Source organism: Microcaecilia unicolor, chromosome 12, assembly GCF_901765095.1.
Source record: "Microcaecilia unicolor chromosome 12, aMicUni1.1, whole genome shotgun sequence".
NCBI lineage: Eukaryota > Metazoa > Chordata > Amphibia > Gymnophiona > Siphonopidae > Microcaecilia > Microcaecilia unicolor.
The window spans coordinates 66,087,712-66,222,402 of NC_044042.1; the positions used below are offsets into that span (position 1 = coordinate 66,087,712).

The following is a 134,691-nucleotide window of genomic DNA, read 5'->3' on the forward strand; positions in this document are numbered from 1 at the left end:
TATATATAGATCTTTATCTCTGTTTATTCACGTGGACTAATATGATAGCCATGCCACTTCATGCAATGAATTGGTTAAGTGAATTTGGAGAGAATAAAAGACATGTAATTGGGGAAAAGTAAATAGCACAAGATCTGACCTACAATTAACTTTACCATATCATCATTCTTGATTCATGTTATTTCCACACTTGGAAAACAACTTGTGTTAACAGTAGCTGCACAGAGGAGATATTTTAGTCTCTAGTGAAATCTTGCTTTTCAAATTCTGTTGTCACAAGACAGAAATGTGCAGGGCCCCTGGGTGCTTTTATTTGCAGCTGTTACAGTCGAGAATGAAGTGATACCTGTCTGTACATGTGTCCCATTAGGAACACAAAAAGGTGTTTTGATTTCCAATGTGCTGGGAAGGCTGACATGATGGGGGCAGGGGAGTAGGTGTGTACTCAGAAGCATAGCCAGGTTGTGATGCCAAGGGGAGCGGAGAGCAGATAGCGTAGATGTATGCATGCACTACATAGGCGTGACAGACTGCTGAAAAATAGGCGCTGGCGCAAGTCCATTTGGGGGAGCTCCCCTAATGCCCCACCTTGCTACGCCTCTGAGTGTACTAGAAAGGCTGACAGGGGCAGGGGGAAGTAGCACTGAAAGAAGCTTCAAGCTCTCAGAGGGATGTTTCCAGACTCAGTTAAGGTATCCTCTGAGCCCTTTTCTTCCTATGCCTCTCTTTGACCAGGTTGCCTTTCTGCTCGCTTAAAAGGGGATCTCATTGAAAGGATTCGCCTGGTTTTTAAATAAATTCTATGAGAAATCTGTGCCAAAAAAATAAATGCCTAGGTATATTTTATACAGTACGCCTAAATGTAGGTGTACTTAGTAAGCATAAATTTCCACTTGGTTTATAAAATACACCAAGCGCCTGTCTGCATGACTAAATTCAGTTGCGGGCAGTTACAGCAAGTAAAATTATGCACGGGCCATGTGTATTATTCTATAACCACTAGCATAGATTTTAGAAATGCTCACAACCCACCCATTCCACATCCATGGCCACGTCTCCTTTTCAACTATGCAATTTAGAATTTACGCGCATCGTGTTCTAGAATATGCTTAATACAGTTGTGCATATAAATTTTAATGCCAATTAGTGTCAGTAATTGATTGTTAAGTGGCAATTATTGGCACTGATTGGCTTCTTAACTAATTAAGTTGCACACACATATCCAGAATACAGCTGGATTAGCACATGCAATTTAAGTCTTGCCATATAGAATTCAAGGGGCCCACATTTTTGGCACCTTTATGTCTGAATAGTCACAGATGAAAAGATTGAGTACAATGTCGGGGCTTTAAAACCAGGTTAGAAGGTTAGTTTGTTCTGCAGCTAGTATTTGTTGTTGTTTTTTTTACTGCATTTAGGACCCATAATTATTTTTCTAGCTTCTATAAAGATCATGAGTTAAAAAAAAAAAGGTGAGGATGATGTACTCTAGAACAACGAGCAAAGTGCTGGACTGTTAAGAATTGATGTAAACATAGGTCTGAGCATAGGAAAATAGTATTAGCAATCAGAGTTGCATGTGCATACATCTGCCCATGTGTTGAATGCTATTCTGCTCATAAATATCTAATACTAGTAAAAAAGGCCTGTTTCCGAAACCAATGAAACGGGCGCTAGCATGTGGTTTTGTGTGTGTGTGTGTGTGTATGTGTCACAGAGTTATTGTGTGTGTGTGAGTGGTGAGGGTGCAGTGTGTGTGCAGGTTGTTGATGTGTGTCTTTTTTTGTTTTGTTTTTTTTGCTTGGGGGTTGTGGGATGTGCTGTGCTGTGCTGTGCTGTGCTGGCAAAGTGGGTTGGATTGGTGTGTGGCTTTGAGGGTGTGTTTCTGTTGTATTGTGTGTGTGTGGTTTTGTCTGTCATGGAGGTTTGTGGAGGGGGGTTTCTGTTGGTGAAATGTAAATGTGGTTGTAGGGGGGTCAGCCTTTGCTGAGTGGTGGTTTTTTTTTTTGTGTGTTGTGCTGAGGCAGCAGTGTTGTTTTAGATGGGCGGAAGGTAGAGGAGCACGTTCTTTGTCTGTTGGTATTTTTTGGCCATTTCAGGGCTGCTGTAGGGGAATGCTGGAAGAGAAATGTGCTGTTGGAAGCAGCGCCATCTTTTTCCATTGGGCTGGGGTTCTGGGCATCCTGGAGGTGGGTGACGGCTTGCCTGAGGACGGGGATGGTTGTTTTAAGTTGGCGGCAGGGAGAAGAGCACGGTCTCGGGCCGTCTGGGGGTGATCTGGTATGTTTGGACCATTTCAGGCCGGCTGCAGGGGAATGCTGGAACATTTATGCGCTGCAGGAATCAGCGCCGTCTTTTTCTGTGTGCTCGGGGAATCCCCGAGGTGGGAGACAGCTTGCCTGAGGCTGGGGATGGTTGGGCACGTCCTTGGCCGCTTCGGCAAAAGGGGAAGAGGAAGGGGGTGGGGAGTTACCTGCAGCTGCCTGAGAAACCATGTATTCTTTGTTTGTTTTGTATTATTAGTTTGCATTTCTGTTGAAGAAAGAGTGGATGCCTTTCGAATGATGGAGGTGGTGCGTCGGTGTGCGGTTGTTTCGTTAGTTTGGCAGCCAGTCTCCAGCGATTCCTAGGCAGGGAAGGAGTACTCCTCCCCCTTCCTTGGTCGCTGTTTGCTGCTGGCTGGGTCACGGGTAATCCTTCCAGCTGGGCCGCAGCTTGTCCTGTTCGCCCACGTCCCAGATGGTGACGGGCACGTTGTTTTCCGGCTCCTCCGACTCCATGTCAAGCGATCCCAAATATAGTCTTTGCTATAGGCCCTCTGGCACTCTTCAGTACTGGCATTAGGCATTTAAACATTTCTCCCCCCCCCCCCCCCCCCCCATGGTCTATTTTTGCACATACCCACAGCAGGAATATTCTTCTCTCGTTCCAGCGGTGGTTCTGTGCTCTCCGTGCTGCACAGATAATGAGCCATTCTGCTGGGGAATGCTCCTCCCTTATTGTCACGTAGTTTCCTCTGATTGGTCCGTCTTACGTTGCCTAGTGTTGCCTGGGAACGGTGTTGTGATGGTCCTTTGTGTTTCAGAATGTTGAGGGTGTTTTTTCTGATTGGTCCGTCATGCGAGGGTGGGGCAGAGAGACATGGTCAGTGTTGTGGCTTCACCACCATGAATCCATGAACCCTTCAGTGAGTGGCTGAGTGACTTCAGAACGTTGTCTTCAGAACGTTGAGGGTGAGTTTTATTATAGTAGATAATAATTTGCTCCTCCAACATTCCAATGTGTCTCACTGGGATCATAACCACCTGCTGACATCACTCCTCCAACGTTCTCCTCCAACGTTCCAATGTGTGTCACTGGGATTGTAACCACCTGCTGACGTCACTCCTCCAACGTTCTCCGTTCCCCCTCCCTCCCAGTTCCATGGGACCCTGGAACTGGGAGGGAGGGAGGGGGACATTGGAACTCGGAGGGAGGGAGGGAGGGAGGGGGTCCTGGAACTCGGAGGGAGGTGGAGGAGGCAGGGGAGAGATGCTGCACATGGATGGATGGAGGGGGCAGGGCACAGAGGACGTTGCCTGCATATGGATGAATGCAGGGGAGAAAGCATAATGCAGGGGAGGGAGGGGACCCTGAAACTCAGAGGGAGGCAGGGAGGGGACGACCATGGAACTCAGAGGCAGGGAGGGGACAACCATGGAACTCAGAGGCAGGGAGGGGGGGACAACCCTGGAACTCAGAGGGCGGGAAGGAGGGGGACCCTGGAACTTGGAGGGGGGGGCCCTGGCACACACTCTCATGCTCACACACACTCTCAGACACTCACAGACACACTCGCACCCAGTCTCACTCTCTCTCTGTCACACACACACACTCGCACATTCACTCTCTCTCTCTCTCTCACACAGTCACTCTCACACACACTCTCTCAAACATACACAATCCGAGGAAAACCTTGCTAGCGCCCGTTTCATTTGTGTCAGAAACGGGCCTTTTTTTACTAGTTGGTATCATAAAAACGTTAGGCACAGAATAGCACATGCACGTGTGTGTGTGTATGCAACTGGGTGCAGACTTTTGTTGTTTTTACAACATTTTTATTTAAAAATGTCCAATATATTTATTTGTTTATGGCATTTCTACCACGTCAGGGGCATGGCCATGGGTGGCCCACTCAGTGGCGTACCAAGGGGGGGGCGGTGTGCCCCAGGTGCACACCGCTGGGGGGGTTCCGCACGTCTGTTGGCTCTTCGTTTTCATGCTCCCTTTGCCCCGGAACAGGTTACTTCCTGTTCCGGGGCAGAGGGAGCATGAAAACGAAGAGCAGGCAGGTGCGCGGCACCCCCTCCCCCAGCGTCGTGCACCCGGGGGGGGGGGTGTTCTTTCGCCGGGGGGGGGGCGTTGCGCTGTTCCGGGGGGGGGGGCGGGGCGCATCGGCGATCCGCCCCGGGTGTCAGCCCCCCTAGGAACGCCACTGTGCCCACTCAAGCCCAAGGCCCACCCAGGAATGGTGCACCCCGACCACCAATGATCCCTTCCCTCCACTCCCATCCCGTCCCATGGATCCGGCACTTATCTTTTTTTCCTCCCTGCTTCTGCCGCATTGCTTCCAACTCACAGCATTGGCACAATCCGGCATCGATTCACAAACACAAAGGTGAAATTAGATCTTACCTGCTAATTTTCTTTCCTCTAGACCCTCCAGACCGGTCAAGACGCATGGGTTATGTCCTCCTACCAGCAGAGGGAGACTGAGAAACACTGAGCTTTTGAATACTGTATATATAACCTGTGCAGTACATCCACTAGCCAGTATAACCCTGACAAAGCAGAGAAAACCAAAACACCAACTAGAACTAACAACCCCGTACGCGGTCACTGTCAACTGGACACTTTCTTCATATCTTTCATTGTGCCCTTTGAATTGTGTGTGCTTCCACAGGTGGACTAACAAACACGGTCACACCTGACCAGACTTATACAAACAAAGTCTGAAACCATAGAAACCACACTCAACAGCTGCCAAGATAGAACAACAGACAAACCGACCTCCTGGCCTACAGTACAGACAGGGCGGGCCTTGACCGGTCTGGAGGGTCTAGAGGAAAGAAAATTAGCAGGTAAGATCTAATTTCACCTTCCTCCACGACCCTCCAGACCGGTCAAGACGCATGGGACGTACCCAAGCAGTAAGATCCTAAGGGCGGGATCCGCGTAGGCCAGAGGTCAACACTGCAGCTCCAAAACCTGCCTCATCCTTGGCATGCACATCAATCCTGTAATGTTTAACAAAGGAATGCAATGACGACCAAACCGCCGCTCGACAAATATCTAACGGAGGAATCATACTACTCTCCGCCCAGGAGGTTGCCATTCCCCTGGTAGAATGAGCCGAAAATTCCTTAGGGACCACGCGGCCCTTCAGCAAATACGCCGAAGCAATGGACTCCTTCAACCATCTAGCTATCGTAGCTTTGGAAGCTGCCGCGCCCTTTCTTGCACCACCATGGAGAACGAACAAACGATCAGAAAGCCTATAGTGTTGAGTTCTGGAGACGTAACAGCGCAAGACTCTACGCACATCCAACTTGGCCAGTCGACGCTGCTCCGCATCCCCCGCCAAGTCACCCAACACTGGCAAAGAAATCACTTGATTCACATGAAACTCTGAAACCACCTTGGGCACAAAGGACGGCACCGGGCGCAACGAAACCTTCTCCTTCGAAAAAACCAAAAAGGGCTCTCTACACGACAAAGCCTGAAGTTCTGACACTCGACGAGCTGAAGTAATAGCCACCAAGAACACCGTCTTTAGGGACAGATCCTTATCTGAAACAGAAACCAAGGGCTCAAACGGTGGCCTCACCAAAGCCTCCAAAACGAGATTCAAATCCCACGGAGGCACCATCCGCCGCCGGGGCGGGCGCAGTAACTTAACACCCTTCAAAAATCGAACCACATCAGGACTAGAAGCTAACGACTTTCCCTGGAGCTTCCCACGGAAACACGACAAAGCCGCTACCTGCACCTTCAAAGAAGACAAGGCCAAACCCCTGTCCATACCATCCTGTAAAAACTCCAAGACATCTGTCACCGACGCCCGAAAGGGAAGAACCTGCCTACCTGTACACCAATGCTCAAAGACTCTCCAGACCCGGATATACGCCAGTGAAGTGGACTGCCTACGCGAACTCAACATTGTATCAATCACTCTGTACGAAAAACCTTTCTTCCTTAACCTGTGCCTCTCAAGAGCCAGGCCGTAAGCGAGAACCGATCCGGATCTGGCATAACTATCGGTCCCTGACACAACACCCCTGAATCTGACAACGGCAGAGGATCCGCTATCGCCAACCGCACCAGATCTCCGTACCACGGCCGACGTGGCCAATTCGGGGCTAACAAGATCACATGTCCGGGGTGCCGAGCGATGCGCTGAATCACCCGACCGACCAACGGCCACGGGGGAAACACATACAGTAACTGCTGCGGCCACGGCATTAGAAGCGCATCTATGCCTTCCGCTCGAGGATCCCTCCGACGACTGAAAAACCTCTGAACCTGAGTATTGCGGGCCGTTGCCATCAGATCCATCACGGGAAGTCCCCAGACCGCTACAATGCGACTGAACACCGACCGATGAAGCGACCACTCTCCGGGGTCTAGAGCATGCCTGCTTAGGTAATCTGCCTCCACGTTGTCTACTCCAGCCACATGCGCCGCGGAGAGCGCCAGCAGATGGACCTCCGCCCATTGACACAACAGCGCCGCCTCCTCCGCGACCGCCTGACTCTTTGTGCCCCCCTGACGGTTGACATAAGCCACGGCGGTGGCGTTGTCGCAAAACACCCTGACTGCTTTCTGCATCAGCACACTCTGAAACGCCTGAAGCGCTAGTCGAATGGCCCGGGTTTCCAGACGATTGATGGACCACTGAGCTTCTACCTGAGACCAGCGTCCTTGAGCTACCTGACCGAGACAATGAGCTCCCCAGCCCTGAAGACTGGCGTCTGTGACAAGAACCAACCACTGCGGAGCCTCCAACGGCATTCCCTTTTCCAGATTGCCTGGATCTAGCCACCACTTGAGACTGAGGCGTGGGGCTACCGGCAGCTGAAGGCGGACATCCAACTCCTGCGACAGGGGCGCCCATCGACGAAGAAGAGCTGACTGCAACTGCCGCATATGCGCCCGAGCCCACGGAACTACCTCTATGGTGGCCGCCATCAACCCCAGGACTTGCAGATACTCCCGGGCCGTCGGAGCCGCCTCCGACAGAAATAGACGAATCTGACCCTGCAACTTGCGAATCCGGGGGCCTGGCAGGAAGACCCGACCGTTCCTGGTATCGAATAGAACCCCCAGGTACTCCAGCGATTGCGACGGCACCAGGTGACTCTTGCCAAAGTTCACTACCCAGCCCAGAGACTGAAGAAACTGCACCACTCGAGCCGTAGACACCTCGCTCTCCGACTGGGACTTGGCCCGAATCAACCAATCGTCCAGGTACGGGTGCACCAGAATCCCCTGCTTCCGCAAGGCTGCCGCCACTACCACCATGATCTTGGAAAAGGTTCGAGGAGCCGTTGCTAACCCGAAAGGCAGAGCACAAAACTGAAAATGCTTTCCCAACACCGCAAAGCGCAGAAATCGCTGATGAGCGGCCCGAATGGGGATGTGTAGATAAGCCTCCGTCAGATCCAAGGACGTGAGAAACTCCCCCTCCTGCACCGCGACAATGACCGACCTCAATGTCTCCATGCGAAAAGAGGGGACTCTGAGAGCCGCATTGACTGCCTTCAGATCTAAGATAGGCCGAAAGGCGTCCTCCTTCTTTGGGACTACAAAATAAATTGAATAGCAGCCCAAGCGGCGTTGAGCGGCGGGAACAGGTACCACCGCCCCCAGACTGATCAGACGAGCCAGAGTGTCTCGCACTGCTGCCCGCTTGAGCCTTGAATGACAAGGGGACTCCAGAAACCTTTCGGGAGGCGAGCCGTCGAACTCCAGAGCGTACCCGTCTCGCACCACTTCGAGGACCCACTGATCCGATGTGATTTGGGCCCAGTCCTGGTAAAACAGACTCAGCCGAGCCCCTACCCGAACCAGAGCCTGGGCCCGCACACCTTCATTGCGAATTACGCCCCGAAACCTGTCCTCCCGCGGAAAAATCGCGCCCTCCGCGCCGATTCCCCCGAAAGGACTGAGTTCGCTGGAAGAACCGACCTCTAAAGGGCCCACTAGTCCTCCCGGGCCTATACCGGCGAGCCTCCTTAAACCTGCCTCGGGAGGAAGTACCCCTGGACGCCCCTTTTGGACGAAAATCCGGAAGCCGAGGGGCCTTGGCATCGCTGAGTCCACGCACCAACTTATCCAAATCCTCCCCAAAAAGCATGGACCCCTTAAAAGGAAGCGAACAAAGCTTAGCTTTGGAGGCCGCGTCAGCGACCCAACCTCGCAACCACAGTGCCCTACGTGCCCCCACCAGCATAGCCATATTCTTGGCCGAAGCACGGAGCAAATCATAAAGCGCATCAGACAAAAAGGACGATCCCATTTCCAATTTGGCTAATTCCTGTACCCCGGAGGTCCCAACCTCCACCGAATCATCCAGCAGTTTCTCGGCCCATCGGAAACACGCCCGCGCAACTAGCCCCCCACAAATCGAGGCTTGCAGGGCCAGGGCCGACAGATCAAAACTCCGCTTGAGGAAGGACTCAAGCCTCCTATCCTGGGGATCCCGGAGAGCAGTCCCCCCGTCCACCGGAATAGCCGTGGCTTTTGTAACTGCTGTCACCACTGCATCCACTGTGGGAGCCTTAAAGGCATCTCTATCTTCCTGTGGGAGCGGGTACAGTCTCGACATAGTTTTAGACACTTTACAGGGAGAATCCGGCGAATGCCACTCTTGAAACACCATATCCCGGATGTCCTTATTCATGGGAAAGGACCTAGCCTGCCGCTGAATCCCCTTAACCAAGGGATCCACCTGTTTAGCCTCCCCCAAAACCGCCTCTGGCTGATCAAACTTGAGGGTGGAAGAAATCTGCTCAATGAGCTCCGCAAGCTCCTCCCTGTGAAAAATCCGCACTACAGAGGGATCCTCCCCCGGGACCACCAATTCCGGATCCTGAGGCCCCTCAAGCCCCTCAGGGTCCCCAATATCACTGAAAACACCTTCGGATCCTACAGGGGAGAACCCCTCCTCGTCATCCCACTCAAACCGAGGCCTCTTCGCCAGCGCCGCACTAGCCCCCTCCCCTAAAGATGGGGGACCAGCCTTCCAGGCTTGAAAAAGGGTCCAAACAAAATCCGGAGGAAAACCAACGCCTCCTGTACCCTCAGGCACCCCCTTCGGCGCCGACCCGGGAGCAGCAGGGCCAAAAACAGCTGATTCCGCGGGACGCGCGGAATCCAAAATGGCGGCCGTTCCCGCCAAAACTAAATTTGTTGAAACCGTCCCTGCCGGTGCTCCTGCTGTCCCCGATGCCCCCGAACTAGCTGGGGCCTCCGCCACCAACACCGGGGGTGCCGCCATCGGCGAGGCCTGCTTTGGTTCGCCGCACAAACGGCACTGGCCTCCCGGCGCTTCTATGCCTCGGCGCGAGCACGCGCGACAGCGGAGAAGTTTGCCTGCCATGCCCTCGAAGCACACCACCCGCTGTGCTGAGCGGCGCACACGCTGTCTCTCACAGCTTCCCCCCAACAAAGAATCGCTCTGCTCTCTTTCGCTAGCGATAGGAAACAAACCTGCCGTCCGTTCCTATCTACATAAAGCCTCAGACGGCTCTTAAAGAGATATCACCCAATTTCTTTTTCTTTCTTTCTTTCTGTCTGGCAGCTGAAAAGTGGGGGGCTCTCAAGGCTACAATCATAGAAAGCAGCCGAGGCACAATGCTGCCAGCATCTCCAAGGAGAGCAGCACAGGGGGAGGGACCTGAACACAGGTGTAACACCCCAGGGGGAAAAACTGGGCCCCACCGGACCCAGGGCCCCGAAGCACTTTTTTTTTTTTTTTTTTTTTTTTTACCACGTACAGGGAGTAGTCCAAACTAATAACTTAGGCAATAAGAGAGGAAACTCCTCAACTGAATAATCAAACTACCTCACCAGACTATTGAAGACTGCACAGGCTGTCCATCTACCTCTGCTGAGACTGAGAAAATACTGGCTAGTGGATGTACTGCACAGGTTATATATACAGTATTCAAAAGCTCAGTGTTTCTCAGTCTCCCTCTGCTGGTAGGAGGACATAACCCATGCGTCTTGACCGGTCTGGAGGGTCGTGGAGGAAGGCTGGCTCCGGCTTTCTCTCTGCCGCATCACACCCTCTCTGATGCAACTTCCTATTTAGGAGGGGATGCGGCAGAGGGAACTCCGGAGCTGCTGCAAGCCTGTGTTTGTGTGAATCACTGCTGGGTAGCGCCAATGCTGTAAGTTGCAAACTTTGCAGCAGAAGCAGGGAGGAAAAAGGTACAGAGGTGCCGAACCAGGGGCTGGAGGCGGGGATGGGAGAAAAGTGCTGCACTGGTTGGGGGGGGGGGGGGTCACTGAAGGGAAGGGAGAAAAGTGCTGGACCCCTGGGGTGGGGGTGCTGGAGGAAAGAGAGGGGCTGGCTAGCTATCTGGAAAAGAGGTGCTGGACCTGTTGGGGGGGGGGGGGGCTGGCTGGCTGAAGGGAAGAGAGAGAGGTGGTGGACCCATGGGAAGGGGACTGGATGAAAGGGGTGCAGGATCCATATAAGGGGGCTGGCTAGCTAGCTAGCTGGAAAGCAAAGGTGCTGGAGGTGGACAGAAGGGAGAAAGGTGCTGGACCTGTGGACAGCGGTCTGGCTAGCTGGAAAGCAGAGGTGCTGAACCTATCTTGTCGAGCAGGCTCATTAGTATTGTGTGATCTGGTAGGTCAAAGGCACTTGACATATTGAATTGTAGTAGTAGTAGTAGTATTGACTGGCCTTGGTTTATTATTCTTCTGAATTTTGTGATCAGGGTGGTTATGACTGTTTCGATGCTATGGCATGGTGTGAAGCCTGACTGAGAGCTGTGAAGGACTGAGTAGTGCATTAGGTATTCCATTAATTGGTGTGCTACTAGTCCCTCCATTGTTTTTGTCAGCAGTGGTAGTGAGTTAATTGATCTTTCTGGTGGTGTCTTTAGGGATTGGAGTGAGTATGATATTGCCCTTGTCAGAAGGGAATCTAGCCCTATGTGTTCAGTTAAGCATTTGATGAATCAATCTGGTAGGTTTTCCATCATGTAGTTTGGGCAACTGTCTAGTAGGCAATTGGTGTGTGCATATTTTGTCAGTAGTGCTTTAACTAAGCTGCTTATTGGTATCTTAAAGGAGGACCAGATTCTGTCTCAGGGGCGTAGCCAGACCTCGACAGGAGGGGGGCCAGAGGTGGGGGGGCACTGTTTAGCCGCCCCCCCCGCCGCTGACCCCCCCCCCCCGCCCGCCCACCACTTTGGACCCCCCTGCCGATGACCCTCTTGAACCCCCCCTCCCGCCACCAACCCTCCCCCGCCGTCGCCGCCCGCCCCGCCACCGCATCAGGTACCTTGTTTGCTGGCAGGGGTCCTTAAACACCACCAGCCGAAGAGTCAACGAAGTTCGTTGTGTGACGATCAGCTGTTTCTGACGCCTTACATCCTGCATGGGGCTACATGCACGGTGCAGACGTAAGGCGTCAGAAACAGCTGATCATCATACAACGAACTTCGTTGAACGAAGGTGCCGGAGTCCACTCCGGCGCTGAAGAAGACTCTTCGGCTGGCGGGGTTTGGGGACCCCCGCCAGCAAACAAGGTTCCTGATGCGACGGCGGGGGAGGGTTGGTGGCGGGAGGGGGTTCAAGAGGGTCATCGGCAGGGGGCCAGGGCTGAATCTACGGGACCCAGGCACCCCCAGGCCCCACGTAGCTACAGCACTGTTCTGTCTGCCTTGTTGTGGTCTTCGTTGATTTCACATTCATGTAGAAAATCTGAGTGTTGTTTGATCTTATTTTTATTATTTTTTCTTTTAAATATTGTGCAAGCTTGTCTGCTGTTGGTGGGTTTTCATTTGACATTAGCAGAGCTTGTGTGTTCAGTACATTTTTCATTAGTTCACATATATATATTTTTTTGTGTGTTTATCTCTTCTGGGTGGATGTAAGTGCTATAGTATTCAGCTTTGTCTCTTTTAATGGTGTGTTTGTACTTCCTTAGGGCTTTCCTCTATGTGGTTTTGTTCATGTCTGTTTTGTTTTTGGACCATTTTCTTCATCTCTAATAGTCTTTGTTGAACCAGGGAAGCGGTTGTTGTTTCCTCTTAGTTTTAATTTTGATTGGAGCTGTTTCATTTAGTGTGTATGCCCTTAGTTCGTCCCAGTTTCTTATGAAGTGAATGTTACTGGGTATTATGCTTGTTTGGTCATTAATCGATGTTGACCAGAAACTGTGGTCATCCACTTTTCTTCTGGTTAGGGCAGTGTGTAGTGTCCTCAGTTCTCTGTTTTTGCCATTCTCTTTTTCCATTGAAGTGCGAAGGTGAGTCTGACCATGGCACCTCTGCCCAGTTATGATTCTCTATTATATGGTTGTTATTGTCTAAGAGTCTGTCAGCTAGTATGTCTAATTGGTGATATTTTACAAGAGATGTTAAGCATCTGATTCTCATAACAGAAAGAGAAAGAAATGCTAAATGTGAGAATAACAGTCTGAAAACACCATGGACCCTGATGCAGGAGGCGAAACTCGGGCCGAAGTTGGGCCGTGGACGGGGTTAAGAAGACTGAATAAGTATAAAACGGCAAAAAAGATAAGTGATCCTTATAACAACATTACAAGAATTTGAATGTGATAAGGGTCTTTAGCCATAAATAAAGGAGGTGTTTGAGCCAGCGATGATTGGATGGTGCTCCCTTAATTTGGAATCAACAAAGGAGTACTTATCTGTGTTTGAGGCTTTTCCTCCAAATTACTTGAGAATATTTGGTTAGAACACACTGATAATTTAAAAATAGAGATCGACATACGTGACTGGTTGTTGTCTCAAGTCATAACATGATGTTTGACTAGGTGAAAAACATCTGTGCACGAAAACAGGGAGTCCCTATAACCAGTCCCTCCAAATGAAATTTTTTTATTTATTTTTGTTACATTTGTACCCTGTGCTTTCCCACTCATGGCAGGCTCAATGTGGCAATGGAGGGTTAAGTGACTTGCCTGTGCCTGAAGTGGGAATTGAACTCAGTTCCTCAGCACTAAAGTCCACCACCCTAACCACTAGGCCACTCCTCCACTATTTAGAACTAATTGCCACTCTAACCTATTAAACCAATACGTCCTCTGTGTATATCTGTAAGCTGCACAAGCTTGCGTGTTTGCAAATATAAAAGAAATCAAATAAAAATGCTACCAACATAAGAACGACAACGTGGATAGCGCGGCTCATAGATTTGCTTGCTTTGTTGTGGGTGAACGGGGATGACTGCTACGGGCGAGGGAAAGGGGGATTACCCTAATTGGCTTCATTGTTTTACGTCATGCCGCACCTGTTCTCAATCTAACTTTCTTGACTCTGCCGTTTTGTTATGATCAATGAAGTTGGATATCTCTGGTTATGCTTAACCGCAGGCTCTCTCCTAATCAGACCAAGCTGCTCGGACACGACCCTATCCCCGCTCGCCTCCGGGAACCGGAGCACGGCACACAGCAGCATCTCTTGCCTTGTTCCGCCCTCCTACTGAAGTTCCTACATGCTCTCGCCCAGGGAGGTTTAATAGGATTCTTTCTTGCCCATTCACAATTGTGTCCCGGCGTGCACTGCACAAGTCAAGATGGCGGCGTTGTGTTTGCTGGTGAGGCTGGGGCGGCTTCTGGGTTGTCGGTACTGCTCACGTATTATAAATAGTATTATTAAATACACGGGGGGTGGGGGGTAGCTGACTGGTCACCACTGGACTTTAAATGTTGTTGGGTTTTTTTTTTATTGCTGCGAAACTGCAGTGTAGACTATGGTTTCCGAACAGAGCGTGGGGCAGTTCCAGAGCTGCCAAGTTATCTAGTCCCAGGACAGAATATAGTCACTTATTGGATTTATGTCAGCTTTATTTGCCGCATTATGGGAATTGTAATATTGATTTACATAGGTAGAATCTTGGACTACAAATACTAGGGTGCTCTGGGATGTAGGTTCAATACCAGGACTGATCACAAAGTCTCTACCTGGAATTGGATAAGTTGACAGCTCTGCAGTTATTTATCCTGGGGATGGAATTAGTCTAAATAAATATGACGTTGCCCAGTTAGTTTGACCGCTCATTCTGCCTCGCCTCACCCTATGCTTGGAACAACCTTCCTGAACCCTTACGCCAAGCCCCCTCCCTGCCCATCTTCAAGTCTTTGCTTAAAGCCCACCTCTTCAATGCTGCGTTCGGCACCTAACCCTTACCGTTCAGTGAATCCAGACTGCCCCAATTTGACTGCCCCTATCGGACCGACCGTTCACTTGTCTATTAGATTGTAAGCTCTTTGAGCAGGGACTGTCTCTCTTTGTTAAATTGTACAGCGCTGCGTAACCCTAGTAGCGCTCTAGAAATGTTAAGTAGTAGTAGTAGTAGTAGTAGTTTGTTGTTGAATGGATAGTGTTATTAACACTCTGGCTTTTTCTGTGCAGCATCTGGTAAGACTACTTTGAGTACTGTGTGCAGTTCTTGTTGTTCCATCTTAGAAGGATATAGCAGAACTAGAAAAAGTTCAGAGAAGAGTCACAAAAGTGATGAGATGGATCTCCTTTCTTATGGAGAAAAGGTTCCTCAGCTTGTAGAAAAGATGACCAAGGAGGGATGTAATAGAAGTTTATGAAATCATGATTGGGTGGGATGGTTAAGTAAGAAATAGTTGATCTTTCAACTAGTACTAGAACTAGTGGACATCCCATTAAATTAATAGGTAGCACACACAAAACAAAATGGAGAAATAGTTTTTATTTTGACATGCAGTCATGCTGTGGGATTTTTTTTGCCAGAGGATGTGGTCAAGGCAGCTTGCATAACTTAGTTAAAAAGGGTTATGATTAGTTCTAGAAGAAAAGTCTATACACTTTTTGGGAACGTCCATGCTTATCACTAATAGTGAGTAACAAGTAATAGATGACAATTTGTGATTTGCTAGAAACTTCTGGATATGGATTGATCACTGTTAGAGACTGGATGCTGTGTTTAAAGGACCATTAATCTGACCCAGCATTGTTTGGCCCTTGGGGGATTTATGCTTTTTTTTTGATTTGGAGTTTTTTTTTTTTGCTTTTTACTTGATCCTTATAGGAAGCAAAAGCCCTGCTAAATCCAGCTAGATTTGTGCAATCTCTTCTTATGGTCCCAGTAAGAACGAAGAAACGATATTTTATTCCTCCATCAGTTAAAGTGAAATTCCAAAGCATTTCAGAAATGGAAGCAAAAGCTCGAGCCGCAGGAGTGGTCGTGCCACAGGAAATCTTAGAACGACCCGTCAATGTGTCCTGTACAGGTAGGGACACAATTATCTTGTGCTTGGCCCCTGCAAGCAATGGCTTACATTCTCATAACTGAGGGAAGTCTTTATCCCTGGATGCGTTTGCAATAGTCTGTGGTGAATGCATCTCAAAAATTACAATCAAACCATTGTGGCATGATACTTTTGGGTGTCATATTCACTAGAAGCCAGTCACTGAAAACAGTAGACGCATGTTATACTATAGTATAAAGTTGTACTGGAGCAGTAACCTGAGCAGTAAATACTGATTGCTCCCAGCTTTCTCCTTTTTTCATGCAGCTGGAATTTTTGATGCCTATATCCCTCCTGAAGGTGATGCACGCTTGACTTCTCTGTCCAAGGATGGTCTGAAACAAAGGACTGAGCACTTCAAGCAGAATGTGGCATCACAGTTAGCGTAAGTATCTAATACTTTCTTTTAATAGCAGCTTTCTTTAAGGGAAAGCCGGGTTTCACATCTTTGGCTTATCATACATTCTATGGACACCTGGTCACAGTAGTTGTAGGTTAACAAAGGGTCATGGCATGGTCTGGATCACCAGGTCAGATTGCTCTCTCACTCAAACAGCAAAAAAATAAAGACCAGACCAAAAAGAAAAAAATCTGAGACTGTCTATTCCAGGTTCTCCGTGTCTCCATCTGTGCAGGGCAAAAATGATAAAGTCTGGAAAAAAATAGATTTCCAGATCCAGGCAGATGAACATAAGACTGTGGAACTTTATTATATAGTATTATATATAAAGTGTCTTGAGGAGAAGCTATGAAAGTCTCTGTGCCTTCTCTTCCCGTACCCCTCTGAAACAAGTAACTTTTGTTCAGCCAGCTGCTGGGCTCCATTCAGCAAACAAACACACGGTCTCTCCAAAAACTTTGTCTCAAGGTACAAACGAAAAGCTCAGAAGAGTAGGTGCTCTAGTAACAGTCCCAAATCACAACCACAAGTGGTCGTGGCAGGCATAGTAGTTGTTCAGCACAAGTTTATAGTTCAAACACTATGGGACCAATTCTGAAAGCCTGGGCACTAAAGCCCACAAAGCAAACCCCATACCACAACAACAGCATAGAAGAATAGCTTACCAGTGCTCAAAGCAAATGATGGTAACATTTTATGTGTGGATAATTTGTGCTATTAAACTTGAAAGCAAGGGTAGGAAAGTGTTTTAATTGGAAGCCAGAAAGTAATATGTGCTTGCTGGACTCTACAATGTCATGGTTTTAGTTATGCTGCTAAGGGTAAAACAGGAGTAAATTAAGATGCTTCTAGAAACTGCGTGGCAACAGAACAGTGGAGCCCCACACAAGGCAATCAGCAGTTTTCCTGCTATCAGCTGCGAGAACAGGAGTATAGAAGCAGAATCCATGTACAGACCACCTGTTCTTCATATCGCAGGCAGGAATGCCATCCTCCTTTTAACTCCTGCTGCACTTGAGGACCCCAATGTTGCCTCCAGCCCATCCAGGAATGTCCTAGCCGTCTCCGGAGTTTAAAAAAGGTGGGTTTGTCCCTGGTGAGAAACCTGAAGATGGACCGGATATAGCAGGGCAAATTGAATGTGCAACTCAAATAGTTTAGAACAAATAGGTTCAAAGGAGCACTGTTTGGCCGCAACTCCTTCAGATTTTTAAAATTTTTATATGTCAGTAGTGATTTGGCCCCCTCTCCCCCATAGGGCATGCAGAATAGCAGCATTATGCGCATAGCTGATACCTTCAAAATACCACTTGAGGTCTCTCATTAGAAAGCTTCTGTGAGCCCAGCCGGTGAGCAATACATAGGGGCCCCAGATGATCAGAGAGGCTGAGCTCCCTCGGAAACCAGGCCTCCAGAAAGCCCAGGAGTGTGGACTCTAAAACTGACTCTGGGAGCCCAACTAGTTGGAGATTGCTCCATCTTGAGCGATTTTCCAGATCTTTTAATCTGTCCTGGTAAGTCGCCAAGGCCTTTTGAAGCTGTGTGTGAGGCTTCGAGCACCCTGTTTCACCAGTAAGCTGCTGTTGGTGCGGAAACTCCCAGGTCAGCTCCGTCAGCATCCCCTGAACCTTACTTAATTTCTTCTCCAGCAGCTGAAATCATGGTTCTAATATAGCCTCTATAAGGGCTGCCACCTCCAGCACCTATGTAGAACTCATGGAGAGGTCTGCTGGACTGGAAGGGGCCGCCATTTTGTCCTCAGATGGCCAGACCTGATGCCTGCCTGTGCAGTTATGATTTAATACCATCAGCCCAGAGAAATTCTATGCCAGGTGGGAACAGCCTCACCAAAGGTGTAGCCAGGGACAGCAGGTGGTGAGAGGGTTAAAAATCATGCTAATGCAAGGTTTTGAAAGAGGGCAGCAGGTGAGCCTTCTACCAGCGTCCTTTATCCTTCATGGCGTTGCATGATCCATGCCTTTTAATTCTAACAGCTTAGATTTTCAAAACCTTGTCATGCCAGTGGACCTCTGAATAGTTTATCCTCTGAATATATAGGTGGCTAGTGTACTAGGACGAGTGGCTGTGGTTAACAGCTGGTCATTCAGAAATCGGAGGCTCTCTTCCATGAGTGCTCTTTACCATGGGTGTTAAATGACTATACATACCTGAAGTGTTAATTTTTGGTTTCTCTTGTATGATTCTCTAATGGGCTCCAATTGATCTCTGGATTTCTCTTAATCTTTTTTCAACTAGGGACCACTGTGCTTATCCTCGGTGTTCCTGAATTCTGTTACTGGATTTGCCGTCACCATTACCCCGCGACCTGATAGCATTCTCTCATTTGTTTATTTTACAGAATCCGGAAGGTTAAAGATTATGATGGTGACTTCAGTGTGAAAACTTTCCCAGAAAAAGCCCAAGAAATATTTATTGAAGCTCATAATTACCTGACAAAGTAAGTGCAGCCAGTCCCTACAACGCCAGTGCGCTGAAATTTGCTTTAATGTCCGTATAGTGGCGGAGGCTGAGGAGAATAATGGTGGGGATGATGGGGTGTCTCATTAATAACACTGTATGAGTTTTCACTGAGTCTTGTAAACTGAGTTTATTTATGTGTCATCTAATGTGATATAAGACCAATTCTTGACCAGCAAATAAGATTCACAAGTGAAGCAACTGAAACATATGGGTGGTCTTTGTTTTCTCACTCTTTTCTTTTTGTTCATGCCTTTGCTTGGTTTCCAAGCTACGGATAATCAAGTGATAAAGCTGCTGCCTTTTGAAAATAGTGTGATATTAATTTTGACAGAAAATAACTCTACATAAGGATCAAATCTGTATAGCAACTGTTAAGTTAAAACTGCTTATTTGATAATTGACATTTAGGAGATAATTCTATAACTGTGCATCTGGTAGGAGCCTATTCTGTATAAAGGAATGTAGGTGCCTATTTTCATTTATAGAATACTAGTGTAACAGCAGAAATACATGCCTAGAATTTAGGCATGGGCTCTTAATGCTTGCCATAAAGCTGGCATAAATGTGTGCACCTAAGTTCTAGTGATACCCACATAACATAAATGTTCTGTAAGTTTTATGCATGTATCTGTACACTTTGCCCAGACACTTCCCCTGTGTATGCCCACCTGCAAACTAGTATGTAAGATATGCACATAGTTTAAAAAGAATACTTAGGTGGAATATTGTCATATATTCACACATGTGCTGGTATTGTAAACGTGTGTAACTGGTGCATAAATGGTAGTAACCAGCAATAAATATGAACTAGACTTTATATTACAAAATTATTCATAAGAATACTTTATTGAAAAGCTTTTCTTTAGGTGTTGCACAGAATAATAACCACAGCAGATAGAAAAATCCTGTCCCAAATATTGGTAAATATATAAGCTGAGTCTGGAAAATCCTAAAGGTTGATGAAAAGCCACTCAAATGATCAATGTCACTTCATCTGTCAATATCAAAAACAATTCCAAATTTGATGAACCAGGCAGATGACAACTAAGCCCACTTATACAGTTACAATTGCTCAAATAACTGAGCCTTTTCCAAAGGGCTCATCTAAACTTATATTGAAATCCAATGAGGTTAGCTGCAAGATGTTGTCAAACTAGGACTGTTCATCGCTGAAAAGCTCCAATCGCACAACTAGTCACCATTAAACTTTTTAATCACATGGTTGATCGCATAAAGTGGCTCCCTCACATTTTCACCTGTATAGTACAAAATATAGACTGCCAATGTCAATTCTCAAAACTGACATATTGTACTTCAGTTACTAAACTGAAAATAAAATAATTTTTCTTACCTTTGTTGTCCGATTTAATTTTTCTAATCATCTTATTCCCTGTCTCTGGTTCTGTTCCTCTGTTCACTGAACTCTATTTTCAGGGCCTCCTCTCTCTTCTCTATTTCTTTTCTCTCCTCCTCTCTTCTTCCCCTATAACATCTTTCACATTCAACTTTCTGCCATTTTTCTTCCTCCTTATAGGAGAGAGCAGCATGATGCGATTAATCAAGTTAAAATTATTGGTGCAAGTAAAAATTCTTAACGCGATTAATTACGTTGAATGGACAGCCCTACATCAAATGATGTAGCTTATTAAATTTTAAATCTGGTGATACTTTAGCGTCACCTCCACTTAGTGATTGCCTTCAACACAGAATTGTATTTCGCTCAGTGATTCATCAGGAGGTACAATCCTCACTTTTTAAATAAGAATAATAGTAACTATGCAGTACCCCTACTGGACAAGGGAAATGGGAGAAAATATGGAGAGTATTTCTGGAGAACTGTTACATTACATTAAAAAGATATTATAACCTGCAATTACTGTTCAGGTTCAAAGCGGCTAACAATAAGAGCAACGAGATAGTAACTAGAAATTACATCAAAATAAAAATTATTATAAAATCAGCACAATGACAGTTAAATGATGCTAACTAAAACAACATCAGATACCCTAAGATCATTACAGGTCTAATGCATACAAGTTTTCTAAAGCAAAAATAATGTGTAGTTCCCCTAATAGATAAAGAATGAGCATTCCAGATTTTCATGCTGCCTGGTAAGGTAATGAATTGCCTAACAGTTTATGAGATTTAATGGATTTTGGTGGTGGAAATCCCAGCAGTAGTTGCTCTCACGTATTCCTTGAGGATAAACCTGACAAGAGTTGGAAATGATCTGCCATGTATGTAGGTAATTCTCCATATAACACATAAGCAAAAACACAAACTTTAACATGTAATCTAGTTAGGGAAGAGGGAGCAGCGGAAGGAAAGTTGGATTTTTTTGTTGTTGTTACATTTGTACCCCGCACTTTCCCACTCATGGCAGGCTCAATGTGGCTTACATGGGGCAATGGAGGGTTAAGTGACTTGCCCAGAGTCACAAGGAGCTGCCTGTGTTAAATACTGAACAAATACTGGTTTTATATTGTTACTCTGTTCAATAAAAATTGTTTAAACTTAAAAAAAATGTAATCTAGTTTCAACCAGGAGCCAATATAATCTTATCATTAGGGGAGTTGTTGAATCATATTTAGACGCAGAACGAATCAATCTTGCTGCTGAATTTTGAACCACCTGAAGTCGAGATTTCTGCGACTTGGTACAACCTAAGAAAATGACATTACAATAGTCCAACTGTGAAAGGATAAAGGATTGAACAGAAGTCTAAATACTTATAGTTCCAAAAACTTTCTAATTGCTCTCATTTTTTTCAGGAATATAAATATAATCTTATCTACTTCCATTTTTATAATTCAAATCTGATAGCTGTAATGTCGGGTACATATCTCGCAAATCCGGTTTCCCTATCCAAAGAAATTTTGTCTTGGGTTACTTCTCAGAAATTGAATAAAACTAATTCTCTATGAATTCAACAATTTAATTTTAATTAAGTATCACATTCATTCTTAGGGAATGGAAGGAAAACAGTATGTCATTAGCATAAACATACGATTGAATATTGTTCTTCTCTAGAATTACCCCTAAAAACTGGATCGAAATGTTGAATAGGGTGGTGGAGAGAGAGCAAGACTTCCCCCCCCCCCCCCCCCCCCCCCCCAGGTCTTAGGTAGTTCTCCTATCATTTTGGTCATATAAGATCTTTGTGTGTTAAAAAAAAAAATTAACCCTGAAACTGAGAACCCTGTGTTGAATTCCAAATTCATGCAGGATATATAGCAATAATTGATGGTTGGCCAAGTCAAAGGTACTAGTAAGATCAAATTGTATTATTAAAGAACAACATCCTTGACTCACATCTGATTGCCAAGAGCAGTCAGTGAGCCCACCACTGTTTTTGTACTGAACTCTTTTTGAAACCCAGACTGGGAGATATGAAGTAGCTGAAATTATCTAAGTAAGAGTCCAATTGACTGATAACCCATCCTTCCATAATTATCAGAAGGAGAATTGAGGCAACTGGACAATAATTGGTAACATCAGAAACATCTCCCTTTTTATTTTTCAGTATAGTTGTCAAAAACAATTTTGCCTCCATTGGGGGAAAACTTCCAGATTACTATTTATCCATTCTGAGATGACGACAAAATAAAAAATGGTGGGGAAATAAATTTCCATTAGCTAAACTGGACAAGGATCTAAAACACAGTTGGATATCTGATTAGCAGTCATTTAATATCATTTAGTGATGGCAAGTCAAACCAATACCATAAGTGATCATCAGGACAAGCTGAAGGATCTGAATCTCCCAGTGTAGGATACTGTAGTGAGTAACTCTCTTTGAAATATGGTACCTGAGGCTATCCATGTTTGTGTACGCTTGCTTCTTGTTCTTTTGGGGTTGGGAATGGGTGTGGGGGGGGGGGAATAAATTTTTCTAAAAATAAGAAACATAAAGGGCTTAGTGAGTTTTTTTTTTTTTTATCTTACTCTCTGCTAGCAGTATAGCCTTTACACTGTGAAGATATTGATGTGCTTTTCCTTTGTTGAATTGTAAATGACTTTGGAGTTGTTAGACAAAATAATGTTTTTGTATATTAATGACATTTTTAATAGACCACCTACAAATTAAAAATATAAATTGCCATACCGTGTTAAACCAAAGGTTGTGAGGGTTATGTGCATCGTGTCACTAGCATTGTCCGTTGGGTATGTCCCAACTAGAAAAAGGTTGAGAGCCAATGCATTAGATGGGAATCCCTTCCCACTGTATCTTTTACTTAGATCCCTGATGTCTTTGTTTTGTTTTCTATACCAGTAGTCATTGTCTGTAGGTTTTATCGTTGTTGCCTATGCCACCCCTAACCTTGTGTTTCTTGTAGAATCTTGATTTTGTTGTCTTGATTCTGTTGGTGTATTTTATGTAAACCACCTTGACTTTGGTTGTGTTAGCACAGTATAATAAAACTCAAATAAATTTGAGTTGATTCTTGAGGAGATGTTCAGTGTTCTGTTAACACAAGTGCAATGTATGTCAGACTGCTATGTAAAAATCTCCTGTCACATGTTTGCTACAATATGCAATTAGTTGGCATTATATAGAATAAAGCTCTGCTTCTCGTTGATTTAATGTTCCCATGTTCTCTTTTATTCTCAGTTTTGACAGACACAAATTGCATACCTTGGTGACAGAGCGCTGCTACCCGGTAAATATTTTGCCCCAGTTCCAGAATGTTAGGGGACAGAGCAGCTTCTGAGCTGCAGATGGTGGGACTGGGTTATATGATGGGAGCTGTGTTTAGCATACTGCATCTTGCTGCATAAAGAAGCTGAAACTTACATATCAAGAAGTCAGCGAGGATAGTGAACAGGCAAGGCAATGAGAGCTGCTTTGGTGACTACTTGAGGGGGGTTATTTTAATATTCCCAAACAAACCTGCTCGCTGGGGTGGGGGTTGGAGCAGGGCCATATATTGAAACAACAGATTCCAGCAAGAAATATCTGCAGTTTGCTATCAATCATCATAGTTTGTGTGCATGAAAATTCTATGTGCCAAGGGAGTGCATGGGAACCTTAAATGAAAGAACACTTAATCCTAAAATATGATGGTAGATCTTTTCCTCTGTCTTCTAGGAAATGGTTCGTGGAAACAGGTACAAAAGTTTGCGCTGGAGCTTCGTGGAATCCCTGGAATCCCCTCGAGTTGTGCAGGTGCGCTGTCCAGAAATGGTGAACAAAGGGAATCTATATGGCCAAGTGACAGTGCGCATGCACACGCGACAGGTAGATATTCTCCATGTGTTGTGTCTAGGACTCTGATTCCTTCTTTCAGGTCTCATATAGCTCTTTGCATCTCCTCCTGTAGACACTAGCAATTTATGACCGGTTTGGGCGCTTGATGTATGGCCAGGAGGATATGCCCAAGGATGTCTTAGAATATGTTGTGTTCGAGAGGCACTTGGTGAATCCATACGGATCCTGGAGAATGCATGGCAAGATTGTGCCAGTCTGGGCCCCATCCAAAGATCCAATTGTCAAGGTAATAAAGTATTCTTTCTTCACCCTTAAAGAGCCAGATGTTAAAGTACAGTGTCTTGTAAAAGTCTTCGTACCCTTGCACATTTTTCACATTTTGATGACCAAAAAAATGCAGTCCAAAATTAATTAAATTTGGAATTTGTTTCACTGATCTAGCAACGTACTATACACTTTCGCCTTCTAGACAATTTTTAAAATTTTATTTTAATTAACTTTTTTAAATGAGATGAATAAACCATACAACTTACAGGAATCACCCAACATTAGTTTCCAAAATACCTTTTTCAAGAGAATCGAACAGTATTTCTAGCAACAGGTTTGAACTACAACTCCCCTCTCCGGAACTGTCTTTTTCCCTGTTCTTCCAGTCTCCCATTCCCAACTACATTCCACTTCCATCCCTTCTTTTGCCCATTCCAGACATTAGGATTATTTAATCAAGAAGTGGAGCGGTTATTGTACACAGTAGTGTGTAGCTAGGACTGAATGGCCCCTGAGCAGAAAAAATTAAGATGGGCTCCCTATAACACCACTTCTTCCAAAGTAGTGGGAACCGGTGGGGGAACCCCTTCAGATCTCCAGTAAACAAACCTTTCAAAAAGCAAGCACATTCCCAACTTTTATATAGAAAACCTGTCATAATACTAGAAATAGAAACTGAAATGCAAAATATCAGAAATGCACATTTTCCAAAGCTGACGTATTACAATTAATAAATTCAGGAAAAAAAAAAACTTTTTTCCACCTTTGTTGTCTGAGCATAACTTTGGTCCTAGCGTCTCTCCAGAGAGATACTGGATAGCAAGGATGGAGCGCAAAGGTTTAACAGCAGACGGCCCCTAGACTGGTTTGCATTTTCCCCCAGTGTCAGGACTTGGGTTTGTTGTCATCTGGCCACAACCACCAACCTGATGGCAACCAACCCCAAAACAAACTTATCCACAGCACCTTCAGCCCCTGTCACATTAGCACATCACCTCCATTGCCATGGGGATTGCTGCTTTCACCAGCCTACATAAAATGTTAAAATCTGCCCCCAAAAGCTTAGGATAATTGGTCATGTCTGCCAGATATGAATGAAAGGTCCCTCTGAGCTCACATTCCCATTGGAGAACTTTTAACCAGTTTCTTCCAGAAGGTTTACAATCACTATTTTGTCAGTATGTGTTAAGATAGCTTCCCATGGCTCCCCTTGCTCAGTACTGTTCTCAGGGTCTGATATATCTTGATTTCTCTATCTCACGTTTGCTCAATAGCTTATAGATCTTGGAGAGACACCGCTTCAAATGAAAGCCTGGAGTAGAAACCTCAAAAGATGTATTTTGAGCTCTAAAGTCTACCATCAGATGCCAACTGATAATTTAGTCTGCAGTTTGCAGAATTTTAGCATCTGATCCTCCTCAGAAAATTGTCCCACCTTGTCCCATCACTCAAATACTTTAGTATGCCATCCAAGTTGGAATTCCCTGTTAAATTGCAATAGGGCAGTGCTTCCCAAGTCAGTCCTGGAGTACCCCCTTGCCAGTCAGGTTTTCAGGATATCCACAGTGAACTTGATTTGTATACACGGTCTCCATTCTATGCAAATCTTTCATGCATGTTCATTGTGGATATCCTGAAAACCTGACTGGCAAGGTGGTACTCCAGGACTGACTTGGGAAACGTTGCAATAGGGTACACTATAAGTATGTCTTCCTCTCCGGTAGCTTGGTCTTTAGTTTGGTTCAAACCTCTATAGTTAATGACACAAATGGGTTATTTGCCCACATCCATTGGGAAAGTGGCTTATGGAGGCCTGCTGACAGTCTTCTTGCTCTGGTTCTACTCACTATTTACTTTGCATGTTTTAACAATGTAGCAGAGCTTTTACTTGCATCACCTGGTAATATCTCCCTTCCTCTTTGGATCAAAACAAAATCTTCTTTGTTTCACAAGGAGATTTATGGTTTAATGTGAAGCTAAATAAGCATTAATACACCGATCTAAAGGTCTTCTCTGGGATCAGAATCGGGATGGTAAAAAAAAGAGGTGCAAAAATTTAGGAAGGACTATAATTTTAACTGTTTCCACCCACTGCAACCAGGATATACTAATTTTAGCCTCTAGACATCTGATTTTAATAGTTAAGTACAAACAGTTTTGAGTAATCCCTCCTTAGCTGTACCCCTAGATACCCGAGACAGTGAACTAATCTGAAATAAAATCAATTCTATAGGACCTGCACTTGCCCTTACTGTAAATTAACATTCAGAATCTTTGGTTTTAGTATGTTGGCTTTGAAGCCAGATAAGTTTCCCATAGGCCTGCAGCTTATGTAAGGGTCTGTATAATCTCCTCATAGTTTTATGACTAGGAATAAAATATCTATGAAAAGGGATATGTTATGCCCGTTTGTTAACCCTCACTCACAGTTTATTAGTTCTTTGTTCCTCACTCTCTGTGCCAATGATTCCATGTCCAAGGCAAAGTGCAGTGGTGCTAGAGGGCACCCCTCCCACATGCCCCTCCATAATTTAAAAGGTGTAGAGTAGGCCACAGTAATTTTAATACAGGCCAAGGGTTGATCTGTTTAGTTTATTACTTATATTCTTCCTTTACCCAAGGCAGAGTACAAAAAATACTTATATAATTAAAACAGCAGACAGTCCAGTACAAATATACAACACAATCTCAAATATGTGGAGGAGTGGCCTAGTGGTTAGGGTGGTGGACTTTGGTCCTGAGGAACTGAGTTCGATTCCCGGCACAGGCAGCTCCTTGTGACTCTGGGCAAGTCACTTAACCCTCCATTGCCCGCCGCATTGAGCCTGCCATGAGTGGGATAGTGCGGGGTACAAATGTAACAAAAAAAAACATGGGTCATCACTACAAGACCAGCACCTGTCGCTTCAGTCCCAGTTCAATTTGTAAACAAGTTGGAACAAATAACTTTTCAACATCTTTTTAAAAGAAGCTGTATCTTGTTGCTGTTTAATCACCAACAGCAACTGGTTCCATTCTCTTGGTCCAGCTAAAGAGGCACTTCTGGTCTTCTCAAATCTTATCTGTTGCAAATCAGGAACAATAAGTCAAAGGGTACTTTCAGATCGCAAAGACCTAGCTTGGTTATATGGCTACAAAACACTATGCCGGTAAAAGGAAGAAACATGATGCAATCCAAAATGAACCAGTAACAACTAAAAACAAATATGAAAGACAATAGGAAGCCAATGTAACCTAAAAAGATATGAGGAGAGAGACTAGAATTTAGAGAGCACCAACACAAGACAAACAGCTGAATTTTTGCACGACCTGTACAAGAAACTGGCAATCCCAGATAAACAATGTTACAATAGTGAAGTCCACGCAGGACCATGGATTGCAGGCAGATCTAAAATCGGATACAGAAAGGAACAGTTTCAAGTTAATTAACAAGCACATTTTTTAAAAAAATATGAACTCTTTATCACAGCCTGCATTTGTGGTCTAGAACTAAGCTGAGAGTTAAGAGCACCCCCTAGATTGCATACCTAACGTGAGATCTTATTCAAAGCACCAAACAGGGAATACTCCAAAGAGACTTCAAAGTCCTGATCATGAGTGATTATCAAAAGTTCACTTTTGGCAACATTCCATAATTTATTTTTTTCTCGTCAAAAATTTTCTGTAAACAAACCTTAGGTTGAGTTCATCGTGATTTGCATTTATTTCCTTAGCCACTGACGCAGATGCTATGCGTCAAAACATGGCTGTTGTTGGGTCGATGAATTAAAGACCAGTCCCAATGTTGAAGGATCTTGGTAGTTTTGTTTTTTTGTTTTGTTTTAGTTTGTGTAGTGTGTACTCTGACCCGCTCGGTGTTGCTGTGCTGAACATCAGTAATTGGGAAGCAAAGCCAGTGCTGGGCAGACTTCTGCAGTCTGTGCCCTGATCGTGGCTAGACATATTTGGATGGGCTGGAGTGGGGCTTCAATGACAAATTAAGTAGTTGGGAGAACAAGGCCAGTGCCAGGCAGACTTCTACAGTCTGTGCCCTGAAAATGGCAAAGACAAATCAAGACCAAGTATACATATATAGTATCACATAATACCTTATTCTGTGAGTTTATCTGGGCAGACTGGATGGACCTTACAGGTCTTTATCTGCCATAATCTACCATGTTACTTATATAGTTGGGGTTTTAATTTGTCTGATGTCACCAGATTAGCAGGATTAATATTGCCAATGAGTCAGAGCAATGCGGTGAGGCTGCCATCATGTCAATGAAATCACCAGAACTCCAATTATAGACATTTTCAAAATATAATTACACAACCAAAAAGTCTTGTATAAGTTTTCACACCTCAGAACATAATCATTGTCATACTGGGACAGACCAAAGATCTATCAAGCCCAGCATCCTGTTTCCAGCAGTGGCCATTCCAGGTTACAAGTATCTGGCAGGATCCCACGTAAAACAGTTTTTTTTGCTACTCATCCTAGAAATAAGCTGTGGATTTTCCCAAGTCCATCTTAATAATGGCTTATGGACTTTTAGGAAATTATCCAAACCATTTTGAAACCTTGCTAAGCTAACTGCTTTTACCACATACCACAATTTAATTACACGTTGAGTAAAGAAATATTTTCTCCGATTTTGTTTTAAATTTACTGCTTAGTAACTTAATTGCATGTCCCTAGTCCTAGTATTTTTGGAAATAATGAACAAGCGATTCACATCTATCTGTTCACTCAGTATTTTATAGACCTCTATAATATCTCCTCTTAGCTGTCTCGTCTCAAAGCTGAAGAGCCCTAGCCTTTTTAACCTTTCCTCATAGAGAAGTTGTCCCATCCCCTTTTATCATTTTCATCAGTCTTCTTTGTACCTTTTCTAATTTATTTTCTAATTCTAAAGTATAAACAATTTTATTGAACAAATAAAGGTACATGTGATCCAACAAACATTCGCGTTGTTCAAAAAGAAGAGGCCAGGCTGCAACCGCAACCTCCCAGCGGCAGAACCTTCCGGTTCGATCCGGCCCTATTGAAGCATTTTTGCAGTGAACTCTGGATCCTGAGTCGTCAGTGAGCGGCCTGCTTGCTCAGCCTGGGGTAGATGGATGTCCTGGGCAGAACTATGGGCTGGAAGTTTCTCTTAGCCCCGATGTAAGAGCCCGTCCCCCTCAGCCGCGTGGACGCAGCTCCCTGATGGCGGCATCCTAAGTCCTGGGTGTGGAACGAACCTCAGGAGCTGAGTGATGGGAGGCAGATTGCAATCAAGAGGGAGTTTCGAGGAGTTTAGAATTACACACTCCTCCATTAACTGCAGAGGCAGCATTTACAACGACGGGAGAGATTGGAGCTGCGAATGTAGAAGGAGAAAATCCAGTTCAACATGTTGAAGTACTGACCACTCAATTTACAGCTTTATTTACTAAACCTCCTGAAGTGACTTTGGACAATTTGTGGTCTTTAATTGCTGACTTAGGGAAAGTACTGTGCCCCCAGTAAAGATATGGCAGTATTAGAGGGGAAGATAAAGAAATAGAGGATGGATTAAAATCTGTGAATCAATATGTTGAAAAGCAAGGAAAGGGTCTTCAGCAAATGCAATTGTTGCAAAGTAATATTGTTAGAGACTTAACGAATCTAAGGAGGAAGACAGAAATACTTGAAAATCACTCAAGTAATTTACGTTTTATAAATTTTCTTCAACAAATGACTGTCTCTCCTCGGGAAATGTTAAAAAATTATATTAAGGAAATTTTGGGGTTTGGGGAAGATAAGTAGACCTGTGAGAAGGGGGAGGGGGGAGATAGTAGACCTGTGAGAAGGGCAGGATATTATCTCCCCCTCCCCTTTCTCACAGGTCTACTATCTCCCCACTAAATTTGATAAAAATCAACAAGTTCAGAATAATCAGGTGGTAGGTGTTTCCACGTTATTGGAAACATCAGATATAGAACAAGTAACAGCAGCTACAAAACAAGCACGTCAGATGTGATTCCAAGCAACTGTGACCAAAAAAAAACACCTCTCCTGATCATACTCAACTGCACCATCAAATACTAATTTAGTCCTTTAGTCTCCAATGTTCCCATCAATCTGTTCCCATATGGCTTATTACGGGAACATTGGACACTAAAGGGTTAGCACCAAGCTCCTTACTCTGGGAAAGAGACAAATTTTAATTCTTTTTGGAGATGTAATGACCAGAATTGCACACAATATTCAAGGTGAGGTCGCACCATGGAGCGATACAAAGGCATTACAACATTTTAATTTTTGTTTTCCATTCCTTTCCTAATTCCTAACATTCTATGTACTTTCTTAGCTGCCGCTGCACACTAAGTAGAGGGTTTCAGTGATGATATCTAGATCCTTTCCTGGGCAGGGACTCCTAACATGGAGCTTTGTATCATGTAGCTATAGTTCGGGTTTCTCTTTCCCACATGCATCACTTTGCACTTGCTCACTTTAAATGTCATTTGCCATTTGGATGCCGAGTCTTGTAAGGTCAAAAGCAGCAGTCCCAGCACAGACCTCTGGGGAACCCCACTATTTACAGGTCTCCATTGAGAATATTTTACCATTTAACTCTCTGTTTTCTATCTCTTAACCAGTCCTTAATCCATAATAGGACACTGCCTTCTACCTCATGACTTTCTAATTTCCTCAGAAGTCACTTATGAGGTAGTTTGTCAAATGCCTTCTGAAAATCCAGGTACACATCAGCCGGCTCACCTTTATCCACATGTTTATTCATCCCTTCGAAGAAATGTAGTAGATTGGTGAGGTAAGATTTCCTTTGAGTAAATCCACGTTGGCTTGTCCCATTAATCCATAGCGATGTATATGGTCAGTAATTTTGTTCTTTATAATAGTTCCTACCATTTTGTCCAGCAGCTGCGTTTGCCCTTATCTTGGTGGAAGCACCTTTTGCAGCAGTAACAGTCATGAATCATTTATTTATTTGCTGCATTTGTATCCCACATTTTCCCACCTATTTGCAGGCTCAATGTGGCTTGCCGCAATGGTGATCACCTTTAACAGAATGATAAATACAAAGAGGTGCTACAATCAAGGTACATGAAAATATCGCATAAATTAGATGTGATAATAAACATCAAATGAATTGGGAGAAATACATAAATGATTCGTAACAGGTGCATAAGAATAGAATAGGACATGTTAAAACATTCAATATTATTAAAGTAAATTAAAGTATCCAGATTGGAGAAGTCAATGTTGGTTTGTTCTAATACATATTAGATGTTAAGTCTTTCGTGAAGTATTCATATTGTAAGTCTCTTTGAATAGGTTAGTCTTCAGAAGTTTCCGGAAAGTTAACAGGTCGTGTGTTATCTTTATAGCATTCGGTAGCGCATTCCTTAGCTGTGTGCAGATGTAGGAAAAGCTGGACGCATTTATGATAAGTGATTACCAACTTTGCAAAGTAGGATAGTGCAGCTATTCCAGTTATTCTTGGCAGAATAGCTCGAGCTCTTTCAGTTTAGTTAAAGTACATCTGTGGACTGCAGTCTTCTTGTCTTGCCACATATTTTCTTTTTGATTCTGGTCTGGGCTTTGACTGGATCACTCAGACATTCACTTCTCCTTGCTGAGTCAGTTCATAAGTACATAAGTAGTGCCATACTGGGAAAGACCAAAGGTCCATCTAGCCCAGCATCCTGTCACCGACAGTGGCCAATCCAGGTCAAGGGCACCTGGCACGCTCCCCAAACGTAAAAACATTCCAGACAAGTTATACCTAAAAATGCGGAATTTTTCCAAGTCCATTTAATAGCGGTCTATGGACTTGTCCTTTAGGAATCTATCTAACCCCTTTTTAAACTCCGTCAAGCTAACCGCCCGTACCACGTTCTCCGGCAACGAATTCCAGAGTCTAATTACACGTTGGGTGAAGAAAAAAATTTTCTCCGATTCGTTTTAAATTTACCACACTGTAGCTTCAACTCATGCCCTCTAGTCCTAGTATTTTTGGATAGCGTGAACAGTCGCTTCACATCCACCCGATCCATTCCACTCATTATTTTATACACTTCTATCATATCTCCCCTCAGCCGTCTCTTCTCCAAGCTGAAAAGCCCTAGCCTTCTCAGCCTCTCTTCATAGGAAAGTCGTCCCATCCCCACTATCATTTTCGTCGCCCTTCGCTGTACCTTTTCCAATTCTACTTTTCCAGTTCATGGTTGATTTTGTCTTCCTGAGTCTATGGCAGACAGGAACAGGTTTTCCTTCCAGATTTTCCTCTACTTTACACTATCTATTGCTCAATATTCACAAGCTTCCCTATCCCCACTTCTGCAATGAATCCCCATAATATAATGCTGCCATCATCCAGTGGCATAGCTAGGTGGGGCGCCAGGGGAGCGGCCGCTCTCCCAAGCGTAGTTCTGCTGGCGCCTATTTTTTTTTTCGTCCTGTTGCAGTGAAAACGTGTGCCGGCGGAAGTCCGCTTTCGCTCCCCCCACGCTGTGAACTTGCCTCATCCTGGCTCCGCTTCTGCCATCATCATGTTTCACTCTAGGGATGGTGTGCTGTGTTTGACGTATCACTTAGTATTGTGACAGAAATGCTCCACTTTGGTCTCATCAGACCACAAACTCTTCTTCCACATGCATGCAGTGTGCCCTTTGTGTTTCTTTGCAAATGCTATGTAGCCCATCATGTGGCTTTTCTTCAGCAGTAGCTTGCTTCTTGCCACTCTCCCACACAGGTAATGTCTACAGAGCAATCTTGAACATTTTTCCCAGTCTTAGCCAGTGATCTCTGCATTTCTTTTAAAGTGTCTTCTTCAGCAGTTTATGTAACTCATAACTACTGACTTTGGAGGGATGGCTTAATGAAGGTAGTGTCTCGGTGGTGCCAAACTGTTTTCAGTGCCCCAGGAAATACACTGAAATTTTCTTATATCCTTCTCCAATCTGTACCCTTTGAATAACCTCTTAGTAACTCAGTTCAACATGTTTAGACCTTTGCCTCAAATTAACTTCATATAACAGAAACAGCCTGATCTTTATTCTAGGATAAGTATGTCAAACTTATAACTGATGGGCTGCTTTGGTAAGCTGCACATTCATCAATGGGCTGCACTAAAATATTTGTCCTCCTTAGTTTCCCCATTAGAAATACATAGGAGCCAAATTTATCTTATGTAATTAACCAGATGTTGAATCAACTGAACTACTGTGATTGGACAGAGTTGGGTTCTATAACTTATTATTAGGGCTGCACAATTAACATGTTGTTTAACTAATGTAATTAACGAACGCCGGGAGATAACGCTCACCTTAACTTCTTCCTGAGTCACGGCCATGCTTCCTCTTGTTTTCACTTTCGGTGCACTCCCATGGAAGTGAAATCACACTGAGGTTGATGGAAGGAGCCGCTGATCCTCCCTCAGAGCCACTTGTGCTGCTGGTGCCACTGACACCCCTCCCCTGTGTGAGCTGCTGGTGCCACTGACCCTCTTTCCCCCTTGCGAGTTGATACTCTCTCCTGAGAGCTCATATTGCAGCTGGGACATCCTCAGAGCTGCTGGTAAGTTTTTAAATCGGACACAAGCAGCTACGCTGTTCATTCTGTCACCTTCACTGAAATCGTACTGGAAGAGGAGGAGAGAGTTAATGGCTGCATATTGTGCTGCTGCTTCCTCCTCCTGCCTGGAGATGACTGTTTGTTTATATGAACAGAGTCCCCTGCGGTTCACATGAGCAGTCATCTCCAGGTAGACACAGGAGGAGGAAGCAGTACAATATGCAGCCATTCATTCTCCTTTCCTCTTCCAGTACGATTTCAGCTGGGGAGAGGGAGAGATTGAACAGTACACCTGTGGGTGTGGATAACAGAGGGCTGCTCAAGGCAAAATGGGATTTTGGGTGTGGGGGGGGGGGGCTGTAAAGGGTCATGGATTTGATATACTGCCTTTCTGTGGGTACAACCAAAGCAGTTTACATATATTATATGCAGGTACTTTTCTGTCTCTATTGGGATCAATCTAAGTTTGTACCTGGGGTAATGGAGGATTAAGTGACTTGTACAGGGTCATAAGGAACTGCAGTGGTAATTGAACCCAGGTCTCTAGGCTACTCTTTCATTTTTTTAAATGTAAACAACTATGTGTACATGCTAACTTTATTTCAACTGTTTTACATTTGGATTGTACGATTAACCACACGATTAAAATTTTTAAGCATGGTTGATGATGCAGTTAAAATTGTAATTGATGAACTGCCCTACTTATAGGTTTTTGCAAACTGAGCTAATTTGGTTTCATTGGATTTGAAGCTTATGCAGTCAATTTTTGGTTTATGTTTTTTAATGATGTTTGAATAGTTCTACAGTTGTTCTTTCATACTGAAATTGCAAAAAATGTTTAGATCAGTGAAACAAACTCTTACTTTAATTAATTTTGAATGTGAAAAATGTAGAAGGATGTGAAGACTTTTACAAGGCACAGTACAACAGTATCACCCATCACAAAAAAGTCATTACAATATAGTACCTTCCTCCAAAGAGCGTAATACATTTCTCTGTCCTCCCCTAACAGCCATCATCTATGCCCTCCAGTTATACTGGATGGCTCCTGCTCAAAAAAACTTTAATTTATTGTAGCAGCTCTTTCCATATCATCATGCTGATCAATCCATAGACTGGTGGGTTGTGTCCATCTACCAGCAGGTGGAGATAGAGAGCAAACTTTTGCCTCCCTATATGTGGTCATGTGCTGCCGGAAACTCCTCAGTATGTTCTCTATCTCAGCAGGTGGTGGTCACACACAGCAGCAGCTCTGGCTAGGCCTCCAAGCCTAATTTTTAGGTTTTGTTGAGTGCCTGGGGTTGAGGGCTCTTTTGAGCAAGTGCAAACCTGGTGGTGCCAGGTCCCTCCTTTTCTCCCCCCTCCCGCTGGCTCCGTTAAAAAAAAAAAAATTTTTTTGAACGTCTTTAAAGGCGTTTATTTCGACGTTTATTTAAACGTTCATTGCAGCTACTCACTGGGACACCAGGTCGTTACAGCTCGGAGCGGAAAGCAGGTAATTTTTACCTTTTTATAGCGGGCAGGGGATTCCCCGATTTATCTCCACGTGGCATATGGCGTCGGAGGGCGAGGGCGTAAAGAGTCGCTCCCCGGATCGCTGGAGCGCTTCTAGAGGGGATGCGGGGGTCTTAAAGCCTGATTCGCCCTTGTTGGGTGACAGTTTCGTGACCGATGAATGTCCCGGTCCTTCATCCGGCGTGGCGGTTTTTCCCGCCATAAACGCCCATCCCCCGCTCCTCGCCTCCGCCATCTTGGCCGGCCACGCGGCTCGGACGGCTTCTTCTTGGGCCGCCCTTGAGGTTGGAGACATTAATGCCATGAACGCCCTTAATTTGGGCGACGGCACCAAAGCGGCTAAAGTTAAGCACCGCTCTTCCCGCGCGGCTCCTTCGCGGAGTGTCGCGCCGGACGCCATTTTGGATGCGCAGCATGTCTCTCCCCCGCTCTTGCGAGCGCCGGTTGAGGGTGCGTCTAGGGCTGTTGCCCAGGCTGCGGAAGTGCACAGTCTGGGGGGTTTCTCCCCCGAGTTTGTTTTGCTGCTGCATCAGGCCTTCCTTATGCAAAACGCTGCCCCTGCTCCCTCGTCTGGTAAAGAGGTTGAGGCCCACGGAGGTAAACGCCCTCGGGTTGATTCCCAGGCCTTGGAGGACTTTGTCTCCTCCGATGTAGATGAGGGCAGCGTATCTGAGTTCTCCCAACGGTCCTTTGCGGATTCCTTGGAGGAGACGGATCCCCGCTCAGATGGAGCGGATGACCCCTCTGCAGCGCGGCTCTTTAGCTCAGAGGATTTGCCCAACCTGTTAGTGCAGGCCATGGGCATTTTGAAGATTTCCTCTCCGGAGGACGTCTCTCCCTCAGTCCCTGTTGGCTCTGCCATTATGCTGGGGACGAAACGCCCGCCTAGAACCTTCCACGTGCATGTTGCCATGCACACCTTAATTTTGGCTCAATGGGATGTCCCGGAAGCGAGCCTTAAAGTGGCTAGGGCTATGTCCCGCCTCTATCCTTTGCCTGAAAGTGAACGTGAGGCCTTTCTGTGGCCTACCGTGGATTCTTTAATCACTGCGGTGACTAAGAAAACGGCGTTGCCAGTGGAAGGTGGCACGGCCCTAAAGGACGCCCAAGACAGAAGATTGGAGGCGGCCTTAAGGTCGTCCTTTGAGGCGGCTGCTTTAAGTTTGCAGGCCTCAGTTTGCGGCTCCTATGTGGCCAGGGAGTGCCTGACTATGGTGCAGCGGGCTTCCCCCTCGGATCCTTCCTTGAGGGCTGATTGGCCGGCCCTGGAATCGGGCTTAGCCTATTTGGCAGACTTGCTGTATGATGTCTTGAGAGCCTCAGCTAAAGGCATGGCTCAGACAATCTCTGCGCGGCGGTGGCTTTGGCTGAAGCATTGGTCTGCTGACCACGCCTCTAAATCCCGCCTGGCTAGATTGCCTTTTAAAGGCAAGCTGCTCTTTGGGGTCGAGCTGGACAAGATCGTGACCGATCTCGGCACGTCTAAGGGCAAGAAGTTACCAGAGGTCAGGGCTCGGGCTAGTACTCGCCCTGGTACCTCCAGAGGACGGTTTCAGGAAGCCCGTCGGTACCGCCCGGGCAGGTTGGGCTCCTCTGCCCCCTCTTCCTTCAAGAGGACCTTCTCCCCCAAGCAGCATTCCTTTCGCAGAGACCGCCGTCCCGGAGGTGCTCCCTCCGGTCCTCCCCCAGGGTCTCGTACCCAATGACGGGGCTTTGGTCCACGCCCCAGTGCAGATTGGAGGACGGCTGTCCTCGTTTATGGGTGAGTGGACCACAATAACTTCAGACGCTTGGGTGCTGGAAGTCATCAGAGACGGCTACAAGCTAGAGTTCTGCCGACCCTTAAAAGACGGGTTTGTACTCTCTCCCTGCAAGTCTCCGGTCAAAGCTGTGGCAGTGCAGCAGACCTTGGACAATCTGATCCGCCTGGGGGCGGTCGTTCCGGTGCCAGAAAATCAGCTTGGCAAGGGACGTTACTCCATTTTCTTTGTGATTCCAAAGAAAGGAGGTTCTGTAGGCCTATCCTCGACCTCAAGGGGTCCATTGGACCTTGAAAGTTCGGCACTTTCGCATGGAGACCCTCCGCTCTGTTATAGCGGCAGTGAAGGCAGGAGAGTTCCTGGCATCCTTGGACATCAAGGAAGCGTACTTGCATATTCCCATCTGGCCTCCTCCTCAACGCTTTCTGCGTTTTGCAGTACTGGGCCGACACTTCCAGTTCAGAGCCCTCCCGTTCGGGTTGGCTACTGCTCCGCGGACCTTCTCCAAAGTAATGGTGGTCATCGCGGCCTTCCTGAGGAAGGAAGGAGTACAAGTCCATCCTTATCTGGACGACTGGTTGATCCAAGCCCCCTCTTATGCAGAGTGCGGCAAAGCTATGAACCGGGTGGTTGCTCTTTTGAGCTCCCTGAGGTGGATCATCAACTGGGAGAAAAGCCAGCTGCGCCCGACTCAGTCCCTGGAGTATCTGGGAGTTCGATTCGACACCCAAGTGGGCAGAGTGTTCCTGCCAGACAATCGGATTGTCAAGCTTCAGGCTCAGGTGGACTAGTTCCTAGTAGCCTCTCCTATTCGGGCTTGGGACTATGTGCAGCTGTTGGGCTCTATGACGGCCACGATGGATGTAGTGCCCTGGGCCAGGGCTCATATGAGACCACTACAACAATCTCTGCTGCTGCGCTGGACTCCGATGTCGGAGGATTATGCTGTGCGCCTTCCCTTGGTCCCAGCAGTGCGCAAGGCGCTGAGCTGGTGGACGCAGACAGACAAGTTGTCTGCGGGAATGCCTCTGGTGACCCCGGAGTGGATTGTCGTCACGACAGACGCCTCTTTGATGGGCTGGGGAGCCCACTGCTTGGGAAGGACAACGCAGGGGCTTTGGTCTCCTGCAGAGGCAAAGTGGTCTATCAACCTCCTGGAACTCAGAGCCATTCGGTTGGTGTTGTTGGAGTTCATCCCGGTACTGGCGTTGAAGCCAGTACGGGTCCTGTCGGACAATGCCACGGCTGTGGCCTATGTCATCCGCCAGGGAGGTACCAAGAGCGCCCCTCTAGCCAAGGAGGCCATGAATCTATGCCAGTGGGCGGAAGTGAACCTGGCACAGCTGTCAGCGGCTCTCTTTGCCGGAGTCATGAATGTCAAGGCGGACTTTCTCAGTCGCCATACCTTGGAGCCCGGAGAGTGGCAGCTATTTGCTCAGGCGTTCTTGGGCATCACGAAGCACTGGGGCCAGCCGAGCCTAGACCTGATGGCGTCATCGGCCAATTGCCAAGTGCCGCGCTTTTTCAGCAGAGGACGGGACCCTCGCTCCCTGGGAGTAGGTGCTCTTCTCCAACAGTGGCCGGCACTAGAGCTTCTCTATGTGTTCCCGCCCTGGCCCATGTTGGGCAGGGTGCTAGACCAGGTGGCAAAGCATCCAGGCCGGATAATCCTGGTGGGTCCAGACTGGCCCAGACGTCCCTGGTATGCGGACTTGATCAGGCTCTCAGTGGGCCATCCTCTGCGGCTGCCAGTGGAGCAGGGCCTGTTGCATAAGGGTCCCGTGGTGATGGAGGATCCCTCCCCCTTTGGTCTTACGGCCTGGCTATTGAGCGGCAGCGTCTGAGGAAGAAGGACTTCTCAGACAGGGTCATCGCCACTATGCTGAGAGCGAGGAAGCGCTCTACTTTTACTGCTTACGCCAGGGTTTGGCGTACCTTTGCAGCGTGGTGAAGCAGGCTCATTTTCTCCATTCATTGCTCCAATTTCTTCAGTGTTGGCATTCCTGCAAGAAGGTCTGGAGAAAGGCCTGTCGCTCAGTTCCCTTAAAGTCCAGGTAGCGGCCCTGGCTTGCTTCAGGGGTCGCCTGAAGGGTGCTTCCCTGGCTTCGCAGCCAGATGTGGTGCGTTTTCTCAAGGGAGTTAATCACTTGCGCCCTCCTCTGCACTCAGTGGTGCCTGCGTGGAATTTCAACCTGGTGCTAAGAGCATTACAGGAGCCGCCTTTTGAACCCTTGTTGAGGGCATCTCTGAAAGACCTGACGTTGAAAGCAGTCTTTTTGGTGGCTATCACTTCAGCCAGAAGAGTTTCCGAGCTCCAGGCACTCTCATGTCGAGAGCCCTTTCTGCAGTTCACTGAGGCAGGAGTGACTATTCGCACAGTGCCTTCCTTCCTGCCCAAGATTGTTTCTCGCTTCCATGTGAATCAGCAGCTCTGTCTCCCTTCCTTTCGTAGGGAGGACTACCCAGAGGAGTACTCTGCTCTTAAATATCTGGATGTGAGACGAGTCATCATCAGATACTTGGAAGTGACCAATGATTTCCGGAAATCGGATCATCTGTTTGTCCTGTTTGCAGGTCCTCGTAAGGGTCTGCAGGCTGCTAAGCCTACAGTGGCAAGATGGGTCAAGGAAGCCATTGCAGCGGCTTATGTGGCCACGGGGAAGGTGCCGCCTATACAGCTGAAGGCTCACTCCACTAGAACTCAGGCGGCCTCGATGGCAGAGGCCCGGTCCGTCTCCTTGGAAGAGATATGCAAGGCGGCAACTTGGGCATCGGCCCATACATTCTCCAAGCATTACCGCTTGACTGTGGCGGCACGGGCGGAGGCCCGGTTTGGAGATTCAGTGTTGGGTTCAGGGATTTCAATGTCCCGCCCTGGGTGAGTACTGCTTCGGTACATCCCACCAGTCTATGGATTGATCAGCATGATGATATGGAAGGTAAAATTATGTATCATACCTGATAATTTTCTTTCCATTAATCATAGCTGATCAATCCATAGCCCCTCCCAGATATCTGTACTGTTTTTATTCTGGTTGCATTTCAGGTTCAAGTTTAGTCTTCAGTTACTTCAGAAAGACTTCGTGTTCAAGTTTTTTCACTTGGATTCTTCATGAGTTGAGACGAGTTTGTGTTACAGTGAGCTGCTGCATTCCTCTCCCCTCCGTTTTACGGGGCTGGATTGAGACTTAAAATTCTGCCGGCACTCCCTCCCGCTTCGTGCGGCTGTAGGGCAGCTTTGTACCCCTCCCGCTTCGGCGGTGTTAGGGTCAGTCAGCTCCTCCCGCGGTTGCGGTTGCAGGATAAGCCAGATCCCCCCGCATCGGCGGGTGTGGTGTCCCTCCCCCGCTCCGCGGGGATGAGCTGGACGGATTCCCCTCCCCCACTTGTGTGGGGATGAGCTGGGTTAATTCCCCTCCCCCGTTTCGGCGGTGGTGAGCTGGGCAGAGTGTCCCTTCGTGGGTGTAATTCTCTAAGTGCTGAGTCCTGCGGATGGAGCTTTGATATCGACATACTGAGGAGTTTCCGGCAGCACATGACCACATATAGGGAGGCAAAAGTTTGCTCTCTATCTCCACCTGCTGGTAGATGGACACAACCCACCAGTCTATGGATTGATCAGCTATGATTAATGGAAAGAAAATTATCAGGTATGATACATAATTTTACCTTAAGTAGCTGCAAAGTGTAGGTGAGGTATAACCTTATGTCTCTGTCTTTCAGACACTGGTGATCCCTGGTCCCAAGCTGCAGCCGGAGCAAGAGTTTGAGATGAATTCTACTGTTTCTCAGCCCAAAAACACCCAGTGGTACAAATAACCTGAAGAGGAAGTAGCAATTCCATTTACAAAGACTGGACAAGATCTTGGTGCTTCATTCCTCCTTCTAAGTTCAGAGGATTGAAGCATGGGGTTACATATGAGAGAATCTTCAGCTCCTCATCCTAACCAGTGCTATCTTAGGGAAAGATGACTCTTAGCTCGGACCAGCCACATTCTGAGTGTCTTAATTTTCCAAAGTGCGGCCTCACATCTGACCCAGAATGGCCTCTTGGTTTTTCCTTGTGTCGGATCTGACCCACTGTATTGTTCCCGGTTCAGATTCCTCTGGTCAGTAAGCATTGAAAGGCTGTCTTTGTAAAACATGTTCACATTTTGCTGCTGATTGATCTGTGACTTTAAAAACAGCCAAGACTGCCTGAGCCTGCTCTAGATCATCTGTCATGGGGTTTTGTTCATTTTCTTCTGCAGAAAGGTTTTGACCTAGAAATGCTCATCTTGCTCCTTTGCACTTCCAACTGAGAGAGAATCTGGGCTGAGAGCTAGTACCCTGAGATTTTTTCCCCCCATTTTATATTCCTTCCTATATTGTTTTAATCTGGTAATTGTAGGGATGGTTCTGTATAGAGACCCTAAATGCAATCACCAGTTGTCATCCTTAAGCGATAACCATGACTCCCTCTCCACCATGGGTGGCACCAGCCAACCTGGGAAAGTCCAGTGCTTGAGTTTCTTTATCACATGCATGGTCCTTACCACCTGAGCCCCACTGGGCTAGCAACAAAAATGTTATTTTTTTATTTTACTTTTTATTTACTACTTTTTTGAAGGCTGTACAAAGGTCCACAATAACGTTACTAAAGAGCTATCTGAAAGGCATGATGCTTGGAGAGCTTGAGGATGACATGGTGAGATGATGCATAATGTATCCATGTTCCATTTTAGTTAAATGGTTTGGACCACTGAATCATGGTTGCCTTTTCAGAGATCATAATTTTTATGATCAGCAGACCTAAGACACACAACCTCTCCCACTGAGCCTTTGCCATCACCAGCAAGCAGTGCTCTGGCTATACCTGATCCTGGAATTAGGTAAAGCATCAGCAGTGGAACCATAACCAAAAGCAACACATCTGTATAGAATCTTTATTCTATATACATATCTTACATTGCCTAACACAGCATGTTAAGGAATGACACTCATGGTTGTCTCCCATTGAGAAATTAAGGAGGAGGCTTTAGACCAGGGGTGTCCAACCTCGGTCTTAGAGCCGTATCCCAGTCAGGTTTTCAGGATTTCCCCAATGAATATACACGAGATCTGTTTGCATGCACTGTCTCCATTATCTCTCTATATAAAACGCAACTCCAACGTTCTAATGAAGCCTCACTTTCCCAACATTCTAAAGTGAAGTGGCTGAGATACATTTTTCCCAGCGTTCTAAAGTGAAGTGGCTGAGAAGTTTTCATCCATGAGAGTCTGCCCTGCCCACGCGTCAAACATGATGACGTCGAGAGCAAAGCAATGACACTCAACGAATCACATCACCCACACACCCCCCTCCCACCACCCGAAGCACATCCACACCCCCACCCCCACATGTCACTCCCTCCCTCCCTTCCAGTTCAAGGCCCATCAAGCACCTCCCACCAAGTTGCAGACTCCCCCCTCCCTCAGATTTAAACACTCTACTACTACTATTTAGCATTTCTATAGCGCTACAAAGCGTACGCAGCGCTGCACAAACATAGAAGAAAGACAGTCCCTGCTGAAAGAGCTTACAATCTAATAGACAAAAATAAAGCAAACAAATCAATTAATGTGGGGGAGTGGTTACAAGTCAAAAGCAATGTTAAAGAGGTGGGCTTTCAATCTAGATTTAAAGATGGTCAAGGATGGGGCAAGACTCCGCGTAAATGACCCTGCTCGACGCATCAACAAACCCCCCCCCCCCCCCAAAAAAAAAACCATCAAACACCCCCCTCCCACCACCTGAAGCACATCCACACACTCGCCACCACACGCACACACACACACGTCCCTCCCAGATCAAGGCCCATCACACCCCTCCCACCCAGTTGCAGACTCCCCCCTCCCTCAGATTTAAACACCCCCCCCCCCCTCTGTGTTAATGACACCTGCATCCCCCTACCGCGGCACTCTGGACACCACCCTTTCCTCCGAAATACCTCCCCTCTGCTGACAGATCCGAAGTTTTGTCCTGGGCTGCGGGGCGTGGCTTGATGAATGAGCATCTGTTGAAGTCTCTGTGCGTGCGTCTGACATCAGACGCACGCATAGAAACTTCAACAGATGCTCATTCAACAAGGAACGCCACGCAGCCCAGAACAGCACTTCGGATCCGTCAGCAGAGGTACGCAACGGCTTCAGGGGACGTATTTCGGAGGAGAGGGTGATGTCCAGAGGGTCGCGGCAGGGGGGTCCAGGGGTCAATAATGCGGAGGGGGTGTGTTTAAATCTGAGGGGGGAGGACTCTGCAACTCGGTGGGAGGGGCGTGAAAGTGGGCCTTGAACTGGGAGGGAGGGGGGGTCTGTAACTCTGGAGGGACTGAAGGGGGGGGCAAGGGACCGAGCAGGGTGGTGTCCAGAGGGTTGCGCCACGGGGGGGGGGGGTTACAATCGGAGGGAGGGGGAGTCTGCAACTTGGTGGGAGGGCGTGAAGGGGGCCTTGAACTGGGAGGGAGGGATGGTGGGAGGGGGGTCTGCAACTTGGGAGGGATACACCAAGGGACGGAGGGGGGTCTGGAGGGCGGGGAGTATGGAACTCGGCAGGGAGGGAGGATGGGTGGGAGTTTACCTTGATAGCGCCCGTTTCATTGCGTTTTGAAACTGGCCTTTTTTACGAGTAAGTAGATAAATCTTCTGCATGTTCATTGTGGAAATCCTGAAAACCCATCTGGGCGAGGGCCGAGATTTGACACCCCTGCTTTAGATTGTGTCAACTGACAGGCTGTCCACTTAGGGAGTGGTGGAGTAATAAGTGATATACAGATTCTCACCAGAACTAGTTTTACCAAACTTTCATAGGCCTGTGCTAATGCAAGTAAAAAAAAAAAAAAAAAAAAAAAGGAATATTCTAAATAACCTTGTTTTGATTTCTGTTATTTCTTGTTGAAAGGTGTCAACTTTGTCCCTGCCCATGTCCCCACCCCTACCTGTATCATTCTTCAGTTTGCAGAAGTGAGTCTGTCTCCCTCCTTCCCATTTGATAAGGTCTTAACTGCCTCAATTTTTGATCTAGCTAGGTCTAGTTGTTCCAGAATTATGGGAGTTAGGGGGAGAGAGACAAACTGCAATGAGCAGACATGGACTGTCAGTAAAATCTCATAAGCCTTTCTGTTCAGTTGAACTGAGGCAGGCTAACATAAAAACAATAAGACGTCTTTACAGCTCATATATTGCACTCTCACTCAAAACTTTCATTGTTCCTGATGTGGCAGTGCTGACAGCTCCTTACCTATCCCAAATGTTGCCTGCAGTGCAAGGTATGTCCCTAGCATAATTCTGAGAGGGAGCTGACTTATTCTTAAGTGGGCAGGCTCACAACTGGCAGGTTTGTTTTTCTTCCTGAAGACTTAAATAGGTCACTGATGTAGAAAAGAAAAAGGAAATAAATAGCTGAATTATTGGTTTAGAGGATTCTTACCCCATGACCAACAGGTTATGGGCTTTAAAAAGCCATTTCCCTGTTTAAGGTAGGAAGGCTTCCTACCAGTGCCTGTAGAAAGAAGGTTGTACCACTTAGAATATTGCTGAGACACTAGGAACAGCAGCGAGTGTTGCCATGTCATCACAGACCTTCTCCTGCTAATATGAGGTCATTGTATGGTCTGCATATGAGAGAGTTTGCTTCTGCTAGTCTTTGCAATTAAGATCAATAATTTGAATGATCTGCAGGAAGTAAGAGGGATGAAGCATTTAATCAGCCCATAAGCACCAGCTCTGTTTTGAGTAAGCTCTGAATATAATTATTAAAATTTAAATTTAATTAAAAGAATGACTACTGTCCGTGCTTATGGAGGAATGTGCTTGTTACTTAATAATCTGATTTACCCTACATGTCGGAAGGTGGGGCATATTCTCTAGCTCTCTGCTTTGTTTAGTGCACTTAACCTATCGTACTAAGAGGCATATTTTCAAAGCACTTGGACTTATGTTTAAATCTTCTTTATTCATATATCCAAAGACAAATGCAATACAAACAGACAATATTTCTAACAAAGATAACCCTCCTTTACCAGACCCCTCCCTCTCTCCCCTTTCTCTAGCACTTGGACTTACAAAGTTTCATAGGTTGCTAAATAACTTTATAAGTCTAAGTGCTTTGAAAATGAGCCCCTAAGTGTAATAGAATGTGTGAATTCTTATTAACCTGCTTTAGTAGAAGGATCTAAGAATCAATTTGAGATGCCTGATGTTGGAAAGCTTGGAGTCCTCCGTCCTGTACATTCAGATTGGTTGGTTGATTTGGTGAGAGTAATGCCCCAATATTCAGTGCATCTGTGCTTAGTTTTCTGCACTGATCTCTTGGTATGGAACAAAAAAAGGTGGGAATTGGACTATGGCTTCCCCAGGACAAACGACAAGAACTCCGTTGTTTGTCCTGGGTAAGCCATAGTCCAGTTCACATGTTTTTGTTCCTTTCGGTGTTTCCCATGGGACTACAGTGCTCTTCTGCTACGGTGGACTTTCATTACTGATCTCTTGGTATACAAGCATAAGTGTGTAATACCAGTTTGCCTGCTGTTATGGATTCTTTGTGAATGTTTTTGGGTTGTTGCTTGGGCTAAAGAGCAATCTTACCTTTGCTTATCGACTGAGTGAATAAGTTCCTTTCATTTTCTAATTGCTGGCTAGGTTTGAAAAACAGCTGATTGTGTATATGTTCCTGTTCATCAGCTTGTCATGGAGTAGCCTGCTTCAGCTGCTTTTTCTTGTGTAAAATGTTCTAATGCTCTCGAGTTAACAAAATAGTCTAACCTGTTACACTGGCTGATACAGAAAACAGGGGAATTGTCTTGTGTAAGGTTTTGTAGCTGGCCTGGGCTTCCTTGGCTGGTGGGAAATATACTTTTACCCAGAAAAAAACTTGAGGCTCAACTCTTCTGACAGGTTGTGCAGATGCTCATCTTCCTTGAATATATCTTCCATTCGTTCTTGCTGTAGCTCAGCTTCAAATTAAGATCTGGCGGTCTTAAATGGAGTTAGTTGTGGACCATTTTCTTAATTCACAGGGAATGAAGTTGCGACTCTGAGATGTTTGATCTAGTTCTCAGTTTTACTCAAAATCCCAGGGGCAGACTTCTGGCCTTTTTGTTGGCTTGGGGATGTTGGCATTGTCTGCTGTAGCTACAGCTGCTTTACTCTGGGTCACAGTGCTGCTAGCAGAAGTTACATCTGGCTCACAGGGACAGACCTCTGAATGTCTGGTGAGTTCTTTGCAGTCCTGTTTGGCCCCTGTTACATCATCCTGCACTTTGTGATGGCAGAATATTTCCTTTGTAACCTGATTGTTAGCATCTAGGATCTGATTCTTGGCCGTATTTTGTGTGGAAGGTGAGAGTACTGGGTCTTCCTCAGAACACTCTCTTGGGTTTTTTATTGTGGTTGCAGTTGTTTTAGTTTCCCAGGGACATACATTCCTATTTAAGGAATTGGTTCGTTTTCTTACGAGACATTTGGTGTGACTTGCACTAAAATAAAGGTCTTCCATTTTCCCCTCACTTTTACTTATTGTTTTTGTGAGATGTTTTAAGTCTTCACTTTTCCAAGAATTAACTGTCTCCTGTTTGCTTGTTGACTTCTGTGAGTTACTTGACGGCAGTTTGCTGATTGTACCCTTGATATGTGCTTCCATTTTGATAGGAAGTCTGTCTTCCATCTCCCAAGGATGCATTTCATTTTTGATGCTGATGGCCCCATCTATGGATTTCCAGGGGCAAACCTCTTCTCTGTTGCTTGATTCTTTTGAAATAGCTTTGCACCACTCCCAGGTGTCACTTGTAGATTTACTCAGTGTTCTCGGCAGATCCTCATAATCCAGGCTTTCCCAAGAACAAATCCCACCTCTTTTACTGCCATTGCTTTCTGATTTCTTTGGAATACTTTGGCCTTGGTCAAAGGTTTTGCTTTCAGATTTGCTGATTGTCTCCAGAAATTGCTGTGAGCCCATAATTTTCCAAGGGTGGATGGTTTCTTGTTGACTCTTAAAATTCTCCAGCTGCCTTAGTACTGTGCTTTCTTCACCCTTTGGAGCTTTGCTAGTTTCCCATGGACATATATCTGCTTTAAAACAAACTTCAACCTCAGCAGTTTTCCAGGGGCAAATTTCATCCCTTTTCTTATCCATCCTGTCTAATGTGTTGGACGTTTTGTAATTTTCTGTAGCTGCTGTACTTGCACATTTGCTCAGTTGACCTAATGATTTCTGAGCTTCCATGCTTTCCCAGGGACAAATCTCATCCTTTTTGATGTCAATGCTGTCTGATGTTTTGAAGATAACACTAGATTGGTTCCTCAGTCCTGTGGATTCTTTGGGGTCATTGCTGCTGAGCTTCACCATCTTTCTAGTTGTGGCATATATTCCAGCTTCTGCTGAGCCACCTCTTTCTGTTTTCCTGCCCACTTTGCCATGGGAAGGCAAACTGGATTTGACATCTATTTTTACATTTTCCTCCCAAGGGTAGACCCCATACATCTTACTAGAGTTAGTATTCTGCTTGTTTATGTCTCTGGTCCCTGGAGGGCAGGGCCCTGGTAGTTCACTGCTTGTTTTGTTAGTTTCTTGTTTGGACATTTGCTCTGCTTTAGCAGTGGGAGTCACTTCTGGGTCAAACCTCTTGGCTTCGCCATTCCTAGTGTTCGTGTCTCTCTGATGATTCCCTTCACTTTCTTCTTTTTCTTTCCTTCCTTTGAGGTAGGAGCTGCCTTTCCCTGTAGGAGATCCTTTAAGTGCTCGCATGGCTAACACAAAACTTTTGAGGGTGTTTTTATGAGAAGGTTCTCTACAACTTTGTTTTGCTGAAGTAGTATTTGGCATATTGGAACATGTTAATTCTAAAGAGCTAGATGTATTGGAGCTGTGAGTGCCAGGGACCTCATTTTCCCAAGGACATAACTCTGCAGGAAAAGAATGAGCTGTAGCTGGGGTGACTTTTGCAGGACATGAAGAAAAACACTGCATTAGATCGCTGTAGTCCTCTTTTTTCAATTCTGGTTTGGATCTATCATGTGCTTCTATACTTTTAGTCTTAGTTGGAAGATCTTTAGTTTCTTCTAAGCACAGGCCTTGAATCAAGTGCTTGAAAGGTGGGGCTGTATCCTCTGGATGTGAAGGTGCTGGGCCTGTGTCTGGCAGCGTGTCAGCATTTTGTGGCTTTCCTGACTGATGGGATCTGTCAACACCGCTGCATATGATTGGTGCATAAGTGACATGCTTATGGACCTTGTGCTCCAAGGATATAGATGGAAGGTCCTGTACTTCCCAAGGACAAACTTCAGCCTTGTCATAGAGGTCTTTCAGAAGAGAGCTTGCAGCTTCTTCAAGAACATTGTTGGTCTTCTGCTGCTTTGCTGTCTTGTATGCTTGACCATCATCTTTGTGTGTCTCCTCACCTACTGCTAATGTCATGTCACGTATAGTGGTTGCTTCCTCTGTTTTTCTCAGCTCCTCCCCCTCTGCTTGCTTTGAGCAGTCTTCCACAGTGCAAACCTTGTTCGTTAGTAGCAAGGCCTTTTCCCTGGCACTGGTAATAACACTGAGTGATTTCTGGAGATTATATGGCTTTGGGTGAAGAGGCTTCTCCGTTAAGAGGTTATGAGCACTGGCTGACTTGTATACAAGGGGGGCGTCTTCTATTGAATCACTGATGGATTTCTGTGAGGCTTTCTTTGCTAGTTTTTTCCTCATTAAGGAGTCCCTAAGGGAAGCATCTTTAGATGAACTCGCCAGGCAGGGTGGTGGTGAGGGTGGGGTATTCTCCTGGTCTCTTACATGGTCATAAGTACTGTGGGATTTCTTTAGTGAAAACAGTTTGTTCTTTGGAGGCTCCTCTCTCATCTTCATGCTGGAACTGCTGGAGTCAAACACTTTCTTTTTGTAGGAGCCAGGATAGCTTCCCCCACCACCTCCTATAGACCCATCTTTCTCCTCGCGGCTGCACTGCCGTGAGACAGATTCTGGAATTTCTGTGATTCGTCTCATGATGGAACGGCCCAAGCCTCGCCGGGAGCTCCTCTTTTTTTGAAGGTGTGGATTATTGGCAGTCATCCGCTTAGTCTTGTGGACTTCAAGTTGTGCATAAAGTTTCTTTAATTCATCCTATATTCAAAGATAGAAAAAGAAATAATATATTTTTAAATTTGTATGTAAGAATCAAACTTTGGGATGTCTTGTTTCCATATAAATTTGATAGCCTCTTGAGTGTCTATGGCTAATTAGTGAATGTAAAGGAACTTGAGCAATCTGTTTCCAAGAATGATTCTCTGGCACTTTCTCATAAGACATAATACCAATTCTGGAGCAGACTTGCCATAGACCCAGGGGCAGACTGACTGACTATTCAGGCAACCTGGCAGTGCCCAGCGCTTCCTGCCCCATGTGTCCATTTCTCACTCTGCTTTTCCCTCGGCCCCTGGGTCCAGCACTGCTCATCTCTCGCAACTCCTCTCCCCCCCCCCCCCCTCCACTTGCATCCCAGCATCTCCTCTGTATGATCCCCCCTCTTGAGCTGCCTGCCACTGAGCTTGCGGGCTGTTCTCTACTCATCCTGCCCCCTTCTGACGCAACTTCCTACTTCCACAAGAGCAGGATGCAGCAAAGAGCATCCCATGAGGTTGGTGGCAGGCAACTCAAGGGAATTGCTGCCGTTCTGCTATAGAAATGCAGGTTTTAAAGGGGGGGGGGGGCATTCAGACACAGGAGGAGATACTGGGTGTGGGGGGGTGAGGAGTTGAGAAATTAGTAGTGCTAGACTTGGGGGCGGAGGGGAAGTAGTGAAAGATGATCAATATGTGAGGTTAGGGCAGGAAGAGAGATGGAAACATGTTGGACCTGGGGGTACTGGGGAAAGAGGGAACAGAGAAGGAGGGACAGAAAATAAATGTTGTATTTTGAATTTATTAACAGGAATATGTTAGCTTTAGGAAATCTGGATGCATTTCTGTTTTTATTTCTTCAGTGTTGTAATACACGCCGAATTTGACTTCTTACGGTTCCCAGTTCAATTTTTGTCTTCATCTTTCTATTTGTAATTTATCCATTGTTCTGTATTTGATGAGGGTCTGTCTGTGTTTTAGATATGACTGAGGTGTAATGTTCTGTTTGTATGTAGTTTCGGTATAGAACAAGTTAGCAGTTCCATTTACTCTGTTTTGCCTGTAGTTGATGTATTGTTGTTTTAATAGTTTAAAAACATTTGATATACCACCCTAGTTGTCAGACAAGTTAGAGTGGTTTATATATTCATAAAACACAAAAGAAAATTAGAAAAGAATACAAGGGAAAGTAATAGAAAACACACTCATCCCAGCTATTCAATAAAAATAAGAAAAGGTCAATATTCTTTTAGTAGGTCACCTGGGCAGGAGACTTAGTGTCGCATAGCCTGAAATAAACTTTGCAACAAACTAAGATTTCAACCTAACTTTAAACAAAGCATAAGACTGTTCCTCACGACTATCTTGCAGGAGTGGATTCCGTAAGTAGGATCCAGTGTAATAGTTGTAGTGCTACCTATTCATAGGGTTCTTGCTGTTTGAATCATAGTGCTACGTTCATATGCCATGTTTGCTACATTTATGTTAGGATTTTTGCAGGTTTTGTATTTCAGAATGTGTCTGGAAGTGGAGAGATTTATGCTGCTACTCTTCAAATGCCATGAGCATCAGACTATATATATATTTTTTGTAGAGCTACTTCTATGGAGAAATTCCTTAGTTCTGAGCTGCATCTGTTGGGGAAAGGTTGGATTCTTATGGATGCTGAGCATGTGTCAGACCAATGTTGAGCGTCAGCAGTATTTAGATGGCAAAACAACATGCAGATCATTTAAAATGTCTATCCTGGTTCCACCTTTAGCATGATTTAATGATTTTGTATATTGCTAATAAGCTGTCGGGGGAGTGGGGGAACTACCCTTATTGCCTGGGGGCCCAGATATCTGTCAGTCTTCCCCTGCATAGACCCCTTTAACCTTTGGGCTGTTTTATGTGTGATCAGGACTGTACTTTCTTAGTACTGAGGGAGATAGAGGATTGGATCGGCAATGGCTCTGGCTTTATGGATTCCTGTACATTTCATCATCTGCTTGGCTTTTCCTCTGCATGCTAAGAGGGTATTCATTCATTATACAGCCTATGCCACCTACCCGAATATCTTCTGGATCAAGACTGTGCTCACTCCAAGCTGATGTGATGCTGCTGTTCAAGTAGGAGCCTGAGCGCCGCAGATCCAGCTCGTCCTCATATACTTCAGCTGCAGTTTCCTCCCGAAAGGATGTTCCTAGATGCAGGAACTACACAACAAAAAATTCCTCCAGTTATTGTCATCCCTCAATGTAGAGAATAATCCCAAACTTTGACACTACTACAGTGGGTGAGGGAGGACTAGGAAAGTTTTACTCCTGTGGGAATGAATACAGTTACAAAATGGCCCCTTGTATACTTCTAGGAAGACTTTCAGAGGTACACAAGACTTTAAAATGAGTTAATGAGAAGGATAGAGCAGTGCAAAACTCCCAAAGAAGGAGAGAAGGGTCCAGAAGCTGGAACTTGAGCACAAGGGCATTGGTAGGTTGTGACGTTTACCTTTGGAACAAAGAGTAGTGCCAGTGTTATGGTGACAGTAACATGAGTATGGATGAAAAACGCCAGTAGCGTCCAATCAGGGTGCAAAGAAGGTACCATGATAAACCTAGAAAGGAAACACAGAAGAGAGGAGCAATCATGTTCTTTCACGCAAACAACTGTGAGTTGTTCTCAGGCAACAGATTTATAAGAGTAGTGACCTTTCCAATCCATCTGGAATGCTAGCTGGAAAGAAGACACATTGCCCAGAGCTAGTGACTTTCCATGGCTATGTAGAGTGATTGATACTCAAAGCAGTCTGGAAAAGGTGGCAAGGGTTTCTGTGATAAGTCAGAAGGCCACAGCACCTTCTTATCTCACTATTATGGTGAAGATTGGTCAAGGGTTGTGTTTTCTCTGTAATAAACTGAAGCATAAATTCCTGATCCCTGTCATCTAGATGTTAGTGAAGCCCAAAGTAAGGGCTTCACTTATAGGTTTTAAGTTGGCACTGAGGACTAATTGTGTGCTCACCTGCCTACATGGAAAGTGGCGGAGATCACCATCTCATTGTGAAGAGCAACACCCATATAGCGAGGTTCGTGGAATGCAGAGGGCACTGTCTTAGTTGCATAGCATAGAAAGCTTCCCCAGAACAAGAAGAGCAACTCGGCTGTCAGGAGCAAAGGGGACAGACAACAATCAGAATGTTTGCATTGGTGCATACAGTGAAATGTTTTCTTAAGAGCATTAGCCCATGTGTGGAGATGCTGGGAGTGTCAAAACAATTTTCATAACAGTTTTAACGGTGGGCCTATGGCATGTGGGGTTTGTAAGGAGCTAGGAACAAGGCTTGCATCTCCTGTCCATTGCAAATTGAGTTTAGGTGCACCACAGAGAGGACAGTGTGGCCTTTTTCAGCCCTGGAGCTAGCAAGGGGATTTTGACTGCCTGAGTAGGATTGTTTAGGGTGAGATGATAGTAGCTAGACTCTGAGCAGAATCTGCTGGAGATTTCCGTGATATGGTGATAAGTCAGCTGGAGGAGATCTGAATTGCTCCTGTTATACAGAAAGCTCACATGCTTGGCAAACAGTGTGCAATCACATATGTCTGTCTTCAAGACTGGAGATGGCAGATTTTACTTCTGCTCATGATGTTTCAAGATGATACTGGACTGAATCTCAAATCACATGTAATGGCTTATGTGAGCAACCTATAAAATTAATTCTATAAAACTTTGACCAGCTTCCAATACAAATCAAGTACTCTTGGTATTGGCTATGATAAGAACATATACATAAGAACATAAGAGTAGCCATACTGGGTCAGACCAATGGTCCATTTAGCACAGTATCGTGTTTTCCAAACAGTGGCCAAGCAAGGTCACAAGTACCTGGCAGAATCCCAATTAGGAGCAACATTCCTTGCTACCAATCCTGGGGCAAGCAGTTGCATCCCCATGTCTGTCTCAATAGCAGACTATTGACTTTCCTCAAAGAATTTGTCCAAACCTTTTTAAACCCAGATACACTAACCGCTGTTACCACATTCTCCACAAAGAGTTCCAGAGCTTAACTATTTGTTGAGTGAAAAAATATTCCCTCATACTGTTTTAAAAGTAATTCCATGTAACTTCTTTGAGAGTCCCCTAGTCTTTGTACTTTTGGAACGAGTAAAAAATATATTTACTTCTTCTACTCATTCTACACCACTCAGGATTTTGTAGACCTCGATCATATCTCCCCTCATCTGTCTCTTTTTCAAGCTGAAGAATCCTAACCTCTTTAGCCTTTCCTCATATGAAAGGGGTTTCATCCCCTTTATCATTTTGGTCAGTCTTCTTTGAACCTTTTCTAACTCCGCTATATCTTTTTTCAGATACGGTGACCAGAACAGAATGCAGTACACAAGGTGAGGTCACACCATGGAGCAGTACAAAGGCATTATAGTATTTTCGGTCTTATTCACCATCCCTTTCTAACAATTTCTACCATCTTGTTTGCTTTTTTGGCCACCACTACCGCACACTGAGCAGAAGATTTCAGCGTATTATCTACAACAACACCGAGATCTTTTTCTTGAGTGCTGAACCCCAAGGTGGACCCTAGCATTGGGTAACTGATTTGGATTACTCTTTCCAATGTGCATCGCCTTGCATTTTTCCACATTAAATTTCATCTGCCATTTGGATGCCCAGTCTTCCAATTTCCTATGGTCTTCATGCAATATTTTGCAGTCCACATGTATTTTAAAAACCTTGAATAGTTTTGTATCATCTGCAAATTTAATCACCTCACTCGTCATTCTGATTTCCATATAATTTATAAATATGTTAAATAGCACCAGTCCCAATACAGATCCCTGTTGCACTCCATTGTTCACACTCCTCCATTGAGAGAAATGACCATTTAAACCTACCCTCTGTTTTCTGTCCAATAACCAATTCCTAATCAACACCAGAACCTTGCCTCTTATCCCATGACTCTTTACATTTTTTTCAGGAGTCTCTCAGGAATTTTATCAAAAGCTTTCTGAAAATCTAGATATGCTACATCATCCGGCTCATCTTTATCCACATGTTTATTCACGCCTTCAAAAAAATGAAGCAAATTGGTGAGGCAAGATTTTCCTCAGCTGAACCCATGCTGACTCTGTCCCATTAAACCATGTTTGTCTCTGTGTTCCGTAATTTTATTCTTTATAATAGTTTCCACTATTTTGCTCGGCACCGACGTCAGGCTTACCAGTCTGTAATTTCCGGATCACCCCTAGAACCTTTCTTAAAAATTGGCATCACATTGGCCACCCTCCAACCTTCAGGTACTATGGATGATTTTAACGACACATTACATATTACTAACAGATCAGCAATTTCATGCTTGAGTTCTTTGAGTACCCTTGGATGTATGCAATCTGATCCAGATGATTTACTACTCTTCAATTTGTCAGTTTGGCTCAGTACATCTTCCAGGTTCACCAAGATTTCTTTCAGTTCCTCCTCATCGTTACTATGAAAAACCATTTCTGGTACAGGCAGATCTCTTGCATTTTCTTCTGTAAAGACAGAAGCAAAGAATTCATTCAGTTTCTCAGCTATGGCCTTGTCCTCCCTGAGCGCCTCTTTGCTCCTTCTTGATCTAACGGTCCCATGGATTCCCTCGCAGGCTTCTGATGTTCCTGAAAAAGTTGTTACTGTGAGTTTTAGCCTGTGTGGCAAGTTTCTCTTTATATTCTCTTATAGCCTTCTTTATTAATGCTTTGCATCTGACGTGCTTCTGTTGCTTCTTATGTTCTTAATTTGAATACTTTTTCCATTCTTTGAAGGACAATCTTTTGGCTGTAATAGCCTCTTTTTTTTTTAAATTTATATGAAGTCTTTATTAATAAATGACACATTCTTCCAACAGTACAATCAGTAATATTCATACCGATTAAAACATTATATAATGACAGAGGTATTAAGTTACAAATCAGGTTTCTCCAAACAATACTAAGATCACGGCACTTTAGCAGATGATACGTGTTACCTCCGCACCAGGGCGAGAGAGAAGTAATATTGATATCTTTCGGAACTTCAAATTTTTTATAGAATTTTTACAATAAAAGACAAACAAACTCCACTCCACACCCCCTGTAATACCCTCTCTTACTTCACCTTTTAACCATGCTGTTTTCTCTTCTTTCCACCTTGGCAAGTACATGGAATAAATCTGGACTGGGCTTCCAAGATGGTATTTTTGAATAACGCCCACGCCTGATTTAGTGTCCTATCCTTAGCAGACAATCCTTTTGGTTTCTTTTGAACCATTTTCCTCATTTTATTATAGTTACCCTTTAGCTGCAGTAGATTTCTTTTTCTGGTTCATCCCAGATAGTAGCTCAAACTTGATCATGTTATGATCACTGTTTCCCAGAAGACCCAACACCGCCACCTTTTACACTATGCCCTGCACACCACCAAGGACCAAATCCAAAATGGCTCCCCCTCTTGTCAGTTCCTGGATGAGTTGCTCCAATAAGCAGTCATTTATTACATCTAGAAATTTTATCTCCCTTGTGCTCCCTGATGTAACATTTATCCACTCAATATTGGGGTAATTGAAATCATCCATTATTATAGTGTTGCCAAATTTGCCAGCTTTCCTAATCTCTGTAAACATTTCTTCATATGTCCGTTCTGTCCCGGTGAATGGTAGTACAGCACTACAAGAATACTCCTCATCACACCTGGAATTTCTATCCGTAATGATTCCATGCTGGTATCTTTCATGTGGAATGTTTAGTTTATTTGACTCAGTTCCCTCTTTAACATGTAGCACCCCCCCACCCCCCCAAATTTGATTCTCTCTATTGTTGTGATACAATTTGTACCCTGTTAACACAGTGTCCCATTGATTCTTCTCTTTGCATCAAGTCTCTGAAATGCCTATTTATATATACCTCATCATTTAGAGTTATATACGCTAACTCTCCCATGTTATTTTTTTAGGCTGCTAGCATTTGTATGCAGGCACTTCAAATTGTGTTTTTTCCTTGGATCTACAAGTGTAGAAGTTGAAGGGAATAATGTGCATCCTTTTGCTCTCCTATTAGACACTCCTGGCTTTCTTTCACCAGTATTGAAACCTCTCTTTTGGGACTCCCTAAAGATCCTGTTTCAGTAGTATCCTTCAAGGATACTCCACACTGAGCCATGTGCTCCTGGGCATGATGGATACTTTGCTTCTCAATTAGTGCAGGAGGTAATGGTCCTGGGGCCGCTTGATAACAGTGATCATAATATGATCAGATTTGATATTGGTTTTGGAGTAAGTACTCACAGGAAATCCAATACGTTAGTATTTAATTTTCAAAAAGGAGACTATGATAAAATTAGAAGAACGGTGAAAAAAAGAACTTAGAGGAGCAGCTGCAAAGGTCAAAAATTTACATTGGGCATGGATGCTGTTCAAAAGTGCCATCCTGGAAGCCCAGGCTAAATGTATTCTGTGTATTAAAAAAAAGAAAGAAGGAAGACCAAACGACAGCCAGCATGGTTAAAAAGTGAAGTGAAGGAAGCTATTAGAGCTAAAAGAAAATCCTTCAGAAAATAGAAGAAGGAACTGACTGAAAATAATAAGAAACAGCATAAGGAATGTCAAGTCAAATGCAAAGCGTTGATAAGGAAGGCAAAGAGGGACTTTTAAAAAAAGATTGCGTTGGAATCAAAAGCACATAGTAAAAAATTATTTTCAGGTATATTAAAAGCAAGAAGCCTGAAAAATAATTGGTTGGACTGCTAGAAGACAGAGCCATAGTCTAGAGATTAAATGAATTCTTTGCTTTGGTCTTCAGCAAGGAAGATTTCAGAGAGATACCAGTGCCAGAAATGGTATTCATAGCAGAAGATTGGAGGGTGGCCAATGTAATGCCGATTTTCAAAAAAGGTTCCAGACGAGATCCAGGAAATTATAGACTGGTGCACCTGATGTCAGTGCCGAGCAAAATGGTAGAGACTATTATAAAAAAAAACAAAATTACAGACCATATTCAAAAGTATGGATTAATGAGACAAAGCCAAAATGGATTTAGTGAAGGGAAATCTTGCCTCACCAATCAATTACATTTCTTTGAAGGGTGAACAAATGTGCATAAAGGTGAGCTGGTCGATACTGTGTATCTGGATTTTCAAAAGGCATTTGACAAAGTACCTCATGAACACAGAGAACAATACCAGATTAAACTGAAAGAAGCCAAGAAAGAGAGACATCTGGTGAAAGTGCAAGCAAAAGAACAAATGGCTAGAAATGTAAGGAGGTGCTACAAAAATTTCTTTAGGTATATTAGTGAAAGAAGAATGACTAAAAATGGAATTGTGAGACTGAAAGATGCTGCGAACCACTATGTGGAAAATGATGAAGAAAAAGCAAATGTGCTAAACAAATACTTCTGTTTTGTTTTCACAGAAGAAAATCCTGGAGAAGGACCACAATTGATTGGCAAAAGTACATATGAAAATGGAGTGGATATAGCACCGTTCATGGAAAAGAATGTTTATGAACAACTTGAAAATCTAAAGGTGGAAAAAGCCATGGGACCGGACAGGATCCATCCCAGGATATTGAGGGAGCTCAGAGAGTTTCTGGCGGGTCCTCTTAAAGATTTGTTTAATAAATCCTTGGAGACAAGGGGCGGTTCTTTGGGATTGGAGAAGAGTGGATATGTTCCCTCTTCACAAAAGTGGTGACAGAGAAGAAGCTGGAAACTACAGGCCGGTAAGCCTCACTTTGGTTATTGGAAAAGTAATGGAAGCGATGCTGAAGGAAAGGATATTGAATTTCATGGAATTCAATAAGTTGCAAGATTCGAGACACCATGGTTTTACCAAAGGTAAATTGTGCCAAACGCATCTCATTGAATTCTTTAACTGGGTGACCAGAGAATTTAATCAAGGACGTGCGATAGATGTAATCTACTTAGATTTCAGCAAAGCCTTTGACACTGTTCCTCACAGGAGACTCTTGAATAAACTTGTGGTTGTGGTTAATGAAATTCACTCGAAGGAGGGAAAGACGAGTAGTGGAGTGCCTCAAGGATCAATGCTGGGGCCAATTCTGTTCAGTATATTTGTGAGTGACATTGCCAAAGGGTTAGTGTTAGAAGGTAAAGTTTGCCTTTTTACGAATGATACCAATATTTGTAACAGAGTGGACGCCCTGTAGGGAGTGGAAAACATGAAAAAGGATCTGCAGAAGTTGACAATTAAAATTCAGTGCAAGTGATGCACTTAGGGAGTAGAAATCTACGGGAGACATATGTGTTAGGCGATGAGAGTCTGATATGCACAGACAGGGAGAGGGATTGTGGGGTGATAGTATCTGAGGATCTGAAGGCAACGAAACAGTGTGACAAGGCGGTGGCCATAGCCAGAAGGATGCTAGGCTGTATAGAGAGAGGTGTAACCAGCAGAAGAAAGGAGGTGTTGATGCCCCTGCACAGGTCATTGGTGAGGCCCCACCTGGAGTATTGTGTTTAGTTTTGGAGGCTGTATCTTGCTAAGGATGTAAAAAGACTTGAAGCGGTGCAAAGAAAAGCTACAATAATGATATGGGATTTGCGTTACAAGATGTATGAGGAGAGACTTGCTGACCTGAACATGTAAACCCTGGAGGAAAGGAGGAATGGGTGATATGATACAGACGTTCATATATTTGAAAGGTATTAATCTGCAAACAAACCTTTTCCAGAGATGGGAAGGCGGTAGAACTAGAGGACATGAATTGAGGTTGAAGGGGGGGGGGGCAGACTCAGGAAAAATGTCAGGAAATATTTTTTTCACGGACAGAGTGATGGTGGATACTTGGAATGCCCTCCCGTGGGAGGTGGTGGAGATGACAACGGTAACAGAATTCAAAAATGTGTGGGCTAAACACAAAGGAATCCTGTTCAGAAGGAATGGATCCACAGAAGCTTAGCAGAGATTGAGTGGCAACACCGGTAATTAGGAAGCAAAGCTCGTGCTGGGCAGACTTCCACGGTCTGTGCCCTGAAAATGGCAAGGACAAATCAAGGTCAGGTATACATATAAAGTAGCACATACAAGTTTATCTTGTTGAGCAGACTGGATGGACCATACAAGTCTATCTGCTGTCATTTACTATGTTACTATGAAAGACTTTAGAGGAAATTGGAGAGTCATTGGATAGGAGGTAGTGTCCTATTGTGGATTAAAAACTGGTTAAAAGATAGAAAACAGAGAGTAGGGTTAAATGGTCAGTATTCTCAATGGAAAAGGATAGAGAAGTGGGGTTCCCCAGGGGTCTGTGCTGGGACAGCTGCTTTTTAACATATGTATAAATGATCTAGAGATGGGAGTAACTAGTGGTTACATTTGCTGATGACACAAATTTATTCAAAGTTGTTAAATTGCAAGAGGATTGTGAAAAATTAAAAGAGGACCTTGGGAGACTGGGCATCTAAATGTCAGATGACGTTTAATGTGAGCAAGTGCAAAGTGATGCATGTGGAAAAGAGGAGCCCAAATTATAGCTACATTATGCAAGGTCCCACCTACCAGGAAAGGGATCTTGGCGTCATTGTTGCTGATACGTTGAAACCCTCTGTTCGGTGGTATTAGGAAAGGAATGGAAAACAAAAATGAGGACATTTATAATGCCTTTGTATTGCCCCATGGTGCGACAGCACCTCGAATATTGTATTCAGTTCTGGTCACCGCATCTCAAAAAAGATATAGTGGAATTAGAAAAGGTGCAGAGAAGGGTGATGAAAATGATAAAGGGGGTGGGACCACTTCCCTATGAGGAAAGGCTAAAGTGGCTAGGGCTCTTCAGCTTGAAGAAAAGACGGCTGTGGGGAGATTTGATAGAGGTCTATAAAATAATGAGTGGAGTGGAACGGGTAGATGTGAATTGATTGTTTACTCTTTCAAAAAATATTAGAACTAGGGGGCATGCAATGAATCTACAAAGTAGTAAATTTAAAATGAATCTGAGAAAATGTTTCTTCACTCAACGTGTAATTAAACTCTGGAATTTGTTGCCAGAGAATGTAGTGAAAGCAGTTAGCTTAGCGGGGTTTAAAAAAGGTTTTGATGGCTTCCTAAATGGAAAGTTCTTAGACTGTTATTAAAATGGACTTGAGAAAAATCCATTGCTTATTTCTAGAATAAGTAGCACAAAATGTATTGTACTTTTGGGATCTTGTCAGGTGCTTGTGACCTGGATTGGATGCTGGGTTTGATGGACCTTCAGTCTGTCCTAGTATGGTAATACTTATGTACTTATAACCCATCACCTTTATGAAATAACATTTTGTTTTCATTTTAGTAAACCATCTCTATATTGTCTAAGTTCCAGTTACACAGAAACCTGCATCTACAACATTGCTTAGCAACACCCCTTACTAGCATCTGAACACACAATCTGTCTTCCTGGAGGTGTGCAGAGATGAGGTCACAGGCAGTTACATTGTACCTGGCTTTTCTCCTGCATACAAATCGGATATGATCAAAATTAAATTAATAATTTGTATTATATATGACTATCATGAACTCATCTCTTGGGGCTGCAGGGTCTGTCTGTGGAGGTGCACTGCAGTAGTTGCCTCAGGTTGGCAGTAGTCTGTTGTACTACACTATACTGATATTTTGTGGCCACTGCTGGTACTACAACAGATCACCTGTCCTGGACAGACAAAAGCGCATTATCAAAATAGAATTATCGTGAGTAAGTTTGCTGGCACTAGTGTAGACACATTTGTAATGAAGCCTGTCTGTGGTATTGATTAATGATTATAGAGTCTCAGTTTCTTATTGAGAGATTGGCCCTTCAAGTGCTAGTAGGAATTCAGCTAAACTGGAGCCGGAGGCAGTAGTTCAGGAGCATGGAGAAGATGCCAGCCACTGATGAAACCTGCAGCGTCAAAAGCTTGACTTTTGTGTTGTGCATTGCATTAGCAGATTCCACTCAGTACATGTTGCACTCAGTGAAAATAAGGCAGGAGCTCATATATGCAGCAGCCAATCTGAGGATGAGGCAGCAGAGGAGATTAGTTGCCCTTGTGGATAACAGGAGACCCCGGGGGAGGAGTAGCTAAGAGGGAGGGAGACAAGGATGAAATAAGTGATGAGGGAGTGCTGGAGGGGTATTTGAAAATAAATATTATTATTTATTGCATTTGTATACCACATTTTCCCACCTTTTTGCAGGCTCAATGTGGCTTACAATATATCATGAATGGTGGAAATACATTAGAAAATAGACATTTAGTATTGCATTTGACTGCCAATGTTTTGTAGCTATCTTCCTAAATAAGCCCACCTTTAATAGATCTTTTCTAGCAAGGAGTGTTTGGCCTTGATACTCACCCACAACCATCATGTAGTCCCAGCGATCGTAGTCACAGATGTAGAACACCAGCCCAGAAGCTGTCTGGGTGCGAACCACAAGTGGGATGTTCCGATCAATGTTCTCCAACATTCCAATGGTCCAGGCTGCTAAGAACCAGAAGACCAGCAGCAGAATAACTCCCAACATCCTAATCACTCTCCCACTGGTCATGTAAGGAACTCTTTGAGCCGTGCGTGAAAGGAACACTTTCAGCACCCTGCAAGAAAGACAGAGAGGGCACCACAAAGCGGCAACTGCACCATATCATTCTGACAGCTGTGGTGATGAAGTGTTCAGTTTTGGCAGTAAGCATAGGTTGTGTTCACTGTGTTTATACTCCTACTGATCTGCTCAGTTTTGTGCATTAAGTGAACATTTTTGTTTAAAGTTGTGATTCCAAAGCAGCTAGCTCAAGGAACAGAATGCAGTTGTGTGATGTATGTTGGAAGGCATAAGCCCTGTCAAAAGCATGTTCTGTACCTTCCCACCGCCTTTGGGTGTTATTGCCCTTAGTCTACCCTCACCTGTACAGCTTTAGTTATGTATATACAGGTTAGTGAATTATGCTGAGCATCCTCCCCTGTGGTTTCTACCTGTACAGCTTCAGAGTGATGGTTCCATAAACAATGGCGAATCCCAGCATGCGCACCCATCGCAGCACGATGCAGCGGAAAACACTGGGTTTGAAGTACAGGATGAACACCTGCATGAGTCATTAAAAGAGAAATCCTTTTACATTTGTTTTCAGATCCACTCCCAATGTGTTGTACACACACACACCTTGAGGCTATCCCTTTGTGTGTGTGTGTGTGTGTGTGTGTGTGTGTGTGTGTGTACTTGTACTTTAACTCTTTATTGGACCATGACATATATTGCAAAACCTCCAAGCTTTCTATGGGGGATCAGGCTGTTTGAGACCGTCCAATAAGAGGATCAGCTGTTGGCCACAGTCTAATTATCTTCTCTTTTAAAGCTTTGCCCTCCTGTGTTAACCAGCCTCTCCTGGACTTCACCATTCATGAAATACTACACTATACAGTATATGTCAAGGTCAATTCTACTGCTATCTTCCCAAATTTCATTATCTGTGAACACCCACATTAGCTCCTTGTTTCCACAAGGGCAAGATCAGATGCCCTACCCTGGTATCAGGTGCAAATGTATAATAGTAATCAACGGAATTAAAAAAAAAATCAAGTACTGCCAATGGTGATTGTGAAATTGAAGGCTGAGTATTAATGATAAAAGGATGGATTACAGGGATTCTTTTGTGGAGTCTCCACTGGAGACTCACACTCTATCTCTGGAACAGTGTTCCATTCCTTTCATCCCTTTGTCCCTACATGTTAATCCTTCTGTACATAGGAGAGCAGCACAGCTGGACAGATGATTAATCTCTCTATCCTGTAGGAAAGCAAACCCCATCCTTCACTTTGTGTTAGCAGTAGTACACAGTGCTCCATCCCCTCTATATAAGTGACTGCTGATTCAAACAAACAAACAAAAAAAAGCCTTTTCCACAACCTTTACTCTCCCTCCAGGTAACACCCAAAATACAAGAAACAAATCACTTACTGGGAAATAGAGAAGCAAGGAGCCAAAGAGGATTGTCTCCAGAAGCAGCACACCCGAGGCCCTGATCCTCTGCAGACAGAAAAAGGAAGCAGAGAATTTTACATTTAGCAGTAGGGAGTCAGAGAAGAATGACAATAGAAAGGGTACAATTGTAACTGATTTAGGTTCTTAATTACTATTCATTTCCCCCATAGCCGCAAAATGGGAGAAAGCCTAGTGTAAAGAAACCCCTTAATATAGGAAAGTTCTGGTTTTAGGGCAGTCCATGCCTGCGCTGCCTTAAGTATAGATGCCATTCAGCTCACTTAGCACATGATAGTGGATGTCATAGGTCATTAGAGTTCAGATCCAGTAGTCATCTAGATTTGTGATTAATGGGGGAGGGGGGAGAAAGGGTGGAAAGAATTAAAGTTTGTTTAGGATGATACTATGTACAATCTGTTGTATACATAGTGGATTGTATCTTTGAATAAAAAGAATTTATATAAATGTAAAAAAAAGAAAAAGTGGCAGCACATAGCTGGCCTCTCAAATCTGGAGTACCTTCTAAAAGTACAGGAGGACAATGTGCTGCTGCTTTCTTAATATAAAAGTTAAGATTGGAATTGAATGCCTTCATAACAGAGTTTGGAAGCAGAACAGGATATCAGTGAGTGGAGATTGGTGGATATAGTGGGCCTATGGCTCTATGAAGTTTAGATTCTTGCCTACATACAAGGGAGTGCAGCAAAACAGAGAACTAACTTGTAGGTCAGCCCAAATAGGCAGAAAAGGAAAAGGGGGCAAGGATTGTGAGCAGAATGTCATCTCAGGTATGGATGGATGCTGGAAAATGAAGCATCAAGGGATCACAGCACCAGACAATCATATGCAACAGATATCTATCCAAGCAGCAATCATTGTAGAGCAGGAGGAGGTTGAGCTTGATACAAGGGCTGGGATCAGGGGAGTATAGAAGGCCTGTAGACAAAAGGGGGAAAAGAAGAGGCAGGTGAGGGCAAACAGCAGGTCGAAGAAGAAGCAATCCTATAGACCTGAGCTCACAAGATATGGGAAAAGGAAAGTACTAGCAGTGATGAGTTATAACTCTGATGGCAGTTGCTTTTTGAGCTCATTGAGCGCAGACGAAAGGATGTCTGACATTACCAAGCTCAGTTCCATGTCACGATGTGACAGGTCTATGCTGTGGCAACATGTTGTATTTGAGCTCGGGAAGAAGATATGTTGATATATGTTTGTTCCTAGGAGGGATGATGAAACGTAAGGGGAAAAGGGTGGAAAAATGATTCATGGGTGTGAAAGTATTCATAAACACTTTTCATTCAAAAGATCCTTTCATGAGTACCAGGGGATGTCAAGACCACAGTGGCAAGAGGAAGATTGAATTATGAAGAGAAACTTTGTAAGGGGGAGGAGAAAAAGACTTACTTTAAAAAAAAAAAAAGGAGGGTAGCAGACCTATAGAGGAGAGGAAGGGCAAGGGCTGTGATAGTCCACTTCCTTGGTACTTTTGAACAGCAGGCTTGGCAGCAGGGTCATCAGTGTAAGAACAGCCTGGTGTGACCCAAGGCATGTATGATAGAGATTCAACAGCAGGTCTGGCCTCCTTTCATGAAGCATATAAGTTCAAATACATGAGCTCCATTTGTGGAGGAAGTCACGCTGCAACCAGATATACAAGGAGTGGTGGGGGGGGGGGGGGGGGACAAGCCTTATATACAGTAGAGCTGGGAATACACAAACATACACCATCCACTCTGTCATGTGTGGAGGTGGTACAATATAAGATGAGGGCCAAACTAGACCAGCTCACCCTTATCCAAACCTGTGTGGTATCACCTTTGTGATGATTCCTAAGAAGGAAGCAGGAAAGATGCATTTGATTCATAGCTTGTCATACCTGGCAGGAGATTTGGTATACTAATACCTGCCACCAGAATTGGGTTTGGTCAATAGTGCAGTCAATATGATGTAGGATAGTAGGAAAAGGGGTGCTCATGGCAAGGGCAGACAAAGAGTTGGCCTTGTACATGCTGCATGTGTGCCTAGATAGCTCTCACTTGTCAGATTCAAGTTCAAAGTCAATATTATTTAGATAATGGCAGGCCAATGAGCTGCTCAATGTCTTTTGAATACTTTCAGACTTTCAGCATCTACATACACTGGATGATAGTGCGAGCTTTGGGGAATAGCAATATAGTTTATGACCCTCACAACTTGGTTGGTTCTACAGGAAAAAAAAAAGCATTCCAGAGCCTAAGGAGGGCTCAACAAAATGATGGGTGAGTTTGGCATCCCATTGGCACAGGGCAAGGCCAAGGGCCTGATCACAGTCCTCACAGTCCAGGGTATAGAGCTCAACTCCTTGGAGAGAGAGTTGCGAGTGCCAGGTATCAAGTTAGACGAAATACAAAATCTGGTCTGGAACAAATGAGTCAACCAAGAAGGTAACACAAAACAGATGCAGTCAATGATAAGCCATTTCAGTTTCGTATTTAGGATTATTCCCAGTGTTTCCTCTGCAGGGTGGTAGCAGTAACAGTAGGCACTCATTGTTGCCATTATTTCCTATAAGCAAGCCATCTGGGAAGACTTCCACATTTGGAATCCTTCTTAAGAAGGCACAGTGGCATATCCTTATGGCAAGCAGATCCAGAAAGCTAGTGTTCTTGTGTGACACCAGAGGGGTGGTTGAAAGAGTAGTGGGCAGACTCCAACATGCAGCCTAAGAGCCCATTTGCTCAGAGAATTTGAACATGACAGTATGGGCATGCCACATGCTTGGAAAGAGTAATGGTATCACTGACCCCCCTGCAGAGTAAGAATGAATGCCAGTATCAGAGGACCATTGGTGACTTGGGAAGGCACATCATGAGAACTGCTGAGCAAATCAGCATCCCTGGGGACTTAGAGAACTTACAAGCACAACTTCAATGTAGCATATGAGTTTATTTTTAAGGAATGGGGGCTGAGAATGCAGCCCGTGCAAGCAGTTAGAAAGAGGGACAACTTATCACACACTGCTGGTTTCACTTTTTGCAAATATTAGGATTGGGGGACTCAGGCAGTTTTGTCTTAAGACATTTAGATAGAGGATGGACAAGCAGAGAAGAGCCCAAGAGGTATGGGAGGTATGCATGCTGATTGCCTTCTGGCATGCCATGTCACAGATGGGTTGCTTGCATTTGAAGTAGAATTATTCAGGCTGGACTTATTCAAAGCATTTGGGACTATGCAGATCAGTGTGTTGAAGTCAGAATTTATGAATAAAACTGGTATAGTTAAGCTAATGCTTGCAATGGCGACATGCACGTTAAAAAACATACCCATGTGGGTGTTAAGCCTTGATGCCGAAAAGGCATTCGATTTAGTAAATTGGGATTACCTATTTCAGGTAATGGCGGCGGTAGGAATATCAGGGTGGTTCCTAAAGGCAGTGAAAGTACTATATAAAGACCCCAAAGCTAGTGTATTTGTTAATGGAAGGCGGGAAAGAGAATTTTCAATTCAAAGGGGTACTAGGCAGGGCTGGCCGTTATCACCCCTACTATTTGTGCTGGCAGTGGAACCATTGTTAGAAAATTTAAGGCGGGCGCAGGAGGTGAAGGGGGTGGGGGTGAAAGATCATCATTTGAAGGTGTTCGCTTATGCGGATGACCTACTCTTGACCATAACAGATCCCAACAACTCCCTAGCAGGAGTATTAGAAAGGGTGGAAAGGTTTGGAGGATTTTCAGGGTTTAAGTTAAATTACACCAAGTCCTATATTCTTCCGGTGCCAGAGTCAGAAGTGATACAGCACAGGGACCCCCAACAACTAACCTGGACTAAAGGACCAATTAAATATCTAGGAATCTGGCTCCCAGCAGACCTGACCGCCATGTATAATGAAAATCTTAAACGACTGCTGAAAGAGACTGCAGAGAGATTGAATATGTGGAAAGCACTACCAGTTACGCTCTTGGGACGGATAGCCTTATATAATATGTGCATTGTACCGAAATGGTTATATGTGTTCCAAACAATACCATTATACTTGACAAGAAAGGATGAGAAGAAGTTAAATAGACTTTTACAATCATTCCTTTGGCAGGGTAAAAAGGCGCGACTACCAATGTCAACTCTGACAACCCCAGTGGAATATGGTGGGTTGGACCTATTAAGTGTGAGATACTTGACAGTGGCATGTGGAATGTGTCATGTCAATGATTGGTTCCGTGGGACAGAAGACTTCTCCAACACCAAACTGGAACTCCAAATGATGCCAGAATTGCACTTCACAAATTATTTACATGTGGGTGGGGGACCAATCCCGGACATTCTGAGATACTCAATGATAATGCCAGCAGCAAAGGCGACTTGGTCTTGGGTATGCCGCCTACATAAATTTTCAGCAAAAGTAACACCTTTACAGGCCATCTGTAGGAATGTACAGTTTGCACCTGGGATGTTGTACCCAACATTTCAAAAGTGGAGACGCAAGGGACTGATATACCTACAGCACGCATTAGACCCGGAAGGTAAGACTAAACCCTTTGTGGACCTACAAACAGAATTTGGGCTTCCGGACACAGACAAATTTCATTATATGCAGCTTAAACACTACATAGATTCCCTAGGATGGGAACCTTTGGCAGAGGACGTACAAGAGGAACTGTCATCAGCATTTTCCCTGACGGCCCAGCAGGAAGTTCCACTCACGTTCCATCATAGACACATAAGAAACACGACAGAGGAGCCGGACTACATCAGATTAGCAACACAATGGAGCAGTGAACTTCATATTAAAATTTCAGCCGCACAATTAAAAACACATGTTTTGTCTATTAGACGTGTCAGTGCAGCAGCGAGTCATTGGGAAGTGCAGTATAAGTTTGCGATGCGAATGCGAATCCATGTGGCTCCTAGAAGAGCTTTCCACATGGGAATGTCCTCCTGGGGCGAGTGCCCAAAATATGGAGAGACCAGAGAAACTTTAGGACACACGTTTTGGACCTGCGTGAGCATGGGGAAATTTTGGAAATCCATTCTGTTTTCTGTATCTAAGCTTTGGAATACAAAATGGACCTATGATGCCAGGCTATTGTTTGGACTCCCCAGACTAGTAAAGCCTAGCCCCAAAGGATTTACAGAATTTGTGGCCAAAGCGACTATCACTTCCAAACAGGTCATATTAGCAGAGTGGATCTCGCACAAGGCACCTACACTACAACAATGGCGGACACGAATGTTGCTGTTGATGCGCTTAGAGCTTGCTGGGCTGGTCGACTTGGAGTCGAGAGAAGGGAAGAAATTTCAACAGTGCTGGGGCCCATTCTGGATGACACTCACGCCTGGAGCACGAAGCCATCTGTTGAACTTATGAACACTAGAGATGTGTGTGTTATAGTGAGGACTGTGTTGAAAGTTGATGAGTTCCATAAAAAGGGGGGGAGGGATTAGTTTGGGAAGGGGGGCATGGGGGACAATGTAAAATGGTTGATGATTTCATGTTGAGTTGCTTCAGTTCTATAGCTATATTTTCTTGAGAATTTCTCATCAATAAAAATGATTTAAACATAAAACTGGTTTGTTGGCTTGCTAGTGGAGAACATGGTATTAGGTGGAGATAGTAATTGTGAATGACAGCAGATAAAGACCAGCATGATCCATCCAGTTTGCCCAGAAAGGTGACCAGGGTTGCACCTGCCACTCCATGCAGATTACCCCTTCTGCTATTATTCCACCCTCCATGCAGGTTACCCCCCCCCCCCCCCCCCATGTTCTCTCATTTATGTTTTGACTGAAAACACTCTATATTTTTATTCCACCCTCTTGCTGTAGACGGATCACCTGTATTTGTCTCATGCCTTTTTGAATTCTGTCACCAGGTTTGTGCCTCCCATCTCCCACAGAAGAGGAATTCAGGCATCCATGACCCTTTCTTTGAGAAAGTATTTCCTAATGTTTCTTTTCAGTTTCCCCTCTTGCAGCTTCATTTCATGTCCTCTAATTCTATAGTCTTTCCATTTTTAGAAAAGGGTTCATTTATCAAGTAAAGGTGCACCCATCCAAGATGACATGGGGAAAAAGTGGTTCAGATGGCAGTGAGATCATTCCCGTTTGTAACTTGCTCTAACCCCCAGACCAACTTGATAGGGATGCCCTGGAGTCGACTTTATATGCTGATACATGAATATAGGATGCCCCTTCATTAGGTTTCAGTTTACAGTAATTTTAAAGAAGGCACAGTACACCTTGGAGATAAATCCCAGAGATCTCAAGCATATTGATTCTAGTTAGGTGCAGCAATTGATGCTGCTCGCAGTGGATAGCTCAGAATCCTATTTAAGGATCAGGAAGGGGAAATCCTCAGCATAAGCATCCTACGACCACAAGAAGCAGGGTATGCCTTTAATACTGCCAGGCTAACAATATATGCAATGCAGGTGCAGTGGTGATGAGAGAGGTGTGGATGGTCGGGCCACTCACATGACCTGAGGGAAATGAAGAGCTAAGTGTATGGACCTCACCTAGAGCCAGCCATGAAAGATATTTGAGGTGCCTGGAACAGGAAGTGTGGCAGATGGTGGCACTAACTGCTGCCCACAATGGCAAGGGTAATAGAAAGATGGGCATTATCAGAGCTGGTGATTGTTCATATAGCAGGCAATGATCTCAGTAAGACATGATAGTGTTAATAAGAGACATTAGAGAGACTTGACGATCCTAGGCACTGCTTACCCAACCATTAAATCTGAATGGCTGGATATAATCCCATGACTGGCTCAGGGCCCAAGAAGCAAGCCTGAACAAGTCCATCATCAAGCAAATTGGTGATTCACACACCAGAAGGGTGTGGGACAATAGCCATCACCAGTTGATGGCGATGAACTCTAAAGGATTATACCATGAGGATGTTGTACACCTGTCAGACATTTGCAATTATATATTCCACAAGATATTGCAGGAAGCAATCAAGGGCAAGTTAGTAATATTCAAACAAGGTCGCAATTTAATTATGGGGGGAAAAGCGCAAGTGTGAACCACTCCCCCTACGTTTTGGTAGATAACTGAGCTTTAGGCCCACTTCCAAGGAGGGAGAGGGGAAATTGGATTGGGCTATACTAAAGAAGACAATGGACAAGCATCGCATGGAGAAGGGTGCAGGATAGCATTGCACTGCAGCACCAACTATTGCACCAGCTGGCCTAGTGAGGAGTGGCAAGCTGAGGGCATGTGAAGGGATTAAAGGATTTGACTGGCTCAACTAATTATGTCATGAAGGTACAACCAATAAAGCTAAGACTTTGTATCCCAATAGTGAACTGTATGCATGTAGTTATTATGGTGGGAGGTGTAAAGGGAACTAATGGCTGCCTGAATTATCAGCACAGGGCTATGTGTTTTAGTGTGTGCTCACACACTATAGTGATGGAGTAGCCTAGTGATTAAAGCACCAGACTGACAACCAGGGAAGCCTGGATTCAGATCCCACTGCTGCTCTGTGTGATCTTGGACAAGTCACTAATCCTACATTGCCTTGTGTACAAAATTAGATTATAAACCCTCTGGGGACAGGGAAATATCTAGTGTACCTGAATATAACTCACCCTAAACTACTACTGAAAAAGATATGAGTTAAATCCAAATGGGTTTTCTGTCTAAAAGAAGCTCAGAGAAGAGGAGGATGCCAAACCTGTGAATGTTCACTGATTCATAGACCCTATGCTGACTACCACTGTTAGATATAGGTCACAGTGGAGGCTCAGGAGAACAAGGGAGCAGGCCTGCTTCTGTGACCTCATTTTGGGACCTGACCTACAGTTTGTGAACTACTGGCTTTCAGATGAGGAAACCCAAGCTTGAACTGCTTCACAGGTTTTTCACTGTACTTTTGCATAGCCTGTAATCAGAAACCTTTCCTTGACACTACTACTACTACAAATCATTTCTACAGCGCTACAAGTCGTACACAGCACTTCACAATTGAACATGAAGAAAAGACAGTCCCTGCCTAAAAGAGCTTACAATCTAAATCAGGACAGACAGACAGGACAAATAAGGGATAAGGGTAGGACAGACAGATAGGACACATAGGGAAAAGGGATTATTGAAGACAGGAATACAAGAAAAGGTTACGAGCAAGTGACAAGTTAGGAATCAAAAGCAGCATCAAACAAGTAGGCCTTTAGCCCGGATTTGAAGGCGGCCAGGGATGGAGTTTGACGTAATGGCTCAGGAAGTCTATTCCAGGCATAAGGTGCGGCGAGATAAAAGGAACGGAGTCTGGAGTTAGCGATGGAGGAGAAGGGTGCAATTAGGAGAGATTTGCCTAGTGAACGGAGTTCCTGGGAAGGAGTGTAGGGAGAGATGAGGATGGAGAGGTAGTGAGGGGCTGCAGAGTGAATGCACTTATAGGTCAATAAGAGGAGCTTGAATTGTATACGGAAATGGATAGGGAGCCAGTGAAGTGACTTCAGAAGAGGGCTGATATGGGCATAGTGACTTTGGTGAAATATTAATCGTGCAGCAGAATTTTAACAGATTTAAGAGGAGAGAGATGGCTGAGTGGAAGACCTGTGAGAGGCAAGTTGCAGTAGTCTAAGCGAGAGGTGATAAGAGTGTGGATGAGGGTTCTGGTAGCGTGCTCAGAAAGGAAAGGGCAAATTTTGGCAATATTATAGAGGAAGAAACGACAGGTTTTAGCAATCTGTTGAATATGTGCAGAGAAGGAGAGGGAGGAGTCGAAGATGACCCCAAGGTTACGAGCAGATGAGACAGGAAGAATGAGTGTGTTGTCAACAGAAATAGAGAGTGGGGAAGGGGAGAGGTTGGTTTAGGTAGGAAGATAAGGAGCTCAGGTCAGACATCCAGGCAGCAATGTCAGACAGGCAGGCAGATATCTTGTGTGATTTTTTTTTTTTGTAAAATACAATCTGATATTCTTCTCACTAAAGGAGCAATAAATAGAACCTGCTGCTGTGTGCAGATTCCTGCTTTTTGGTTGCACACACCCCTCCTATGACCGGGAATGTGTTAATGTGATTTCTGCCTCAACAGGCATTTCCTGGAGCTGCTTGTATGACTGCTTTCTGGGTTAACCACTCCAAATTCTATTCTCTGTCTGCAATAAATAAAAAAAGGAAAATATTTTAACAATAGGCACAGGATTCTATGAGAGGAAGGGTATGTGATGTGTGAATATGGGGGTGATGTGGGTGTTCTATGTGTAGCGGTTATGAGTAGGTATGAATGGTTTATGTGGGCATGTGGATGTGTGCTGAACAATTTTCAAAGCCATTTACATGGATAAAAAGCATTTTATTTGAATAATCTGCCCATTTGATAACTGCTGTCCCTCACTGTAGCTAAAGGTATATGCATTCAAATGAGGTATTCCTAGTGGCATGATTCCAAGTGGTATACTATGTAAACGTACTACATTAATAATTAAATACACAGACCTCATTTTCAAGTCTAGTTAGGTACTTTTCCACCATCACAAAACAAATATGTATATATTGGTGCTATTTTCAGTGTGAAAGTACCTAGAAACATGTAGGCAGATAAAGACCATATGGCCTATCCAGTCTGCCCATCCATGCCATCCGCTCTCCCTATCACTCTTTTAGAGATCCTATGTACTTGTCTCAAGCTCTCTTGAATTCAGATACTGTTTTTGTCTCCACCGCTTCCACCGGGAGGTCCTTTGAATTCATGTAAGGAAATACTTATTTCCTTAGGTTATTTCTGAGTCTATCCCCTTTCACCTCCATTTTATGCCCCCTCGGTCCAGAACTTCCTTACAATTGAAAGAGACTCGCCTCCTGTGCATTTATGCTGCAGAAATATTTACATGTTTATCATATCTTCCCTCTCCCGCCTTTCTTTCAAAGTATACATATTGAGATCTTTAAGTCTGTCCCCATATGCTTTATGACAAAAATCATGGACCATTTTAGTATCTGCACTCTAGACCAACTCCATCCTGTTTATATCGTTTTGAAGGTGTGGTCTGCAGAATTGTACACAAAATTTTAAATGAGGTCTCACCAGAGTCTTATACAGGGACATCATCAACTCTTTTTTCCTACCTATGGACTTTGCACCAGTGTGGGAGCTTTGAAAATTGTACTCTGAATAGAATACATTTTAAACAGTTCTTGTTTGTAGAATTTTGGAAATTGCAGATTGTAGATTTGGGCAAAGTGCACTTTAATGAAAATTAGGACTATGGAACCTTCCAGTTAAGGGGCCATTTGTAGAATTTTACCTTCTATGGTTTCACAGATCCCTCTGCCCGGCCAGCCCAAGCATCCTACAGAGACAGGATGTGGTGTAATTTTGTGGTACCTCTAAAACTGACTTCAAATATGTACATTAATTGAGGAAGTGCCTCTTGTCTGCCCATCTGGCCAGAGTATATCAGTTTGTCAGCGTTTGGGTTGCAGAGTTCACACTTCCCGTAAATCACTGTACTTCCTTCTTTTGACCCCATCTGTCCTTTTCTAAAGCTTTTTGATATTACTTCAGCCATCTTTGCTTTGGAGTGTGCTTGTCTCATTCACAGAGACACAAGCAGGTGACAGCAAACGTCATCAAATATCAGAAAAGAGGAAACAAAATTATAAAGAGAAAGGGCACTAGTGTCAGGAATAAAATACAACTTGGCCTTGTTGCACTACCACTACACAGATGTGGAAAGAGTGCTCCCTCCCTATTATATCAATTCGGGATGGTTGAGTGCTTTATACTACTAAGTACTACTAATACTTATAATTTCTATAGTGCTGCAAAACGTACGTAGCGCTGTTGAACATGAAGAGACAGTCCCTGCTCGACAGAGCTTACAATCTAATTAGGACAGACAAACAGGACAAATAAGAAATAAGGGAATAACAAAGAAGGGGAATGATAAAATACAGGTACTTAACAAGTGAGTAAGGGTTAGGAGTTAAAACCAGCATAAAAAAGTGGGCATTTAGTCTAGATTTTAAGACAGCCAGAGCTTGACGTACTGGCTCAGGGAGTCTATTCTAGGCATATGGTGCCGCGAAATAAAAGGAATGGAGTCTGGAGTTAGCGGTGGAGGAGAAGGGTGCAGATAAGAGAGATTTACCTAGTGAATAGAGTTCCCGGGGAGGAGTGTAGGGAGAGATAAGAAAGGAGAGGTACTGAGAAGCTGCAGAGTGAATGCACTTATAAGTTAATAACAGGAGTTTGAACTGTATGCGGAAACAGATAGGGAGCCAGTTAAGTGACTTGAGGAGAGGGCTAATACGAGCATAGTGACTCTGGCGGAATATAAGTTGTGCAGCAGAATTTTGAACGGATTGAAGAGGAGAGAGATGGCTAAGTGGGAGACCTGTGAGAAGCAAGTTGCAATAGTCTAAGTGAGAGGTGATAAGAGTGTGGATAAAGGTTCTGGTAGTGTGCTCAGAAAAGAAAGGGCGAATTTTGGTGATATTATAGAGAAAGAAATGACAGGTTTTAGCAGTCTGTTGAATATGTGCAGAGAAGGAGAGAGAGGAGTCAAAGATGACCCCAAGTTTACGAGCTGATAGACAGGGAGGATGAGAGTGTTATCCACAGAAAGAGAGAATGGGAGAAGAGGAGAGGTTGGTTTAGAGGGAAAGATAAGAAGTTCAGTCTTGGTCATGTTTAGTTTCAGATGACTGTGAGACATCCAGGCAGCAATGTCAGACAGGCAGGCTGATACTTTGGCCTGGATTCCTGCTGAGATTTCTGGTGTGGAGAGGTAGATCTGGGAGTCATCAGTGTAAAGGTGATACTGAAAACCATGGGATGAGATTAGAGTACCAAGGGAAGAAGTAAACATGGAGAAAAGAGGTCCCAGGACAGATCCCTGAGGTACACCAGTGACAGGCAACAGTAGACAGGATGAGTTTACTTTTATCAGCACACCACTTGCTTTAGAATAAAGGGGTATGTGTTGTGAAACAGGGGACTTATATCTGTGATTTATTATGTGGCTGTATTACATATTTTCCCCCAGTGCACTTCTCTTGTTTGGCTAGCAGTTGGTGTCTGCCCTCTGCTTTAAAGTTGTTCCAGAGGTTACTGTTTTCCTTTCAGCTTAAGCCCTGAGGGAAAGTAATCTGCACTGCTATTGGCCAAATACCCCTCAGTGCTAATGCTCTGGACTCTGGTTGGCTCTGGAGTACAAAATCCATCCAAATGTGCTGGATTCATCCAGTCTCTGAGAGGAAGTGTGGAGAGTAAAGCTCTCTGCACTGAGACCCTGTTCAAAACCTGTAAGTAGTTATTTTCCTAAACTCCCCAGGTACTGCTTAGGTAGTAAGAAATTTTAATGTTGATACCTGTTGATTTACCTGTTATTGTTTGCTGTTTACACCTTTTTTCACCATTCACAGCTCCACTTTTCTGATAATAAACCTATTAGTTTATTAGCTCTGTTGTCCTGGACTGACTAATCCTGGTGGTTTGTATTCTCAGTCTGTGGGTGTTTTCTAGGAACTATGGGACCCCTGGGATTGTGGCCCCAGTGTCCTTAGAAATCACTGGGGAATTAACTTGCGTGTGGGAGACTCACCTAGAGGCAAGAGAATCTCATTGCAGTAGGGTGGAGGATATGCCAGTATAGAGCACATGCACAGATGCAGGCAGGCCTTAACAGTGCTGGGACAGACCCTTTAGGTGGCCGCAGGGTTAACCCCAGGTGGATGCTAGGCATTTCGTGACAGGGGGGACCTGCAGGGGGCTAACTGCATGATGCCCTGTGGAATGTTCTGCTGCTAGGCAAGATTAAGACATGGGCAAAATAGGCATATGCCTGGGGCCTTACTGTTTAGGAGGGACCCTCTCAAATATGCTAATTCAATGATACCCAAGACAGATTTTTGCCCTGGTAAGTTACCTGAAGAAAAAAAAAAGAATGGGTGAAGGGGGTGGGTGAGTCTGAAGCTGTAGGTAATGTGGAGATATGTAGGGCCCATGTACAGACACTCATTCTGAGGATCTCATTTGCATAAATCAGAAGGGGCTGTAAAGTGAGGCCATGTGTGAAAAATACAGTTGCTCATTGATAGGGCCAGCCCTGGGGAGGAAGAAGGGCAAACTAGAGCAACCATTGTCCACAGAGGTATGTCTGTTCTTCCCATTTGTTGTGCAGTGTTCATATACCCCACTAGGCAAGAGGGGTATATAAACAGTATGCCTTACCTGCTGCTGGTTTCCTGTCCAGTTAGAAATATTGAAACCCCAATGGGAGTTTCTCACTCTTTCTTTCTATCTATTGAGTTTTTTTTTAATGGGGAGAAATGAGTTTGTTTACCTAGAGCCCACCGAAGAGTTAATCCTGCCATGCCTACTGAAGACTGAATGACCAGTATAAGAAGGCCTCACAGTAATATGGGTCAGGTTGTGTCCTTGCCTTGCTACTCCGGAAGTAGTAGGAGACCAGCATGCTGAGAAAGACGGCCAGCATACAGAAGGTTTGGAAGGACAGGACGGCAACCCGCAGAGACCAGTCTTCCTGCACCAAGCACGGTGTGTCATCCACACAAGTCACGCATCCCTCCTGACAAGGGCGGCACTGCAGCAGACCACTGGCATTCTCTGCACCATACTGGGACACGTTCCCAGTGCCTGAAAAGAACATACCAAGGTGTGTTTTACATTGTTGCATGATTATAAAGCAGACTGTAATGTGACAGCTGATGATGAACCTGCGCATGTAGAGTCAATACTTACCAGTCTCAGCTGTACTGTAGAATCCAGGCTTACAGAGACACAGGTACCTTCCAAGCACAAAGCCACCATTTTCTTGAGGGACACACTGCAGAGGAAGACAACATTGCAGTTATATCTGCATCTTCTCTCTGCTCTCCAAAACAACAGCCCCTGCTGGCTGGAAGTTACCTGAAGATGATGATCAAGCCCTTCACTACCTTCCCCTATCAGAAGGACAGCACGCAGCTATAAGTCCTTTAGGCCCTAGCAGATTACTACACTATTGCAGTCAAACTTTGGCAGTCTTCTGGTAGAAGACCCAAATCTAGGGCCTTGTATAGCTGTCAGGTCACCTCTCCACTGACTGATTATTCTAACACCTGCTGTAAGGTTTATATATGAAATGCCTAAGGAGCTTTGGGCAATCTACCAGAGCTACATCCTCAGGTTTCACCCCATATCAACCTGAAAGCTAGTGGTTATAAACATTTAGGAATTAAATTTAAATCCTGATGTACAAATCCTGTCCTAAGCAATAAATGGATGTCTAATACAGCCAAGCACATTAATTCACCATTAGCAGATCTGCAGCATAATCACAACTGAGAGGGGAGATGACAGAGATTTATAAAAATCATGAGTGGGGTGGTGGAATGGGTTAATAGGAAATGATTAATTACTCTAACAGAAGTGGACACTCCATGAAACTAAGCAGCAGCAGATCATTTAACACAAATCAGAGAAAGTATTTTTCACTCAACATATAATCAAGCTGTGCAATTTGTTGCCAGAGGATATGGGGAAGGCATCTAGCATACGTAGGTCTGAAAGCGATTTGGTCAAATTTCAGGAGGAATAGTCCATAATCAAATATTAGCCAGGCAGATTTGGGGAAAAGACCACTTATCCCCAGAAATGAGCAACAAGGGAAGGATCTGCTGTTTGGGATGTGCTGGGTACTTTCTGGTGACCCAGACTGACCGCTGGGCTCAGTGGACCCTTGATCTGACCACGCAAATCCTTATTCCTTTCATCTTGCTTTCTTAATTAAGGGCAGTGCCAGAAAGACTTCAGCTGTCACCTGTCCCATTTAAAACCTGCAACCCCCAATCATGCTCCCTGCTCCCAGCACAGGAGGTGTTCTGGGGTAGGAGTGAGGTGCATTAGTAGATCTATGAATATGAATGAGATTTCAGCATGAGAATAACAGGGCAGGAGTAAGATGCACTGGCAATATAATGTGTGTGTGGTATGGGATCTCATTACTGGTATGGCAAAGGGTGATTCAGGGTAGGAATGTGGTACACTGCAAAACTGTGTGTGTAGGGGGAGTTTCTATGTATTGGACTAGCAATAAATACTACAAAGCAGGAGTGAGGTACACTAGCAAAGCTGGTGTAGGCTCTCATGGGCCGAACGCTCAACACCGGTGGCACAAGAGGTGATTAGCACCAGCGTTAAATTAGTGCAGAATGCTCAGAGGGTTCTAGTGCTGGAGGGAGCATGCGCACCAAAAATTAGTGCAATTATAATCAATCCTATGCAAACTGAGATCCATAGATATTCCTGCAAATGCTTGGAAACAGCGAACAAACCAAACCCTGGCCCTTACTGATGGAAAGTTAAGACCAACCCAGAGCTAGCGTTAGGTTTCCAGCAGAATAGGGTTTTCAGGGAATAGGAGGCTGAAGGCTTGCTCCAGATCAGCTTTGGGAGAAATGAGCTTTCCACAAGACCTAGCTTAAAAGATCTTTTGTTAGCAGCCAGCAGGTAGAAACGCCTGCAGATTCACTCACTGCGTTCTCCCTGACCCCCTCACCGCAGGCACTTTGCTTTGCTGTCAGATCATCAGTCATGGTCACTAAAAAGAAACTTGGGGAAAGTTCATTTACAATTTTTGAGTGTTCTCTTGTCTTATCTGGATAGAATTGTCCCAGAAGATGCCGGTAACCGCCTTCCCCCCTGGTTATGCATTGGACTCTCTGCTTCCCAGTTTGACTGGGCATAAGCACAAGAGCTTTGCTTACCGTTCAGCTCATATGCCCAGGCACGTTCCTCCCCCTTAACTTCCCAATGCTCAACGCTAACAGCGTGCATATAATTTGCAAACTATTAGTGTTGCACATTGGGAAGTTTTTTATTGGGTGCTGTTCCGCACTGTGCTGGAGTTCGGCCCATCAATACTAAAATAATATACAAGTGGGCGGGCAGGAGTGAGGTGCACTAGCAGACCTTGTGTATGGATCTCAGTACTAGAACATTAGAGGGTGGTAGAAGCAGGAGTATCTATCTATCTATCTATCAACTTTATTTACTGTAATCAATAGTCCAACACAGCATTTACATGCCTTTATCACAGAGAAAGCTGAGGATCTGATCCTTTTCTTCTTATATTTTGATTCCCCAATTACATAGGGTCCCACCCTCCAGCTCCTAACACCTTCCCTATCCCACTCACTAAGAGTCACATCCGGATATCTGGTATTTAATCTACGTGGAAAGAAAAAAAAGAAAACAGTCGTGTTACGATAATTTGTAGCTTGAAACAAACAAAATGCAACTCCTTTTTATGTATAATTTAGTGAAAACACAGAGAGGCTTCCAGCTGCACAGTAATTACAATTTCCTACTGAGGGGTTGACTCTGAGGGAGGGATAATTAGAAGTCAGACACTCAGACCTTATCCCACATACTCCCTCCCAGCTATTAAACTGCTACACACACAGATCCTCCCTGTCCTTCCTCCATGGGTGGGGGTATCTCCAAGGAGCACACTTCTGTAATGAGGGAAGATTTGGGAGTCTCTTCATTTAAAAGAGAAGGTTCACAAATTTCTTTCCAAATTAATTGTTAACCCTTTCTCTTCCTCTTATGACTACAATATCAATTATAATCAACAAAATACCAATAAAATGACACTCCCAAATTGCAATTCCGGAAAAGCAACAAAGGTGTCACACTCTGATGACATCATTGTGTGAGCAAATTCTGGCAATGTAATGACAAAGAAGGCAAGCCTTACACATTAAGACGGAAAATTCACAAAAGTCTGAATGCTGAGGAAGATGGACAGGACACAGGACACCATGCTAAGGCCTCTGGAGCTTAACCTTCAGCAAAGGAAAAGGTAGCGTTACCTGCTGTATAAGTGCAGGTGAGTAGCCCCTCCCTCATATCTCAGGAGTTCCACTCCTTGTGGCCCCCATTGGGAGGCTGGCTGCTGTAATCACTCTGTTACATTACTCTTATGAGCAGTGGTATAGCAAACATTAGAATAAACTAAACTGCTTGTTTCCAGGACTATACCGTGGCTATGGCACTCTATCCTCACCTGGGCAACTGTTGCTATACATCCAGCTCATTCGCCCAATACTGCAACTAGACTAGGAGGCAGGAAGGGTTCCCCACTTAGCTGGCCTTGTGCAATCAGGCTGCCTCCCCTATCTCTCTGACAGAGATATTCTCATGGGGTCAGTGTTTCACACATCGCCTGAAAAAAATCTCACTGACTGGGATAGTGAAACTCATTCTTCAGGATGAACTACTCCTGGCATCGCCAATGTTATGATGTCAGCAGCTCAGCGACATATTTGTGTTCTTGTAGTCAGAGTTGTTGGTTTGTCATGGAGACCATGATATTTGGAATTTTCCAAGGTTATTCATGATGTTTTCATCTTCTGATTAGTATTACCTTTTTTGCATCTAGATATTTTCCATCTCCGCTGGGATTTTTGAAACTGTGATTTCTGTTTCATTTCCAATTATTTTTTAGCAGTTCTACTGCTGTCAGTATTCTGACTCGTATAAGCCTCTAAATTGTTTTTTACCTATGTTATATTTACCATTTAGGCAATTAAAAAAAAAGTAGTGCAAAACTCCCATTACTTTGAAGTGATGATGGAGTTCTATTAAATGTATTGATTGTAAAAGGAGCTGTTGCACCGACAGCTCCAGAATCCACAGGCCTCCATTTATTCACAGAACAGAGAACCGGTGCTCCACAGGAGATAAAGAATAATTCATCTCTGGGCCTGTTCAGTCTTTGCTCTGTCCTGTTGAGGCTGCCCAACCTAGGGGTGCCAAATTATGACAGTGACATAGGCAAGCAATGGAATGGGGTGAGCCACTGGTGCCATGGTTGCCTCAATAGTTTACCTCAACTATCCCTGGACAGTGGAGTGGTTTAGTGTTTCCTTAGTTTGGGGGCAGTCATCCTGCAGAACAGACCACCAGCTCACTTAACAATGTGGCCTTGGTGCTAAAAACCCTGCAAACAGTCAGTACAGTGTTCCCATTAGGGACCACATTGGATTGCTTGTAATTCCTTCTCTAGTTTTTTTCTTTGGCAAGAGTTGAAGAAAGTTGTCCTGAATCTAAATATGACAAAGTGTATGTTCCAACAAAAGGGGGGGCCACATAGGGTGTGGAGGGAGGGAAGACGAGAGGGGGGGGGGGGAAGAATCCAGGGGCAATCCGACAGAACTCAGGTTTATAGACTGGAAACCTGGGTTTGAGGTTGATTTCATAGTCCACTTATACACTTAGGGCAACTGGACTGGACCCTGCTGCAGGTGGTTTAGTCGGTCAAGGAAGGCATATATAGGGCATTGATCGTCACCAAAGCCTTGGACTATAAACAATACAGGATCAATTGGGCCTCTTCCCTGAACAATATTGAAGAAAGTTTAGAAAAAGGGAATTTCAGAAGGGGAAAGGGCCAAGGGTGGTAATCCAAAACCTTGTAGACTGGGCTACCCGAGCAGCAAACTTCAGAGGACATAGTAAAATTGATTGTTTTGGAACAATTCTTAACCATTCTGCCCTCCCCAGATAAAGTTTGGGTAGCTTGGCAAGGACCAAAGATAAAAGAGGAGGTCACAACCTTGGCTAAGCATTACCTAGAAGCTGAAGGAACTGGGAATGGGAAACAGGGGGAATATTCCCCTACAAAAAGCTTTTCCCCCTGTGAGGCCCAGAGACTCATTGAAATCATCCAGGGAAGAAAAGGAAAAACCCCCAGAAGGGAAACGAGGGGTAGCTCTCAGAGATATAGGAAACAGTCAGTGGGAACCCATGAATGGTGCCTCATCAGGAAATCCGACCCCCCCTTTAAGGTGTTTTACTTATGGAGAGGAAGGACATTTTAAGAGGGACAGTCCATTAATGGAGTGTTTATCCACTGGCATGAGCACTGGCCCTCCCCAAACAGAGGGGAGATTGTATCAGGACTTAAAAAGAGGGGTGTGGGTGGCTAGGATGGACTTAGTAGCCCTCCTGGATACTGGTAGTAATAAGTCACTGATGTCTGAGCTCCTCGCTAAAAAGATAGGTACTGGAAGAAGGAAACATTTAGTGGGATGGTGGAAGTCTGGTGCGACCATAAGGATATAAAATGGGAGCTCTATTTTGAAACTGGGATAACCTGGGAGGAGAAAACTCAACCCTTAAAGGTGGCAGTAGTAGAGAGGCTACCCTTTCCTTTAATATTAAGTTGGGACTGGATGGGGATGAAGGAAGTGCTAGTCGCTAAGGAGGGTTGCGTGTCCACCCAGGCAAAAGACTATTCCATGGATGAAGCAGAAAAGTTCCAGTTAGGCAGCATATTTCCATTTCCAGATCAAGAAGTGATAAGGAACTCGGGACAGAGTAAGAAACCGAAAGCTCTTAAGAGATTGGATGTGGAAGGGGCTGGAGCAGAGAAGGGATCCCTCACTTCAAGCTTACTGGGTAAAAAAACAGAGAGTTTGCAGACTGAGGAGAGCACATATCCAACTTATAAAAAAGTTAAAAACATCCTATACAGGGTAGATGAACACATTCCCAAGGGGGAACAATAACAGGTTATTGTCAGGTTCTCAAGGATAGTCTGGAATCGTGAGCCCTTGGGCTGCTGACGAGGAGCGGCAGCAGCAGGCAAAACCCTCCAACCAGGACTGAACCAACAGGACTGGAGTAGAAGCTGTAGGCAGGCCAGCCAGGAATCAGGAAACACAAGCAGGATTCAGGAACTAGCGTGACTGGAACAGGACTTCACCTGTGCTTGAGCGCCGTTCCCTAGGGGTTGATCCCCTAGGTGCAGGCAGCCGGCAGGACTTACTGGACTGAGTGGGGAGAAACAAGCTAGACGATACAGGGTCTCAAACAGACAGAATACAGACACAACCTTGGCTAGAACAAGATTCAAGGTACAGGGTCTCAAACAGACAAGAATACAGACACAAGCTTGGCTAGAACAGGATTCAAAAAACAGGGTCTCAAACAGGCAAGATACAAGGTTCACAAACAGAAGGGGAAGGAAGCCAAAAGCAGACAGGGAAGGAGAAAACAGGACAGGATTCAGGAGACTCCAAACAAGCTAGGAACACAGGACTAAGACTAGGAATATTGACAAGAAACAAGGCAAAGCAAGACAGGCAGAAGTGCAAAATGCACACAAACCTCAACCTTTGGCGTTGCAAAGGCCAAGCAGAAAGTTTCCAGGGTGGTTAATAAAGCCCATCAGCAAGCTGAGGGCTCAACTGCAGGAATCTCAAGGCAGCTAAGGGTGAGGCTAGCTGCCAAACTTCAAAACCAGTCTGGATGGCTAGAATATCTGGACCGGACGCGAAAGAAAGTCTGGAAAGTGTAGGGAGGACAGCAAGACAGTCTATGGCAGCCACCGGTTCTGGCCACCAGAGGGCGAGGTGAGCACAGCCAAGGAAAACAGTCACAATCATGACAGTTATAGTCCTTTCAATTTTTAGAAAACCCCTGTTGTCACTGGCACATTCCCATCCATTAGAAGGACACTTAGCCAAAGCAGGGACCATAGATAGACTGGTTGCTCAGTTCTTTCGGCAGAGTATATATCAGGATGTGAGGGAATACTGCCTGTCAAAAGGGTGCCGCATAAGGTGCCTGAAAAAAAGTCCCCTGTCATTCCTCTGCCCATTATGGAGCAACCACTAGATAGGTAGCTATAGATACTGTTGGACTCTTAGACCTGAGCTCCAGTGGAAACCAATACCTCCTGGTCATGGTGGATTATGCCACCAGATACCCTTGGGTGGTTCCAATGAGAAAAATCTCAGCCCAAGGTATAGCTCAAGAATTGCTGGAGATTTTATGCCATGGGGTTTCCTCATTAAATGTTGACTGCTAGAGGGACCAACTTATTGTCCTAAACCTTAGAGGGGGTGTTTAAATTTTTTGGAATAAAGCATATGAAAACTGCAGCCTATCACCCACAGACAGACAGGCTTGTAGAATGATTTAATCAAAGCTTGATTTGTATGGTGAAAGAAATGTTTAGGAGAGGCAATCAAAGATTGGGATATGGAAATCCCCTATATCCTGTTTGCTTTCCGAAAGGTAGCCCAAGCGTCCTTGGGATTCTCCCCCTTTGAACTCATGTTTGGGCGGCAACCCAGAAATTTTGCTAGAGGTGATAAAAGAAGCCTGAGTGGGGTAAGAAAAGAAGGTTACCCCAATACCTGAGTATGTCCAAGACATGAGAAGGAAATTAGTGAGGATAGAAAGTAGCCAGAAAGAACCTAGAACAAGATCAGGAATGTCAAAAGGTATATTGTGACTGATAAGTTAAGTCCAGGAATGCTAAAAGGTATATTATGATCTCCGGGACAGATGTGCCCCAGTCATTGGCTCTTCCCTAAGTCCCCAACAGAGGCAAGCTATAGAGACCCTGTGGAGGAGTTCAGGACATCCTTAATCCCCTTCCGGGGGGAAACTCATGTACTTACCCATTCCAGTCATACAGAGCCAGGGAGGATTGTTCAGCAGAGACTCTACGGGTCCTGATGCTAGGCGGCAGAAAATTATTAGACAGGTACAGGAGATGCTGGACCTAGGAGTAATAGAAGAATCTAACAGTCCCTGGTCCAGTCCAGTAGTTCTTGTGCCTAAATCGGACGGATCCCACATTGACTTTAGGAAGGTTAATGCTATATCTAGATTCTATGCCTACCCCATGCCCCGCATTGACGAATTGCTAGATAAGTTGGGGCGAGCCCAATATCTGACCACCCTTGATCTTACTAAAGGATATTGGCAATTCCTTTGGCCAAAGAAGCCAAACTGAAAACGACCTTTAGGATGCCTTTTGGCTTGAATGGGGCGGCTGCATGCTGCCAACAATTGGCGGACCATATTCTGCGGTGGCATCAGGATTACGCCACTGCCTACATGGATGACGTGGAGGGGCATAATCAAACGGGAACAACCATCTCTAAGGGCACCCATCTCTAAGGATGTCCTGGCGAAGGGGCGGGGAAACCTATATTATCGAAACAAGATGGGCGTCCATCTTTCATTTCAATAATATGGTCGGGGACACCCAAATCCCAATATTTAGGTTGACCTTAGAGATGGTCGTCCTTAGAGATGGTCGTCCCCAGTTTTCGGCAATAATGGAAACCGAGGACGCCCATCTCAGAAACGACCAAATCCAAGCCATTTGGTCGTGGGAGGAGTCAGCATTCGTAGTGCACTGGTCCCCCTCACATGCCAGGACACCAACTGGGCACCCTAGGGGGCACTGCAGTGGACTTCAGAAATTGTTCCCAGGTGCATAGCTCCCTTACCTTGGGTGCTGAGCCCCCCCAAAACCCACTCCCCATAACTGTACAACACTACCATAGCCCTAAGGGGTGAAGGGGGGCACCTACATGTGGGTACAGTGGGTTTCGGGTGGGTTTTGAAGGGCTCCCATTTACCACCACAAGTGTAACAGGTAGGGGGGGATGGGCCTGGGTCCGCCTGGCTGAACTGCACTGCACCCACTGAAACTGCTCCACGGACCTGCATACTGCTGTTAGGGAGCTGGGTATGACATTTGAGGCTGGCAAAAAATGTTTAAGTTTTTTTTTTAGGGTGGGAGGGAGTTGGTGACCACTGGGGGAGTAAGGGGTGGTCATCCCCGATTCCCTCCAGTGGTCATCTGGTCAGTTCGGGCACCTTTTTGAGGCTTGGTCATGACAAAAAATGGACCAGGTAAAGTGCTCATCAGGGACGCTCTTCTTTTTTCCATTATCGGCTGAGGACGCCCATCTGTTAAGCACACCCCAGTCCCGCCTTCGCTACTCCTCCAACACGCCCCCGGGAACTTTGGTCGTCCCCGCGACGGAAAGCAGTTGAGGGCGCCCAAAATCAGCTTTTGATTATGCTGATTTGGGCGACCCTGAGAGAAGGACACCCATCTTCCGATTTGTGTCGGAAGATGGGCGCCCTTCTCTTTCGAAAATAAGCCTGATAGTGATTTTTAGCACTGATTGGGAATCCCATTTGCTCTGGGTGGGGCCAGTGTTAGAATCCTTGAGGAAAGCAGGCCTGACCTTAAATCCAAAGAAGTGTGAGTTTGCTAGTAGGGAAGTGAAATACTTGGGGTACCGAGTGGGGGGTGGGGTCATCTAACCTCTGACAGATAAGGTGCAGGGTATCAGGGATTTCCCCCTACCCGCCAACAAAAAGCAATTGCGTAGCTTTCTAGGGCTCATAGAATATTATAGAATATAGGATATTATAGGAATGGATCCTCAGGAGCTTAGTCAAGATCAGGAGGCGGGGCTGGTGGTAGGGAGGCAGGGATAGTGCTGGGAAGACTTATACGGTCTGTGCCAGAGCCGGTGGTGGGAAGCGGGACTGGTGGTTGGGAGGCAGGGATAGTGCTGGGCGGACTTGTACGGTCTGTGCCAGAGCCGGTGGTTGGGAGGCGAGGATAGAGCTGAGCAGACTTATACGGTCTGTGCCAGAGCCAGTGGTTGGGAGGCGGGGCTAGTGCTGGGCAGACTTATACGGTCTGTGCCCTGAAGAGCACAGGTACAAATCAAAGTAGGGTATACACAAAAGTAGCACATATGAGTTATCTTGTTGGGCAGGACTGGATGGACCGTGCAGGTCTTTTCTGCCGTCATCTACTATGTTACTATGTTATAGAAATTTCGAGCTCCCTGACGGACATGCTAAAGAAGGCCCACCCCAATACCCTGGTATGGGGAGAGAAAGGGAAACAGGATTTTAACACCCTTCAAAATTCCTTATGTAAGGAACCCGTTTTGAAAGGGGTGGATTTTGGGAAACCCTTTCTCTTACAGACAGATGCCTCCAAAATGGGGCTGGGGGCAGTCTTATCCCAGGAGTTTGGGCAGGACGAACACCCGGTCTTGTTTCTAAGTAAAAAGTGAACACCTGCAGAACAACACTATGCAGGAATAGAGAAGGAGTGCTTAGCTGTTAAGTGGGCAATGGAAGCCTTGAAGTACTATTTGCAGGGCCGTCCTTTTACCCTTGTTACAGATCATGCCCCTCTGAAATGGCTGCAGCAGATGTGAAGGCACAACAGCCGCCTTACTAGATGGTATCTAGCCCTACAGGCCTTTTCTTTTACCGTACAGCACCGGGCAGGGAGACTCCATGGGAATGCGGATGCCCTATGGCGAATTGCAGACTCTTCAGAAAAGCCTCTGTGGGCATCCGAGAGTCGCAATTTCTTGAGGGAGGGGGTATGTGACAAGGCAAGCCCCAGAGATCACCCCGTGAAGCAGTTGTGCCCAGAACTACGGATCCCAGAAGTCCTTGCAAAAAGGAGAGAGGAGAGTAGTCCTGAAAAGAGTGAAGGACTCCAGCCCCAGTGGGGGAGCCAGGGCTTGAGGCAGAGTGAGCCTGTTACTCTCTTCCCCACTAGGGGGAGAGGCAAAGTTGAAGCTCAGTTTTCCTGGCTTCGCCATCAGTATATAATTCCCCCCAGTTGTGGGAAGGGGGAAGCTGAGTTCCTGGAGGCTCTCAGTCCCCAGGAGAGAGGGGATACGAGGAGAGAGGGAGATTCCATGGAGTATGTGGAGGAAGGAAGGAGCCTGCCACTAGAGCTGCCCAAGGGAGAGGAATCAGCTACCATGAAGTGGGAGGATTCAAAGGTTGCCCTGCCCAGCCCATGAAGGCAGTGGAGGAGGCCCACACCGGAGGTGGTACTGAGAGATGGGAGAAACTGCCAACCCTGCGCCTCACAGGGTTTCCTCAGGACTGTGTAAAAGGCAGGTGATAGGTGATATTGGGGGCTGTGCAAAGACTGTAAATGAAGAGTTTCTGCTTTATTGGACTATAGTAAAAGTATGCTGGACTCTGACTAAACCCTTCGGAAGGAGGGGGAACTGAGCGGGTGCTAAAGGGATTTTGGAACCTGGATTGTACCTTTTTCTTTTCTTTCCTTTTGAAGATGATCATATAAGGACTGTATCTTTATTCCTTTGGAAGACTTTGTTAGGCAGGCTGAAACCTTTTGTTTTGAAGAAGATGTTATGATTTTGGCTGGGAAATTGCTGGGATAATAAAAGGATTTTGGCCCTGAGTTCCTGTATCCACAGAATTCTGTCTCAGGCTCCGAGCCGACTGGCCCACCCCAGTGGAGGAAGTGGACCCCCTTTACACACTGAAAAAAAAACTGGCAGTCAAATGCTATTACCTACAGGAAGACATTTCACACTAGTAACAGATCATGCACCCCTAAAGTGGTTAAGTCAGATGAAAAACAATAACCCATGACTTATTCGCTGGTACTTAACTCTCCAAGCATATGACTTTAGTGTAACACATAGAGCTGGGAAAGCTGACTTCCTATCTAGGGAAGGAGGTGGTGTTAGGAAAGAGAATCCAACCTCAATAGTGGGACTAATAGTTCCAAAGCAAAAGGGGGAGGTGTGTGGTGTATATATCCTGTCAGAGGGAGGTTTGGGGGAAGGAAGGACCCCAGAGGAGATCAAACAGGAATCAGGCTTGTCAACTGGAAACCTGAGTTTGAGGTTGGTCTCATAGAACACTTGTACACTTAGGGCAACTGGACTTGCCCTACTACTGGTGGTTGTAGTCCGTTATGGAAGGATCTGCAGGAGGTGGTGGGTGGGGGGGGGGGGGGGGGGGGGGGGGGGGAGCTATCCCTTAAGGATTCCCATTAGTACAATTCTCTGAACACTGGGAGCAAGCCAAGAACACCCAACCAGTGAACTGTGAACTGGAGAGATATTTGCATATAGAAAGTGAACTGTGAACATTGTTTTATAAGAAAACCCTAAAGGGGAGAAAGGGACCCTGTTAGGCCCTGGAAGGAGGCAGGGGGTGGAATGCCTGTCTGTCTCAGGACTCTAGAGGACAAAATACTATTGATTGGTGGGGAGCAAGGTAAGGACTCACAGCAACTGTACAGGAGGAACTAAATAAAACAGCTGAGCCTAAGGAAGTTGGAGACTGATCCCTCTCTTTTGTAAGGAGAGATGATTCTGTCTTGGAGATTGAGGTCAGAGGGGAGAAGTGATCCTTGAGAACAAAGGAGCCAAATCAAGGAGGATCATGGATTGATTTCTGGTTGGAGAAGAAAGGCTGGAGAACAACAACTGACAATAAACCTTACAACGAAAGAACAATTTTGTCATAGCACTAAGAATTTTTTACTTTGTGGACTGTTTTATTGATTCTGCGTTTCTTTTTTCATATTTTTCTGACAGCAAATCCAGACTTTACCTTGTCATGCTTCCAGATGCAATCATATAAAGTGCTATTTAACCCTTTCAGGCATCCCTGCAACCAGAGATGAGGGCATCTGATCTCAGCAAAGATATGATATGATAGAAATATGATAGACATTGAAATACCTCTGTGGCATAAATGCATGGGAGGCAGGCCTCTTTCAGTTGAAAGGGAGCTCTGGAATGAGGAGGCATAGGATGAAGGTGAAAGAGGATGGACTAATGAGTAATCTAAGGAAATACTTCTTAATGGAAAGGGTGGCAGATGCATGGAATAGACTACCAGTAGAAGCATGGGACAAACACAGAAGGTTTCTAAGGGAGTGGAAGGAATAGTAAAGATTAGTAGATAGTATGGATGGGCAGACTGGATAGGCCTTATGGTCTTTATCTGCCATAATTTTCTATTTCCTTGTTTTTTCACTTTTTCAAGGAGCTAAAAAGGATCAGTATCTTATCTACTCTTTCCTGTTAAGACAGCAAAGTTCAAGCTCTCTCTGGGAGATTTAAAGAGCACTTAGGAGTGCTGGATCATCAGGTCCATGCCTAGGGTCTCTGGTGCCCCCCTGCAGACTATCGGTTGGCGCCCCCCCCCCCCAGCAGAGCAGGAACAGAAGGGAGCAGGCAAGTAAGCCGGACCTCAGGAAAAAATAGCACTGTATGTATCCCTCATTGATAAGTCTCTGACTCTAAAGCTTAGCAATTTCATTAAAGCAAAATGTATTTTCACATATCACATCCTATCCAAGGAGAATGTTTTATATATGTCACCCGTCTGTGGTAAAACTTCACACAGTATCAAAATACCTCTAATATGTAGTCGTGCCAGCCGAGGAAACTAACTGTGCTCAGCTCACAAGAGACAGAGTGAACATAAAATAAAACTTCATCCTTAAAAGATAATATCGGATGAATGCATGAAGGTGAATATGAATTCCTGTGAATGGAATCAGTTTGATTTACAATAAATCCAGATACTACTCCCTCATATATATAACAAAAAATTATTTAAGTGGAATGGAATTATTTGACTGTACTGGTAAACAGAAAGAAATACTCTATTGCATTCTAATCTCCTTTGCACCAAAGGATATAATTCAGATCAAACATTTATCTCTGATCAACTATCTCAGATCAAATATTTAATTCAGATCAAATATTAAGGTTTCCTTGCTTACAGTCACTTAAATCTACCTAGCCTTTATATAGCTTATAGGATTTAAACACTCTTAAACTGAAATTCACCCTTTTCTATTCTTCATAAACTTCAAGTAATCCTGAAATATTCAGATCCTTTTCTCACTAGAGAAACTTCAATCGCCACCAATCTCTTTTCACTTATATTTTCTCATTTACCACAATCAGGCACTCTTTTATAACTTCAGTCAACAAACACAGGAAGTCACAGCTGGATGTCTCTCTTGGCAAAGGACAGCTCCCTCTCACTCTGTTCACTTCCCGGGCAGATTTCTTAACAGAAGCTGATCATCCAATCAGAGAGCTCTATTTGAATGCAGATTAACATACAGACACTCATGGGAATGTTTAGTGAAAAAACACCGGACTAATTTGCATATGATTTAAACAAATCTGAGCATATGACAACCAAGTACAGACTCCCAGCACCTGAATTCTGCAATTAGATTTAAGGCAAATACTTTTAAAACTTATTTTTAGCACTTTTAAAATTTCAGGTTCTCTTTAATTTGAATGCTGTTTCAAGCTCTGAAACTCACCCTGACTGAGGAGCTAGCCCCAAACTGCAGCATAAATAGCAATCTGGTTGTATTTTCAGTAACTTGAAGAGCGTGCCTGCCTCAATTAATACTGCGCCTTTGCATGAAAAGGGGAGGGCAGCGGAGATAGGAGAATCACAAGTTCAGGTGAAAGATTTTGCAAGTGAGCAGATGGACGGCAGCAGGGCAGTGGCGCCCCTCGAAGGCAAGCGCCCCCCTGCCCCCTGCGGCGCTTACCTCGCTTACTGCATCAGCACGGCTCTGTGGATCATGTTACATCAGGTTTTCCATACAAAGATAAGCACAATGACAGCTTCACTTAATCCCTGATGTATATTCTTTAGGGACTGTCTTCTATACACACACACACACAAACAAAAACAAAAGATGCCTGTTACCTCTGTACTGTTGAGATCACACTGATGGGTGCCTGTGAACCACCCTCTGCTGCTGTCACACTGATTAATATCCAGGGCCTGTAAGTTCACATCCAGTCTCATCACACCCCTAGAACAACAAAGTGTTAGATAAATGCATACACAATCACATGCGCCCTGAGATGATCATGCTCACCCTACATAGCTGTCCTCTAAACTAGTGTTTCTCAAGCCAGTCCTGAAGTACCCCCTTGTCTAAGAACAACAAGAAGAGAGTCCAAATCTCCTGCAAAAAATGCCAAATGCACAAAAACAACAAAACAAGCTGAAGAAACCCAAAAGGGACCAGTCTGAAACAACAGATGGTAAGAGCACCAAAAAAGTTTATTGGGACCCTACACGGTCCGTGTTTCGGCCAAAAAGGCCTTCTTCAGGGATCTTCAAATTGACGTATACAGATGTTCTTCCAAAATATATACGCTCCAAAATATATACGCATAGACATTGGAGCCTGTAAAAAAGACTCTAATGTCTATGCTCCGTTCGGATAGCACCAGCGTTTATATCTTCTCACTTCATGAGTATTTTGGAGGAACATCTGTATACATCAATTTGAAGAAGGTCTTTTTGGCCGAAACACGGACCGTGTAGGTCCCAATAAACCTTTTTAGTGCTCTTACCATCTGTTGTTTCAGTCTGGTCCCTTTTGGGTTTCTTCCGCTTGTTTTGTTGTTTTTGTACCCCCTTGTCTAACAGTTCTCACCTTAGTCCTCAGGGCACATAGCCAGTCTGATTCTCAGAATGTCCACAATAAATATGTATGAAAGAGTATTGTGGAACGTGAGTGATGCTAGAAGCCTGAATTGCTAGAGGACTGTAGCCCATATAAGCTCATAGGATTCACTTGCTGCTGAATATGAGCAATGCTAGAAGCCTGAGTTGCTGGAGGAGCTTTGGAGTCCTTTGGCACTTCTGTGACATCTTGTACAGGCATTGCAGCCCATATAAGACAGTAGTCCTTGTGGAATGTGGCCATAGGTGTGCATCCAAAGGGATGGGACCTAAGGGTAGGTTGTGCCCCTTAGAGTACCGAGGCACATTCATGAATTGTCATTGAAGTGATTGTGAGGAGCATTGCTGTGTATCGGGTTTTTTTTAAATATTTTTAACTGTATGTTTCTCCTATAGCATGGTGGGTAAGAGGAAAATTAAAAGCAAGAATTCTGTGGTTTCCTCACCAATAATATCTGACCCTGTGGACAAACATATCATTTTAGATCCAGGAGGTATGGGAATACCTTCCAGCTCTCCCATGGAATGAGCCTTCCTAAGTTCAGTTGAATGATCCCAACCCCTATTCAAATTTTGTGTGCCTCATCTACTGTTTCTGCCAGATTATCTTTTGCTAATGAGAATGCTGTTGGACTAAGTCCTGGGGCAGCAACATCATCAGACATAAGGATTCCATTCCTTACTCCATTTCATTTTCCAGATGACACTGTTACAGGAGGAGGTTACTTCTAAGGAAATTTCTTTATTAGATATCAGGAAGGTGTTTTCCTGTACTAGTTGATGCTCCAGGGAACAGTTGCTCATAAGTACATAAGTATTGCCATACTGGGACAGACCAAAGGTCCATCAAGCCCAGCATCCTGTTTCCAACAGTGGCCAATCCAGATCACAAATACCTGGCAAGATCCCCCCCAAAAAGTACAAAACATTTTATGCTGCTTATCCCAGAAATATTTTCCCCAAGTCCAATTTAATAATGGTTTATGGACTTTTCCTTTAGGAAGCCATCCAAACCTTTTAAAAACTCTGCTAAGCTAACCGCCTTTACCACATTTTCTGGCAATGAATTCCAGAGTTCAATTACACGTTGAGTGAAGAAAACTTTTCTCCGATTCGTTTTAAATTTACTACTTTGTAGCTTCATCGCATGCCCCCTAGTCCTAGTATTTTTGGAACGCGTAAACAGAGGCTTCACTTCTACCCATTCCACTCCACTCATTATTTTATAGACCTCTATCATATCTCCCCTCAGCCGTCTTTTCTCCAAGCTGAAGAGCCCCAGCCGCTTTAGCCTTTCCTCATAGGGAAGTCGCCCCATCCCCTTTATCATTTTCATCGCCCTTCTCTGCACCTGTCTAGTTCCACTATAGCTTTTTTGAGATGTGGCAACCAGAATTGAACACAAAATTCAAGGTGCTGTCGTACCATGAAGCGATACAAAGGCATTATAACATCCTCATTTTTGTTTTCCATTCCTTTCCTAATAATACCTAACATTCTATTTGCTTTCTTAGCCGTCACAGCACACTAAGCAGAAGGTTTCAACGTATCATCAACGACGACACCTAGATCCCTTTCTTGGTCGGTGACTCCTAACGTGGAACCTTGCATGACGTAGCTGTAATTCGGGTTTCTCTTTCCCACATACATCACTTTGCACTTGCTCACATTAAACATCATCTGCCATTGTCATGTCCCCTACTTCAACGCAAGCGGCGTCCTTGGGCTGCGCAGGGTCCTGTCAACACGCACACTTGACTGGCACAGCCCTGAGCCACGTGTGTGTAGTTCTTCTCTGGCTGCAGGCTCCTTGATTGCTTTGCTTCCACCCACCTGGGTCTGCTCTTCCTCTGCCTGGCTTCCTTTGCTTCTCTCCTATTGGTCTTCGGGTTCCTCCTTCCCCTGCTCTTGTCCTATGGCTGTGCCCCTTCTCCCTGCTGATGTCAGATGCCAGCACTTTATCAGCTGAGCTCTCCCTAGACTCCTTGCTTCGGCTTCTACTTTGGTAGGTGTTACTTGCTCAGTAGTGTGCTTCTCCTCTACTTTGTTCTTTGTTGCTGACTCTGCCTGTACCTGGATTACTCTCGTGTCTGCTGCCAGCCTACTGACTCTGCCTGTACCTGGATTACTCTTGTGTCTGCTGCCTGCCTACTGACCTTGCCTGTACCTGGATTACTCTCATATCTGCTGCCTGCCTACTGACTCTGCCTGTATCTGGATCACTCTCTTTCCTGCTGCCTGTCTGGCCATCACGATCATCACCCCGCTTCCTGCTCCATCTCGTAAGTCCTGCAGGCTGCCCGCACCTAGGAGCTCAACCTCTGGGGAATGGTGGTCAGCACAGGTGAAACCCGGGGTTGTCTGGCCGCCAAGCAGAACCTGGTCTGAGTACCAGGCTCGGCAGCGCTCTACTTGGTACAAGAACTCACAGGTCTGACAGCCAGTTAGACACCCAGTCTCCAAGTCTTGTAAGGTCCTCTTGTAATTTTTCACAATCCTCCCACGATTTAACTACTTTGAATAACTTTGTGTCGTCAGCAAATTTAATTACCTCACTAGTTATCCCCATCTCTAGGTCATTTATAAATATGTTAAAAAGCAGCAGTACCAGCACAGACCCCTGGGGAACGCCACTAACTACCCTTCTCCATTGAGAATACTGACCATTTAACCCTACTCTCTGTTTTCTATCTTTTAACCAGTTTTTAATCCACAATAGGACACTACCTCCTATCCCATGACTCTCCAATTTCCTCTGGAGTCTTTCATGAGGTACTTTGTCAAAAGCCTGAAAATCCAGATACACAATATAAACCGGCTCACCTTTATCCACATGTTTGTTCACCCCTTCAAAGAAATGTAGTAGATTGGTGAGGCAAGATTTCCCTTCACTAAATCCATGTTGGCTTTGTCTCATTAATATGCTCTGTAATTTTGTTCTTTATAATAGTCTCTACCATTTTGACCGGCACCGACGTAAGACTCACCGGTCTATAATTTCCAGGATCTCCCCTGGAACCTTTTTTACAAATCGGCGTTACATTGGCCACCCTCCAATTTTCCTGCTCAGCTACATAAGAACATATAAATAGCCATATTGGGTCAGACCAATGATCCATCTAGCCCAGAATCCTGTTTCCAACAGTGGCCAATCCAGGTAACAAGTACCTGGCAGAACCCCAAGTAGTTTCTCCTCTTAGGGTTTCTGCTTGTTCTTCAGCACAGTGCCATTGCAGTATTAGCTAATTATTGGGTCGCTGATTTTTTATTTTATTGTATAATCACATACAAAAGTGATTAAAATTGAAATAAATAATAAAAATTCAATAATTAATTTTTTTAAATGTTGGTTCAGTATAGGAGGCAAATTATTAACACATATGATATGCTGCAGATCTGGAATAGCTTAGCGCTATAGGAGATCGCATAGCCTATTTGATTTGCTTTATGATGCCTCTTACTTGACCTTTTCTAGTCAAGCCACTTTGGGCTCTTTGGTAATTTAAAAAAATGTTTTGTTTCTCACCACTTTATATGTTATAATTTTTGTAGAATTTGTTAAAGTTTGCTCACTCCCTTTGCTGTTCCAATTTATTATGAGGAGTGATAGTTGTTCCCTTTGCTTTTTTTTTTTTTGTTAGAAACCCAATTAGTAGCAACATTCCATGCTATGAATCCTGGGGCAAACAGTGGCTTCTCCCATGTCCATCTCAATAACAGACTATGGACTTTTCCTCCAGGAACTTGTCCAAACCTTTTTTAAACCTAGATATGCTGACTGCTATTATCACATCCTCTGGCAGCAAGTTCTAGAGCTTAAGTATTTGAGTGAAAAAATATTTCCTACTATTTGTTTTAAAATTATTTCCATGTAATTTCATTGAGTGCCCCCTGGTCTTTGGTCTTTATACTTTTTGCAAGAGTGAAAAATCAATTAACTTTTACCCATTCTACACCACTCAGGATTTTGTAGACTTCAATCATATCCCTCCTCAGTCATCTCCTTTCCAAGCTGAAAAGCCCTAACCTCTTTAGCCTTTCCTTTTATGGGAGGAGTTCCATCTCCTTTATCATTTTGGTCGCTTTTTTTTAACCTTTTCTAATTCTGCTATATCGTTTTTGAGATATGGCAACCAGAATTGAACCCAATACTGAGGTTTTACCGTGGAGTGATACAGAGGCATTATAATATTCTTGATCATATTTTGCATCTCTTTCCTAATATTTCCTAGCATCCTGTTTGCTTTTTTGTCCGCTGCTGTACACTGGGCAGAAGATTTCAACATATTGTCTTCAACAGATCTTTTCTTGAGTGCTGACTCCTAAGGTGAACCCTAACATCAGGTAACTATAATTCAGATTATTCTTCCCATGTGCTTCACTTTGCAATAGTCCGCATTAAATTTCATCTGCCATTTGGATGCTCAGTCTTCTGGTTTCTAAGGTCTTTCTGCAATTTTTCACAATCCACATGTGATTTGACAACATTGAACAGTCTTGTGTCATCTGCAAATTTAATCACCTCACTCATCGCTCCGATTTCCAGATCATTTATAAATATGTTAAATAGCAACAGTCCCAGTACAGATCCCTGCAGCACTCCACTATTCACCCTCCTCCATTGAAAATAAATGGCCATTTAACCCTACCCTCTGTTTTCTGTCCAGTAACCAATTCCTAATCCACACAAGGACATTGCCTCCTATCCCATGACTTTTCAATTTTCTCAGGAGTCTCTCTTGAGGAACTTTGTACATTTTCTAAAGAAACAGTAGATAAAGTAGGAGAATTGGATCTCAAATTGATTGCTGTTTATAAATGCATCACTGGGATGGAACCTCAGGTTACTGGACTTCAATCTGCTAAAGTCATTGTGATTAAGGATAGTCTCAATATACATTTTAAATTAGAAGCTTGAGAGAATATTTCCTGAGCTAGGAACTTGAGGTTTCTACATTTTCCTTCTACACACTTGTGGTCCCTGGAAATTCTATTGACCATGTATTTAAAAGATGTATTGAAGGCCCCTCATGCTGACCAAATTACAGTTTCTAAGGGGACAATATTTAGCTGGCAGCATTCATCAGTGTTTTGCTGATCACCACCAGTTTTATTCCCAGATATTCAATGCTGGGCCATGTCTGGGCACTGGCATTGAATATCCGGGCATATACAGGTGGCTAAAACATAGCTGGTTAAATGTGATGTTCAGCAATTAACTGATTACGATGAAATGCTTAAAGATAGCACTGTGTTTTATGCGGTTTTATTTATGCAGTTAACTTGACTTATGCCGGTTAAGGGCTGAATATTAGCACTTAACCGGCTAAGTACTGACTTGACTCCTGGTACTCCCACAAAGTAGCCAATTTCTGTTCAGGTGCTAACCAGGCATGTTCAGCGGCACTATCCAGGTCAATGCCGATGAATAAGCCCGGTTAGCCATGGGACAAGTGATTTAAATGGCCAGGAGCCATTTCTGGCTGTTTAAATCACTTTGATTATCGACCCCTAACTGTTATGTGTCTAGCTTTGATTTAACAACATCTTTTAGAGGATTCTCAAGATTTGATTACTGACAGGCCAACCTTTTGGTGACATCTGTAATGTTTTAAAAGCTTATTTCTGTAATAAGAATTGTATTTTGTGGTATGAAATCACAGATTTTTCCTGATATTGCTCTTGCAACATAGTTGAGAAGGAAGGCCTTTGCTAGCCTCAGTGTCACTAGTGTCAGCATTAGGGTCTTCTTTTTATATTAAATTTCTTCTGAAGGGAATCAGTATGTTTTTGTGATCCCATTACAGTTAGAAACTTTCTTGCCTGCAAGAAGTAAAGGGGATTATGAACTGTTCTATTTGTATAGTGAGCTAATCATTTGGAAAGAGTGCATTGCTTCCTGATTTATATTTCCTTGTGTTGTTGCTTGTGATTCATTTGCTCACCTTCCATTTATGGGGGGCTAGTGGTATTATAATGCAGCATATTTAATTATTGTTCTTTATTTGTTCTTGGTATATTGTAATGCCTCTTCCTTGTATTATCATTTGATTAAAAATAAAAGAAGAAGAAAGAAAGAGTTGCATGCACTACCAACATTGACAGAAATCTCTCCCATTGCTATCCATTATGGATAGCCTGAAAACCCGACTAATAAGATATGGCCCATGGATGGTGTTGAGAACTCTTGCCCTTGCCAGTCTGATTTTCAGGATATCCACACTGAATATACATCAGATAGATCTGCATACATTGCCTCTGTTGTATGCAAATATAACTCATGCATATTCATTTCAGATAGAAAGCCAAACTAAAGAGGACAGGCTTGAGAAACAATGCTCTAAACAGCCCTCTCCACTACCAAAGAACTGCCCATATCCCAGCACACACAAAGCAGGTAAGAATTGATAGCAGATACATCAGATCAGGAGGTATAAATCGGAATCTGGAATATGACTGGGCTAACAAAAGTGAGGGGTTTTGTTTGGTTGGTTTTGGTGCTGCCCTGTGACATCACACTTCCCTTCTATCCACACAACGCAATATTTATTATCTGCTGCAGATTCATCTTTAATGGGAGGAGTAGCCTAATAGTTCAGTGGCCAGGGAACCAGGTTTAATTCCCACTGCAGCTCCTTGTGACCTGGGCAAGTCACTCACTTAACCCTCTATTGCCCCAGGTACAAAAAAGATTGTGGGTCCACTAGGGACAGAAAAAGTACCTGTATATAATAATATGTAAACCGCTTTGATTGTACCATGGGAAGGCAGTATATAAAATCCCTTCCTTTTCCCTAAATTGACACTATCTCATCTCTTCTATTTAGTGTGAAAAGTGTCAGATGAAGACAGGCTTGATTTCAAAACCAACAAGGGTGTATGTCAGTTGCAAAATTTCCTACACTGAGCCACAGACATAAATATGAGTTAGAATTTATTTTTTTGTTACATTTGTACCACACGCTGTCCCACTCATGGCAGGCTCAATGCAGCTTACATGGGGCAATGGAGGGTTAAGTGACTTGCCCAGAGTCACAAGGAGCTGCCTGTGCCTGAAGTGGGAATTGAACTCAGTTCCTCAGGACCAAAGACCACCACCCTAACCATTAGGCCAAGAACAGAGAATTTCACTGATATATGGGCAAATGCCTGGGACAGGGAAGCAGTGAGTGCGTGCTAAGTGCTGGGTCAGTTATATAGGCACTTGCACTCAGCCTCAGGAAGGAAGCACTATGACACCTGTTGGAAAGTAACCTAGCAGTTACAGCAGTAGGCTGACAACCAAGGAAGCCAGGCTTCAAATCCTGCTCCTTTTGATCTTGGACAAGTCACTTAACCCTCCATTGCCCCACATACAATATTAGACTGTAAACCCTCTGGTAACTGGGAAATACCTTCTGTACCTGAATGTAACTTGCTTTGAGCTATTACTGAAAAAGTACAAGCTAAAGCCAAAGAAATAAATATACAATACCAGAGAGAACTATGGCCTATTATCTGGCTGGAAAAAGCATACAGTTATGCTAGGCCATTGTTGAGGAGGGGGCAATTTCAGTCACAGGTATACTGAATGAAATGTGCCTTAGCTGGGCCCCATTACCATTAATGGTGGTGTAAGGTGGTGACTGGTCTGGGAGATAGAGGGGGTGCAACAGTTGGCTCCAGAAAGTACACTCCCATGTTCTAATGCTGTCTGCTGAGCAGATTTAAAGCTTATCATCTGCTCAGTTTGTTGTTGTTCTCATGGCAGCCGCCTCTGACATTGAGGCATCTGTAACAGTTGTTATTCTCCAGTGATATACGTATTGACACCTAGGCAGAGGGCAGAAAGGAGGAGAAAAAGAACTAAGGAAGAAAAGGAGGGAAAGGGACAGCAAATAAAGCATATTAAAAAAGGCAACAAAAAGGATTGGGTTAGCCAGAGCTTCAGAGAGATCACAAGCACTCCACAGACGCTGACATCCTTGTACTCAGATCTTCAGAGAGAGTACAGTTCATCATGGTTCCTCCACATCAATTGATGCCCTTACTCCCAGAGCTTCAGAGAGAACACAACCTCATCAGCACCAATCCTCCACAAATATAGACACCTTTACACCAAGAGCTGTGTGCACATAGGTCCTCCACAAACTCTGACCCCTTATACCTGACATAAGACATAAGCATCGCTATGCTGGGACAGACCAAGGGTCCATCGAGCCCAGCACCCTATCTCCGACAGCGGCCAAAAGAACAAGCATTTCATCCCGCTTCAGAGAGAGCACAGAACCCATCACAGGTCCTCCACAGACTCTGACTCTCGTACAAACAGAACTTCAGAGAAAGCATAGCCCATCCTGGATCCTCCACATGCCCTTACACACAGACCTCCAAAAAGAACACAGCCCATCACAGGTCCTTCATAAACACTGACACTACTACAACAGAGCTTCATAGAAACACGACGGCAGATCAGGGCCAAGTGGCCCATTCAGTCTGCTCTTCCTCAGTAACCACTAACAACTCCTTTTCCTAAGGGATCCCATGTGCCTGTCCCACGCTTTCTTAAATTCAGAGAGATCACTGGTCCTCTATAGACGTTGACACTCTTACAGAGAGAGGCTTCAGAGACAGCACAGGACCCTTCAAAGGTCCTCCACAGAAACTGACAGACAGAACTTCATCGAGAGCATAGGACTCATCACAGGTCCTCCACAGAAACTAGCAAAACTTCAGAGAGAGCACAACCTACCACAGGTCCTCCATAAACACTTTTACTCTTACAAACAGAGCTTCAGAGAGAATACAGGGCCCATCACAGGTTCTCCAAAGACACTTACACTCTTACAGAAAGAGCTTCAGAGAAGCTCAGCCCATTATGGATCCTCCAGAGACACAAATGCCCTTACACACAGACCTCCAAAAAGAGCACAGCTCCTCTGCAGACTCTAACCCCTTATACCCACAGCTTTTAAGAAAGCATAGCCTATGACAGGTCCTCCACAGACACTGCCACCCTTACACCCAGAGTTTGAGAAAGAATATAGCCCAGCACTAGTCCTCCACAAATACAGGTGGTCTTAGACCCAGACCTTCTGAGAGAGCACAGCCCATCACTAGTCCTCTACAAACACTGACACGCTTACACCCAGAGCATCAAAGAGAACATAGCCGAGCATGGACGCCTTTACACTCAGACCTCTAGAGAGAGTACAGCCCCTCACAGCTCCTTCACAAATCCTGACTCCTTAAACCAAAATCTTCAGAGAAAGCATAGCCTAGCACAGGTCCTTCACCAATACCCTTACACCCAGCTTCAGCAAGAGCACACAGCTCTTCCTGACACATTTATTCCAAGGTTTTAGAAATAGCACAGCATCTTAATATAGTCAGACTGCCTTCCACCCAAAGCTTCAGGGAAAGAACAGTCCCTCAGTGTTTCTCCACAGACACTGATGCCATAATACCAAAAGATTTGGGTTCCTGTGGTCCCTCCACTGACATTGATGCCCTTACAGCCAAAGCTTCAGACCAGAGACAAGGTGAAAATAGGGATCATGGCTGGTTTTGCAAGAAGAGTTTTTTTTTAATGTTTGTTTGTGAGAATATATGAAAAGGTAAGTGCGGTATTAAGCCATTCACTTTTATAGCTGTATTGTTATGTATTTATTCTGTCACATGCCACCAAGAATTTTTATTAGAACTGGTTTCTCTTAGAAATGTTTGTAAATAAATAAATAAATAACATCATTAGTCTTTGTTTACAACTTCCTATTGGTTTCCTTAAGTTTCCTGGTATGCAGGTACTCACTGGGTTCTATAAGGAGGGTAAAGTTGCTGTGCACTTAAACTAATATCAGGTACCGATTCCATATGAGATTCTGCAAAAAGACATTTGGCACATTGGATTCTCTATCAGTGCTACAGATACTTACACAAGTACATTTTTAATAAGAGACCAAATTCTAAAATGGCCTTGGTACCTTTAATTCTGCACAGAATAAGGCAATTTTCAAACACAAGGTTCCCACATACAACAAGTTTTAAAATCAGGTTATGTGGATTAGTGTAAGAGCCTACATTTATGTGAAGTAAAACAAAGATGCAAGTTTTGGCATTTTACCTGGCAAACACACATACTTTTTGAAAATACGCAGCTCCAGAATGCCCCCTCCCCCCCCCCTCACCAACTATACTTCTTTTTTGAAGCCAGGTTTGTGAACATCATGAAAGTCTGAGTGTACTTTTACACAGCTGAAAATCTACTTACTCGCATAAGGATGACTTTTGCAGGTTAACTCTATTTTTACCCACATAACAGATGACAAAGGGGCTGAAGTACTAAGCTTTTTTCCTATATAGAGAAAATGATAACAAACCATTCATGCATCTGACTCTCTCTTTGAAAATGTACCTTATGCTGTGTAGACAGCGAGCATGGAATGGAGGAGCTGTCTGAATGGAAACTGAGTTTATACATGGCACTGATATATATATATATATATATATATATATATATATATATATATATATATATATATATAGACACTGTAAAAAGAGAATTATATAAATATGGTACACATAAATACTTTGGCTCAGATATGTTACTTCTAAATAGCTTGCTTACTTGAATTCGGGGCTCAAATCCGGCTTCAGTCCATAAAATGCAGCTGAGAGGGTCACCATCCAGCTGGGCACAAATTTATTATCTCTACACTCCAGGAAGGGGGTCGACCATTTAATATGGCTGCTGTCTATGACGTAACTGTCTCCCTTGTTCCATTTGGGGGTGTCTAGGCTCTTCAGGTCATTGCTAAGAATGGTCTTGTGCAAAGATGGAGCAGTCTGAAATTTCAGGCTGGTGAACCACTCATTGTCCCAGCTTAGGTTTCTCAGTCTGTCTGAAGCCATGGAGACTTCCTGTAAGAGGATCTCATTTGATTCCTTGATAGCCTGAAGAATCAGCTGAGGTTTAGAGGACATAGGATGAGCATCAAAGGTCAACAATGCCCTATAGATTTTGGAGTCTCCTTCGATGCTGCTCCTTACTAAGGCGTGGTACCACTCCACATCCTCTCTCAAACTGGACTCCCTGATGTCACTGGTTTGGAAGATCATGTTCAGAAAGTTGGCGGCCTGCACCAAGGTGTCCATTGCTCCACGAACAAAATAGTGAAAGGATTCCACAGGCCCGTCTTCAAGGTCCCACAGCTCAAATCTCTGAGAGCAGTTGGCCTGGACAAGATTTGGTACATCCCCTGAATTCAGAAAAGCCATAGCAGCTTCCGAGCCTTCTGGGTCCATCCAATCCAGCTCAGGTGATGGAAAAGAAGTGGAAGAAGAGAGGGGTGGGGTGTCTTTAGTCTTCAATATTCTGGTCCTGGGAAGTGGTCTCTGGCGCTGTAAGATCCCAGATCCATACAGAAGTTCCATCTGGAAGCACCACAGTAAATTCCAAAGCAAAACCTCCATATCTTGAGATGGTCCTGGATCTGAAGCCCCCACCAATTACAGATCATTCCAACTGTAACCTGCCCACTTCTACTTTGTGGAAAGCTATTTGCTCAAAACTCCAAGTTTTGTGTGATGGGAAGTTCTGCAGATCCATGAACCTTAAGGGAATTCTGAGCAAAACAAATCATGAGAGATGTCCATAAAAGAAGCAGCCTCCGGGACTTTGTTTCAGCCCCTGAAATACATCCTCTGCAGTGCTCTGTGATTTGCAGACTTCTCTCTGTCTTGCTCTCTCTCTTTTCTCTTTGCTGTTTTTCCTGTCTTGCTGCTGTTGCAGACGGCATCTGTTGGCACTGCCCTCTTTTCCCTATTCGTTCTATGCATGGCTTTAATGCCAGGGTTTTTAATCTCAGTGCACACACACACTCATTAATTCTCTAAATGGAGAAATACACACAGGGATGTACAGATTGAAAGATAGCAGAGGCAAAGGGAGAGAAGAGACATGATAGTAAATGCTGCTTCTCTCGCTCTCCATCAGTTCCATTATGAGATAGGACTGCCAGTGATGTAAGCAAATCCTGGATGGGGCTCCATGGCAACAAGAGGCTGCAAACCTTCTCTGAGCCTCCCCCATTCACCTGCTTTCTCACCATCATGATGCACACATGTAGGGTCAGCACTGGATGCTCACACAACAATGGCAAATGTCATTAACACTTTCAGCCCAGCACCCTGAACCTCCCACACCCCTCCCTGTCTCGCATGATGGACTCATTGTTAGATGATTTTTGACATGAACATGTTCAAGACTGCCTTTAGCAGAACAGCAGAGTGCTCCTCTGTCACCTGACTTCATTCATACCTGCAACATGTTCATTATAGCTGATACAGGACCTTCAGAGAGAAGCAGAAAGGAGGGGAGGGAGGCTAAATAAAGGGACAGACCCAGACGCATTCATTCATATCTGCTTCATGATCTGCATTTCAGCTCTAGAGACATATAAAAATATATTAAATGCCAATCTTTACTGCTTAGGGATTTGATAGGAGGAGATGGGCCTCAGAAGCATAAGGGCAGTATTCAAGTGGAACACTTCTAATGCTACAGTCCAGGACTGAACTGAGGAGAAAAGCCCAGGGGTACACAGGAACCTTGTAATGTTAAAGCATATCAGGTGATTCTTTCATGTAAATTGTCCTGGAATTTTTTTTTTCCTGTGAGATGAGTTCCAAAGTCTAATGACTTAAGATGCCCAGGATTGTCCCTAATTAAGTAATGTTTTAGAATAATTGAACTGATAGCCCATTGGATTATTGTGAAGTGATCACTCAATGTTAACCTTTTGCCATCTAACAGGGGGCTGGTTTGGGTGTTGTCCTTTCTAGACCCATCTCTCTGTAATTCTATCCTGGAGTAAACAGTTACCATAACACAGGAGTTCTCAACCCAGTCCTCCAGACACACCCAGCCAATCAGGTTTTCAAGATACTCACAATGAATATGAATACATTTATACAGTGCATCTTTTCTAGCAAAAAAGGTGCCAGTACTCAAATGCTAGGCCACCCTTCAAGGATGGGGTGATCACTAAGGGATCCACTCCACAATAGCCAGGCCCCCTGCAACCAGTCACAGAACATATGACAAGGCAGACTTGATGTGTAGAACCTGAGCTCTTTCATTAAAACTTGAGGTCCTTGGGTCAATTTTAGCAGACAATAGAAAGGTGCCGGTACTCAGTACCCCCAAGTACCCCCACAAAAAAAGCCCTGCATTTATATATAGTGGAGGTAGTGCATATAAATCTATCTCATGCACATTTATGGTACACTGAAATCTGACTGGCTGGGTGTGTCCTAAGACTGGGTTGCGAACCACTACCATAATACATATCTACAATCAGTGCATCAGCAGGATGTCCCACTCATATAATGTCTCCATTATTTATTCTGTCTCATTCTACTCGCAGTTGTGATCAGAGAGGGGAAAGGATCTTCCCAAATAAACTAGAATCATTGGCAGCTAACTGCAAATGATCCTTCACAATCAAACCTTGTAGTGTAACATGGGAAGGAATAAATGGCAGAAGAGGATTTCCCAGCAGATGAAAGACTGATCTGTTCGAAAAGGCATACCCTACTGATCCAACTTAAGTAACTGAACTCAGCAACACAACGAAGCCATAACCTGCAATGAACAATATATCCCTCTTCTTCTCTTGATTCTCTAATGTTCTGTAACAACACCACTCTGTATTTGTTTCATCACCGGAGGTGGCTAACACCTCAGGGTACTATGTAAGCCACACTGAGCCTGCAAAGAGGTGGGAAAATGTGGGGTACAAATGCAACAAATAAATAAATAAATAAATAAAAATGAATCCTTATTCCATATTTAAAATTACAATTGTCTTGATCCTACTGTGCACATAGAGAGTAGTTCTGGAGAATCCAGGCCTTAGCATCTTCATATATTACAACAGTAAAAACAGTGATCTAGAGCAGTCAGTGCATTCATCTGGAAGGTATTAAATCATCACCATTGCTATGCCAGCAGTTCAAGAATTAACATGGCAAAACAGGAATAGACTACCAAACCTGAGACCTGTAATTGTGGTAAGAGGCAGATAGTGTATGTTCCTGTTACACCCTGATGTTCTGTGCTTCAATTCTTTATGACTAAGAGGAATCAAGCAATGTATAGGTCAGTATTCTATGGCATTCTATATTTACGTTAGTTTGGTTCATTGATTATATTTGTAACTCTGGTTGAAATCCCATTCCTATGCAAACTTCTTATACTGTATGTGAAATTCATGCTCACCTCCTTCCAAGACTGGCATTGCTCTTGCCAAAGGCAGCCACTAAGTCCATTAAAGTAATTCGCTTGCTTCCAACTCTCACTGTCCTAATCATTCTGATCATCGTATTTTGGATAATGTGGGATATAAATACCAATAAATATTTTTACCTCTCTCCTTTACTGCTCACTACTGTCTTCTTGCTCTCTGCCCAGACTACAGTTGACTTTATCCAAGACAAGATTTATAGAACTATTCTTTAGTTCTTCACCAGGCCACCACCATCTTCCCACCTCCCTTTATTCCTTGTTTTGTCTTTTTTTTTTTTTTTTAGTAGCCTAATGGTTAGTGCAGCAGGTTTTGATCCTGGCAACCTGGGTTTGATTCCCATTGCAGCTCCTAATGTCCTTGGGCAAGTCACTTAACCCTCCATTGCTCCAGGTACAAAAAAACAACTTAGATTGTGAGCACTCTAGGGACAGAGAAAGTACCTGCATATAATGTGTACTGTGCTGCATACATCTAGTAGCGCTATAGAAATGATTATTAGTAGTAGCTCCTGTCATGCACCCATCCTCTTTTAAACAGATAATACTTGTCCTTCTGACCCCATTCCATTTGGCTCCTCGGTTCTATCTCATCTGTTGCCATCCCCCTATTGGTCATACCCTCAGTCTGTTGCTTTGTTCTGTGTTTGTCGGCCGCTTTCTTCTGCAACCATTCTGCTGCCTTGAAACACATTCCCCTGGATTCTATAAAGGGCACCCAAATTTACACATGATCTTAAGATCTGCATGCAAATAAATTAGATAATGAGCCATTAGCAATCAATAATTGGCTGTTAAACAATTATTGATGTTAACTGGCACTAATTTGGAATTGCATGCAAATCTGACTGTGCACGATTCTATAAAGATCTATGCCCATATCCTCTTGTGTGCAAACCAAAAGGGAGCACGGCCATGGGAGGGGCATTCATAAAAAATGTGCACAGTGTTACAGAATTCCAGGGATCTGTGCCCAACTTGTGCGCCAGGATTTACACCAGGTTTCACTTGGTGTAAGAACTTTGACACTGTAATCTCTACAAGGTGCTATTCTTTAAAGAGTGCTCAACCTGAAGTGCCCTTTATAGAATGGTGCTGAGCGAAGATTTTTCCCAGCACCTAACTTTTGGTGCCATATACTGAATCCGGCCCATTATGAGCAAACCACTCTTGAAGAACCCTTCACTAGATCCTTATTATTACAATGTATTCCTTGACCTATCCTGTAATTACCATCCCATGCCACTACTTCCCTTTGCTACTAAACTACCTGAATATACTATTTATTTCCGCTGAATTGACTTTGTTGCATCTCAAGTTGTTTCTGATCTGCACCAATCTGAGTTTTGTCCTTCACATTCCATAGAGTGTGCCCTTGTCAAAATTTCCAGTGACTTCTTCCTGACAAAAAACCAGGGGCCTTTACTAGATTTCTATACTCTTTGACCTATCTGCTGCAGTTGACATAGTTGACGATATAGAAAGTAATAATAAACTGTAAACTGATCACCATCTGCTCATTGACATCCTGTCCTCACCGACTTTGAGATTCTGTCCTATCTTGGTTGTCTTCTTATTTCCTCCATCACACTTTCAGTATTTCCTCTGGATCCTTCTCTGGGCAGCACCTTTTTTGCTCTTTTATTTTCTTTCTCTATAGTAATCTGATCTCCTCCCATGCATTCTGGTACTGTCTTTATGTGCATAATTCCCACATCTACCTCTCTGTACAGAAGTTCTCACCAAGAACACAGTTTGATATATTTATAAAATTTAGTTTGAAAACGTTTTTATTAACATGAAAGAAAAATATACAAATCAAAATACAGTGGTCTTGAACCAATATGTTTGCATTAAGAAAAAAGCAGTTATTCGTCCTTCCAATATCTATATCTGTCTTATACTTCCAAGCAACCCCACTTAACTTGAAGCATTTTATTTTTCAAAACAGATCATACTATTCATCAACATGTAACATGGGGTTTACAAATAAAATAACTCCTTTCCCACCAAATCCATCCCCACCACAGATACCCTAATCCACCCCAGTACAACCCAACCCAATTATTAACATGAAGGGTTTGGACTCTTATAGCCCTACATGACACTGCAAGCTCAATCCTCATACAAAAGAAAACATAATTTCACATTCCCCCTCCCCCCACCAGACTGCCCTCACAACATATTCACCAGGGGCGTAGCCAGACACACAATTTTGGGTGGGCCTGGGCCCAAGATGAGTGGGCAGAAGAACCCTGCCCCATCCCACAGGTGATTTTCACCTGCTTGCCATATGGTCTCTCAAACATCCCCCCTCTCCTGCATACCTTTTAAATAATATTTTTCCACTGGCAGCGAGCAGCAACTAATACGCACTGCTCATGTTGGCCACACAGCCTTCCCACTGATGCAACTTCCTGTTTCTGCATAGGTGGGAACACGTCAGAGGGAAGGCTGTGGGGCCAGTTTGAGCAGTATGTATCAGCTGCTCCTTGCTGTAGGCAAAGATCTGCTATTTACAAGGTATGCACCAGGGATAGTTGTTGGGAGTTTTCAGCTGTTGAGACTTGGGAATCCCTGCCAGCCACATCATAGGTGTGCTGCTACTGGGTGGGCCTGAACCCAAAGTGGGTGGGCCTGGGCCCACTCGGGCCCATCCTTGGCTACGCCACTGATATTCACTACGAGACTTCGAGCCTGGGGAGATAAAGATTAGGTATAAAGATCCCAAATCTGCAGAAATTGTTTCTGTAATTTTAGAGACCCTCGCGCTCCTTGTAATTGCACTAGGCCCAGGGCGTGTAACCTGTTCCACCATTCCTACAAGGATGGTGGAAAATCCTGAGTCCACATTTCAAGGCTACAACTCTAGCTTTAAAAATAAATAATTTAGACCCCACTGAATAATAAGCAACTTGGGTGCTAGCAGGCTGATCAATTATGCCCAATAAGCACTGCATAATGTCTTTCCAAAATTTTTGTAGCTGGACTGGACACAATGCCATAGGGCATGGCTACAGTTGCAGTATGTAAAATTACATTTTAGACAGGTAGAAGTAGCTACACATCCCACTTTATGCACTTGATTCTGAGAAAAATAGGCTCTATGCAAGACATGAAAACAACATTCTTGGAATTCAGAGCTATGTAGCACCTGCGGGATTTGCCTTATAATTTTAAGAATCAGAAGGGATCCTAATTGGACACCCAGCTCACACTCCCACTTACCCAAAATGTTTCTATAAGATTTCGACAGAGCTTGGGCATATAGGACTAGATTCTATATATCACACCTAAAAAATTGGCTCTGAAAAAAAAATATGCCTAGGCATATTCTATAAAGTACGCCTAATGCCTAAATTTCCACACGGTTTATAGAATACACCGAGAACCCATCTGCATGACTAAATTTAGTAAAACTTGGTGTAGATGACAACACCTAAATTAGGTGCGGACCAGGTGTATTCTATAACAACATGCATAGATTTTAGAAACGCCCATGATCTGCCCATTCCACACCCATGGCCATGCCCCCTTTTCAACTATGCAACTTAGAATTTATGTGCATCAAGTTACAGAACACATTTAGACAGTTGTGTGCATAAATTCTAATTAATGCCAACTAGTGTCAATAATTGCTTGTTAATTGGCAATTATCAGGGCTTATTAGCTTGTTAACCAGGCCCACCCAATCTTGGCTCAGGCCCACCACCCATTTTAAGTGCTGAAAAGTGCTCACAGCCACAGCCTTTCTGCATGCCATCGCGGTGGCAGCCCGCTCAGCCACCTCCCACCTGATTTTTGGCAGTCTCAGGCAGCACTGGCACCTCTTCTGACTTCTGATCCTGAGTTGGCCAGTGCTACATTGCTATCCCACGCCATGTGCTCGCCGCTTCCACTTCTCACGCTAAAGTCTCAGCTGCTGTGCCTGTGCCGCTTTGTTGGTATGTAAGAAGTAAGCAAGCTCAGCATGGGAAAGGCTGCTCGGCTGGCCTGGCTGTGTCGCGGGCATGGCTCCTCCATGGCACAGTCGTTAGATTGTAAAAACATGTTCTAACCAAGTAGCTCCCCGTGCGCTCCACTGAAAAAAACTTGCACCTTCTAGACCTGGCCTAAAATCTGCATTAATCATTGCTGAGGGCAATGCAGAATAACAAGGGTCTTGATGCACTAAGGTAGTTAAAATGTTCCATAGTTCTCGAAGCGGTCATACAAGAATTCTCCATTCTATATGAGTTGGAAGACCATCCATGCGAGCATGAGGCAGAAAATTGAAATGCCAGGGGAAAGAAAGAGCTTTGTCAACATTACTAGGAATATAATCGTCACCCTCCAATATCCAGTCCCTCAAGTGGAACATCAAGCAGGCTTAATAATAAAGTTTAAAATCTGGCAATCCCAATTCCCCAAAATGCCACCCAAGAATCAAATATTCCATTTGTAACTTGGGCTTCTTTTCTGTCCAACAAAAGTGTGCCAATTCTCTGTTCGCCGCTAACAAGTCTTTGTGTAATATCTGAATTGGAATGGTCTGCAAAACAAACAGCCACTTAGGGAACAATGCCATGCAGAACAACCTGAGGCAACCCCCAATCCCCTTGAGACTATACTCCCTAGTTCTTATGGACACTAGTCTCATTAGGTTCCTTTCCTCCCCACTCCTTCCCCAAAGACCTTCTTGAACTCTCTTCCTTCCCACTCTTTCCCTCTAGCTTTCATATAGTACACTGTTATTAGAAAACAATAGCATCAATATCAATAAACTGTGTTTTCTTAATAAATTCAATCTGACACCAAGCTCCAAGCTTTTGGAAAGAGTGTCATGGTAGCCACACTTTGATAAATAAATATGAGAACAAGACAGTATCTCAACACCATAATAGAAAAATCTCTCTTGATATAAACTACAAAGTACTTGGAGGGGCATAATCAAACGGGGTGCTCAAGTTTTCATGAGGGCGTCCTCGCAGGATGGCCCCGCGAAGGGGCGGGGAAACCCGTATTATCAAAACAAGATGGGTGTCCATCTTTTGTTTTGATAATACGGTCGGGGACGCCCAAATCAAAACGTTTAGGTTGACCATAGAGATGGTCGACCTAAATGTTGAGATGGTCGACCGTAGAGATGGACGTCCACGGTTTTAAGCCATAATGGAAACTGAGGACGCCCATCTCAAAAATGACCAAATCCAAGCCCTTTGGTCAGGGGAGGAGCCAGAATTCGTAGTGCACTGGTTCTCCTGACATGCCAGGACAACAACCGGTCACCCTAGGGACTTCACAAATTGCTCCCATGTGCAAATAGCTCCCTTACCTTGTGTGCTGAGCCCCCCAAAAACCTACTCCCCACAACTGTACAACACTACCATAGTCCTAAGGGGTGAAGGGGGGGGCACCTAGATGTGGGTACAGTGGGTTTGTGGTGGGTTTTGAAGGGCTCACATTTACCACCACAAGTGTAACAGGTAGGGGGGATGGGCCTGGGTCTGCCTGCCTGAAGTGCACTGCACCCACTAAAACTGCTCCAGGGATCTGCATACTGCTGTCATGGAGCTGGGTATGACATTCGAGGCTGGCAAAAAATTTTTAAAGTTTTTTGTTAAGGTGGGGGGGTTGGTGACAACTGGGGGAGTAAGGGGAGGTCATCCCCGATACCCTCCAGTGGTCATCTGGTCAGTTCGGGCACCTTTTCACGGCTTGGTCGCAAGAAAAAATGGACCAAGTAAAGTCGACCAAGTGCTCGTCAGGGACTCCCTTCTTTTTTCCATTATCGGCCGAGGATGCCCATCTCTTAATCACGTCCCAGTCCCGCCTTCGCTACAATGCCGACATGCCCCCATGAACTTTGGTCGTCCCCGCGACAGAAAGCAGTTGAGGACGCCCAAAATTGTTTTTTGATGATGCCGATTTGGGCGACCCTGAGAGGACACCCATCTCCCGATTTGTGTCGGAAGATGGGCGCCCTTCTCTTTAGAAAATAAGCCTGTTAGTATGATACTAGATTCCTATGAAGTGCAAGATAAAACTAATGAGAAAGGGAAAAAGCCTCTGTGCTGAATCTCCACCCAAAATTGTTATTTGTGTGATAAGGAGGAAAAACCTGGGTCAACTTTCTTCATCTGCAAAAAAAACCCTTTACTCAATTTTCGTCGCTACAAAAATATTTTCTATTTTTGTAGCGCTAGTGCTTACCCAGTGGTAATTGGGCAGCAGTTACTGCCAGATTAGCGTGGGAGCCCTTATCGCACCTCAGTGGGTGGTGGTAAATGCTTTCCCCTGAAATGGCCATACCGCATGGCCATGTCTTTAAAAAAAAACAACAACCTTTTACCCACTGTGGTAAAAGGGAGCCTCAGCATGGTTCAAAAAACACATGCTGATGCTAGTGCAGGCTCTCTTTTACTGCAGCTTAGTAAAAGGACCCGTTAGCATGCCTTAGTAAAAGGAACCTTATATGCAGATAATACTCTTTAATATTTTAATAATCATTTATCCTCAATCCCTGAAGTTATGAAAACAGAAAAAATTTTGGGTCTATTTCAGGTTTCTCAATTCATTACACTAAGGGCCTCTGTAGGTAGGGTTACCATATGTCCGGATTTACCCGGACATGTCCTCTTTTTGAGGACATGTCCGGACGGATTTTGCCAGTCCGCCCGTTTGTCCAGATTTCTGGACAAACGGGCGGGCGTATCCTAGCCTCCCCTCCCCTTCCCTTACTTACTATCTACTGCCCTGGTGGTCTAGTGACCTCTTCGGGGGAAGGAAAGAGCCCCCTCTTTCCTGCCCGGAGCTCTGCCTTGCCCTGCATTCTGTTGCTGTGATGGTCTCGGGATTCAAAATGGCCACCGAGAGTTGAAGCGACCTCGCGAGACTTCAACTCTCGGTGGCCATTTTGAATCCCGAGACCATCACAGCAACAGGATACAGGGCAAGGACAGAGCTCCGGGCAGGAAAGAGGGGGCTCTTTCCTGCCCCGAAGAGGTCACTAGACCACCAGGGCAGTAGATAGTAAGTAAGAGGAGGGGAGGTGAGGGGGGGGGGGCAGGGGAGGGGAATATGTGACCCAGGGGGAGGGGAATATGTGACAGGGGTGGGGTGAGGATGCGAAAGGGGCGGGGTGGGCAAGGGACGGGACATGTGTCCTCTTTTGCAGAGGACAAAATGTGGTAACTCTATCTGTGGGGCAGGAAAGAATCCCACTCTTTCCTGTGCGCTGCAGCTATTCTGCCTGTGACTGGTGCTGCCATGTTTTAAAAATGGCTGCTGAGACCCGCGAGTCTACAATGGGAAATCTTGGCAGCCATTTTGAAAACACGCTAGTGCCAGCACCCAGGGCCGGTCCTAGGGTCTCTGGCGCCCCCTGCAGACAATGAGTTGGCGCCCGCACGCCCCCGCCCCTCCCAGCATCTCCTTTCTCTCTTCTCCCACCCTGCCCCAGTCCAGCGATTCTCCTTCGCACCCATCCCCCGCCGCCCTTGGTGCTTTAAATCTTTAATTTACCTCCGTTCCAGCAGCCGCGTCATTTGAAAGCCTTGCCCTGTCTCTAGCCTTCCCTCCCTTCGTGAGTTCGTTCTGCAGTCCCGCCCTCGAGGAAATGACATCAGATTTAAAGCACCAAGGGCAGCGCAGTATGGTGGCACAGCACTGCAGCGGTGCCCTTGAAGGCAGGCGCCCCCCTGCGGCGCTTAGCCCGCTTACCGGGTTTGACCGGCCCTAACAGCACCGGCCCCAGGCACAATAGCAACAGTGGACAGGAAAGACATCGTAAATGAAATGATGGCAGATAAAGACCTGTACGGTCCATCCAGTCTGCCCAACAAGATAAACTCATTTTACATGGTATGTGATACTTTATAGCTGAGTTTGATTTGTCCTTACCATTCTCAGGGCACAGACCGTAGTAGTCTGCCCAGCACTGTTCGTGTACTAAGTTCTGAAGCTAACAAAACCCCTTAAAATTTACACTCCAGCCCATCCCTATCTATTCAGACACGATCAGGGCATAGACCATAGAAATCTGCCCAGCACCGGTTTCGCTTCCCAATTACCGGCATCGCCACCCGATCTTCGCTAGGATTCCGTGAATCCATTCCTTCTAAACAGGATTCCTTTGTGTTTATCCCAAGCACGTTTGAATTCCATTACCGTTTTCATCTCCACCACCTCCCGCGGGAGGGCATTCCACATATCCACCACCCTCTCCGTGAAAAAATACTTCCTGACATTAGTCCTGAGTCTGCCCCCCCCTTCAACCTCAATTCATGTCCTCTAGTTCTACCGCCTTCCCGTCTCCGAAAAAGGTTTGTTTGCAGAATAACACCTTTCAAATATTTGAACGTCTGTATCATGTTACCCCTGTTTTTCCTTTTCTCCAAGGTATACCATTTTTGTAGCTTTTCTTTGCACCACTTCCAGACTGGGATTCTTTCCTGCCCCTAAAGAAGCCACTAGACCACCACGGCCCTTTAAGGTAGGACCCACTTGCAGGAGTCTGTAGTGTGTGGGAGGCAGTGGCGTAGCCACAGGTGGGCCTGGGTGGGCCAGGGCCCACCCACTTAGGGTTCAGGCCCACCCAACAGTAGCATACATTTGGTGGTAGCTGGTGGGGATCCCAAGCTCCACCAGCTGAAGACTTCCCCCTGATGGTAACAAAAACACTACTCTCCACGATACCGGCACCTGTACATGCTCAGATTTCAGCGCATGCCTGCTGCAGACTGCCAAGGTGGAAAGAAGCATTTTCTCATCAGCTGAGATATTTTTTGGTGGGGGGGGGGGGGGGAACACTTGGAGCCCACCCAGTTCTTGCCTAGGCCCACCCAAAATCTGTTTTCTGGCTATGCCCCTGGTGGGAGGGGGTGGAACATGTGGTGGTGTGGGGGCTGTAATATGTGGGAGGGGGCAGTGGTGCATGGGAGGGGCGGCAGGAAGTGGCCGGGGGGGGGGGGGCAATAACCTTTACTGCCCAGGGGCCCCGACCACTGTCAGTCCACCCCTATCTCTGGAGAAAGGTGACTGAGGTCACCAGAAATTTAATAAGAGGTTTTAATGAATTCTGTTAGAGGAAACAGCTTGCAATACAATAGTCCAAACCCCATCCTTTTATGACAAAAATTAAAAATTTACAGAAATTCAAACATGTCCTGGCCATTGTCAACATTTTGTTTCTGCTACTTTAGTCACCTATTCCCAGAGAGAGTCACATATGGCCCGGCCCTGAATATCTGGGGCTAATTTAAAAATTCTGACTGCCACCGGCTGAATATTGGCTGCTTGTTTTTTCCCCAACCCTGATGAACATTGGGTGCGTTTAGAACAATTACTGGTTCACCCTGTGCCAATTTGCTCATTACCTTTCCTACCATTGACTCATTCCCTGTTCAGTTTTAATGACTACCCTTTTATCTCAGTGATTTTGCATAATTGGAGAGTTATATGTAAATGTCTTTTATTATCCCTTCAGAAATCCCCCTTTTACCAATAATTTCTCAACCCTTTATAGCACAAACAGGTTCAACCATTTGTGCTGCAGTTTTGAAAGCTGCTGGTCCAACTTTTTTTTTTCTAATTTATTTTCAGGAGATCTCTTTCAGTTGAAAGACCAAAAATAAATTAAATTTACCCATATCGTTCTATCAATATTTTCAAATAAGAGCATTTTTGTTACATGCACAGCATGAATATTACAATACTAGGAACCAGCAAACAAATAAGCAACATGAACATATCTCTTATGGCCACATAGATCCAAGAAATACAGTACTCTTATAACACACAGTGTAGTCTTACAAAAACAAAGCTCAATTTAACCTCACTTTAAATAAGTTTTATGTTAAATCCCTTCTCCCACCCCGCAACCCCCCCTCCAACAGCACAGCCAAACTCTAGGTTATACAAACTTCTCCCTCCACGCCCCAGAATCATTTGTGTTTTAATGAGTATAAGAAATGATTTTCACATTCTTCACATGCATTAGAAACTACACAAAAATTATATCCATTCTCTACTCAATTTTGTACAATTATCTACCTTTGTATTTCCCCTCATATACTCAAAAATGGTCAGACCTTCCTGATCAACTACCTCCAGATAAAGAATGGCCCCAAATTTGAGGGTACATACCATCATGTTCTCATTCTGTAGATACACGATGTACACAGTTTAAAATAGTGTTTTCTAACATATATATATATATATATATATATATATATATATATATATATATATATATATATATATTACAAGAAATACTAGGCCTTGAGAATGCTATTGAAGATAACATAAATGCTGTTATTGTAAATATGTACGTATGTAATGGGTATGTAAAAGCACCTATGTTATTCATTCATACCTTGTATTTGTTCAGACCAGAATCGGCTAAAGCCGTTAACAGTAATATGTAAGCCACATTGAGCCTGCAAAAAGGTGGGAAAATGTGGGATACAAATGTAACAAATAAATAAATAAATAATTGCCCCCACAGAGCTTCTATCAAAGGCCTACCTAACAGCACCATCAGATCTTTAACTTCCTTTAAATTAGTCCCCTTATCTTCTAACTCTTCTTACTCTTACCTATCTATATGTTCCATCTTTGTTTATACCCTACACTGTCTATTAAAACGTTTTATTATATATCGTGTTGACACAGAGTCGTATTTTCAAAGCACTTAGACTTACAAAGTTCCATAGTAACCTAGTATACTATGCCATACTTTGTATTGTTATTTGAATATTTTTACTGCTGTAATTGTTTATTGCTTATGTTTGATTTATTCTTACTGTACCCCACCTTGAATGAATTCCTTCAAAAAGGCAGTAAATTAATCCTAATAAATAAATAAAGGAATGGATGTAGAAAGAGGAGCAAGAAAAACTTACATTGATCTGATTCCTATAGTAAATGGGAGTGAGAACGAAAATTATGTGATAATGAAGACAATTGTGCTGAGTCTGCAATTGGACTAGATAAAATTCTGAAAATTAGTCATAATGAAGGGGTCAAGGCTACCAAGGCAGAGCTGGCTTACCTGGAACAACAAGAGAAAGCAACTGCTACTGATATTATGTTATTGAGATGCAGGCATGACCTCGCCGCAAGAAAGGGAATTAAAAGAGGAAAAATGAACTTTTTTAAATTATTCAACCTTTATTGAACAATCTGGAATACCATGGACAATAACACATAACCTGCAATACAGTAACTATCTGTAGTATCCAGAATGCATTTTTATATTAAACAGTAAAACCAATAGCAGTTAACAGACCTTCAATTACAAGAAAAAGAAATAAAGTACAGTGAAATAAAGCACCAAAATACAAAAAGAAAACAGAACAAAACTACCACCCCGTACCTCTTCCTCCCACCCCCAACCCTCAATATGGACTATTATACTGCACCTCCTCATGTGGTAATCTTGTGAACATACTATCAGGTCTAGAACCAAGGACCCACGTAAGCCATGTTGTAATATCAGAGATCATAAAGTGCCAACAAAGAAAGATAAGACCAGTTAAACTACATTTCCCAAGTAAAACACATATACAAAAATTACATATTACTGATTTAGGTCACGACTGCAACTAGTCATACTCCCAACAAGTAGTGATGGAAGAAATTAACCCACCTACCAAAACACTAGATGCCATTTTTGTTCATATTTATCCTTCTGTCCTATAAGTGTTACCCTGATATTATATCTGCAAAGTTCTTCACAAACATTTTTCCAGGATTGAAAGCAGGGTCCCAGGTGTCCCTCCACGCTCGAACTATAGTCTCTTTGCTGCATTCCTGAAACCAAGGCATGGTCCGAGACATGAATGGGGTGTATAGTCATATGCTCCCAATCTAATCAACTGATTAGCGCTTCTAACCAGATAACCATTACAAAACTAATCCAATTGATTTTAACTCACAACTATTTCCACTTTAACAATGATATCTATCTACAAATAATGGGCACTGCGATGGGCACCAGGACAGCACCCCAATATGCCAACCTCTTTATGGCTGAGCTGGAAGAGACATTTCTGAATACATACCAGACCAAACCCATAAAATACTACTGGTACATTGATGACATTTTTATGATTTGGACTGAGGGGGAAGAAACTCTGAAACAATTTTAGAATTCCTTCAATACATACCATCCTACAATCAGATTCAAAATTGACTACTCCCCAGAAAAAGTCAATTTTTTGGACACCACAGTCTCAATCAGCAATGGATATTGTGATAAACACAGTGACTGCCCTACCCTGAGGAGGCCGCCAGAGGGCGCTCTCCAACTGAAAACAGGGAAAATGCCCATTCTGGTCCCTAGAGGGAGCTCCAAGGAGATAGCTGGGTATTGACCTGCAGGTGCCAGTAGAGGGAGCTCCAGGGAGATCGCTGGGTATTGAGAGAGAATTCTAGACCCAGATCTTTCAGGAACCAGCAGGGCGAGGTCTAAAGAGGTGGGGAGGTTTATTGGCCACCTCATAAATAGCTTCCTCCCAGAAGAGGGGGGGGAAGAGATGGGAACCTGGAGAGCCTGAAACCTGCTGGAGGAGATTGCCGGGGGGGAAGGGATGGGAACCTGGAGAGCCTGAAGCCTGCTGGAGGAGGAGCTGGAGGGACCCGGACTGACTGAAGCCTGAAGACAGCAGGGGAAAGTGAAGAAATATGCAAATCACCTAAGTAGATGCAGAAGAATCCTGGCTATATTCCAAAGAAGGGTGACCCTGGGGCCCCATCAGAAGAACCGGTAAGGTAGTCTGCTACTAGGGGATACAGCGGGGAGGCAGGTCCTTGAACGGATGTTAATGAAGAGGTCACCCTGAGGGAAAGAGGAGCCCCAAACATAGAGACCAGATTCACAGGAGTCACAGAGGAATCTTGTTTCCAGGTTGTTCCTTGAAGCAAAGTGCTAGTGAGGCCAGGCAGGGAGCACATGGAACAGGACAGGAACCACAAGAAGTCGCTCAGCACACACGAGCACCCCTGGAGGTTTACAATATATACAAACATCCATATACAAGAAACCCACAGACAAATGCAGCTACCTCCACAACTCCAGCTTCTACCCTTCACATACAAAAAGATCCATTATTTACAGCCAAGCCACAAGATACCACCGTATCTGCTCTGACCCAGGGGACAGAGACAGACAGCTTGAAACCCTGATTGCATCCTTCAAACAGAAAGGCTACAACCCCAAAATAATTTCCAAGAATATTGCCTCCTCCCTCAAAAAACCCAGGGAAAATCTGCTATAGTACAAAGAAAAAAACCCCACAGACAGAATCCCTCTTATAGTGACATACAACCCAGAGCTGGAAAAATTAAGAAAAATCATAAAAGATCTGCAGCCTCTACTCCAGGAGGATGAATTACTGAAAGAGATATTCCCACTTTGATCCTGGGGAACTGGGTTCGATTCCCACTGCAGCTCCTCGTGACTGTGGGCAAGTCACTTAACCCTCCATTGCCCCAGGCACAAAATAAGTACCTGTATATATGTAAACCGCTTTGAATGTAGTTGCAAAATATCACAGAAAGGCGGTATAACAAGTCCCATTTCCCTTTTCCCTTTCCTATCCCCACCAGTGCTGGCCTTCCGACAGCCACCCAACTTAAAACACAAGCTAATTAGAAGTAGGCTCCCAACACAGAGTCAAAAAGAAAAGAATGGCACACATCCTTGCAATATATCCAGCTGCAAACTATGCCAAAACATTATGCAGGACCCCACGGTCATTCACAAAGGAAAAATATTCAACATTAAGGAATGGTATATATCATTCAGTGTAAAAAATGCAACGAAGGCTGCTACATTGGAGAAACCAGTCAGATGCTAAAGAAGAGATTTAATTTACATAGACACCATATGAAAAATGCCAGTACTAATAAAGATGTCACGCCTGTGGGGCAGCACTTTACAAAACCAGAACACTGTACCAGTGACTTCATGGTAAGAAAAGGGAACTTTAAAACAATACAGGAATGTAAGACCTTTGAAGTCAGAATGATTAAATATTTTGACACCCACCAGACAGGACTTAACAAAAATCTGGGTTTTCTAGCCCATTATAAACCATAAAATTGTACTGCTTTGAAAATCGTACTGCTTTGTCACCCTCCTGTCTCCATGCATATCTCACCTCTCCCTCTTCCTGTCTCTCACCTATCCACTCCCATCCTGTTAGACTGTCACTGGAATGCTTTGATGTTTCACTTATATATACTGTCATCTACCAACATTTGCTTATTTTCGATCTGACGAAGAAGGTCAACCTTCGAAAGCTAATCAAGAAATGTATTGTTATGTCCATTAAAAAAAGGTATCATCTTATTTTATTTTCCATGTTTTATTTTGTTTTATTTCTATTGATGATTACATTTAAAAGTGGACTAACACAGCTACTACACCTCTCTAACCAGATAACCTAATCTGAAATATGATGCCATCCTGAAAAAAAAGTATAATCCTTACATCCAGGGTTATACACCCTCCAAATGTTTCCAAAGCTCCATATATCTAATACTGACTGCAGACTTTTTACCTCTTCCTCTTGTTCTCTCCTCATCCTGGTCCAACAGGCCTAACCCACAGTTCATGTCTCCCCCCTTCAATCAGTATCTCCTGCTCTGCTGTTATAAGATTCTTAAAGGCCTTTTCAAAGAAGTAGCACTTAGGTCCTACCAGGACATATGTTTATAAGAATATGCATGCAACAATACTCAGAGATGTACTGCTCAACTGAAGTGGGAAAGATAAATCAATAATACTGTCCGTCTATTCCCACTCAAAAATGTAACCGAGGTCCAAAAACCTCAGTGGTGCACCTTACAGGTGATTCAATTTAATGCAATGATTTCCTACACTCACCTCGTCGTTGGTTCTCAAGAGGTTCAATAGCCAATGAACTATAATTTTTTAAAACCTGATATGCAGGAGCTAAGCTGGTGCTATTGATTGAGGGGAGTTTCCTTGAAACAGCCCTGGGGTGCGAAACATGATCATGTCGGATGATTTATCCCCCATCTGTCATATGCTCTGTCCAAGATAAGTGCATTCTATAAGATTTTATATTTGAAACTTTGGAGAATGTTTATGTGAAGAATATATTATCCATGGGGAAATTAACAAATGAATGCTAAAGTTTATAGTTCATTGGCTATTGAACCTCTTGAGAACTGATGATGAGTTGGGTGCAGGAAATCCTTGCATTAAATTAAATTGAATCATCTGGTTGCTCTTTAATTTCTCACATTCCTTAAGTAGCACTATGGGGCTCATTTTCAAAGCACTTAGATTTACAAAGTTCCATAGGTTACCATGTAACTTTGTAAGTCTAAGTGCTTTGAAAATACGTCTCTATGTCTACAGGAGCATCTGAAAGATGATTTAATACTAGCTTTTTCTTAATAGGATGATTTCATCTCCCCCACATTCCATGTGCCATCCTTTAAAAATCTGCAGCTTTTTAAATGCAGAACCATCCCCAAAGGTGGGTTTGGTATAAAAGAGCAAGCCCTCCCTAAAATCTTGTGAATAGTGGTCTGTCAAGTGTTATATGATACCACCCTATACATTTTACCCAAGATATAGTCAGCAGTAATATTTCCAAGCCTATTGGCCAATTTGTCTCCCCACTCCCCTCAAACTTGCTGGAAAAACACTTTGCTCTCCAGTAGAGTGTATGTTGTCTTCCAAAATCTATGCATTCTCAATCACAATAAGTTTCCCAGCTCTAAGAGCCTCATAGAGCATGGTGTGGTCTATTACCCAAAGTAACCGAAGAATTAAAAAGGATAAACAAAATATCCTTCCCCCTATGTAATGCCTTCCTTCATAAACAATTTTGCATTAGTCACTTCCACTCTACCCCTCATCTCCACCCCCAACCCCTAAAAAGGGCTCTCTACAGGCCAGTTACCTGCTAACAAATGTTAAGCTCATAAATACACAGTAAGAATATCACATGTATTGAAACTTCTAACCTCAAAATAAGGGTGCACATTTCTTCAAAATAACCAGTATTAACCTTATATGTGCAGAACTAAGAGCTAACATAACTATGTACTCTCTCTCAACCATGTAGCAAGCATAATCATGTACTGAAATCTTTAGGTCAACCAGGTTAGTCTTGGTTATCTACTCTTTCGCAATGTTGTCAAGCCAAGCTGAGGGATATTTCTGATCACCTTCTCAATCTGAGAGGATTGAGTGGGGTCGTTCTCCACCGAGGGCTTTGACAAAACCTGCCCAGATGAGAGAAGCATCTAGAAATTTGAGCTTTGACTGAGGGCAGGATGACTTCTTCCACTGCTTACATTTGGCCTATAGCAGAGTAGAGATTGCATGGGTGCGTGGCAAATAGTTTACCTTTAGCTTTATGAGTCTTGTGTGAGACCATTTTTCGAGACAGCTCCTTGATAAAAGATTTAACTTCTTTTGGTGTAGACAATCAGCCTTCCACAGTTAGCACCAACTTAGCTGGGAACTACATTCCCACTTTTATACTTCTATATCTTACAGTTCTTTCCTGTATGGTAAGAGTTCCTTTCATCTCCTTAAGGTTTTGACACTTAGGCCAGGATTTTTTTTTTTAATCCATGCCCTCATACTTGCAAGACATGATCTTGGAGGTGGACGAGTGGCCTAGTGGTTAGGGTGGTGGACCTTGGTCCTAGGGAACTGAGTTCAATTCCCAGCACAGGCAGCTCCTTGTGACTCTGGGCAAGTCACTTAACCCGCCATTGCCTGCTGCATTGAGCCTGCCATGAGTGGGAAAGCACAGGGTACAAATGTAACAAAAAAAAAATTGTCTCTTGATATCAGTGCAACTTTACACAATCACCCTTGGAAGAAGATTAGGATCAGGCTTTGGTTGCAGTTCCCAGTGTACCCTATTTCAAAGGGAGCATTGGCTATTGATTTGAAAAAGCATATCATAAGCAACTTTACACATACGAAATCGAGTCTGCTCCTTCCCTGCTTTCCACTACACTTATAATCCTAGTTTGTTCTTCTGTTTCTAGTTTCCTTATCATCATTTATCCTACAGAGCTTCTATCTGTGCTTGCATTCTGCTTCTGAAGTGCAGTTCTTCTGCATGTTCCTCCTTTAGTTCCTGCTGTGAAAGCACGGAATGAGACCGTCAAAGTGTCTGGACTCCTCCCTTGACAAAGCCGGTGGGCAAAACAGGTCCCCATTGGAGTTGGGAGTCTCATGATTGGGCGTTTGACAGCCAGACCTGCGTCTGAAGCAAAAAACTAAGTCATTCTATCATATATAGTTTTGTTGAGAAGATTCTTTTGAATCACGTTAAATGGTTAGGTGCAAATAAAAAAAAAACCCACACAAGAATATGTATATGCAAACGGAATTACACAGATGTGATAATTAATAAAGGAACAGGAGTTTTTTTGGTCTGTGATGAGCCTAGCCTGGAGTGTGCCTTGAGATACATTGATGACTGTTTGTCCTGGTACCTGGGCATTATGAGACCTTTTCCTCCTAAATTTCTTTAAAAGAATAAAAGAAAAATAAGATAAAAAGACTTTGGGTCTTTCAATATAAAGTGTGATTATTTGCAGTCAATTGTTGATATCAATATTCGAGATTCTGCAAAGGAGTTTGATACTGTTAGAAGTGAACTCCTCTAGTTCCAACAGTTTCCCTTCTATGGTATCAACCTGGGTTATAATTGCCTCAAACTTTTCCTCCAGGTGAATCACTACTGAGTCCGCTATTTTGGACTTTGCTGCTCTACTCTCTGTAAGAACCATGTCCCACATATTCTCACCTGTTTTTATAGAGGGCGAGGCACTCAATTCAGCTAGGGCCTTGAGAAGGGTCCACTTTCTGTGAGATCTCCAACACAAGAAACCTTTGCCAGGTGGACAACATAATGATCTTTAATAGTGGAGGAGGATGGCACTGCGGCTTTAGATTTCACCTGTTTTGTCATGTCTGCAGAGTGCTTTCTGCCAATATAGTGCTTTGACAGCATTGATGTATTTCAAATCTGACCTTACTGCTTTGGAGCTCAGCAAATATATGTTTTCTAATTAAGTCTCAGCAGCGGACAGCCTTCTGAAACCCCACTTTGAGAATATCCTATAGTGGGCTTAAGATCACCTTGGTGACCGAGTTTCCCTCTGGAGCAGTTAGATGTCAAAACTGAGGACAAAGAGAAAGCAAAGTTGCTTACCTGTAACAGGGGTTCTCTGCAGTCAGCAAGGGAATGCAGCCATACTTTCTGGTGACATCTCCTGCACTGGTTTTATTTTCCAAATACCGGTGTTGCCACCTGATCTCCGCTAAGATTCCATAGATCCATTCCTTCTAAACAGGATTCCTTTGTGAATTCAAACATGTGTGGGATAAACACAAAGGAATCCTGTTTAGAAGGAATGGATCTATGGAATTTTAGCGGAGATTGGGTGGTGACGCTGGTATTTGGAAAATAAAACCGGTGCAGGGCGGGCTTCTATGGTGTGTGCCCTGATCGTTACTGGATATGGAGGGGCTGCAACATTAGCTTCAGAACGTTTAGTACAGGAACAGTGCTGGGCAGACTTTTACGGTCTGTGCCCTAAGAAAGGCAGGGACAAATCAAACTCGGGTATACATATAGCGCCATGTAAGATGTGAAAGAATGGGGGACAGTGAGCGGGAAAGTGTGGCTGTATTCCCCTTTCTTTTGAGAACCCCTGCTACAGGTAAGCAACTTTGCTTTCTTTGGAGACAAGCAGGGGAAATGATTCACTAGATGAAGGTGATGGCCTGGTTGGTTGGAAAGTCCTCAAGAAGCAGGCAAAAAGGTTTCTTAGAATGGATTGGCCAAATGCCATGTCTGCTGAGATGTTAAGAGTTGATGCAGTATTGCTTAACAAAGGTGTGCAAAGAGGACTACATGGCAGCTTTACAGATGTCTAGAAGTGGAGTGTCTTTAAAATGGGCAATGGAGAAGGCAATGGCTCTGATGCTATGAGTACCTGTACATTTGGGTGGCAGCTGGTCTGCTTGGCTATTTAATGCAGTCAGAGAAACAGGTAGACAATGTCTGTTTGGAGACTGGAAGCCCGGGGTTAGCCGGGTTAAAGGTAACAAAAAGCTGATGGGATTCATAGATGAATTCAGTACTCTGGAGGTAAAACAGGAGGGCCTGTTGGCAGTCCGGTGAGTGCAGGGCCTTTTCTGCTGGCGAGTTATGGCGTCTGGGGAAGAAAGACAAATGTACAATGGATTAGTTGAGGTGGAAGTTGAAGATGACTTTGAGAAGAAACTTTGGATGTGTCCAGAGAACAACTTGGTTACAGAAGAATTGAAGGTAGGCAGAGTAATTGACAAGATCTTCCAGTTCATTGACAAGACATGCTGAGGTGACTGCTGTGAGAAATACAGTCTTCCAGGTGAGGTACTTCAGGGCAGCAAAGGCCAAGGGCTCGATGGGTTCCTTTAACAATGTGTCTAGAACAAGACTGAGGTCCCAGGATGGTGGCGGTGCATGTAAAGGGGGTCGTATATTGTTGAGTCATTTCATGAAGCGGGTCACCAGAGGATGCATTGAGATTGGCCTGCGATCCTCCTCTTTGTGGTATGCGGCAATGGAAGAAAAATGTAGTTTAACTGAAGTGGTCTTGCGGGTGCAGCCAGTGAGGTGAAGGAGATCAAGGTAACAACATAGGGATGGGGCAGGTGAAGGGGTTTGTTGTGTTTTGCCCATTGGGTGCACAACCAACAACCATTTGGATTGGTAGGATTTTCTAGTGCTGGGTCTCCTGGCTGCTAAGAGGACTGACTTCACATCCCTAGAGACTGGGATGTGGTCAATAAGACACCATTCAACTTCCATGTTGTGAGGGAGAGACTGCAGAGATTAAGGTGCAGGAGCTGGCCATTCTGTTGTGTGATGAGGGACTGGGCTGATTTGTAGTATGGACAGATGGTGGGAGTACCCGAGTTTATGGGGCCACCAAGGTGCTATTAAGATAACAACTGCAGAGTCCAAATGTATCTTCTGCAGGACTCAAGAAATCAGTGGAAACAGGGGGAAGGCGTATAGGAGTCCTTTGCTCCATGAGATGGTGACGGTGTCCTGCATGAAGCTGGTACCACCTGGATGGAGGGAGTAGTAGCTTGCACATTTTGCAAGGATGGCCCCATTTTGTAAAGACTTGAGACACAGTGTTTGGATCGAAAGACCACTTGTGAGGGTTCAGCTTCCTGCTGAGGGAGTCTGCAAGCTGGTTGTGATATCTCGAAAGGTACATGGCTTGAAGGGTGGGTTAGAGATTGATGGTGAAATGCCAGGTGTGGGTGGCTTCCTGGCAGTGGCACAGGGACCTCAAGCCACCCTGCTTGTTTAGGTAGAATATCGCTACCTGGTTGTTAGTTCAGATAAGGACATGTTTGTGTCAGATCCATGAGGAGAAGGTATGCAGGGCATAGGATACTGCACAGAGTTCGACTTGATTGATGTGGGGAACATGCTTCTGTTGGGTCCAAAAGCCTTGTGTGCTCTAGATGGGCCCTCCAGCCCAGTGTGGAAGTTGTGATGGTAAGTTGGGGATGGACGGAACGACAATAGTTTAAATAGACAGTGACAAACTGTGACATCTGGCATGGGGACCAGAGGATCACAGCTGCCATGTGGCCCAGCAACTTGAGGATGATGTGTGCTGATGTCTTGGGTGTTGTGCACAGATGGTGGTACCAGGTTGCAATGGCTTCCCATCTGTCTTCCTGGAGGTAGGCAGTTGCTGAGGTGGTGTGCAGTTTGGCTCCTATGAAAGTCAGGGATTGCATGGGTAGGTTACATTTTTGAAGTTGATAAGGAAACCCAACGCTTGCAGGGTGTGTAACACTGTGTGTAGGTTGTGTTGCAAGGCCTCCTGTGAGGGAGCTGACAGGAGCCACTGCAAGGTACTTTGTAAACACCCTGGGAGCAGAGGAGAGGCCAAAGGGCAGAACTTTGTACTGGTAGTGGTGGGCCAGAAAGGTGAATCTGAGGAATTTCCAATAGTGCAGGTGGATGGGGATGTGAGTGTAAGTGTCCTTTAGGTCAAAAGAGGCAAGCCAGTCACTGCTTTTGAGAGGGACAGAATGTTTTCAAGGTTAGTCGTTCAGGAATGTTCTCTTTTAAGGTACACTTTGAGCTGGTGAAGGTCAAGAATGGTTCGGAGTCCACCTGTTTTCTTAAGGATGAGAAAAAATTTGGAGTAGAATCCCGTGCCACAGTGCTGTATAGGGACTGCCTCCACTGCCTCATTCAGCTTCACAGCCAGAATGGGCACGTGATGGTGAAACACAGGGGAGGCAGAGGGCAGGTAGCGGTCAGGCAGGCTAGGAAATTTAGGCCATAGCCCATGGAGATGATGCTGAGGGCCCATTTGTCTGTCGTGATTGCCCTCCAGGCCGGCAAGAAGTGTATGAGCCTCCCTACAACTGGCAGAGTGTCAAAAGCTAGGGTTGCTTTTTAAGGATGGGTCTTGAGTGGTCGCTGTTGTCTTATGATCCCTGGTCCATTGTCTTTGGTTGTACTGCTGTTGAGATGAATGCAAGGATGATATAGTGTATGGTGCTTAGGATAAAACTGACTGAAGAAGTGTTGAAGACACCGATAGGAAGACTGGTTGTACTTGTGGTAATGGAAATGGTTGAGTCTGGTTGTAGAGGTCACACATCATGGAACAGTTATCTTTGATTTCTGAGATGGTGTCTTTGATTTTATCGCTGAAGAGGCTATCATCCAAGCAGGGTGCATCGGTGAGGAAATCATGGAGTTCCTTCTGAAGATCTGAAGCTTTGAGCAATACCAAGCAGCGAGCTGCTACGGTGACTGCTGCTGCTCTGGAGATGTTATGTATTGTAAGTGTTTTTAATAAGGTAAGTGGCCTCTTGAAGTGCTAGAAGCAGTTGGGTAATTGTATCACTACAGTCAGGTGTAGTGGAGGCGGTAGCTTCCTCCAATTGTTGGAGGAGGGAATGCAGATAGTGCAAAATTTGGAGTTTGTGCGCATCTATTTTCAAAGCAAGAATAGTGCTTTGGTAAATTTTGTATCCAATGGAGTGCAGGAGCCTGGTTTCTTTACCTGGAGAGACGTGGAACTGTGACTTTGTGGACTTGAGACTCTTTGATGGCTGATTTAGACACTATAAGAACATAAGAATAGCCATACTGGGTCAGACCAATGGTCCATCTAGCCCAGTATCCTGCTTCTAACAGTGGCCAATCCAGGTCACAAGTACCTGGCAGAAACCCAATTAGTAGCAAGATTCCATGCTACCAATCCAGAGGCAAGCAGTGGCTTGGGGAGTTGTGGCATATCTGGTCTGGTGCCTTCTGAATTTTATATTTGATCTTGAGTCATCTGGAGATAGGAAGCATTGAGATGAGTGATTGACAGTTGGCCAGCTGGAGGTCCTGGAGGACTTGATGCACTGGCAAGGTGATAGTCTGCTTGGGTGGTGCAGTACAGGACTTGAGGATAGTGAGGAAGTCCTTCCAGCTTATTGATTCTGCCATGGCATTCAGCTCCAGAAGCTTGGAGATAGGAACCGGGTATAGGAATAATCTTTCTTATTCTGTTCCTGGATGGCTGTAGGGGTGTCCTGTGGGGTGGGGTGAGAAGTTGCCTGCGATTGTGATGGTGGTCCTTTGTCATGGTCCGAGACAGCTTTCTGGTGCTCAGAATAGGGGAACGAGGCTCGGTGAAGAATAGATGAAGGGAGTTCCCAGTGGATAGAGAATGATGGTAGGAGGGCACAGAGCTGGATCTTGAAGAAGGAGGAGAGTCCGGATGATGGACAGAGGGGCAGTGAGCACAATTAATTTAAGGTGTAGCCATATAAGAATGGTCCTGAAGGACTACAGGATGATTGAGGTAGAAAGGCAATCTGTAGGGCTTGGAGTGCAGTCAGAGCTTTGCCTGAGCTGCAGGGTTTAAAAATAGCCCTGCACTGTCCTGCATAAATTTGTGCAGGAGTTGGAAGAAAGAGGCGACTAGATCCTGTACAGAGGGAGAGAGTAAGGCTGCAGGTGAGGAAAGGTGTGGAATCTGAAGGGTTGATTTTTTTTTTTTTTTTGGGGGGGGGGGCTGCAGGTGCTTGCTGGCCATTGGAGCTTGTTTAGGGGAGGTCTGTCCTGGTTTATGGGCCTTATGTTGTTTGGAGCCCTTATCTTTTCCAATGGGCCCTGTTTTGTCTGCTGTGGCTGTTGCTCTGTGCTGACTGGGTCCCAGATGGCTGGGAGGAGCTGTTGCCATATGGGAAGGTAGATTTGGGTCAACCTGAGTAGTCACTTGGAGTGCCTTGGAGCCCCAAGTGTAAATGCAGGAGGAGTAGGGGTGAAGCGACAATCCAAGGACTGTCGGCCATGCCCCTCTGTGCAGCACCAGCTGCAACTGGAGTGAAGGTAGCATTCGAGAGGATGGGGGCTTGTTGAGGATGTTATAATGCCTTTGTATCGCTCCATGGTGCGACCGCACCTCGAATATTGTGTTCAATTCTGGTCACCGCATCTCAAAAAATATATAGTGGAATTAGAGAAGGTGCAGAGAAGGGTGACGAAAATGATAAAGGGGATGGGACGACTTCCCTATGAGGAAAGGCTAAAGTGGCTAGGGCTTTTCAGCTTGGAGAAAAGGCGACTGAGGGGAGATATGATAGAGGTCTATAAAATAATGAGTGGAGTTGGACGGGTAGATGTGAAGCATCTGTTCACGCTTTCCAAAAATACTAGGACTAGGGGGCATGCGATGAAGCTACAATGTAGCAAATTTAAAATGAATCTGAGAAAATGTTTCTTCACTCAACATGTAATTAAACTCTGGAATTCGTTGCCAGAGAATGTGGTAAAGGTGGTTAGCTTAGCGGAGTTTTAAAAAGGTTTGGACAGCTTCCTAAAGGAAAAGTCCATAGACTGTTATTAAATGGACTTGGGGAAAATCCAATATTTCTGGAATAAGCAGTATAAAATGTTTTGTACATTTTTGGGATCTTGCCAGGTATTTGTGACCTGGATTGGCCACTGTTGGAAATCCCCCCCACCAGTGCTGGTACTGGGCTCAGGCGGGAGGGAGCTGACGTCTACTTGTGTGCAGCGGCAGCTATGCAGTCCCATCGGGTGCGAGGGAACCAGGCTGGAAAGATGGTCTGCCTGTCCCTACTGTGATCTGTGCACTGATGTTTGTTTTTGGTTTCCTTTTTATTTTTTTTTGCTGTTGTTGTAGTCAGGGTGATTGAGGGAGGAGAGAGGAATGCTGCAACTGATTCTGGAGCAGTAAAAAACTAAACTAACCAGGGGGAGCTGTACCATGCGCAGGAAGTCCCACGTATTCCCATTAAGCCAAAAGGCTTCCTAGCACCGACACTCTGGATTCATCAGGAGATGTCACCAGAAAGTGTGCCTGCATCTTCCCTGTCTCTGGAGAACATAGAAGCTGTGCATGTACATGCAGGCCAGAACAATATACAATGTGATTATTTTTGCTTTCACTGCAGGGACAGAAAAGAAAGCAAACACCTCCTTGTGCCCTATGTCGCCCAAATTTTACTTCTGGGGGTTAAGAGCCAGCAATTTAACTTTAGCCCATAAATCTCTATCAAGCAGTTCCCCCTCCTCCTGTGGGAGTCCATGGCGTTATGTCAGGAAAGGAGGCCTCTGTGGCGCAAATGTCTTATGCTGCGGTGCACAATGCACTCACTGCATGGCAGCCACAACCCACACTGCAGGGTGTACTGAAGAAAATCTGCCAAACCCCATGCCGCTGCTCACCAAAGCCACTCTTCCAACACCAACACCTCCTCTGGACTCGTCCTCCCTGTCTCCAACCTGCTCTGCACCATGGTCAAAGCACCAGAGCACTCCCGTTACTCTGCTTACAGGTACTCCAGCACCCAGAACATCTCTCCAGTTGGCACGCGCTCTCTCCCTCCTAAGCGGCTCACGCACGATCACTTCCACTCTCAAAAGCTGCCACAAACTTTGCTACAGGTTTTCTAGTAGTGGTTTAACACCGATAGTAGGAATTCATCACTTTTCCTGGGGGGATTTGTAGTTGGGTTGCCAACTACAGCCAGATTCACTTGACAGGGTTAATCCAGTCCTGGGCTTACCCTAGTGCATGCAGGGACTTGTGTTTCTGATTTCCCTATTGGATTCCCTAAGAGAAGCAAGCCTACAAGCCCCTGCATGCAATGGGGTAAGTCCAGGACTGTATCAACCCTGTCAGGCGAATCTGGATCAGTTGGTAACCCTAATTTGTAGGGAGGGCCAGGGGAGCTCCATCAACATGTGACCATCTTAACTGGCAGCTCCACCGGAAGCCCGAAAGACAAACCTTAATTATAACATTTTTTAAATAACTTTTTGGTTCTGTGTTCTTTAAAATGTGTTGTTCCAATAGCTACACTTCTGTGCTTGAATTAATACAGTACACTAATGTATTCAGTTGTTGTTTTACAGTATATACAGTATTTCTGTAAAAAATGTTTATAACAGTATAAGCACTTATATAATACTGTTGGTAGATTGCTGAACGATATTAATAACATTTTATATGCCTCTTATTTATGCATCATCCACATTCTGGTACTTCTATCTAATGAAGTTTTGGACTTTGAGTTTGTCATATCAGATTGTATTTATGGAACTCAGAAATGGGCTTTATCAAATGTATTAAAGCTAAATACAACTAAAACAAAGTTATTATATTCTGACAACTCATTGACTAAAATTCCACAAAAACTGACCATTGAAACGGGAGAATTTCATCTTTGAGAAATTGTCAAGAATACTGGGCTTTATTTTAGATACACAATTTATATATATAAAAGGCACCTCCAACGTTCCAAAGAAGCCTCAAGCCAGAAACTTGAGGCGCCAGAGATATCCGGTTTATCTGAAGGGGGACGTGTGCTGCAGCTCCTCCCCTTCATTAATGCTGGCTGTTGTTAAAAACAGTGAAGGGGAACATGCAGGGACACAGCTTCAGGCTGCCTTGCAAACAGGAAATGAGGGCGGGAACAACTGAAACAAAAGCAAAAACAAAGCTTAAAGAACTCTGAAACTGCGTCTGTCCCTACTCCTCTTCACTGTTTTTTTACAACAGCCAGCACTAATGAAGGGGAGAGCCTGCAGCACACGTCCCCCATCACATAGGAGCACAAAAGACTGAAACTTTTCTTTCTCCCAGTCTTTGCAGTCGGCAGCAGCTCACAGGTTCTAAATCTACCCACTTACGAGTCAACTAGGAAATATTACAGCTCAGCCTCTGCACGTACACAGCAGCAGCTTCAGTGCAACACTGAACCGGAGCATGGGCTGCAGCACACGTCCTGCTTGCACTGCGGGGCCACAGACACTGACAGTGGGTGCATGGCACCAGAGAAAGAGGGGGGGAAAGGGGGTCCAGGAATGAGGGGGCAGGGGCTCCAGGGATGACAGATGGGGGGAGGGGGTCCTGAGAACTGAGAGGGGGGTCCTCACACCAGTGAGGTGGGGATAGATGGGGGGTCCTGAGACCATAAAGGGGGGGAAGGGCATACAGGACGAGGGGGAGCAGCAGCGACCTCGGAGGGGTATGGAGGTGGGAGCACTGCCTACGATGACTTCGGGGGGGGGGTGAGGGGAGGAGCGCTGGCACCCTGGGGGGGGGGTGGAGGGGTCACCAGCGCCGCTTTGACGAAAACCTTGCTAGCGCCCGTTTCATTTGTGCCAGAAACGGGCCTTTTTTACCAGTTATTTATAAAAAAAATCTAGTCCTGGTGCTCCCGCGTTGAATCTGCCCTGCCTGCTTTCCAGGTCCTGAGACGACGTCCCTGCAGTCACTCCACTTTGTGTCATTTGCCGCCTGCCTGCAAGGATTTCCATCTTCTCTTTCTGTTGTGTGCTTGGATTCCAGTGCAGCTTCTCGCTGCTTGTGTGAGTGGGTTCCAGTTTTGCTTTCCGTTGTTTGTGTGCTTGGGTTCCAGCGCAGCTTCCCGCTACTTGTGTGAGTGGTTTCCAGCTTTGCCTTATGTTGAGTGCTTGGGTTCCAGTGTAGCTTGCCACTGATTGTGAGTGAGTTCCAGCTTTGCTTTGCCTTGTTTTTGTACTTGGGTTCTTGTGCAGCAGTCAGTTGCTTGGTTGTTTTGTTCCAGCCTTGCCTTGCTTTATTCTCTTCCCTTGTACGTATGTGCAGCCATTCCGTTGCTTAAGTGCATCTCTTCCCGCCTTACCTTTCCTACTTTTGGTCTGCACGAGTTCCAGCTTGGCCTTGTGGCCCGAGTGAGTGGGTTCTCAAGTGTACTGGTTCTAGTTCGGCCTTGTGGCCCGAAATGCATACCTTCTTTTTCTCCTGCCCTCCCGTCCAGCTTTGTAATCTGTATTAGGACCGCCTTGTTTTACCCCACCCAGTTGTCTGTAACCGGCTAGGCTTCTTGACTGTGGGGACTTAGTCTTTCATTGGTTCTGCCTATGAACCAAGGGCTCACTACCCCGAGTCATAATAGTATGGTTCATCAGATTTTTTATGGTAGCTGCCCAGTTATTTCACTAGTCTCATTTCCTCATTTAACACGGTCTACACGTAAATATTATGCACCAAGGGACCTGTTTACTAAGTCACGCTAGAGGCTCGCTAGCATTTTTAGCAGCTGTGTAGATACCTATAATATTCCTAAGGGCACCTACAGTAAGTGTGCACTAATTTTTAGCACATGCTAAAAATGCTAGCACACCTTAGTAAACAGGGCCCTAAATGTGGCTTTTCCTGCAGTTGGCAAGATTTGTTTCAAGCGTTATTTTGATAGTTCATTCAGTTATTTATCAGCCAAATTATGGAATTTACTATCTTTACAACTTTGTGAAATTATGGATTATATAGGAAGGCTTTGTAAACCGAATTATTTGAGACATTTTATAACGTTTGATATTGTATTTATCAATGATATTTTTTGTTATTTGCTTTGATTCCTGTGGGATAATAGCGGGTTATAAATGCAGGGAATAGAATTTTCTGTATTACCCAGATTTTCAATTGTCTAATAACTGGTCGGTCCAATTTAAGCCAAATACTTGAGACTCAAAGAAATGTACACAACAACAAAATCTTCTCTTCCTTTCTGAACATATTACCAAAACCCTTATCTCCTCCTTCTTCACTTAGGTAATGGCAACCTGTTCCTTATTGGTCTGTTACCAAAGATATCATTCTCCTGTGTGTCAGATAAGGTGTTATAAGTCCTGATATTAAACATAAACATTACAGTCTGCTCAAAATTCAGCAGCACAAATTGTAATCGGATCCCGCTGTATCCGTCTTTCACCTTTTGCCATTTATCTGCCTCCAACGTCACTATCAAGTATCAATTAATTGATTATTTTTTTAAAGCCACAAAGGTTGAGCCCTAAACCTATTTAATCTTATAATTTTTGTCTGGTTTCCTGAACCTTCTCTAATTCCACTATATCATTTTTGCAATGATATAATAATAAAATAGTAGTACTCTAGAAGTGATCATTATTAGTCAGGGCTTTTTTTTGAGGGGGTACTGAGTACCGGCACCTTT

At 44.4% G+C, this 134,691-nt stretch overlaps 2 protein-coding genes across 4 annotated transcripts; one reads left to right on the top strand and one right to left on the bottom strand.

The window, feature by feature from the left end:
* Window positions 1–625: 625 nt before the first annotated feature.
* On the top strand, window positions 626–41,796 carry MRPL45 (mitochondrial ribosomal protein L45). Of its 3 annotated transcripts, none has more exons than XM_030221008.1 (8): window positions 626–692; window positions 15,307–15,508; window positions 15,794–15,911; window positions 18,286–18,384; window positions 23,020–23,068; window positions 23,497–23,646; window positions 23,729–23,902; window positions 40,423–41,796. In XM_030221008.1, the coding sequence occupies exons 1-8, from the start codon at window positions 672–674 to the stop codon at window positions 40,516–40,518; spliced, it is 909 nt and encodes a 302-aa protein (XP_030076868.1). In that variant the 5' UTR covers window positions 626–671; the 3' UTR covers window positions 40,519–41,796. The 3 variants fall into 3 exon arrangements, with proteins under 3 accessions (XP_030076868.1, XP_030076866.1, XP_030076867.1); XM_030221007.1 differs by lacking the exon at window positions 626–692 and adding an exon at window positions 13,724–13,839; XM_030221006.1 differs by lacking the exons at window positions 626–692; window positions 15,307–15,508 and adding an exon at window positions 13,567–13,839 and having other exon boundaries at window positions 15,773–15,911.
* A 3,982-nt stretch (window positions 41,797–45,778) lies between these two features.
* Window positions 45,779–103,309, bottom strand: GPR179 (G protein-coupled receptor 179). Its single transcript, XM_030220467.1, has 11 exons — window positions 102,465–103,309; window positions 91,088–91,196; window positions 76,466–76,550; window positions 76,146–76,360; window positions 62,750–62,818; window positions 61,768–61,877; window positions 61,153–61,391; window positions 51,820–51,958; window positions 51,307–51,412; window positions 50,868–51,014; window positions 45,779–48,820 (listed from the first exon to the last, which is right to left on the bottom strand). Exons 1-11 carry the CDS (start codon window positions 103,307–103,309, stop codon window positions 45,779–45,781), a joined length of 5,106 nt encoding a protein of 1,701 aa, XP_030076327.1.
* Window positions 103,310–134,691: the final 31,382 nt, after the last annotated feature.

Bases quoted from the DNA above. Each gene is read 5' to 3' on its own strand.
- GPR179 (XM_030220467.1), bottom strand. From the start codon at position 103,309: ATGGAGGTTTTGCTTTGGAATTTACTGTGGTGCTTCCAGATGGAACTT. The intron at 51,959-61,152 runs GTGAGTATCAAG...TGCTCCTGACAG, and splicing joins GGACTACATGATGGTTGTGG to CCGAGTTGCTCTTCTTGTTC. The intron at 51,015-51,306 runs GTAAACGTCACA...TTTGTTGTGTAG, and splicing joins CACTACTCTTTGTTCCAAAG to TTCCTGCATCTAGGAACATC.
- MRPL45 (XM_030221006.1), top strand. From the start codon at position 13,602: ATGCTTAACCGCAGGCTCTCTCCTAATCAGACCAAGCTGCTCGGACAC. The intron at 13,840-15,772 runs GTGAGGCTGGGG...GATTGCTCCCAG, and splicing joins TGGCGGCGTTGTGTTTGCTG to CTTTCTCCTTTTTTCATGCA. The intron at 23,069-23,496 runs GTAAATATTTTG...TCTGTCTTCTAG, and splicing joins TGACAGAGCGCTGCTACCCG to GAAATGGTTCGTGGAAACAG.